The sequence below is a fragment of the Oncorhynchus mykiss genome, chromosome 5 (genome assembly GCF_057628025.1).
Source record: "Oncorhynchus mykiss isolate SJ-2025 chromosome 5, ASM5762802v1, whole genome shotgun sequence".
Taxonomy (NCBI): Eukaryota; Metazoa; Chordata; class Actinopteri; order Salmoniformes; family Salmonidae; genus Oncorhynchus; species Oncorhynchus mykiss.
Genome location: NC_143026.1, coordinates 1689068 through 1833246, shown reverse-complemented (window position 1 = coordinate 1833246; position 144179 = coordinate 1689068). Strand labels below are relative to the sequence as shown.

The 144179-nt window shown below is 44.5% G+C and overlaps 1 protein-coding gene across 2 annotated transcripts; it reads left to right on the top strand.

The window, feature by feature from the left end:
* Positions 1 to 40566: 40566 nt before the first annotated feature.
* On the top strand, positions 40567 to 120217 carry LOC110523108 (lysophosphatidic acid receptor 1). 2 transcript variants are annotated; one of them, XR_016495816.1, is made up of 4 exons: positions 40567 to 40880; positions 82820 to 83579; positions 111800 to 118961; positions 118994 to 120217. XR_016495816.1 is itself a non-coding variant. In XM_021601520.3 (3 exons), the coding sequence occupies exons 2-3, from the start codon at positions 82841 to 82843 to the stop codon at positions 112105 to 112107; spliced, it is 1047 nt and encodes a 348-aa protein (XP_021457195.1). In that variant the 5' UTR covers positions 40567 to 40880; positions 82820 to 82840; the 3' UTR covers positions 112108 to 120217. The 2 variants fall into 2 exon arrangements, 1 of the variants encoding a protein (XP_021457195.1); XM_021601520.3 differs by having other exon boundaries at positions 111800 to 120217.
* The last annotated feature ends 23962 nt before the right edge of the window (positions 120218 to 144179 follow it).

The following is a 144179-nucleotide window of genomic DNA, read 5'->3' as shown; positions in this document are numbered from 1 at the left end:
CTGTTGACAAATGACATGTTTATTCATGATACGTTTAAATACCAAATGGTCACACCCTCCCTTTCTGCCTCCTTCCCTCCATCCATCCTTCCTTCCTTCATCACTCCCCTCCCTCCCTCAGTCCTTCCCTCAGTCCTTCCCTCAGTCCTTCCCTCAGTCCTTCCCTCCCCTAGGATAGAAGGAGAGGAGAGAAAGGAGGAGAAAGTCAACAGCAGCAGTTAACAGCTCTAATGTTCACACCCTGAATCTCTGCCAAATTACAACACAAGCACTTAGACTGGAGCAAGAACCACACAGACAGGCTAGAGAAACTGTTCTATAGGTGAAGAGAACTTTGTGCAGAGACATTTAGTACAGACAACTGTAATTATTACTAAACTTTGTGTGCACCAGCATTGGATACAGGCACAGATGCATTTCTCAACCATTTTCAGTCAAGACTTTGATTTCTGTTCAAACAAACGGAAAGGGGGACTTAGAAAACATCTGCCAGAAAAAGTCTTAAACAGTATTAGAAATACATCAAAACACATTCATGTTGAAGTAAAAACATCTGCCAACTGACATGAACACTTATGTTTAGTTTAGGAGAGGTTGTTCACCTTCTGTATGTTGAAGAAATATTGCCAAGTGCCTTGTAATGCTGTTATTACAAACCCACATATCTGTAAGATATATTCTCCCTCATGATAATTAAAGTTCTCAGAAGTTACACGTAAAGGTGGACCTATAAATGAGTCGTAGTGATTTAACATAGAAACACCAGACTTTCAATGTGTTTATTTGTCATAATATCGATTAACTATGTAATGACGACAGAGTTAGTCAATATGACCGCTCAGTGATAACTATTGTCTCTTGCTTCTTCTGCCAGCAAAGACAGTCAATGAAAACAGCCATTAATGAGGTCATGAGGTAGTCAATGTAACAGCCATTAATGAGGTCATGAGGTAGTCAATGTAACAGCCATTAATGAGGTCATGAGGTAGTCAATGTAACAGACAATAATGAGGTCATGAGGTAGTCAATGTAATAGCCATTAATGAGGTAATGAGGTAGTCAATGTAACAGCCATGTCATGAGGTAATCAATGTAACAGCCATTATTGAGGTCATGAGGTAGTCAATGTAACAGCCATTAATGAGGTCATGAGGTAGTCAATGTAACAGACAATAATGAGGTCATGAGGTAGTCAATGTAACAGCCATGTCATGAGGTAATCAATGTAACAGCCATTATTGAGGTCATGAGGTAGTCAATGTAACAGCCATTAATGAGGTCATGAGGTAGTCAATGTAACAGACAATAATGAGGTCATGAGGTAGTCAATGTAATAGCCATTAATGAGGTAATGAGGTAGTCAATGTAACAGCCATTAATGAGGTCATGTGGTAGTCAACGTAAGAGACATTAATGAGGTCATGTGGTAGTCAATGTAACAGCCATTAATGAGGTCATGTGGTAGTCAAAGTAACAGACATTAATGAGGTCATGTGGTAGTCAATGTAACAGCCATTTATTAGGTCATGTGGTAGTCAATGCAACAGCCATTAACGCGGTCATGTGGTAGTCAATGCAACCGCCATTAATGAGGTCTTGTGGTAGTCAATGCAACAGCCATTAATGAGGTCATGAGGTAGTCAATGCAACAGCCATTAATGAGGTCATGAGGTAGTCAATGTAACAGCCATTAATGAGGTCATGTGGTAGTCAATGCAACAGACATTAATGAGGTCATGAGGTAGTCAATGTAACAGCCATTAATGAGGTCATGTTGTAGTCAACGTAAGAGCCATTATTGAGGTCATGTGGTAGTCAATGTAACAGCCATTAATGAGGTCATGTGGTAGTCAAAGTAACAGACATTAATGAGGTCATATGGTAGTCAATGTAACAGCCATTAATGAGGTCATGTGAATGTCAATGCAACAGCCATTAACGAGGTCATGTGGTAGTCAATGTAACAGACATTAATGAGGTCATGTGGTAGGCAATGTAACAGCCATTAATGAGGTCATGTGGTAGTCAATGCAACAGCCATTAATGAGGTCATGTGGTAGTCAAAGTAACAGACATTAATGAGGTCATGTGGTAGTCAATGCAACAGCCATTAACGAGGTCATGTGGTAGTCAATGCAACAGCCATTAATTAGGTCATGAGGTAGTCAATGTAACAGCCATTAATGAGGTCATGTGGTAGTCAATGTAACAGACATTAATGAGGTACTCAATATAACAGCCATTAACGAGGTCATGTGGTAGTCAATGCAACAGCCATTAATGAGGTCATGAGGTAGTCAATGTAACAGCCATTAATGAGGTCATGTGGTAGTCAATGCAACCGCCATTAATGAGGTCTTGTGGTAGTCAATGCAACAGCCATTAATGAGGTCATGAGGTAGCCTTTTACTTAATTTAGAATTATCATTGTTCTTCTACCTTTGCTGGAAAAGTACAAGGAAGTTGTTGAGAGCAGTTTTGATTCTGAATTTAGAAACTGAATTTGAATATTGAATTAAATAGAAATGACATTTTTATTCAATTTAGTTTCAAATCATGGAATACAAGTTCAATTTAGTAATTATTATAAATGGAATTGTTTTTAGTTTAACCTCTATTTAACTTTAATGATTCAAATTGTGCTTTATGAATTCAAATGCAATATCCTAACATAAATTCCAAATGATAAAATTCAAATACAATTTCTGTTGGTACTGAAATCGCTCCATAGGGAGGACAGTAGGAGGTGACCAAACTGTGGTTTGTGACTATTATGATGTCCCATTGTAGCCAATTCAGCTGCAATACTCCAAGTACTGGTTTTTGGTCATTCTGTAACCAATTTGGTAACAGATTTAAGAATTTAATGATTAAATTTGTGCATTATGAATTCAAATTCAATACCCTAACATAGATTCAAAATTATAAAACTGAAATACAAATTTTGTTGGCACTGAAATCGCTTCATACCTCCCTTCCACTGGCATCCTGTTATGTTCAGCATACAGCTCTTTTCTTTGTCTTGAAGTTGTCTGGTAGTCAAACCAAGAGTGTTATAGCAGTCTGTGTCTGGACAATCCTTCTCTCTCACATGACTGGGAATACCGTTAGTCACATACACCTTCAAAAAAAGGTATGGGTGTGGATCAGAAAACCAGTCAGTATCTGGTGTGACCCCCATTTGCCTCATGCAGCGCGACATCTCCTTCACATAGAGTTGATCAGGCTGTTAATTGTGACCTGTGGAATGTTGTCCCATTCCTCTCCAATGGCTGGGCGAAGTTGCTGGATATTGGCGGGAACTGGAAGAAGCTGTTAGATGGGGTTAGACCCAGAGCATCCCAAACATGCTCAATGGGTGACATGTCTGGTGAGTACGCAGGTCATGGAAGAACTGGGACATTTTCAGCTTCCAGGAATTGAGTACAGATCCTTGTGACATGACGCTATGCATTATCATGTTGAAACATGAAGTGATGGCAGCGGATGAATGGCACGGCAATGGGCCTCAGGATCTCAAATTGCCAGTACAATACAATCCAGTAGTACAGTACACCTCTATGCAGACGACACCATTCTATATACTTCCGGCCCGTCCTTGGACACTGTGCTATCTAACCTCCAAACGAGCTTCAATGCCATACAACACTCCTTCCGTGGCCTCCAACTGCTCTTAAACGCTAGTAAAACCAAATGCATGCTTTTCAACCGTTCGCTGCCTACACCAGCACGCCTGACTAGCATCACCACCCTAGATGGTTCCGACCTTGAATATGTGGACATCTATAAGTACCTAGGTGTCTGGCTAGACTGTAAACTCTCCTTCCAGACTCATATCAAACATCTCCAATCGAAAATCAAATCTAGAGTCGGTTTTCTATTCCGCAACAAAGCCTCCTTCACTCACGCCGCCAAACTTACCCTAGTAAAACTGACTATCCTACCGATCCTCGACTTCGGCGATGTCATCTACAAAATTGCTTCCAACACTCTCCTCAGCAAACTGGATGCAGTTTATCACAGTGCCATCCGTTTTGTCACTAAAGCACCTTATACCACCCACCACTGCGACCTGTATGCTCTAGTCGGCTGGCCCTCACTACATATTCGTCGCCAGACCCACTGGCTCCAGGTCATCTACAAGTCCATGCTAGGTAAAGCTCCGCCTTATCTCAGTTCACTGGTCACGATGGCAATACCCACCCGTAACACGCGCTCCAGCAGGTGTATCTCACTGATCATCCCTAAAGCCAACACCTCATTTGGCCGCCTTTCGTTCCAGTTCTCTGCTGCCTGTGACTGGAACGAATTGCAAAAATCGCTCAAGTTGGAGACTTTTATCTCCCTCACCAACTTCAAACATCTGCTATCTGAGCAGCTAACCGATCGCTGCAGTTGTACATAATCTATAGGTAAATAGCCCACCCATTTTTACCTACCTCATCCCCATACTATTTTTATTTATTTACTTTTCTGCTCTTTTGCACACCAATATCTCTACCTGTACATGACCATCTGATCATTTATCACTAAAGTGTTAATCTGCAAAATTTTAATTATTCGCCTACCTCCTCATGCCTTTTGCACACAATGTATATAGACTCTCCTTTTTTTCTACTGTATTATTGACTTGTTAATTGATTACTCCATGTGTAACTCTGTGTTGTCGTTTCACACTGCTATGCTTTATCTTGGCCATGTCGCAGTTGCAAATTAGAACTTGTTCTCAACTAGCCTACCAGGTTAAATAAAGGTGAAATAAATAAAAAAATAAAAAATAAACAATACAGTAGTACAATACAATACAGTAGTACAGTACAATATAGTAGTACAGTAGAATACAATACAGTAGTACAATACAATACAGTAGTACAGTACAATACAATACAGTAGTACAGTACAATACAATACAGTAGTACAATACAATACAGTAGTACAGTACAATACAATACAGTAGGACAGTACAATACAATAGTACAATATAATACAGCAGTACACTGCAATACAGTAGTACAGTATAATACAGTATTACAATACAATATGGTAGTACAGTACAATGCAGTATGATAGAGTACAATGCAATACAGTGGAACAGTACAATACAGTAGTACAATACAATACAATAGTACAGTACAATGCATTTGTACAGTACAATACAGTAGGACAGTACTACAGTACAATACAGTAGAACAATACAATACAGTAGTACAATACATGTAGTAACATAAAATACAGTAGTACAATACAATACAGTAGTACAGTACAACACAATTCAGTAGTAAAATACAATAGCGTAGTACAGTACAATACTGTTGTACAATGCAATACAATAGTACAGTGCAATACAGTAGTACAATACAATACAGTATTACAACACAATACAGTAGTGCAATACAATAGTACAATACAATACAGTAGTACAGTATAATACCGTAGTACAGTGCAGTACAGTACAATGCAGTATGAGAGTACAAACAGTAATACAAAACAATAAAGTAGTACAATATAGTACAGTAGAACTGTACAATACAGTAGTGCAATACAATACAATACATTAGTACAGTACAATACAGTAGGACAGTACTAAAGTACAATACAGTAGAACAATACAGTAGTACAATACAATACAGTTGTACAATACAATACAGTAGTACAGTACAATACAGTAGTACAATACATGTAGTAACATAAAATACAGTAGTACAATACAATACAGTAGTACAGTACAACACAATTCAGTAGTACAATACAAGACATTAGTACAGCACAATACATTAGTACAGTACAATACAATACAGTAGTACAATACATGTGGTAACATAAAATACAGTAGTACAAGACAATACAGTAGTACAGCACAATACAGTACAGTAAGGAAAAGTAGAATAAAGTACAGTAGAATATAGTACAGTATATTGTACTGAAGTATACTCAGCTTTACTGTATCAATCTCTACTGCACTGTATTAAACTCAACCGTGCTCTGCCTTGATGTGCTGTATTCTATTGTACTGTACTCTACATTTCATTGTTGTGCTGCGCTGTGACGTCCAAACTTGTGAAACGTGAGAAGATTGACATTCATACCCGTAATTATGCATTTGTATATAGTACAGATCAGGGACTGTTACTGTAATTTAATTACCGGGTGCAAATCCACTTCACTTACTGTAGTTCAATAATCAAAATATATTTTTTTCAAACTCAAGGTGTCATATCATAGCTGACACCTCATTCTTTCTGCAGACATCTTTGAATCTTAGTTTAAGAGAAGATATTTTGGCGTTTTTTGGTAAACGTGGTCGCATAAAAACCTGAGGGAGATTTGGCTGTAATTCCCTTACCGAAGTTTGCATCTGCACAGTTCTTACACTAAATTGTTTTTGAAAATGTTTCAGATGAAGTTGTTAAAAGTAGTCATTGTGTATATAGTTTGATAAACTTTGAAAACATTGGTTTTTGTTTGGCATCCATTTTACAGTGAAACAGCTGCTTGAAAGCTCATTTATCGTGGAATTGCCTCTTGTAAGAAGAGTTCAAGCTAATACCCCCAGCAGCACCTGGTTCCCTGCAAATCTATTTCACTTCATATATTTATAACATCTTTGAAATGTTTTATGTGAGTCTACTGTCGAGCTTATATCTTGGGTTTAGTCATGATGTAGAGATTATGTCTTGGGTTTAGTCATGATGTAGAGATGATGTCTTGGGGTTAGTCATGATGTTTAGTTCATTTCTTGGGTTTAGTCATGATGTTTAGTTCATTTCTTGGATTTAGTCATGATGTTTAGTTCATTTATTGGGTTTAGTCATGATGTTTAGTTAATTTCTTGGGTTTAGTCATGATGTCAGCTGCTGTAGTTACATTTACAGCATCTTGGGAAAGATGGGAACAGAGACTGCATTCCAAATAGCACCCTATTCCCTATGTGCCCTGGTCAAAAGTAGCACACTACATAGGGAACAGGGAATAATAGGATGCAATGAAATTCAGCTAGTTCTGTGAATATTATGGCAGTAGGGAGTAGTTGTACGGTCTACATTCACACAGCTAGTTCTGTGAAGAGTGGTTGTACGGTCTACATTCACACAGCTAGTTCTGTGAAGAGTGGTTGTACGGTCTACATTCACACAGCTAGTTCTGTGAAGAGTGGTTGTACGGTCTACATTCACACAGCTAGTTCTGTGAAGAGTGGTTGTACGGTCTACATTCACACAGCTAGTTCAGTGAAGAGTAGTTGTACAGTCTACATTCACACAGCTAGTTCTGTGAAGAGTAGTTGTACGGTCTACATTCACACAGCTAGTTCTGTGAAGAGTGGTTGTACGGTCTACATTCACACAGCTAGTTCTGTGAAGAGTGGTTGTACGGTCTACATTCACACAGCTAGTTCTGTGAAGAGTGGTTGTACGGTCTACATTCACACAGCTAGTTCTGTGAAGAGTGGTTGTACGGTCTACATTCACACAGCTAGTTCTGTGAAGAGTAGTTGTACGGTCTACATTCACACAGCTAGTTCTGTGAAGAGTGGTTGTACGGTCTACATTCACACAGCTAGTTCTGTGAAGAGTAGTTGTACGGTCTACATTCACACAGCTAGTTCTGTGAAGAGTAGTTGTACGGTCTACATTCACACAGCTAGTTCTGTGAAGAGTAGGTGTACGGTCTACATTCACACAGCTAGTTCAGTGAAGAGTAGGTGTACGGTCTACATTCACACAGCTAGTTCTGTGAAGAGTAGGTGTACGGTCTACATTCACACAGCTAGTTCAGTGAAGAGTAGTTGTACGGTCTACATTCACACAGCTAGTTCTGTGAAGAGTAGTTGTACGGTCTACATTCACACAGCTAGTTCAGTGAAGAGTAGTTGTACGGTCTACATTCACACAGCTAGTTCAGTGAAGAGTAGTTGTACGGTCTACATTCACACAGCTAGTTCTGTGAAGAGTAGTTGTACGGTCTACATTCACACAGCTAGTTCTGTGAAGAGTGGTTGTACGGTCTACATTCACACAGCTAGTTCTGTGAAGAGTAGTTGTACGGTCTACATTCACACAGCTAGTTCTGTGAAGAGTAGTTGTATGGTCTACATTCACACAGCTAGTTCTGTGAAGAGTAGGTGTACGGTCTACATTCACACAGCTAGTTCAGTGAAGAGTAGGTGTACGGTCTACATTCACACAGCTAGTTCTGTGAAGAGTAGGTGTACGGTCTACATTCACACAGCTAGTTCAGTGAAGAGTAGTTGTACGGTCTACATTCACACAGCTAGTTCTGTGAAGAGTAGTTGTACGGTCTACATTCACACAGCTAGTTCAGTGAAGAGTAGTTGTACGGTCTACATTCACACAGCTAGTTCAGTGAAGAGTAGTTGTACGGTCTACATTCACACAGCTAGTTCAGTGAAGAGTAGTTGTACGGTCTACATTCACACAGCTAGTTCTGTGAAGAGTGGTTGTACGGTCTACATTCACACAGCTAGTTCTGTGAAGAGTAGGTGTACGGTCTACATTCACACAGCTAGTTCAGTGAAGAGTAGTTGTACGGTCTACATTCACACAGCTAGTTCTGTGAATATTATGGCAGTAGGGAGTAGTTGTACGGTCTACATTCACACAGCTAGTTCTGTGAAGAGTAGGTGTACGGTCTACATTCACACAGCTAGTTCTGTGAAGAGTAGGTGTACGGTCTACATTCACACAGCTAGTTCAGTGAAGAGTAGTTGTACGGTCTACATTCACACAGCTAGTTCAGTGAAGAGTAGTTGTACGGTCTACATTCACACAGCTAGTTCAGTGAAGAGTAGTTGTACGGTCTACATTCACACAGCTAGTTCTGTGAAGAGTAGGTGTACGGTCTACATTCACACAGCTAGTTCTGTGAAGAGTAGTTGTACGGTCTACATTCACACAGCTAGTTCTGTGAAGAGTAGGTGTACGGTCTACATTCACACAGCTAGTTCTGTGAAGAGTAGGTGTACGGTCTACATTCACACAGCTAGTTCTGTGAAGAGTAGGTGTACGGTCTACATTCACACAGCTAGTTCTTTGGAATGACTCCATTCCTCTCTTTATTGTAATGGATGTATTACACATTCAATCCTATCATTTACTTTTTCCCAACCTCCATATTATGATAGTGGAGGGGTGTTCACACAGCTAGTTCTGTGAATAGACTCCATTCCTCTTTATGCTTCCTGTCCAACTCAAAGGTCTCTCTTATTTGAACAGATGTGGCCAGACACAGCGCCCCCCCCCCCTTCCCCCCATCTCCGCTGCACCCCAACGACCCTAACGTGCACTTCCTGTGCAGTAAGCTAACACCCAGCACCAGAACAATCCCACTTTGTACCCAATGCTACGCTAGACGTTCCCCTCTATAGTGCTTCCACTGTGGGCTCTATAAGAGAAGAGCTTCAACTGAAGGTGAAGGTCAGAGGGAGACCACCATTACTCAGTTTCCTCTCTTACATGTATGACTCTGGTAGTAGTGTTAGGGTTAGATATATTTTTAGTCAAGTGTTAGACAAAATAAATGAATGTTTATCTCCTGTGTGGTCCAGGGAGTTGTTAAGGTACACTACCTTCCCGAAAGGGTTCACACCCCTCCACTTCTTCCCCATCGTGTTGTTACAAAGTGGGATTAAAAATGGATTGAATTGCCTTTTTTGTGTGTCAGCGATCTACACAAAATATTCTGTCACAGTGGAAGAAATCTTCTAACCTTTATAAACACATCTTTACAAATAAAAACATTCATATATCTTAATTAGATAAGTACCCCCCCCCTCCCTCAGACAGTACATGTTAGAAACACCTTTAGCAGGGATTAAAGCTGTGAGTCTTTCTGGGTAAATCTGGAAGAGCTTTCCACACCTGGATTGCACAATATTAGCCCATTATTATTGTTACAATTCTTCAAGGTATGTCAAGTTGGTTGTTGATCATTGCTAGAAAGCTATTTTCATGTCTTGCCATAGATTTTCAAGCTGATTTAAGTCCAAAATGTAACTACGCCACTCAGGAACATTCAATGTTGTCTTGGTAATCAACTCCGGTGTAGATTTGGCCTTGCGTTTTAGGTTATTGTCCTGCTGAAAGGTAAATGGGTCTCCCAGTGTCGGGTGGAAAGCAGACTGAACCAGGTTTGGGGCCTGGGCTTAGCTGTATTCCATTTATTTTTTATCCAAAACAACTCCCTGGTCCTTGACGATGGATAAACTTACTCAAATGGAATTCATGGTTTGTTTTTTTATATTTACACATCTACCAATCGGTGCCCTTCTTCACAAAGGCACTGAGGAACCTCCCTGGTCTTTGTGGATGAATCTGTACTTGAAATTCACTACTCGATTGAGGGACTTTACAGACCACTGGAGGCTTCTCAGAGGAGGAAGGGGAGGACATTCCTATTCAGTGAATTTCAAAAAAATAGTGAGACAATTAAAAAGTTATCCTTTTTAGATAAAACTATACTAAATATATTCATGTCACCAAATAATTTATTAAAACACATTGTTTTGCAAGGTCTGCAGTAGCCTCAACAGCACTCTGTGACAAAATGGTGTACATGGTGTATTTACCACAGGTGTTTGTAGCATGCTAGATAGCTAATTACCACAGGTGTTTGTAGCATGCTAGATAGCTAATTACCACAGGTGTTTGTAGCATGCTAGATAGCTAATTACCACAGGTGTTTGTAGCATGCTAGATAGCTAATTACCACAGGTGTTTGTAGCATGCTAGATAGCTAATTACCACAGGTGTTTGTAGCATGCTAGATAGCTAATTACCACAGGTGTTAGGAGCATGCTAGATAGCTAATTACCACAGGTGGTTGTAGCATGTTAGACAGCTAATTTAACAGGTGTTAGGAGCATGTCAGATAGCTAATTACCACAGGTGTTTGTAGCATGCTAGATAGCTAATTACCACAGGTGTTTGTAGCATGCTAGATAGCTAATTACCACAGGTGTTTGTAGCATGTTAGATAGCTAATTAGCACAGGTGGTCCCTCTGTCTTCGGTAAACACTCGCTGTAACATCGAGATATCGGCGTGTGGGAACACTAACCCTAACCCCATACAGGTGTGTGTCAATTAAATTATTTGTTTTCTGGAAATGATTTCTCGCTGATATGAAAGATAAGTTCCTTAATGTTCAGACGGAGCGTTTCTCTGAGCAAAAATCTCCCCTACAGAAGACGCCTTCGGCCAATGACTTTTACGCGTAATGTAAAAGATCAGATGATCATGACTAAGGGCCTACATGAGCGTTTTGTTTTGTCATTGTTTTTACAGTCATGACTGGTTGTGTTTATACCACGTTAAAAGGTGGGCTAATAAATTTTAAAAGTTAAACGACATATCAGGGCTACTAAACCCATAGAGATTATATTGAATGAATAGGGATTCTACATGTAGCCTAATTGTATGATTACAAGGGGGTGGGTGGGGGGGGGGGGGGGGCACTCCAACCCACTAAACCTGGGTAGGCTCCTCTCCTTCCCCCCTCTCCTAGCTGCTGCTGTGTATGACTGCCAGAGATGGATCAGGTCAAGGTTGGCTTGAAACCCGACCACCTGGGTTCAAGAAGTAATTGTTTACTTTCAAATACCTCAATACCTTAGCCACCGCTCTTATCGAGCTTTCCTGTTGAAATAGAATCGATGGAACAGTTCCAAAACCTACCCATCTGACACTCCAGGCAGGCTATCTGAGTATTTTGAAAGAAAACAAACACTACTTGAAAGCAAAGCTGAGGCTGGGTGGAAACATGTCTAACTGTGCTGTAGCAGGGGAACTCCTAGTACCAAGGGAGGATGTAACGGTAGGGCAGATATCTTACTTTTTCCCTCTTTAACTTCCTCCCAACCTTTCTACAGTGCAGCCAGTATGGGGATAGGAGAGGGTGTAACACTGCTCTATTCTGTCCAGGGGTCCGACCTGTTGACTGGGCTTGGCTACAGACAGTAACCACCTTCCTCCCAACCTGGGGAGAGTGATATCCTGCTGATTCCATGGGATAAGTCATTTAGGTGAAATACATTACAATTCAGGGTGTTTTTTTTCCTGTAATGAGCATGGGGCTGACATAATGCTCAACCAAGTACCTCTCCTCATACTATATAGTAGTTGATCTGATTAACAAAACAAGGTATTGATGAAATCATCACCCACATGTTCCTGGTTATCTGACATCATCACCCACATGTTCCTGATTATCTGACATCATCACCCACATGTTCCTGATTATCTGACATCATCACCCACATGTTCCTGATTGTACCATCTGACATCATCACCCACATGTTCCTGATTGTACCATCTGACATCATCACCCACATGTTCCTGATTGTACCATCTGACATCATCACCCTCATGTTCCTGATTATACCATCTGCTTTTTTTTAACCTATAACCGGGATTGGTATTAAAAAATAACATTTTTGGCAAGCAATTATTATTTGTTGGCAAACAACTACTGTGATTCATCCAATACATTCCAGCATTACCCCATAGCAACAGATGTAGGATACATTCTATACTGTCCCTAACATCATTACCCCATAGCAACAGATGTAGAATACATTCTATACTGTCCCTAACATCATTACCTCATAGCAACAGATGTAGGATACATTCTATACTGTCCCTAACATCATTACCTCATAGCAACAGATGTAGGATACATTCTATACTGTCCCTAACATCATTACCCCATAGCAACAGATGTAGGATACATTATATACTGTCCCTAACATCATTACCCCATAGCAACAGATGTAGGATACATCCAATACATCCCATAACATCATTACCCCATAGCAACAGATGTAGGATACATCCAATACATCCCATAACATCATTACCCCATAGCAACAGATGTAGGATACATTCTATACTGTCCCTAACATCATTACCTCATAGCAACAGATGTAGTATACATTCTATACTGTCTCTAACATCATTACCCCATAGCAACAGTTGTAGGACACACACACACTCACCACCCTTCCCCCACAAACAACGACAAGCTCAGATGTTCAACAGTTGCTCCATCCTGAGCCCATCCTGAGCCTCAACAGAAGACTTAATGTCTGAATGCATATACAGTTGTAGCTTTTTGAGAAGGTTTGCAAAATTCAGCAATAATGGGTAGATTTGATTAACCAATGGTAAGTCCTAGCTGATGGAGAACAGATACTACCCCTTCTCCAGAAACAAACATACACTGGTCCCCCATTGTGACCATTTCCCACCAGGGCCACAATAATTTGCCCCCTCTCTGATTGTCAGAGTGTGACCCCCCTCCCCATAGGTTACTGCTGCCAGCACTGCCACCTCTCTGATTGTCAGAGTGTGACCCCCCTCCCCATAGGTTACTGCTGCCAGCACTGCCACTACCTGGAAGGGGGCAACCCACCGGAATTCACATTCCTACTGAAACGAGAGTCTCAAACAACTGCGGAATTTCCAACTCAAAAAAAAAAAAAAAAATGGGGAATGACAACTGCAAGGGTAGGTTTAACCAGCCAATCCAAGCGTTGGAAATATCAGGAGGAATTTACCAGTAGGTGCATCATCCAAATCAAATCAATTTGTATTTGTCACATGTGCCGAAATAACAGGTGTAGGCCTTGAAATGCTTACGTAAAAGCATTTAACCAACAATGATTTAAGAAGTTTTAAGAAATAAAAGTGTTAATAAGTAAAAAATAGAAAAGTAACAAATAATTAAAGAGCAGCAGTAAAATAACAATGTGGAGGCTATATACAGGGTATTACGGTACAGAGTCAATGTGGAGGCTATATACAGGGGGTACTGATACAGAGTCAATGTGGAGGCTATATACAGGGGGTACTGATACAGAGTCAATGTGGAGGCTATATACAGGGGGTACTGATACAGAGTCAATGTGGAGGCTATATACAGGGGGTACCGGTACAGAGTCAATGTGGAGGCTATATACAGGGGGTACTGATACAGAGTCAATGTGGAGGCTATATACAGGGGGAACCGGTACAGAGTCAATGTGGAGGCTATATACAGGGTGTTACGGTACAGAGTCAATGTGGAGGCTATATACAGGGGGTACCGGTACAGAGTCAATGTGGAGGCTATATACAGGGGGTACCGGTACAGAGTCAATGTGGAGGCTATATACAGGGTATTACGGTACAGAGTCAATGTGGAGGCTATATACAGGGGGTACCGGTACAGAGTCAATGTGGAGGCTATATACAGGGTATTACGGTACAGAGTCAATGTGGAGGCTATATACAGGGGGTACCGGTACAGAGTCAATGTGGAGGCTATATACAGGGTATTACGGTACAGAGTCAATGTGGAGGCTATATACAGGGTGTACCGGTACAGAGTCAATGTGGAGGCTATATACAGGGTATTACGGTACAGAGTCAATGTGGAGGCTATATACAGGGGGTACCGGTACAGAGTCAATGTGGAGGCTATATACAGGGGGTACCGGTACAGAGTCAATGTGGAGGCTATATACAGGGTATTACGGTACAGAGTCAATGTGGAGGCTATATACAGGGTATTACGGTACAGAGTCAATGTGGAGGCTATATACAGGGTGTTACGGTACAGAATCAATGTGGAGGCTATATACAGGGTATTACGGTACAGAGTCAATGTGGAGGCTATATACAGGGTGTTACGGTACAGAGTCAATGTGGAGGCTATATACAGGGTATTACGGTACAGAGTCAATGTGGAGGCTATATACAGGGTGTTACGGTACAGAGTCAATGTGGAGGCTATATACAGGGTGTTACGGTACAGAGTCAATGTGGAGGCTATATACAGGGTATTACGGTACAGAGTCAATGTGGAGGCTATATACAGGGTGTTACGGTACAGAGTCAATGTGGAGGCTATATACAGGGTGTTACGGTACAGAGTCAATGTGGAGGCTATATACAGGGTGTTACGGTACAGAGTCAATGTGGAGGCTATATACAGGGTGTTACGGTACAGAGTCAATGTGGAGGCTATATACAGGGTGTTACGGTACAGAGTCAATGTGGAGGCTATATACAGGGTGTTACGGTACAGAGTCAATGTGGAGGCTATATACAGGGTGTTACGGTACAGAGTCAATGTGGAGGCTATATACAGGGTGTTACGGTACAGAGTCAATGTGGAGGCTATATACAGGGTGTTACGGTACAGAGTCAATGTGGAGGCTATATACAGGGTATTATGGTACAGAGTCAATGTGGAGGCTATATACAGGGTGTTACGGTACAGAGTCAATGTGGAGGCTATATACAGGGGGTACCGGTACAGAGTCAATGTGGAGGCTATATACAGGGTGTTACGGTACAGAGTCAATGTGGAGGCTATACACAGGGGGTACCGGTACAGAGTCAATGTGGAGGCTATATACAGGGTATTACGGTACAGAGTCAATGTGGAGGCTATATACAGGGGGTACCGGTACAGAGTCAATGTGGAGGCTATATACAGGCTGTTACGGTACAGAGTCAATGTGGAGGCTATATACAGGGTGTTACGGTACAGAGTCAATGTGGAGGCTATATACAGGGTATTACGGTACAGAGTCAATGTGGAGGCTATATACAAGGTGTTACGGTACAGAGTCAATGTGGAGGCTATATACAGGGTGTTACGGTACAGAGTCAATGTGGAGGCTATATACAAGGTGTTACGGTACAGAGTCAATGTGGAGGCTATATACAGGGTGTTACGGTACAGAGTCAATGTGGAGGCTATATACAGGGGGTACCGGTACAGAGTCAATGTGGAGGCTATATACAAGGTGTTACGGTACAGAGTCAATGTGGAGGCTATATACAGGGTGTTACGGTACAGAGTCAATGTGGAGGCTATATACAAGGTGTTACGGTACAGAGTCAATGTGGAGGCTATATACAGGGTGTTACGGTACAGAGTCAATGTGGAGGCTATATACAGGGGGTACCGGTACAGAGTCAATGTGGAGGCTATATACAGGGGGTACCGGTACAGAGTCAATGTGGAGGCTATATACAGGGGGTACCGGTACAGAGTCAATGTGGAGGCTATATACAGGGGGTACCGGTACAGAGTCAATGTGGAGGCTATATACAGGGGGTACCGGTACAGAGTCAATGTGGAGGCTATATACAGGGGGTACCGGTACAGAGTCAATGTGGAGGCTATATACAGGGGGTATCGGTACAGAATCAAGGTGGAGGTTATATACAGGGTGTTACGGTACAGAATCAATGTGGAGGCTATATACAGGGTGTTACGGTACAGAATCAATGTGAAGGCTATATACAGGGGGTACCGGGACAGAGTCAATGTGGAGGCTATATACAGGGGGAACCGGTACAGAGTCAATGTGGAGGCTATATACAGGGGGAACCGGTACAGAGTCAATGTGGAGGCTATATATAGGGGGTACCGGTACAGAGTCAATGTGGAGGCTATATACAGGGGGAACCGGTACAGAGTCAATGTGGAGGCTATATACAGGGGGAACCGGTACAGAGTCAATGTGGAGGCTATATACAGGGGGAACTGGTACAGAGTCAATGTGGAGGCTATATACAGGGGGAACCGGTACAGAGTCAATGTGGAGGCTATATACAGGGGGAACCGGTACAGAGTCAATGTGGAGGCTATATACAGGGGGAACCGGTACAGAGTCAATGTGGAGGCTATATACAGGGGGTACTGGTACAGAGTCAATGTGGAGGCTATATACAGGGGGAACCGGTACAGAGTCAATGTGGAGGCTATATACAGGGGGAACCGGTACAGAGTCAATGTGGAGGCTATATACAGGGGGTACCAGTACAGAGTCAGTGTGGAGGTTATATACAGGGGGGTACCGGTACAGAGTCAATGTGGAGACTATATACAGGGGGTACTGGTACAGAGGCAATGTGGAGACTATATACAGGGGGTACCGGTACAGAGTCAATGTGGAGACTATATACAGGGGGTACCAGTACAGAGTCAATGTGGAGGCTATATACAGGGGGAACCGGTGCAGAGTCAATGTGGAGGCTATATACAGGGGGAACCGGTACAGAGTCAATGTGGAGGCTATATACAGGGGGTACCAGTACAGAGTCAATGTGGAGACTATATACAGGGGGTACCGGTACAGAGTCAATGTGGAGGCTATATACAGGGGGTACTGGTACAGAGTCAATGTGGAGGCTATATACAGGGGGAACCGGTACAGAGTCAATGTGGAGGCTATATACAGGGGGTACCGGTACAGAGTCAATGTGGAAGCTATATACAGGGGGTACTGGTACAGAGTCAATGTGGAGGCTATATACAGGGTATTACGGTACAGAGTCAATGTGGAGGCTTTAAACAGGGGGTACCGGTACAGAGTCAATGTGGAGGCTATATACTGGGGGTACCGGTACAGAGTCAATGTGGAGGCTATATACAGGGGGTACAGGTACAGAGTCAATGTGGAGGCTATATACAGGGTATTACGGTACAGAGTCAATGTGGAGGCTATATACAGGGGGTACCGGTACAGAGACAATGTGGAGGCTATATACAGGGGGTACCGGTACAGAGTCAATGTGGAGGCTATATACAGGGGGTACCGGTACAGAGACAATGTGGAGGCTATATACAGGGGGTACCGGTACAGAGTCAATGTGGAGGCTATATACAGGGGGTACCGGTACAGAGTCAATGTGGAGGATATATACAGGGGGTACCGGAACAGAGTCTATGTGGAGGCTATATACAGGGGGTACCGGTACAGAGTCAATGTGGAGGCTATATACAGGGTATTACGGTACGGAGTCGATGTGGAGGCTATATACAGGGTATTACGGTACAGAGTCAATGTGTAGGCTATATACATGAGGCACCGGTTAGTCGAGGTAATATGTACATGTAGGTAGAGTTAAAGTGACTATGCATAGATAATAAGTAAGAGAGTAGCAGTAGTGAAACACTGTGAGATGTGGGGCAATGCAAAATGTCTGGGTAGCCCTTTGATTAGCAGTTCAGGAGTCTTATGGCTTGGGGGTAGAAGCTGTTCAGAAGCCTTTTGGACCTAGACTTGGCACTCCGGTACCGCTTGCAGTGAGGTAGCAGAGAGAACAGTCCATGACTAGGGTGGCTGGAGTCTTTGAAAATTCTTAGGGCCTTCCTCTGACTCCGCCTGGTATAGAGGTCCTGGATGGCAGGAAGCTTGGCCCCAGTGAATTACTGGGCCATACGCATTACCCTCTGTAGTGCCTTGCGGTCGGAGGCCGGGCAGTTGCCATACCAGGCAGTGATGCAACTAGTCAGGATGCTCTCGATGGTGCAGTTGTAGAACCTTTTGAGGATCTGAGAAGCCATGCCAAATCTTATCAGTCTCCTGAGGGGGAATAGGCTTTGTCGTGCTCACTTCACTACTGTCTGGACCATAATAGTTTGTTGTTTATGTGGACACCAAGGAACTTGAAGCTCTCAACTTGCTCCACTGCAACCCCATTGATGAGAATGGGGCATGCTCAGTCTTCATGTTCTTGTTGTCCACAATCATCTCCTATGTCTTGATCACGTTGAGGGAGAGGTTGTTATCCTGGCACCACACGGCCAGGTCTCTGACCTCCTCCCTATAGGCTGTCTCATCGTTGTTGGTGCTCAGGCCTACCACTGTTGTGTTGTCGGCAAACTTGATGATGGTGTTGGAGTCGTGCCTGGCCATGCAGTCATGAGTGAACACGGAGTACAGGAGTGGACTGAGCAGAAACTAGGAGCGCTGCCTCTGGATGAGTGTTTTCCTGTTTGCTTATGGCCTTATACAGCTCATTGAGTGCCAGCATTGGTTTGTGGTGGTATAGTGGCAAGCAAAAGTATTCACCCCTCTTGGCATTTTTCCTATTTTGTTGCCTTACAACCTGGAATTAAAATAGATTTTTGGGAGGTTTGTATCATTTGATTTACACAACATGCCTACCACTTTGAAGATGCAAAATATGTTTTATTCGTGAAGTAAACAAGAAATAAGACCCCAAAAAATTACAACTTGAGCGTGCATAACTGTTCACCCCCCCAAAGTCAGTATTCTGTAGAGCCACCTTATATAGTATTGCAGCTGCAAGTCTCTTGGGGAATGTCTCTATAAGCTTGGTACATCTAATCACTGGGATTTTTGCTCATTATTCAAGGCAAAACTGCTCCAGCTCCTTCAAGTTGGATGGGTTCTGCTGGTGTACAGCAATCTTTAAGTCATACCACAGATTCTCAATTGGACTGAGGTCTGGGCTTTGACTAGGTCATTCCAAGACATTTAAATGTTTCCCCTTAAACCACTTGAGTGTTGCTTTAGCAGTATGCTTAGGGTCATTGTCCTGCTGGAAGGTGAACCTCCATCCCAGTCTCCAATCTATGGAAGACTTGTTTCCCTCAAGAATTTCCTTGTATTTAGAGGTATCCATCATTCCTCCAATTCTGACCAGTTTCCCAGTCCCTGCTGATGAAAAACATCCCCATAGCATGATGCTGTCCCCACCAAACTTCACTGTGGGGATGGTTTTCTCGGGGTGATGAGAGGTGTTGGGTTTGCGCCTGATATAGCATATTCCTTCTTTACGAGGTGAGTAATGGCTGTCCTGATATCTAGAAACTCTTTTCGGTCATAAGACACGGTGGCAGAAACATTATGTACAAAATAAGTTACAAATAACGCACAACAACATACACAATAGCACAATATCGTGATTGTAAAATGGCTGCCATCTCCTTTGTCGCCATTCTCATTCAATGTGTTCTGGGCTCTGAAAGCAGAAACACCATGCCGATGAATCAATAGACTTTTACCAGAGGAAGGAAGGAGAGCTGGAAGGCTGTGGGGCCAAAGGATAACTCAGCAAACCACAATCCCCACCAGAGCTGAAAAGGCATCCTATGAAGTTCAAGACCACAGTCCAAAAAGCCACATACAATGGGGAAAACCCTAATCAAGCCCACTGCAGTGGCCATGTATGGTGCTAAAATAGCCTGTGAGCTTAAACAGTCCTGCTGTATAATGACATTGTTGCTCAGTGTATTAATGACATGGCAAATGATTGACAGGGTGAAGGGAGGGAAACAACATGTTTTGCAGCTAGATGAGTCAACTTGTATTCATCAGTTTTGATGGAAAACTTGACGAGGACATGCTTTTCGCACAGATCCACAGATGATGCAATCTCTATTGCACTCCACGTTGCCCTTTCCCTCTTGGACAAAAGGAACATCTACGTTAGAATGCTATTCATTGACTCCATTCAACACCATAGTGCCCTCAAAGCTCATCACTAAGCTAAGGACCCTGGGACTAAACACCTCCCTCTGCAACTGGATCCTGGACTTCCTGACGGGCCGCCCCCAGTTGGTGATGGTAGGTAACAACACATCTTCCACGCAGATCCTCAACACGGGGGGCCCCTCAGGGGTCCTTGCTCAGTCCCCTCCTGTACTCCCTGTTCACCCATGACTGCATGGCCAGAGCCGACTCAAACACCATCAATACGTTTTCTGACGACACAACAGTGGTAGGCCTGATCACCGACAACGATGAGACAGCTCATAGGGAGGAGGTCAGAGACCTTACAGTGTGGTGCCAGGACAACAACCTCTCCCTCAACATGATCAAGACAAAGGAGATGATTGTGGACTACACACACCCCCAGCACACCCCCATTCTCATCAATGGGGCTGTAGTGGAGCAGGATGAGAGCTTCAAGTTCCTTGGTGTCCACATCAACAACAAACTAGAATGGCCCAAACACACCAAGACAGTTGTGAAGAGGGCACAACAAAGCCTATTCCCCCTCAGGAAACTAAAACGATTTGGCATGGGTCCTCTGATACTCAAAAAGTTCAACAGCTGCACCATCAAGTGAGTCCTGACTAGTTGCGTCACCGCCTGTTACGGCAACTGCTCGGCCTCTGACCGCAAGGCACTACAGAGGGTAGTGCATATGGCCCAGTACATCACTGGGGCAAAGCTTCCTGCCATCCAGGACCTCTATACCAGGCGTTGTCAGAGGAAGGCCCAAAAATTTGCCAAAGACTCCAGCCACCCTAGTCATAGACTGTTCTCTCTGCTACCGCACGGCAAGCGGTACCGGAGCGCCAAGTCTAGGTCCAAGAGACTTCTAAACAGCTTCTTCTCACAAGCCATAAGACTCCTGAACCTCTAATCAGATGGCTACCCAGACTATTTGCATTGTCCCCACCCCCTCAAACCCCATTTTTACGCTGCTGTTACTCTCTGTTTATTATCCATGCATAGTCACTTTACCTACATGTACTGTACGCTCTCGTTGGCTGGCCCTCGCTTCATACTCATCGCTAAACCCACTGGCTACAGGTTATCTACAAGCCTCTGCTAGGTAAAGCCCCGCCCTATCTCAGCTCGCTGGTCACCATAGCAGCACCCACTCGTAGCACCCTCTCCAGCAGGTATATCTCACTGGTCACCCCCAAAGCCAATTCCTCCTTTGGTCGCCTTTCCTTCCAGTTCTCTGCTGCCACTGACTGGAACGAACTGCAAAAATCACTGAAGCTGGAGATTCCCATCTCCCTCACTAGCTTTAAGCACCAGCTGTCAGAGCAGCTCACAGATCACTGCACCTGTTCATAGCCCATCTGTATACAGCCCATCTATCTACCTCATTCCCATACTGTATGTATTTATTTTGCTCCTTTTGCACCACAGTATCTCTACTTGCACATCCATCTTTTGCACATCTGCCATTCCAGTGTTTAATTGCCATATTGTAATGACTTCGCCACCATGGCCTATTTATTGCCTTAACTCCCTTATTTGCACTCACTGTATATAGACTTTTTTTTCTTTTTTTTCTACTGTATTATTGACTGTATGTTAGTTTATTCCATGTGTAACTCTGTGTTGTTGTATGTGTCGAACTGCTTTGGCCAGGTCGCAGTTGTAAATGAGAACTTGTTCTCAACTAGCCTACCTGGTTAAATAAAGGTGGAGTAAAAATAGAAATAACACATTGAAAAGTACAGTATTTTAAGTATATGATTTCAATTTGGAGTATCCTTTACAAATACTCGCAATATATAGAAAATATACATTGTTTTCCTCTTGGGCAACTGGCTGCTTTGATGTCACACACATACAACAACTCTGTCTCACACACACACACCACACAGACACACACACCTGGGTGTGTGTTCACATCACCACTTCCCCAGCCATATGGACAAAACACCCTCAAACCAACTTTTCACAACCAACTATATTTCAAACTACCATCAAATGTTGTATGTCGCCTAATATAACTTATCATTCATTATAACCAGCTGAAATCATATCAGGTAGCCTTAGTCGATCTCGAGCAATACATTTGAAAAATGACTATTTATATTTGTTACTGTCAAAGTTAAGTGATTGTTCCCTTTCCTAAAAGTGGTCTGTGTTATCAGCATACATTTTCCACGTTTGACTGACACAAACTTAAGGAAAGCTTTGACTGTGTACTGACTCAGTGAGCATAGCCTTGCTATTGAGAAAGGCCGCCGTAGACAGACCTGGCTCTCAAGAGAAGACAGGCTATGTGCACACTGCCCACAAAATGAGGTGGAAACTGAACTGCACTTCCTATCCTCCTGCCCAATGTATGAACATATTAGAGACACGTATTTCCCTCAGATTATACAGACCCATATAAAATTTGAAAACAAACCCAATTTTGATAAACTCCCATATCTACTGGGTGAAATACCACAGTGTGCCATCACAGTAGCAAGATTTGTGACCTGTTGCCACAAGAAAAGGGCAACCAGTGAAGAACAAACACCATTGTAAATACAACCCATATTGATGTTTATTTATTGTCCCTTTTGTACTTTAACAATTTGCACATCATTACAGTGTAATTTTTACAGTTAATTTTTATTGTTTCTTTCACTTTAGTTATTATCTACTTCACTTGCATTAGCAACGTTAACATATGTTTCCCATGCCCATAAAGATCAATGTTAACATGTTTCTCATACCAATACAGATCAATGTTAACATGTTTCCCATACCAATACAGATCAATGTTAACATATGTTTCCCATACCAATAAAGATCAATGTTAACGTGTTTCCCATACCAATACAGATCAATGTTAACATGTTTCCCATACCAATACAGATCAATGTTAACATGTTTCCCATACCAATAAAGATCAATGTTAACGTGTTTCCCATACCAATACAGATCAATGTTAACATGTTTCCCATACCAATACAGATCAATGTTAACATGTTTCCCATACCAATACAGATCAATGTTAACATGTTTCCCATACCAATACAGATCAATGTTAACATGTTTCCCATACCAATAAAGATCAATGTTAACATATGTTTCCCATACCAATAAAGATCAATGTTAACATATGTCTCCCATGCCCATAAAGATCAATGTTAACATATGTTTCCCATACCAATACAGATCAATGTTAACATGTTTCCCATACCAATAAAGAGCAATGTTAACATGTTTCCCATACCAATAAAGATAAATGTTAACATATGTTTCCCATACCAATACAGATCAATGTTAACATGTTTCCCATACCAATAAAGATCAATGTTAACATGTTTCCCATACCAATAAAGATCAATGTTAACATGTTTCCCATACCAATAAAGATCAATGTTAACATGTTTCCCATACCAATAAAGATCAATGTTAACATGTGTTTCCCATACCAATAAAGATCAATGTTAACATGTTTCCCATACCAATAAAGATCAATGTTAACATGTTTCCCATACCAATAAAGATCAATGTTAACATGTTTCCCATACCAATAAAGATCAATGTTAACATGTTTCCCATACCAATAAAGATCAATGTTAACATGTTTCCCATACCAATAAAGATCAATGTTAACATATGTTTCCCATACCAATAAAGATCAATGTTAACATGTTTCCCATACCAATAAAGATCAATGTTAACATATGTTTCCCATACCAATAAAGATCAATGTTAACATATGTTTCCCATGCCCATAAAGCTCAATGTTAACATATGTTTCCCATGCCCATAAAGATCAATGTTAACATATGTTTCCCATGCCCATAAAGATCAATGTTAACATATGTTTCCCATGCCCATAAAGATCAATGTTAACATATGTTTCCCATGCCCATAAAGATCAATGTTAACATATGTCTCCCATGCCCATAAAATGGAGAGAGAGAGAGCGAGAGAGAGTCTGTCATATCTGAATGAATGGCAGTCTGATCATGACAACACTCCTCCCACAGCTTTACAAGTATTCCCTGAACTAACTATATGTTTCTTTGGAATGCCAATTTCATCATGACCACCTCTCCCATCATCGGCTGATCACCAGGTTTCTTAGCTACAGATTGTTAGCCCAGATAATGTGATTTAACCCCCTAGAGTCTATTAATGCACGGTGCATCAATCTAAATTACATAACAAATATCCCCATCAAAATCCAGAAGTTTAAGAGATATCAGGGTTTTTATCTCCATTATCAATCTACTGCATCTGCCAGTTTCACACTTCCCCATCTATGGTGAAAGGAAACAGAGCTACAGTAGAGTGTTATCTGAACAGACCAGGAGACATCCCATCTGTGGTGAAAGGAGACAGAGCTACAGTAGAGTGGTATCTGAACAGACCAGGAGACATCCCATCTGTGGTGAAAGGAGACAGAGCTACAGTAGAGTGTTATCTGAACAGACCAGGAGACAGAGCTACAGTAGAGTGGTATCTGAACAGACCAGGAGACAGAGCTACAGTAGAGTGGTATCTGAACAGACCAGGAGACATCCCATCTGTGGTGAAAGGAGACAGAGCTACAGTAGAGTGGTATCTAAACAGACCAGGAGACAGAGCTACAGTAGAGTGGTATCTGAACAGACCAGGAGACAGAGCTACAGTAGAGTGGTATCTGAACAGACCAGGAGACAGAGCTACAGTAGAGTGGTATCTGAACACACCAGGAGACATCCCATCTGTGGTGAAAGGAGACAGAGCTACAGTAGAGTGGTATCTGAACAGACCAGGAGACAGAGCTACAGTAGAGTGGTATCGGAACAGACCAGGAGACATCCCATCTGTGGTGAAAGGAGACAGAGCTACAGTAGAGTGGTATCTGAACAGACCAGGAGACAGAGCTACAGTAGAGTGGTATCTGACCAGACCAGGAGACATCCCATCTGTGGTGAAAGGAGACAGAGCTACAGTAGAGTGGTATCTGAACAGACCAGGAGACATCCCATCTGTGGTGAAAGGAGACAGAGCTACAGTAGAGTGGTATCTGAACACACCAGGAGACATCCCATCTGTGGTGAAAGGAGACAGAGCTACAGTAGAGTGGTATCTGAACAGACCAGGAGACATCCCATCTGTGGAATCAGGTGTTGTTGCCAGCCATAGCTTTCCACCAGCACCGTACCATCCTCCAGTCCAACCAGCTGTGGGATGTTGACCCCTGTCACAGTGCTGGTCCTACTTCATCAGGTGTTGTTGCCAGCCATAGCTTTCCACCAGCACCGTACCATCCTCCAGTCCAACCAGCTGTGGGATGTTGACCCCTGTCACAGAGACGTCCTTCACAACACCAGCAATCTCTCCACAGATTCTTGAAGGAAGGCAGCTCGACTACACGTACCTCTTAAAAATGTACAAATGATGTGAGATCCATAAAAGCAGTGCCAATCATATTGGAGGTCAGTTAGATAATTATAACGTGTTGTGTATGTTTTACATACCAAGTGTTGTCATCGATTCCTTGTAGAAACGCCACACTGCTGCTTTTGTCACATGGGACGGCAGCAGCTTTCCTCCAAAGTGTTGGTGTCCTGGGTGGCGTCCTGGTAACACTATGGCATTATCCTCTGTGTAGTTGTTGATGAAGTTCACCACTCGCTGCAAGTCCTCATGCTTCAGGTGTAACCTGTGCTCGGGCCAGCTCTCTTTCTGATGGGAGGCATTAGACCATTCTCCTTGTATGAGGAGAGTCAGGTGTGTTCTACAGGTCTTTCTGATGGGAGACATTAGACCATTCTCCTTGTATGAGGAGAGACGTGTGTTCTACAGGTCTTTCTGATGGGAGGCATTAGACCATTCTCCTTGTTTGACTGCTGAGGAGAGTCAGGTGTGTTCTACAGGTCTTTCTGATGGGAGACATTAGACCATTCTCCTTTTATGACTGGTGAGGAGAGTCAGGTGTGTTCTACAGGTCTTTCTGATGGGAGACATTAGACCATTCTCCTTGTATGAGGAGAGTCAGGTGTGTTCTACAGGTCTTTCTGATGGGAGATATTAGACCATTCTGCTTGTATGACTGGTGAGGAGAGTCAGGTGTGTTCTACAGGTCTTTCTGATGGGAGTCATTAGACCTTTCTCCTTGTATGACTGGTGAGGAGAGTCAGGTGTGTTCTACAGGTCTTTCTGATGGGAGACATTAGACCATTCTCCTTGTATGAGGAGAGTCAGGTGTGTTCTACAGGTCTTTCTGATGGGAGGCATTAGACCATTCTTCTTGTATGAGGAGAGACAGGTGTGTTCTACAGGTCTTTCTGATAGGAGACATTAGACCATTCTCCTTGTATGAGGAGAGGAGAGTCAGATGTGTTCTACAGGTCTTTCTGATGGGAGGCATTAGACCATTCTCCTTGTATGACTGGTGAGGAGAGTCAGGTGTGTTCTACAGGTCTTTCTGATGGGAGGTATTAGACCATTCTCCTTGTATGAGGAGAGTCAGATGTGTTCTACAGGTCTTTCTGATGGGAGGCATTAGACCATTCTCCTTGTATGAGGAGAGTCAGGTGTGTTCTACAGGTCTTTCTGATGGGAGACATTAGACCATTCTCCTTGTATGACTGGTGAGGAGAGTCAGGCGTGTTCTACTGATGCTGAAAGACAAATTCCAGATACAAATATTTTGTCATTATTATACAATAGGTGGCCGTAATCACCGTCAGACACACCTGGTTAACTTGATGAGTCGTGTAATCATCTGGCAAAACGGAGACTTTTGTTTAGACATGTAGCTAGCCAGCTAAACAATGAACCACAATCCCAATCCATAGAGTACTATCAATACAAACCAAATGTCATAACTAGCTAAAGTTAACCAAATAGGTTCAATGTTAGCTAGTTAGCCAGGGAGGGCAGGGCAGGGGCGGAGCCAGGGAGAGGGGGGGCAGGGTGGGAGGGGCCAGGGGTGGGAGAGGCCAGGGAGGATAGAGAGATGGGGTAGAAAGTTGTTGGGTAGAGAGAGGTAGAGTTGGGGGTAGGTAGAGGTAGAGAGGTGGAGTAGAGAGAGGTAGAGCGAGAGGTGGGGTAGAGAGGTAAAGAGGTGGGTTGTGATAGAGCGGTAGAGAGAGAGAGAGGTGGGGCAGAGAGGTTGAGGTAGAGGAGAAGTAGAGGAGAAGTAGAGGTAGAGGTGAAGTAGAGGTAGAGGTGGGATAGAGGTAGAGGTGAAGTAGAGGTAGAAGTGGGGCAGAGAGAGGTAGAGGTGAAGTGGAGGTAGAGGTGAAGTAGAGGTAGAGGTGGGGTGGGATAGAGGTAGAGGTAGAGAGAGAGAGGTGGGGCAGAGAGAGGTAGAGGTGAAGTAGAGGTAGAAGTGGGGTAGAGAGAGGTGGAGGTGAAGTAGAGGTAGAGGTGGGGTAGAGAGAGGTAGAGGTGAAGTAGAGGTAGAAGTGGGGTAGAGAGAGGTAGAGGTGAAGTGGAGGTAGAGGTGAAGTAGAGGTAGAGGTGGGGTGGGATAGAGGTAGAGGTAGAGAGAGGTGGGGCAGAGAGAGGTAGAGGTGAAGTAGAGGTAGGGTAGAGAGAGGTAGAGGTGAAGTAGAGGTAGAAGTGGGGTAGAGAGAGGTAGAGGTGAAGTGGAGGTAGAGGTGAAGTAGAGGTAGAGGTGGGGTGGGATAGAGGTTAGAGGTAGAGAGAGAGAGGTGGGGCAGAGAGAGGTAGAGGTGAAGAAGAGGTAGAGGTGGGGCAGAGAGAGGTAGAGGTGGGGTAGAGAGAGGTAGAGGTGAAGTAGAGGTAGAGGTGGAGTAGAGAGAGGTAGAGGTGAAGTAGAGGTAGAGATGGGGTAGAGAGAGGTAGAGGTGAAGTAGAGGTAGAGGTGGGATAGAGAGAGGTAGAGGTGAAGTAGAGGTAGAGGAGGGGCAGAGAGGTAGAGGTGATGTAGAGGTAGAGGTGGGGCAGAGAGGTAGAGGTGAAGTAGAGGTGGGGTAGAGAGGTAGAGGTGAAGTAGAGGTAGAGGTGGGATAGAGGTAGAGGTGAAGTAGAGGTGGGCAGAGAGAGGTAGAGGTGAAGTAGAGGTAGAGGTGAGACAGAGAGAGGTAGAGGTGATGTAGAGGTAGAGGTGGGGCAGAGAGAGGTAGGGGTGAAGTAGAGGTAGAGGTGTTATAGAGGTAGAGGTAGAGGTGAAGTAGAGGTAGAGGTGGGACAGAGAGAGGTAGAGGTGAAGTAGAGGTGGGGAAGAGAGAGGTAGGGTTGAAGTAGAGGTAGAGGTGGGGTGGGATAGAGGTAGAGAGAGAGAGGTGGGGTAGAGAGAGGTAGAGGTTAAGTAGAGGTAGAGATGGGGCAGAGAGAGGTAGAGGTGAAGTAGAGGTAGAGGTGGGACAGAGAGAGGTAGAGGTAAAGTAGAGGTAGAGGTGGGGTGGGATAGAGGTAGAGAGAGAGAGGTGGGGTAGAGAGAGGTAGTGGTGAAGTAGAGGTAGAGGTGAAGTAGAGGTAGAGGTGGGGTAGAGAGAGGTAGAGGTGAAGTAGAGGTAGACGTGGGGTAGAGAGGTAGAGGTGAAGTAGAGGTAGAGATGGGGCAAAGAGGTAGAGGTGAAGTAGAGGTAGAGGTGGGGTAGAGAGGTAGAGGTGAAGTAGAGTTAGAGGTAGAGGTGAAGTAGAGGTAGAGGTAGAGGTGGGGCAGAGAGAGGTAGAGGTGAAGTAGAGGTAGAGGTGGGGTAGAGAGGTAGAGGTGAAGTAGAGGTAGAGGTAGAGGTGAAGTAGAGGTAGAGGTAGAGGTGGGGCAGAGAGAGGTAGAGGTGAAGTAGAGGTGGGGCAGAGAGAGGTAGAGGTGAAGTAGAGATAGAGGTGGGGTAGAGAGAGATAGAGGTGAAGTAGAGGTAGAGGTGGGGCAGAGAGAGGTATAGGTGAAGTAGAGGTAGAGGTGGGGGAGTGAGGTAGAGGTGAAGTAGAGGTAGAGAGAGAGGTGGGGCAGAGAGAGTTAGAGGTGAAGTAGAGGTAGAGAGGTGGGGTAGAGAGGTGGGTAGTGAGAGGTAGGGAGGGGTATAGAGGTGGGTAGAGAGAGGTAGGGAGGGGTATAGAGGTGGGTATAGAGGTGGAGGTAGAGAAGTGGGGTAGAGAGAAGTGGAGAGGTGGAGTAAAGAGAGGAGGGGGTAGAGGGAGGGAGAGGCAGAGAGGAGGGGGTAGAGGGAGGTAGAGGTAGAGAGAGGTAGAGAGGGGTATAGAGGTAGGGGTAGAGAGAGGTAGAGGTAGAGAGAGGTAGAGTTAGAGAGAGAGAGGTGGGGCAGAGAAAGGTAGAGGTGAAGTAGAGGTAGAGGTGGGGTAGAGAGAGGTAGAGGTGAAGTAGAGGTAGAAGTGGGGTAGAGAGAGGTAGAGGTGGAGGTGAAGTAGAGGTAGAGGAGGGGCAGAGAGGTAGAGGTGAAGTAGAGGTAGGGGTAGAGAGAGGTAGAGGTAGAGAGAGGTAGAGTTAGAGAGAGAGAGGTGGGGCAGAGAGAGGTAGAGGTGAAGTTGAGGTAGAGGTGAAGTAGAGGTAGAGGTGGGGTGGGATAGAGGTAGAGGTAGAGAGAGAGGTGGGGCAGAGAGAGGTAGAGGTGAAGTAGAGATAGAGGTGGGACAGAGAGAGGTAGAGGTGAAGTAGAGGTAGAGGTGGAGGTGAAGTAGAGGTAGAGGAGGGGCAGAGAGGTAGAGGTGAAGTAGAGGTAGAGGTGGGTTGGGATAGAGGTAGAGAGAGAGAGGTGGGGTAGAGAGAGGTAGAGGTGAAGTAGAGGTAGAGGTGGGGCAGAGAGAGATAGAGGTGAAGTAGAAGTAGAGGTGGGATAGAGAGAGGTAGAGGTGAAGTAGAAGTAGAGGTGGGACAGAGAGAGGTAGAGGTGAAGTAGAGGTAGAGGTGGGGCAGAGAGAGGTAGAGGTAGAGGTAGAGGTGGGATAGAGGTAGAGGTAGAGAGAGAGGTGGGGTAGAGAGAGGTAGAGGTGAAGTAGAGGTAGAGGTGGGGTGGGATAGAGGTAGAGAGAGAGAGAGAGGTGGGTAGAGAGAAGTAGTGGTGAAGTAGAGGTAGAGGTGGGGCAGAGAGAGGTAGAGGTGAAGTAGAGGTAGAGGTGGGGCAGAGAGAGGTAGAGGTGAAGTAGAGTTGGGGCAGAGAGAGGTAGAGGTGAAGTAGAGATAGAGGTGGGGTAGAGAGAGGTAGAGGTGAAGTAGAGGTAGAGGTGGTCCAGAGAGAGGTAGAGGTGAAGTAGAGGTAGAGAGGTGGGGTAGAGAGGTAGAGAGGTGGGTAGAGAGAGGTAGGGAGGGGTATAGAGGTGGGTAGAGAGAGATAGAGGTGGGCATAGAGGTGGAGGTAGAGAAGTGGGGTAGAGAGAAGTGGAGAGGTGGAGTAAAGAGAGAAGGGGGTAGAGGGAGGGAGAGGCAGAGAGGAGGGGGTAGAGGAAGGTAGAGGTAGAGAGAGGTAGAGAGGGGTATAGAGGTGGGGTAGAGAGAGGTAGAGGTAGAGAGAGGTAGAGGTAGAGCGAGGTAGAGTTAGAGAGGAGGGGGTAGAGAGAGGTAGAGGCAGAGTAAGGTGTAGAGGCAGAGAGACGTGGGGAGGTAGAGAGAGTTAGAGTGGGCGTTTACAGCCAGTCTGTGTGGAAAGAAGGGTAATTGTTTCCTGGTGTCAAGTTTCTGCTCTTTGCCTGCTTCTCTAAATAATAGGCCCTTTTCCATTCCTCCGATCTGAGGGTGGCTGGAGTTCTTTCTAGAAGTATGTGTGTGTGTGTGTAGCAGTTTAGCGTGGCGCTAAAGATGCTAATCAGATTCATGTTTCAGCTGCTGCTCTACCCCATCTCCACTCAGTCTCCCAGTCAGACAGCCCACTGAATGACTCAACTCTGGGGAATGTAGTTACCGCTAGGTTTCTTCTAACACAAGGCTAGCCTATCACACTACTGCTACGGCTAGGTTACTGCTAACAAGGCTAGCCTATCACACTACTGCTACTGCAAGGTTACTGCTAACAAGGCTAGCCTATCACAGTACCACTACTGCTATGTTACTGCTAACAAGGCTAGCCTATCACACTACTGATACTGCTAGGTTACTGCTAACAAGGATAGCCTATCACACTACTGCTACTGCTAGGTTACTGCTAACAAGGCTAGCCTATCACAGTACCACTACTGCTATGTTACTGCTAACAAGGCTAGCCTATCCCACTACTGCTACTGCTAGGTTACTGCTAACAAGGCTAGCCTATCACACTACTGCTACTGCTAGGTTACTGCTAACAAGGCTAGCCTATCACACTACTGCTACTGCTAAGTTACTTTTATATTTACTTCACCTTTATTTAACCAGGTAGGCTAGTTGAGAACAAGTTCTTATGGCCAAGATAAAGCAAAGCAGTGTGACACAAACAGCGGAGTTACACATGGAATAAACTAACATACAGTCAATAATACAGTAGAAAAAGTTTATATACAGTGTGTGTTAATGAGGTAAGATAAGGGAGTAAGGCAATAAATAGGCCATGGTGGCAATTTAATCACAATATACCAATTAAACACTGGAGTGATAGATGTGCAGAAGATGAATGTGCAAGTAGAGATACTGGGGTGCAAAGGAGCAAGATAAATAAATACAGTATGGGGATGAGGTAGTTGGATGGACTATTTACAGATGGGCTGTGTACAGGTGCAGTGATCTGTGAGCTGCTCTGACAGCTGGTGCTTAAAGCTAGTGAGGGAAATACGAGTCTCCAGCTTCAGTGATTTTTGCAGTTCGTTCCAGTCATTGGCAGCAGAGAACTGTAAGGAAAGGTGGCCGAAGGAGGAATTGGTTTTGGGGGTGACCAGAGAAATATACCTGCTGAAGCGAGTGCTGCAGGTGGGTGCTGCTATGGTGACCAGTAGGCTGAGATAGGGCGGGGCTTTACCTAGCAGGGTCTTGTAGATCACCTGGAGCCAGTGGGTTTGGCGACGAGTATGAAGCGAGGGCCAGCCAACGACAGCATAGAGGTCGCAGTGGTGGGTAATATATGGGGCTTTGGTGACAAAACAGATGGCACTGTGATAGACTGCATCCAATTTGTTGAGTAGAGTGTCTCCTCCTTTGAAGAGGGGGATGATCGCGGCAGCTTTCCAATCTTTAAGAATCTCAGACGATACGAAAGAGAGGATGAACAGGCTAATAATAGGGGTTGCAACAATTTCGGCAGATAATTTTAGAAAGAGAGCGTCCAGATTGTCTAGCCCAGCTGAATTGTAGTTGTCCAGATTTTGCAGCTCTTCAAAACATCAGCTGTCTGGATTTGGGTGAAGGAGAAGCAGGGGGGGGGGGGGGGGGGGGCTTGGGCCAGTTGCTGTGCGGGGTGCAGGGCTGTTGGCCGGAGTAGGGGTTCCCAGGTGGAAAGCATGACTAGCTGTAGAAAAATTTATCAGTGGTGACAATGTTCCCTATCTTCAGTGCAGTGGGCAGCTGGGCGGAGGTGCTCTTATTCTCCATTGACTTTACAATGTCCAATAACTTTTTTGAGTTTGTGTTACAGGATGCAAATTTTGCCTTAACTTTCCTAACTGCCTGTGTATATTGGTTCCTAACTTCCCTGAAAAGTTGCATATCATGGGGGCTATTCGATGCTAATAGGATGTTATTGTGCTGGTCAAGGGCAGGCAGGTCTGGAATGAACCAAGGGCTATATCTGTTCCTGGTTCTTAATTTTTTGGTGAGGAAGGCACTTTTAAAGAATAACCAGGCATCCTCTACTGACAGGATGAGGTCAATATCCTTCCAGGATACCCGGGCCAGGTCGATTAGAAAGGCCTGCTTGCTGAAGTGTTTTAGGGAGCGTTTGACAGTGATGAGGGGTGGTCGTTTGACCGCAGACCCATTACGGATGCAGGCAATGAGGCAGTGATCGCTGAGATCCTGGTTGAAGACAGCAGAGGTGTATTTGGAAGGGCAAGTTAGTTAGGATGATATCTATGAGGGTGCCTTTACTCTGAGATGAGTCATAGTGGCTGTCTAATGGAACAGGGAGGTTGTCAACTCTACTCTGAGATGAGTCATAGTGGCTGTCTAATGGAACAGGGAGGTTGTCAACTCTACTCTGAGTTGAGTCATAGTGGCTGTCTAATGGAACAGGGAGGTTGTCAACTCTACTCTGAGATGAGTCATAGTGGCTGTCTAATGGAACAGGGCGGTTGTAAACTCTACTCTGAGTTGAGTCATAGTGGCTGTCTAATGGAACAGGGAGGTTGTAAACTCATCTCCATTGTGTTGCCATTTCACTATGTCACACTCTGTCCTGACATCACTACGTCTCCTGGCTGGAGAGTGATTAGACCAGACCGGCGGGGAAGAAGTGAAACACATTCAGTCACTGACTTCTCAGCATCTGGGCTGTGCAATTTAGACTGACAGACTGAAAAACAGTAATTACATAAACCTCTCTAAAGCCACAAGCAACTCAGAGCAAACTGAAGGAAACAACAGCGACATTCAACTTGTTGATGATTCCTGACTGACGGCCACAGGGGATAATCTCAGGTAGCAGGAAACGTGGAAAAACCAAAGGAAAAGGAAGAAAAAAAATAGTGGATCCCGAGTTCCCCAGAGAATAGGGTGTCATATGGGACTTACCCTTAGTTCCCCAAGGAAGTGACCCCCCACCCCCTCTACTGACCCCCCACACCCTCTACTGACCCCCCACCCCCTTCACTGACCAACCACCCCCTCTACTGACCAACCACCCCCTCTACTGAACCCCCACCCCCTCTACTGACCCCCCACCCCCTCTACTGACCTACTGACCCTCACCCCCTTCACTGACCCCCCCACTCCCTCTACTGACCCCCCACCCCCTCTACTGACCCCCACCCCCTTCACTGACCACCCACCCCCTCTACCGACCACCCTAGCCCCTACACTGACCACCCTAGCCCCTCCACTGACCACCCTAGCCCCTCCACTGACCACCCTAGCCCCTGTACTGACCCCCCACCCCCTCTACTGACCCCCCCACCCCCTCTACTGACCACCCTAGCCCCTGTACTGACCCCCCACCCCCTCTACTGACCCATACAGTCATGAGTGGAGGTAAACTGACTGTACTAAAGACAGGAGGCTGGTGGTATCTTAATAGGGAAGGATGGACTCGTGGTAATGGAACAGAATAAGTGGAATAAGTGTGTTTATGTAAACACAAACAGAACACAACTAAAGAGATTTAGCTAGGTAATGTGTTTTTGTAAACAGAACACAACTAAAGAGATTTAGCTAGGTAATGTGTTTTTGTAAACAGAACACAACTAAAGAGATTTAGCTAGGTAATGTGTTTTTGTAAACAGAACACAACTAAAGAGATTTAGCTAGGTAATGTGTTTTTGTAAACAGAACACAACTAAAGAGATTTAGCTAGGTAATGTGTTTTTGTAAACAGAACACAACTAAAGAGATTTAGCTAGGTAATGTGTTTTTGTAAACAGAACACAACTAAAGAGATTTAGCTAGGTAATGTGTTTTTGTAAACAGAACACAACTAAAGAGATTTAGCTAGGTAATGTGTTTTTGTAAACAGAACACAACTAAAGAGATTTAGCTAGGTAATGTGTTTTTGTAAACAGAACACAACTAAAGAGATTTAGCTAGGTAATGTGTTTTTGTAAACAGAACACAACTAAAGAGCTTTAGCTAGGTAATGTGTTTTTGTAAACAGAACACAACTAAAGAGATTTGTCACAACTTGCAGACTTGTTTTTGAGTTGCTGTGCGTTTTGTTGCCAACCTGTTTTGCTACCTGACAAATTTACGGTTTTTACTTTTTAATTACTGTTTATATATATATATTTTTTTCCTCAACTTTTTCACTCCGGACGCTTTATCTGGACACGATTCGTCAGGACCTCCAACAGCCGAAGCTAAGTAGTAACAATAACATGATGCCTTCTAATTGCAGTCGCTGTACTCGCCTTACGGCGAGGATAGCTGTGCTGCGAGCCCAGCTTCAGACGCAATCGTTAGGCAAGGGTAATTTCAGTGTAGGAAAGGATGAAACAGCGTCTGTAACCAGTAAGTACAGATAGTAGTATAAATCCCCTGGCACAGTCCCTGCAGCCGAACAACTTTCTCTTACTTACTTTCTCTTACTCGACTTAAAACGAATCATCCAGCGATCATACACTGTTTACCGGGGGGCAGGGCTACCGACGTTAAGGCTAATCTGAAGATGGTGCTGGCTAAAGCTAAAACTGGCGAGTGTAGAGAGTATAGAGATATTGTTATCCACGTAGGCACCAACGATGTTAGGATGAAACAGTCAGAGATCACCAAGCGCAACATAGCTTCTGCGTGTAAATCAGCTAGAAAGATGTGTCGGCATCGAGTAATTGTCTCTGGCCCCCTCCCAGTTAGGGGGAGTGATGAGCTCTACAGCAGTCTCACAACTCAATCGCTGGTTGAAAACTGTTTTCTGCCCCTCCCAAAATATAGAATTTGTAGATAATTGGCCCTCTTTCTGGGACTCACCCACAAACAGGACCAAGCCTGACCTGCTGAGGAGGGACGGACTCCATCCTAGCTGGAGGGGTGCTCTCATTTTATCTACCAACATAGACAGGGCTCTAACTCCTCTAGCTTCACAATTAAATAGGGTGCAGGCCAGGCAGCAGGCTGTTAGCCAGCCTGCCAGCATAGTGGAGTCTGCCACTAGCACAGTCAGTGTAGTCAGCTCAGCTATCCCCATTGAGACCGTGTCTCTGCCTCGACCTAGGTTGGGCAAAACTAAACATGGCGGTGTTCACCTTAGCAATCTCACAAATAAAGACCTCCATTCCTGTCATTATTGAAAGAGATTGTGATATCTCACATCTCAAAATAGGGCTACTTAATGTTAGATCCCTTACTTCAAAGGCAATTATAGTCAATTAACTAATCACTGATCATAATCTTGATGTGATTGGCCTGACTGAAACATGGCTTAAGCCTGATGAATTTACTGTGTTAAATGAGGCCTCACCTCCTGGCTACACTAGTGACCATATCCCCCGTGCATCCCGCAAAGGCGGAGGTGTGGATAACATTTACGATAGCAAATTTCAATTTACACAAAAACAAATTGACGTTTTCGTCTTTTGAGCTTCTAGTCATGAAATCTATGCAGCCTACTCAATCACTTTTTATAGCTACTGTTTACAGGCCTCCTGGGCCATATACAGCGTTCCTCACTGAGTTCCCTGAATTCCTATCGGACCTTGTAGTCATAGCAGATAATATTCTAATCTTTGGTGACTTTAATATTCACATGGAAAAGTCCACAGACCCACTCCAAAAGGCTTTCGGAGCCATCATCGACTCAGTGGGTTTTGTCCAACATGTCTCTGGACCCACTCACTGTCACAGTCATACGCTGGACCTAGTTTTTTCCCATGGAATAAATGTTGTGGATCTTATTGTTTTTCCTCATAATCCTGGACTATCGGACCACCATTTTATTACGTTTGCAATTGCAACAAATAATCTGCTCAGACCCCAACCAAGGAACATCAAAAGTCGTGCTATAAATTCACAGACAACACAAAGATTCCTTGATGTCCTTCCAGATTCCCTCTGTCTACCCAAGGATGCCAGAGGACAAAAATCAGTTAACCACCTAACTGAGGAACTCAATTTAACCTTGCGCAATACCCTAGATGCAGTTGCACCCCTAAAAATTAAAAACATTTCTCATAAGAAACTAGCTCCCTGGTACACAGAAAATACCCGAGCTCTGAAGCAAGCTTCCAGAAAATTGGAACGGAAATGGCGCCACACCAAACTGGAAGTCTTCCGACTAGCTTGGAAAGACAGTACTGTGCAGTACCGAAGAGCCCTTACTGCTGCTCGATCATCCTATTTTTCTAACTTAATTGAGGAAAATAAGAACAATCCGAAATTCCTTTTTGATACTGTTGCAAAGCTAACTAAAAAGCAGCATTCCCCAAGAGAGGATGACTTTCACTTTAGCAGTGATAAATTCATGAACTTCTTTGAGGAAAAGATTATGATTATTAGAAAGCAAATTACGGACTCCTCTTTAAATCTGCGTATTCCTTCAAAGCTCAGTTGTCCTGAGTCTGCACAACTCTGCCAGGACCTAGGATGAAGAGAGACGCTCAAGTGTTTTAGTACTATATCTCTTGACACAATGATGAAAATAATCATGGCCTCTAAACCTTCAAGCTGCATACTGGACCATATTCCAACTAAACTACTGAAAGAGCTGCTTCCTGTGCTTGGCCCTCCTATGTTGAACATAATAAACGGCTCTCTATCCACCGGATGTGTACCAAACTCACTAAAAGTGGCAGTAATAAAACCTCTCTTGAAAAAGCCAAACCTTGACCCAGAAAATATAAAAAACTATCGGCCTATATCGAATCTTCCATTCCTCTCAATTTTTTTTTGAAAAGGCTGTTGCGCAGCAACTCACTGCCTTCCTGAAGACAAACAATGTATACGAAATGCTTCAGTCTGGTTTTAGACCCCATCATAGCACTGAGACGGCACTTGTGAAGGTGGTAAATGACATTTTAATGGCACCGGACCGAGGCTCTGCATCTGTCCTCGTGCTGCTAGACCTTAGTGCTGCTTTTGATACCATCGATCACCACATTCTTTTGGAGAGATTGGAAACCCAAATTGGTCTACACGGACAAGTTCTGGCCTGGTTTAGATCTTATCTGTCGGAAAGATATCAGCTTGTCTCTGTGAATGGTTTGTCCTCTGACAAATCAACTGTAAATGTCGGTGTTCCTCAAGGTTCCGTTTTAGGACCACTATTGTTTTCACTATATATTTACCTCTTGGGGATGTTATTCGAAAACATAATGTTAACTTTCACTGCTATGCGGATGACACACAGCTGTACATTTCAATGAAACATGGTGAAGCCCCAAAATTGCCCTTGCTAGAAGAATGTGTTTCAGACATAAGGAAGTGGATGGCTGCAAACTTTCTACTTTTAAACTCGGACAAAACAGAGATGCTTGTTCTAGGTCGCAAGAAACAAAGAGATCTTCTGTTGAATCTGACAATTAATCTTAATGGTTGTACAGTCGTCTCAAATAAAACTGTGAAGGACCTCGGCGTTACTCTGGACCCTGATCTCTCTTTTGAAGAACATATCAAGACCATTTCAACGACAGCTTTTTTCCATCTACGTAACATTGCAAAAATCAGAAACTTTCTGTCCAAAAATGATGCAGAAAAATGTATCCATGCTTTTGTCACTTCTAGGTTAGACTACTGCAAATGCTCTACTTTCCGGCTACCCGGATAAAGCACTAAATAAACTTCAGTTAGTGCTAAATACGGCTGCTAGAATCCTGACTAGAACCAAAAAATTTGATAATATTACTCCAGTGCTAGCCTCTCTACACTGGCTTCCTGTCAAAGCAAGGGCTGATTTCAAGGTTTTACTGCTAACCTACAAAGCATTACATGGGCTTGCTCCTACCTATCTCTCTGATTTGGTCCTGCCGTACATACCTACACGTATGCTACGGTCACAAGACGCAGGCCTCCTAATTGTCCCTAGAATTTCTAAGCAAACAGCTGGAGGCAGGGCTTTCTCCTATAGAGCTCAATTTTTATGGAACGGTCTGCCTGCCCATGTCAGAGACGCAAACTCGGTCTCAACCTTTAAGTCTTTACTGAAGTTTATCTCTTCAGTGGGTCATATGATTGAGTGTAGTCTGGCCCAGGAGTGGGAAGGTGAACGGAAAGGCTCTGGAGCAACGAACCGCCCTTGCTGTCTCTGCCTGGCCGGTTCCCTTCTTTCCACTGGGATTCTCTGCCTCTAACCCTATTACAGGGGCTGAGTCACTGGCTTACTGGGGCTCCCTCTTGCCGTCCCTGGAGGGGGTGCGTCACCTGAGTGGGTTGATTCACTGATGTGGTCATCCTGTCTGGGTTGGCCCCCCCCCCCTTGGGTTGTGCTGTGGCGGAGGTCTTTGTGGGCTATACTCAGCCTTGTCTCAGGATGGTAAGTTGGTGGTTGAAGATATCCCTCTAGTGGTGTGGGGGCTGTGCTTTGGCAAAGTGGGTGGGGTTATATCCTTCCTGTTTGGCCCTGTCCGGGGGTGTCCTCGGATGGGGCCACAGTGTCTCCTGATCCCTCCTGTCTCAGCCTCCAGTATTTATGCTGCTGTAGTTTATGTGTCGGGGGGCTAGGGTCAGTTTGTTATATCTGGAGTACTTCTCCTGTCCTATTCGGTGTCCTGTGTGAATCTACGTGTGCGTTCTCTAATTCTCTCCTTCTCTCTTTCTTTTTCTCTCTCGGAGGACCTGAGCCCTAGGACCATGCCCCAGGACTACCTGACATGATGACTCCTTGCTGTCCCCAGTCCACCTGGCCGTGCTGCTGCTCCAGTTTCAACTGACCTGAGCCCTAGGACCATGCCCCAGGACTACCTGACATGATGACTCCTTGCTGTCCCCAGTCCACCTGACCGTGCTGCTGCTCCAGTTTCAACTGTTCTGCCTTATTATTATTCGACCATGCTGGTAATTTATGAACATTTGAACATCTTGGCCATGTTCTGTTATAATCTCCACCCGGCACAGCCAGAAGAGGACTGGCCACCCCACATAGCCTGGTTCCTCTCTAGGTTTCTTCCTAGGTTTTGGCCTTTCTAGGGAGTTTATCCTAGCCACCGTGCTTCTACACCTGCATTGCTTGCTGTTTGGGGTTTTAGGCTGGGTTTCTGTACAGCACTTTGAGATATCAGCTGATGTACGAAGGGCTATATAAATACATTTGATTTGATTTGATCTAGGTAATGTGTGTTTATGTAAACACAAACACAACACAACTAAAGAGCTTTATCTAGGAAATGTGCTTATGTAAACATATCTCGTGTTCAAAAATACTTACACGTTTCTGATGCCCCCCTCATCCCTGAAAACATGTCACCTACTGTTGCATAACATAAATCTAGCCATGTTGTTCAAAGCAAACTTTATCAGGAAATCATGCAGATATCTGTTGTCACCTGCTTAATTAAAAATAAAATATGCATTTTAAACTAATTAGGCATGCATGAGCAGCAGTTCTGTCTTAAATTAATTTTCAATTTGACTAGCTATGATGCTGCGTCATGTGATGCTCATTAGCGTCACTGTAGACCTAACGTTTGCGTGCCAATACAACGTTATTAAAAACAATCTTTCTATGTATTTAATCTTAGCCTATAATATCACAAAGAAAAATAAAACGACCTAAATTAGAACATATAGGAAGCTGATTGGTAAATAATACAATCGCGTGTCTCTCCCCCTCGCGCTACAAAAAAGAGTGTTTTCAATTATGCGCTCAAGAAAAAAGTGTGACGTCATACAGCGGTCCAGTCCCGTCGAGTGGCGAACAGGACTCTGAGACGCTGCAGAGGAGGACGCAAGGGAAGTAGAGAGCCACCATAACTATGCAATCACAAAAACACAGTCGTCTCTATGGACTGTAAAATGAAAAGATCACACATCCTCAACTTGGATTGGAAGAAACAACACATGCGACTCTGATGACCAACACAATAACGGAATTCACTTTTTGGAGTTTGGGAGTTCACTCCGAAATAATCTTTTGGCGTTTCAAGCAACAGTTTGTAAATATCACTGAGACAGAACGACTGTAAGTAGGAATTTATTTGTTTATCTCGAATTTAAAACATTTTAATCTCCAACACGTAGCCTATAGATATTTACGAGATGTGTCCATTTTTCCTTCTCCCTCGCGCACCGTCAGCTGCATCTTCAGGTGTCTATGCAAACGTAGGTAGGTTGTTTTCAAAAGTCGAACTAGTATGTTACCGGCCACGTATTATCATTCACAATCAATTGACAACTGTTTAATGGTAGTTACCGCCGATGTCGTGTTCCTGGTCAACGTCTATTTAATATGTCTGGATCTCACGGCAGAAAACCGTACAGCTGAATCATAACTTGTTGCGCCTGTGCAGTGCCAGGTCAAGCTATTTAATTTTTTACATTCGTTCAATATATGAATCTTCGTTTTTGCATCGACAAAAAAACAACAGATGAAATGTGGGTTTTAGAAAATGGGAATAACTGTTACCTGGGTTGATCGATTTGGGCAATTTTTTTCACTTTTTCTTCCATGAATCGTTGGTAGACTAATTATTCAGAATAAAACACCTGGGTCCTGTAATCCCCCAGGCTCTATCCTGTCGTCCTGTAATCCTCCAGGCTCTATCCTGTCGTCCTGTAATCCCCCAGGCTCTATGGTGTCGTCCTGTAATCCCCCAGGCTCTATGGTGTCGTCCTGTAATCCCCCGGGCTCTATGCTGTCGTCCTGTAATCCCCCAGGCTCTATCCTGTCGTCCTGTAATCCTCCAGGCTCTATGCTGTCGTCCTGTAACCCCCTAGGCTCTATCCTGTTGTCCTGTAATCCCCCAGGCTCTATGCTGTCATCCTGTAATCCCCCAGGCTCTATGGTGTCGTCCTGTAATCCCCCAGGCTCTATGCTGTCGTCCTGTAATCCCCCAGGCTCTATGGTGTCGTCCTGTAATCCCCCGGGCTCTATGCTGTCGTCCTGTAATCCCCCAGGCTCTATCCTGTCGTCCTGTAATCCTCCAGGCTCTATGCTGTCGTCCTGTAACCCCCTAGGCTCTATCCTGTCGTCCTGTAATCCCCCAGGCTCTATCCTGTCGTCCTGTAATCCCCCATGCTCTATGCTGTCGTCCTGTAATCCCCCAGGCTCTATCCTGTCGTCCTGTAATCCCCCAGGCTCTATCCTGTCGTCCTGTAATCCCCCAGGCTCTATGCTGTCATCCTGTAATCCCACAGGCTCCATCCTGTCGTCCTGTAATCCCCCAGGCTCTATGCTGTCATCCTGTAATCCCCCAGGCTCTATCCTGTCGTCCTGTAATCCTTCAGGCTCTATGCTGTCCTGTCTTCCTGTATTCCTCCAGGCTCTATGCTGTCGTCCTGTAATCCTCCAGGCTCTATGCTGTTGTCCTGTAATCCTCCAGGCTCTATGCTGTCGTCCTATAATCCTCCAGGCTCCATGCTGTCGTCCTGTAATCCTCTAGGCTCTATGCTGTCGTCCTGTAATCCTCTAGGCTCTATGCTGTCGTCCTGTAATCCTCCAGGCTCTATGCTGTCGTCCTGTAATCCTCCAGGCTCTATGCTGTCGTCCTGTAATCCTCCAGGATCTATGCTGTCGTTCTGTAATCCTCCAGGATCTATCCTGTCCTGTAATCCTCCAGGATCTATGTTGTCGTCCTGTATTCCCCCAGGCTCTATGCTGTCCTGTCGTCCTGTAATCCCCCAGTCTCTATGCTGTCCTGTCGTCCTGTAATCCCCCAGTCTCTATGCTGTCCTGTCGTCCTGTAATCCCCCAGGCTCTATGCTGTCCTGTCGTCCTGTAATCCCCCAGGCTCTATGCTGTCCTGTCGTCCTGTAATCCCCCAGGCTCTATGCTGTCCTGTTGTCCTGTAATCCCCCAGGCTCTATGCTGTCGTCCTGTAATCCCCCAGGCTCTATGGTGTCGTCCTGTAATCCCCCAGGCTCTATGCTGTCGTCCTGTAATCCCCCAGGCTCTATCCTGTCGTCCTGTAATCCTCCAGGCTCTATGCTGTCGTCCTGTAACCCCCTAGGCTCTATCCTGTCGTCCTGTAATCCCCCAGGCTCTATCCTGTCGTCCTGTAATCCCCCAGGTTCTATGCTGTCGTCCTGTAATCCCCCAGGCTCCATCCTGTCGTCCTGTAATCCCCCAGGCTCTATGCTGTCGTCCTGTAATCCCCCAGGCTCTATCCTGTCGTCCTGTAATCCCCCAGTCTCTATGCTGTCCTGTCGTCCTGTAATCCCCCAGTCTCTATGCTGTCCTGTCGTCCTGTAATCCCCCAGGCTCTATGCTGTCCTGTCGTCCTGTAATCCCCCAGGCTCTATGCTGTCCTGTCGTCCTGTAATCCCCCAGGCTCTATGCTGTCCTGTTGTCCTGTAATCCCCCAGGCTCTATGCTGTCATCCTGTAATCCCCCAGGCTCTATGGTGTCGTCCTGTAATCCCCCAGGCTCTATGCTGTCGTCCTGTAATCCCCCAGGCTCTATCCTGTCGTCCTGTAATCCTCCAGGCTCTATGCTGTCGTCCTGTAACCCCCTAGGCTCTATCCTGTCGTCCTGTAATCCCCCAGGCTCTATCCTGTCGTCCTGTAATCCCCCAGGTTCTATGCTGTCGTCCTGTAATCCCCCAGGCTCCATCCTGTCGTCCTGTAATCCCCCAGGCTCTATGCTGTCGTCCTGTAATCCCCCAGGCTCTATCCTGTCGTCCTGTAATCCCCCAGGCTCTATCCTGTCGTCCTGTAATCCCCCAGGCTCTATGCTGTCATCCTGTAATCCCACAGGCTCCATCCTGTCGTCCTGTAATCCCCCAGGCTCTATGCTGTCATCCTGTAATCCCCCAGGCTCTATCCTGTCGTCCTGTAATCCTCCAGGCTCTATGCTGTTGTCCTGTAATCCTCCAGGCTCTATGCTGTCGTCCTGTAATCCTCCAGGCTCTATGCTGTCGTCCTGTAATCCTCCAGGCTCCATGCTGTCGTCCTGTAATCCTCTAGGCTCTATGCTGTCGTCCTGTAATCCTCTAGGCTCTATGCTGTCGTCCTGTAATCCTCCAGGCTCTATGCTGTCGTCCTGTAATCCTCCAGGATCTATGCTGTCGTTCTGTAATCCTCCAGGATCTATCCTGTCCTGTAATCCTCCAGGATCTATGTTGTCGTCCTGTATTCCCCCAGGCTCTATGCTGTCCTGTCGTCCTCTAATCCCCCAGGCTCTATGCTGTCCTGTCGTCCTGTAATCCCCCAGTCTCTATGCTGTCCTGTCGTCCTGTAATCCCCCAGGCTCTATGCTGTCCTGTCGTCCTGTAATCCCCCAGGCTCTATGCTGTCCTGTCGTCCTGTAATCCCCCAGGCTCTATGCTGTCCTGTCGTCCTGTAATCCCCCAGGCTCTATGCTGTCGTCCTGTAATCCCCCAGGATCTTTGCTGTCGTCCTGTAATCCCCCAGGCTCTATGCTGTCTTGTCGTCCTCTAATACCCCAGGCTCTATGCTGTCCTGTCGTCCTCTAATACCCCAGGCTCTATGCTGTCCTGTCGTCCTGTAATCCCCCAGGCTCTATGCTGTCCTGTCGTCCTGTAATCCCCCAGGCTCTATGCTGTCCTGTCGTCCTGTAATCCCCCAGGCTCTATGCTGTCCTGTCATCCTGTAATCCCCCAGGCTCTATGCTGTCCTGTCATCCTGTAATCCCCCAGGCTCTATGTTGTCGTCCTGTAATCCCCCAGGCTCTATGCTGTCGTCCTGTAATCCTCCAGGCTCTATGCTGTCGTCCTGTAATCCTCCAGGCTCTATGCTGTCGTCCTGTAATCCTCCAGGCTCTATGCTGTCGTCCTGTAATCCTCCAGGCTCTATGCTGTATTCCTGTAATCCTCCAGGCTCTATGCTGTCGTCCTGTAATCCTCCAGGCTCTATGCTGTCGTCCTGTAATCCTCCAGGATCTATGCTGTCGTCCTGTAATCCTCCAGGCTCTATCCTGTCCTGTAATCCCCAGGCTCTATGCTGTCGTCCTGTATTCCCCCAGGCTCTATGCTGTCCTGTCGTCCTCTAATCCCCCAGGCTCTATGCTGTCCTGTCGTCCTGTAATCCCCCAGGCTCTATGCTGTCCTGTCGTCCTGTAATCCCCCAGGCTCTATGCTGTCGTCCTGTAATCCCCCAGGATCTTTGCTGTCGTCCTGTAATCCCCCAGGCTCTATGCTGTCCTGTCGTCCTGTAATCCCCCAGGCTCTATGCTGTCCTGTCGTCCTCTAATACCCCAGGCTCTATGCTGTCCTGTCGTCCTGTAATCCCCCAGGCTCTATGCTGTCCTGTCGTCCTGTAATCCCCCAGGCTCTATGCTGTCCTGTCGTCCTGTAATCCCCCAGGCTCTATGCTGTCCTGTCGTCCTGTAATCCCCCAGGCTCTATGCTGTCCTGTCATCCTGTAATCTCCCAGGCTCTATGCTGTCCTGTCATCCTGTAATCCCCCAGGCTCTATGTTGTCGTCCTGTAATCCCCCAGGCTCTATGCTGTCGTCCTGTAATCCCCCAGGCTCTATGCTGTCGTCCTGTAATCCTCCAGGCTCTATGCTGTCGTCCTGTAATCCTCCAGGCTCTATGCTGTCGTCCTGTAATCCTCCAGGCTCTATGCTGTCGTCCTGTAATCCTCCAGGCTCTATGCTGTATTCCTGTAATCCTCCAGGCTCTATGCTGTCGTCCTGTAATCCTCCAGGCTCTATGCTGTCGTCCTGTAATCCTCCAGGATCTATGCTGTCGTCCTGTAATCCTCCAGGCTCTATCCTGTCCTGTAATCCCCAGGCTCTATGCTGTCGTCCTGTATTCCCCCAGGCTCTATGCTGTCCTGTCGTCCTCTAATCCCCCAGGCTCTATGCTGTCCTGTCGTCCTGTAATCCCCCAGGCTCTATGCTGTCCTGTCGTCCTGTAATCCCACAGGCTCTATGCTGTCGTCCTGTAATCCCCCAGGATCTTTGCTGTCGTCCTGTAATCCCCCAGGCTCTATGCTGTCCTGTCGTCCTGTAATCCCCCAGGCTCTATGCTGTCCTGTCGTCCTCTAATACCCCAGGCTCTATGCTGTCCTGTCGTCCTGTAATCCCCCAGGCTCTATGCTGTCCTGTCGTCCTGTAATCCCCCAGGCTCTATGCTGTCCTGTCGTCCTGTAATCCCCCAGGCTCTATGCTGTCCTGTCGTCCTGTAATCCCCCAGGCTCTATGCTGTCCTGTCATCCTGTAATCTCCCAGGCTCTATCCTGTCCTGTAATCCCCAGGCTCTATGCTGTCGTCCTGTATTCCCCCAGGCTCTATGCTGTCCTGTCGTCCTCTAATCCCCCAGGCTCTATGCTGTCCTGTCGTCCTGTAATCCCCCAGGCTCTATGCTGTCCTGTCGTCCTGTAATCCCCCAGGCTCTATGCTGTCGTCCTGTAATCCCCCAGGATCTTTGCTGTCGTCCTGTAATCCCCCAGGCTCTATGCTGTCCTGTCGTCCTGTAATCCCCCAGGCTCTATGCTGTCCTGTCGTCCTGTAATACCCCAGGCTCTATGCTGTCCTGTCGTCCTGTAATACCCCAGGCTCTATGCTGTCCTGTCGTCCTGTAATCCCCCAGGCTCTATGCTGTCCTGTCGTCCTGTAATCCCCCAGGCTCTATGCTGTCCTGTCGTCCTGTAATCCCCCAGGCTCTATGCTGTCCTGTCGTCCTGTAATCCCCCAGGCTCTATGCTGTCCTGTCATCCTGTAATCTCCCAGGCTCTATGCTGTCCTGTCATCCTGTAATCCCCCAGGCTCTATGTTGTCGTCCTGTAATCCCCCAGGCTCTATGCTGTCGTCCTGTAATCCCCCAGGCTCTATGCTGTCGTCCTGTAATCCTCCAGGCTCTATGCTGTCGTCCTGTAATCCTCCAGGCTCTATGCTGTCGTCCTGTAATCCTCCAGGCTCTATGCTGTCGTCCTGTAATCCTCCAGGCTCTATGCTGTCGTCCTGTAATCCTCCAGGCTCTATGCTGTCGTCCTGTAATCCTCCAGGCTCTATGCTGTCGTCCTGTAATCCTCCAGGCTCTATCCTGTCCTGTAATCCCCAGGCTCTATGCTGTCGTCCTGTAATCCTCCAGGCTCTATGCTGTCGTCCTGTAATCCTCCAGGCTCTATGCTGTCGTCCTGTAATCCTCCAGGCTCTATGCTGTCGTCCTGTAATCCTCCAGGCTCTATGCTGTCGTCCTGTAATCCTCCAGGCTCTATCCTGTCGTCCTGTAATCCTCCAGGCTCTATGCTGTCGTCCTGTAATCCTCCAGGCTCTATGCTGTTATCCTGTAATCTCCCAGGCTCTATGCTGTCCCGTAGCTCTTACAGATTATTTCAGTCTTTTGCTTAAACATTGTCTAGGACAGATTGATAGTCATCAAACATTCCTGTTGGTTTTTGGCATGTCCCCAAAGTCTACGCCTTGGTGTAGTCTCTCTCTGGCTCTGAGAGGCCTGTGTTCAATGCTGGGTGCCGATCTGAGGTCTCAATAACAATGGTTTGGACATTTGACAAAAGTAATCCGTTTTTTTTTCTCACTTTGTTTTGCTTTGAATCAGAACTACCTTTATTTGCCAATACATTAAGATGTGCATGGATTTGATATGGTGCTGACAACGCCTTAAAATTAACTGAATATTGAAAATAGAATTTGTCAGATCCTGTCATCTAATACATGGACTACATGACCGAAAGAATGTGGACACCTGCTCGTTGAACATATCATTCTAAAGTCATGGGCATTAATATGGACTTGCCCCCATCCCCGCCCTTTGCTGCTTTAACAGCCTCCACTCTTCTAGGAAGCTTTTCCACTTGATGTTGGGACATTGCTGCTATAACAGCCTCCACTCTTCTGGGAAGCCTTTCCACTTGATGTTGGAACATTGCGGCGGGTCCAACAGCTTTAGTGAGGTCGGGTACTGATGTTGAGTGATTAGGCCTGGCTCGCAGGTGGCATTTCAATTTATCCCAAAGGTGTTAGATGGGGTTAAGGTTAGGGCTCTGTGCAATCCAGTCAAGTTTTTCCTCTTCGATCTCGACAAACAACTTCTGTTTGGACCTCGTTTTTCTGCACGGGGGAATTGTTGCCACAAATTTGGAAGCACAGAATCGTCTAGATTGTCATTGTATGCTGTAGCGTTTAAGATTTCCCTTCACTGGAACTAAGGGGTCAAGCCCGAACCATGAAAAACAGCCCCAGGCCATTATTCCTCCTCCACCAAACTTTACAGTTGGCACTATGCATAGTCTTCTCCTGCCATCCACCAAACCCAGATTTGTCCGTCGGACTGCCAGATGATGAAGCGTGATTCATCACTCCAGAGAACGTGTTTCCACTGCTCCAGATTCCAATGGAGGTGAGCTTTACGCCTCCCCAGCCGTTGCGTGCGTGGAAGAACAGTTTGTAGGACAAACCGTTCCAGATGATTTTGTGAGAAGACCGTTTTTCGTGATGTCTCATGGTCTGTGCAGACACCGCTCTGTCATCTTTCACAGCAGATGCAAAAGTGCGATATAGGCAGATGTGGTAGCTTGAGACATTTGTTTAGTATTATGCTATTTAGATTTCCGCGGGGGCGTAGACATCGACCATAGCAGGTTAAGTGTTAAAATTTGCCTTCTGAAAATGTATCTGTAATCGGCTTTATAGCCGCTAGTCGGAAACACTGCATGGGTTTCACCACGTTAACACAGTGGGCATCATAGTAAGACGACCCTGGTATGGGTTTCACCACGTTAACACAGTGGGCATCATAGTAAGAAGACCCTGGTATGGGTTTCACCACGTTAACACGATGGGCATCATAGTAAGAAGACCCTGGTATGGGTTTCACCACGTTAACACGATGGGCATCAGTATCACAGGGACGTGAGGCAGGAAGTAGATTAAAGGCACCTCGGTGGTTTTCTAAATGGCTTGCCCTTTTATAGGGGTGTGGTCTAAAGTAGTGTACTATATAGGGCTCTGGTCTAAAGTAGTGTACTATATAGGGCTCTGGTCTATAATAGTGCACTATATATGGAATAGGGGCTCTGGTCTAAAGTAGTGCACTATATCGGGAATAGGCCCTGGTCTATAGTAGTGCACTATATAGGGAATACGGTGCAATTTGGGACTGGCCCTGTCTTTTTGTGAATGTGACAAATGATGAGTGGTGATAGTGATTGTTGGTGCTGTCAAACCAACCAGATGGGAAGAGCCTGCACCGGCCGGTAGGTCAGATTGAATGCAGGTCAGTCACAGGAGAGTCCTGCGTCCTGTCCCAGCCTCAGCCCCAGCCCCTTCCTAAGCTCTCCCAGGGATGGCTTCATGTTCATTGGGCAAGTAAACATGTAACACCCCTCACACTGTCTGTCTGGTGTATTATAAACCCACGTCGGTCACACTCCATGCCAAACTTGGAGGGAGAATAACACGTGGTTACTCTGTAGTAGAGGTCAACCGATTAATCGGAATGGCCGATTTCAAGTTTTCATAACAATCGGAAATCGGTGTTTTTGGGCGCCGATTTTTATTTATTTATTTTTACACCTTGGTTATAGTAGTGGTAGTGACTGGTTATAGTAGTGGTAGTAACTGGTTATAGTAGTGGTAGCTACTGGATATAGTAGTGGTAGTAACTGTTTATAGTAGTGGTAGTGACTGGTTATAGTAGTGGTAGTGACTACAGTAGTAATGGTAGTGACTGGTTATAGTAGTGGTAGTGACTGGATATAGTAGTAGTGACTGGTTTTAGTAGTGGTAGTGAGTGGTTATAGTTATAGTAGTGGTAGTGACTGGTTATAGTAGTGGTAGTGACTGGTTATAGTTGTGGTAGTGACTGGATATAGTTGTGGTAGTGACTGGATATAGTTGTGGTAGTGACTGGTTCTAGTAGTTGTAGTGACTGGTTCTAGTAGTGGCAGTGACTGGTTCTAGTAGTGGCAGTGACTGGTTCTAGTAGTGGCAGTGACTGGTTCTAGTAGTGGCAGTGACTGGTTCTAGTAGTGGCAGTGACTGGTTCTAGTAGTGGCAGTGACTGGTTATAGTAGTGGCAGTGACTGGTTATAGTAGTGGCAGTGACTGGATATAGTAGTGGTAGTGACTGGTTATAGTAGTGGTAGTGACTGGTTATAGTAGTGGTAATGGTAGTGACTGGTTATAGTAGTGGTAGTGACTGGTTATAGTAGTGGTAATGGTAGTGACTGGTTATAGTAGTTGTAGTGACTACAATAGTAATGGTAGTGACTGGTTATAGTAGTGGTAGTGACTACAGTAGTAATGGTAGTAACTGGTTATAGTAGTGGTAGTGACTGGTTATAGTAGTGGTAGTGACTGGTTATAGTAGTGGTAGTGACTGGATATAGTAGTGGTAGTGACTGGATATAGTAGTGGTAGTGACTGGTTATAGTAGTGGTAGTGACTGGTTATAGTAGTGGTAGTGACTGGTTATAGTAGTTGTAGTGACTATAGTAGTAATGGTAGTGACTGGTTATAGTAGTGGTAGTGACTGGTTTAGTAGTGGTAGTGACTGGTTTAGTAGTGGTAGTGACTGGTTATAGTAGTGGTAGTGACTGTATATAGTAGTGGTAGTGACTACAGTAGTAATTGTAGTGACTACAGTAGTAATGGTAGTAACTTGTTATAGTAGTGGTAGTGACAGGTTATAGTAGTGGTAGTGACTGGTTATAGTAGTGGTAGTGACTGGTTATAGTAGTGGTAATGGTAGTGACTGGTTATAGTAGTGGTAGTGACTGGTTATAGTAGTGGTAGTGACTACAGTAGTAATGGTAGTGACTGGTTATAGTAGTGGTAGTGACTGGTTATAGTAGTGGTAGTGACTGAATATAGTAGTGGTAGTGACTGGTTATAGTAGTGGTAGTGACTACAGTAGTAATGGTAGTGACTGGTTTAGTAGTGGTAGTGACTGGTTATAGTAGTGGTAGTGACTGGTTATAGTAGTGGTAGTGACTGGTTATAGTAGTGGTAGTAACTGGTTATAGTAGTGGTAGTAACTGGTTATAGTAGTGGTAGTGACTGGATATAGTAGTGGTAGTGACTGGATATAGTAGTGGTAGTGACTGGTTATAGTAGTGGTAGTGACTACAGTAGTAATTGTAGCGACTACAGTAGTAATGGTAGTAACTTGTTATAGTAGTGGTAGTGACTGGTTATAGTAGTGGTAGTGACTGGTTATAGTAGTGGTAGTGACTGGTTATAGTAGTGGTAGTGACTGGTTATAGTAGTGGTAGTGACTGGTTATAGTAGTGGTAGTAACTGGTTATAGTAGTGGTAGTGACTGGATATAGTAGTGGTAGTAACTGGTTATAGTTATAGTAATGGTAGTGATTGGTTATAGTAGTGGTAGTAACTGGTTATAGTAGTGGTAGTAACTGGTTATAGTAGTGGTAGTGACTGGATATAGTAGTGGTAGTAACTGGTTATAGTTATAGTAATGGTAGTGACTGGTTATAGTAGTGGTAGTAACTGGTTATAGTAGTGGTAGTAACTGGTTATAGTAATGGTAGTGACTGGATATAGTAGTGGTAGTGACTGGTTATAGTAGTGGTAGTGACTGGTTATAGTTATAGTAATGGTAGTGACTGGTTATAGTAGTGGTAGTGACTGGTTATAGTAGTGGTAGTGACTGGTTATAGTAGTGGCAGTGACTGGTTATAGTAGTGGCAGTGACTGGTTATAGTAGTGGCAGTGACTGGTTATAGTAGTGGCAGTGACTGGTTATAGTAGTGGCAGTGACTGGTTATAGTAGTGGCAGTGACTGGTTATAGTAGTGGCAGTGACTGGTTATAGTAGTGGCAGTGACTGGTTATAGTAGTGGCAGTGACTGGTTATAGTAGTGGTAGTGACTGTTTATAGTAGTGGTAGTGACTGGTTATAGTTATAGTAATGGTAGTGTCTGGTTATCGTAGTGGTAGTGACTGGTTATAGTAATGGTAGTAACTGGTTATAGTAGTGGTAGTGACTGGTTATAGTAGTGGTAGTGACTGGTTATAGTAGTGGTAGTGACTGGTTATAGTAGTGGTAGTGACTGGTTATAGTAGTGGTAGTGACTGGTTATAGTAGTGGTAGTGACTGGATATAGTATTGGTAGTAACTGGTTATAGTTATAGTAATGGTAGTGACTGGTTATAGTAGTGGTAGTGACTACACTAGTAATGGTAGTGACTGGTTATAGTAGTGGTAGTGACTGGTTATAGTAATGGTAGTAACTGGTTATAGTAGTGGTAGTGACTGGTTATAGTAGTGGTAGTGACTGGTTATAGTAGTGGTAGTGACTGGTTATAGTAGTGGTAGTGACTGGTTATAGTAGTGGTAGTGACTGGTTATAGTAGTGGTAGTGACTGGTTATAGTAGTGGTAGTGACTGGTTATAGTAGTTGTAGTGACTACAATAGTAATGGTAGTGACTGGTTATAGTAGTGGTAGTGACTACAGTAGTAATGGTAGTAACTGGTTATAGTAGTGGTAGTGACTGGTTATAGTAGTGGTAGTGACTGGATATAGTAGTGGTAGTGACTGGTAATAGTAGTGGTAGTGACTGGTTATAGTAGTGGTAGTGACTGGTTATAGTAGTGGTAGTGACTGGTTATAGTAGTTGTAGTGACTATAGTAGTAATGGTAGTGACTGGTTATAGTAGTGGTAGTGACTGGTTTAGTAGTGGTAGTGACTGGTTATAGTAGTGGCAGTGACTGGTTATAGTAGTGGTAGTGACTGTTTATAGTAGTGGTAGTGACTGGTTATAGTTATAGTAATGGTAGTGTCTGGTTATCGTAGTGGTAGTGACTGGTTATAGTAATGGTAGTGACTGGTTATAGTAGTGGTAGTGACTGGTTATAGTAGTGGTAGTGACTGGTTATAGTAGTGGTAGTGACTGGTTATAGTAGTGGTAGTGACTGGTTATAGTAGTGGTAGTGACTGGATATAGTAGTGGTAGTGACTGGATATAGTATTGGTAGTAACTGGTTATAGTTATAGTAATGGTAGTGACTGGTTATAGTAGTGGTAGTGACTACACTAGTAATGGTAGTGACTGGTTATAGTAGTGGTAGTGACTGGTTATAGTAATGGTAGTAACTGGTTATAGTAGTGGTAGTGACTACACTAGTAATGGTAGTAACTGGTTATAGTAGTGGTAGTGACTGGTTATAGTAGTGGTAGTGACTGGTTATAGTAGTGGTAGTGACTGGTTATAGTAGTGGTAGTGACTGGTTATAGTAGTGGTAGTGACTGGTTATAGTAGTGGTAGTGACTGGTTATAGTAGTGGTAGTGACTGGTTATAGTAGTGGTAGTGACTGGTTATAGTAGTGGTAGTGACTGGTTATAGTAGTTGTAGTGACTACAATAGTAATGGTAGTGACTGGTTATAGTAGTGGTAGTGACTACAGTAGTAATGGTAGTAACTGGTTATAGTAGTGGTAGTGACTGGTTATAGTAGTGGTAGTGACTGGATATAGTAGTGGTAGTGACTGGTTATAGTAGTGGTAGTGACTGGTTATAGTAGTGGTAGTGACTGGTTATAGTAGTGGTAGTGACTGGTTATAGTAGTTGTAGTGACTATAGTAGTAATGGTAGTGACTGGTTTAGTAGTGGTAGTGACTGGTTATAGTAGTGGCAGTGACTGGTTATAGTAGTGGTAGTGACTGTTTATAGTAGTGGTAGTGACTGGTTATAGTAATGGTAGTGTCTGGTTATCGTAGTGGTAGTGACTGGTTATAGTAATGGTAGTGACTGGTTATAGTAGTGGTAGTGACTGGTTATAGTAGTGGTAGTGACTGGTTATAGTAGTGGTAGTGACTGGTTATAGTAGTGGTAGTGACTGGTTATAGTAGTGGTAGTGACTGGTTATAGTAGTGGTAGTGACTGGTTATAGTAGTGGTAGTGACTGGTTATAGTAGTGGTAGTGACTGGTTATAGTAGTGGTAGTGACTGGTTATAGTAGTGGTAGTGACTGGATATAGTAGTGGTAGTGACTGGATATAGTATTGGTAGTAACTGGTTATAGTTATAGTAATGGTAGTGACTGGTTATAGTAGTGGTAGTGACTACACTAGTAATGGTAGTGACTGGTTATAGTAGTGGTAGTGACTGGTTATAGTAATGGTAGTAACTGGTTATAGTAGTGGTAGTGACTACACTAGTAATGGTAGTAACTGGTTATAGTAGTGGTAGTGACTGGTTATAGTAGTGGTAGTGACTGGTTATAGTAGTGGTAGTGACTGGTTATAGTAGTGGTAGTGACTGGTTATAGTAGTGGTAGTGACTGGTTATAGTAGTGGTAGTGACTGGTTATAGTAGTGGTAGTGACTGGTTATAGTAGTGGTAGTGACTGGTTATAGTAGTGGTAGTGACTACAGTAGTAATGGTAGTAACTGGTTATAGTAGTGGTAGTGACTGGTTATAGTAGTGGTAGTGACTGGATATAGTAGTGGTAGTGACTGGTTATAGTAGTGGTAGTGACTGGTTATAGTAGTGGTAGTGACTGGTTATAGTAGTGGTAGTGACTGGTTATAGTAGTTGTAGTGACTATAGTAGTAATGGTAGTGACTGGTTATAGTAGTGGTAGTGACTGGTTTAGTAGTGGTAGTGACTGGTTATAGTAGTGGTAGTGACTGTATATAGTAGTGGTAGTGACTACAGTAGTAATTGTAGTGACTACAGTAGTAATGGTAGTAACTTGTTATAGTAGTGGAAGTGACAGGTTATAGTAGTGGTAGTGACTGGTTATAGTAGTGGTAGTGACTGGTTATAGTAGTGGTAGTGACTGGTTATAGTAGTGGTAGTGACTGGTTATAGTAGTGGTAGTAACTGGTTATAGTAGTGGTAGTGACTGGATATAGTAGTGGTAGTAACTGGTTATAGTTATAGTAATGGTAGTGCCTGGTTATAGTAGTGGTAGTAACTGGTTATAGTAGTGGTAGTAACTGGTTATAGTAGTGGTAGTAACTGGTTATAGTAGTGGTAGTGACTGGATATAGTAGTGGTAGTAACTGGTTATAGTTATAGTAATGGTAGTGACTGGTTATAGTAGTGGTAGTAACTGGTTATAGTAGTGGTAGTAACTGGTTATAGTAGTGGTAGTGACTGGATATAGTAGTGGTAGTAACTGGTTATAGTTATAGTAATGGTAGTGACTGGTTATAGTAGTGGTAGTGACTGGTTATAGTAGTGGTAGTGACTGGTTATAGTAGTGGTAGTGACTGGTTATAGTAGTGGCAGTGACTGGTTATAGTAGTGGCAGTGACTGGTTATAGTAGTGGCAGTGACTGGTTATAGTAGTGGCAGTGACTGGTTATAGTAGTGGCAGTGACTGGTTATAGTAGTGGTAGTGACTGGTTATAGTAGTGGTAGTGACTGGTTATAATAGTGGTAGTGACTGGTTATAGTAGTGGTAGTGACTGGTTATAGTAGTGGTAGTGGTAGTGACTGGTTATAGTAGTTGTAGTGACTACAATAGTAATGGTAGTGACTGGTTATAGTAGTGGTAGTGACTACAGTAGTAATGGTAGTAACTGGTTATAGTAGTGGTAGTGACTGGTTATAGTAGTGGTAGTGACTGGATATAGTAGCGGTAGTGACTGGTTATAGTAGTGGTAGTGACTGGTTATAGTAGTGGTAGTGACTGGTTATAGTAGTGGTAGTGACTGGTTATAGTAGTTGTAGTGACTATAGTAGTAATGGTAGTGACTGGTTATAGTAGTGGTAGTGACTGGTTTAGTAGTGGTAGTGACTGGTTATAGTAGTGGTAGTGACTGTATATAGTAGTGGTAGTGACTACAGTAGTAATTGTAGTGACTACAGTAGTAATGGTAGTAACTTGTTATAGTAGTGGTAGTGACAGGTTATAGTAGTGGTAGTGACAGGTTATAGTAGTGGTAGTGACTGGTTATAGTAGTGGTAGTGACTGGTTATAGTAGTGGTAGTGACTGGTTATAGTAGTGGTAGTGACTGGTTATAGTAGTGGTAGTGACTGGTTATAGTAGTGGTAGTGACTGGATATAGTAGTGGTAGTAACTGGTTATAGTTTTAGTAATGGTAGTGCCTGGTTATAGTAGTGGTAGTTACTGGTTATAGTAGTGGTAGTAACTGGTTATAGTAGTGGTAGTGACTGGATATAGTAGTGGTAGTAACTGGTTATAGTTATAGTAATGGTAGTGACTGGTTATAGTAGTGGTAGTGACTGGTTATAGTAGTGGTAGTAACTGGTTATAGTAGTGGTAGTAACTGGTTATAGTAGTGGTAGTAACTGGTTATAGTAGTGGTAGTAACTGGTTATAGTAGTGGTAGTGACTGGTTATAGTAGTGGTAGTAACTGGTTATAGTAGTGGCAGTGACTGGATATAGTATTGGTAGTAACTGGTTATAGTAGTGGTAGTAACTGGTTATAGTAGTGGTAGTAACTGGTTATAGTAGTGGTAGTAACTGGTTGTAGTAGTTGTAGTAACTGGTTATAGTAGTGGTAGTAACTGGTTATAGTAGTGGTAGTAACTGGTTGTGGTAGTGACTGGATATAGTAGTGGTAGTAACTGGTTATAGTTATAGTAATGGTAGTGCCTGGTTATAGTAGTGGTAGTAACTGGTTATAGTAGTGGTAGTAACTGGTTATAGTAGTGGTAGTAACTGGTTATAGTAGTGGTAGTGACTGGATATAGTAGTGGTAGTAACTGGTTATAGTTATAGTAATGGTAGTGACTGGTTATAGTAGTGGTAGTAACTGGTTATAGTAGTGGTAGTAACTGGTTATAGTAGTGGTAGTGACTGGATATAGTAGTGGTAGTAACTGGTTATAGTTATAGTAATGGTAGTGACTGGTTATAGTAGTGGTAGTGACTGGTTATAGTAGTAGTAGTGACTGGTTATAGTAGTGGTAGTGACTGGTTATAGTAGTGGTAGTGACTGGTTATAGTAGTGGCAGTGACTGGTTATAGTAGTGGCAGTGACTGGTTATAGTAGTGGCAGTGACTGGTTATAGTAGTGGCAGTGACTGGTTATAGTAGTGGCAGTGACTGGTTATAGTAGTGGCAGTGACTGGTTATAGTAGTGGCAGTGACTGGTTATAGTAGTGGCAGTGACTGGTTATAGTAGTGGTAGTGACTGGTTATAGTTATAGTAATGGTAGTGACTGGTTATAGTAGTGGTAGTGACTACACTAGTAATGGTAGTGACTGGTTATAGTAGTGGTAGTGACTGGTTATAGTAATGGTAGTAACTGGTTATAGTAGTGGTAGTGACTACACTAGTAATGGTAGTAACTGGTTATAGTAGTGGTAGTGACTGGTTATAGTAGTGGTAGTGACTGGTTATAGTAGTGGTAGTGACTGGTTATAGTAGTGGCAGTGACTGATTATAGTAGTGGCAGTGACTGGTTATAGTAGTGGCAGTGACTGGTTATAGTAGTGGTAGTGACTACACTAGTAATGGTAGTGACTGGTTATAGTAGTGGTAGTGACTGGTTATAGTAATGGTAGTAACTGGTTATAGTAGTGGTAGTGACTACACTAGTAATGGTAGTAACTGGTTATAGTAGTGGTAGTGACTACACTAGTAATGGTAGTGACTGGTTATAGTAGTGGTAGTGACTGGTTATAGTAGTGGTAGTGACTGGTTATAGTAGTGGTAGTGACTGGTTATAGTAGTGGTAGTGACTGGTTATAGTAGTGGCAGTGACTGGTTATAGTAGTGGCAGTGACTGGTTATAGTAGTGGCAGTGACTGGTTATAGTAGTGGCAGTGACTGGTTATAGTAGTGGTAGTGACTGGTTATAGTTATAGTAATGGTAGTGACTGGTTATAGTAGTGGTAGTTACTACACTAGTAATGGTAGTGACTGGTTATAGTAGTGGTAGTGACTGGTTATAGTAATGGTAGTAACTGGTTATAGTAGTGGTAGTGACTACACTAGTAATGGTAGTAACTGGTTATAGTAGTGGTAGTGACTGGTTATAGTAGTGGTAGTGACTGGTTATAGTAGTGGTAGTGACTGGTTATAGTAGTGGTAGTGACTGGTTATAGTAGTGGTAGTGACTGGTTATAGTAGTGGTAGTGACTGGTTATAGTAGTGGTAGTAACTGGTTATAGTTATAGTAATGGTAGTGTCTGGTTATCGTAGTGGTAGTGACTGGTTATAGTAATGGTAGTAACTGGTTATAGTAGTGGTAGTGACTGGTTATAGTATTGGTAGTGACTGGTTATAGTAGTGGTAGTGACTGGTTATAGTAGTGGTAGTGACTGGTTATAGTAGTAATGGCAGTGACTGGTTATAGTAGTAATGGCAGTGACTGGTTATAGTAGTAATGGTAGTGACTGGTTATAGTAGTAATGGTAGTGACTGGTTATGGTAGTAATGGTAGTGACTGGTTATAGTAGTAATGGTAGTGACTGGTTATAGTAGTAATGGTAGTGACTGGTTATAGTAGTAATGGTAGTGACTGGTTATAGTAGTAATGGTAGTGACTGGATATAGTAGTAATGGTAGTGACTGGTCATAGTAGTGGTAGTAACTGTATATAATAGTGGTAGCGACTACAGTAGTAATGGTAGTAACTTGTTATAGTAGTGGTAGTGACTGGTTATAGTAGTGGTAGTGACTGGTTATAGTAGTGGTAGTGACTGGTTATAGTAGTGGTAGTAACTGGTTATAGTAGTGGTAGTGACTGGATATAGTAGTGGTAGTAACTGGTTATAGTTATAGTAATGGTAGTGCCTGGTTATAGTAGTGGTAGTAACTGGTTATAGTAGTGGTAGTAACTGGTTATAGTAGTGGTAGTGACTGGATATAGTAGTGGTAGTAACTGGTTATAGTTATAGTAATGGTAGTGACTGGTTATAGTAGTGGTAGTGACTGGTTATAGTAGTGGTAGTGACTGGTTATGGTAGTGGTAGTGACTGGTTATGGTAGTGGCAGTGACTGGTTATAGTAGTGGCAGTGACTGGTTATAGTAGTGGCAGTGACTGGTTATAGTAGTGGCAGTGACTGGTTATAGTAGTGGCAGTGACTGGTTATAGTAGTGGTAGTGACTGGTTATAGTTATAGTAATGGTAGTGACTGGTTATAGTAGTGGTAGTGACTACACTAGTAATGGTAGTGAATGGTTATAGTAGTGGTAGTGACTGGTTATAGTAATGGTAGTAACTGGTTATAGTAGTGGTAGTGACTGGTTATAGTAGTGGTAGTGACTGGTTATAGTAGTGGTAGTGACTGGTTATAGTAGTGGTAGTGACTGGTTATAGTAGTGGCAGTGACTGATTATAGTAGTGGCAGTGACTGATTATAGTAGTGGCAGTGACTGGTTATAGTAGTGGCAGTGACTGGTTATAGTAGTGGCAGTGACTGGTTATAGTAGTGGTAGTGACTACACTAGTAATGGTAGTGACTGGTTATAGTAGTGGTAGTAACTGGTTATAGTAGTGGTAGTGACTACACTAGTAATGGTAGTAACTGGTTATAGTAGTGGTAGTGACTACACTAGTAATGGTAGTGACTGGTTATAGTAGTGGTAGTGACTGGTTATAGTAGTGGTAGTGACTGGTTATAGTAGTGGTAGTGACTGGTTATAGTAGTGGCAGTGACTGGTTATAGTAGTGGTAGTGACTGGTTATAGTAGTGGCAGTGACTGGTTATAGTAGTGGCAGTGACTGGTTATAGTAGTGGCAGTGACTGGTTATAGTAGTGGCAGTGACTGGTTATAGTAGTGGCAGTGACTGGTTATAGTAGTGGCAGTGACTGGTTATAGTAGTGGCAGTGACTGGTTATAGTAGTGGCAGTGACTGGTTATAGTAGTGGCAGTGACTGGTTATAGTAGTGGTAGTGACTGGTTATAGTAGTGGTAGTGACTGGTTATAGTAGTGGTAGTAACTGGTTATAGTTATAGTAATGGTAGTGTCTGGTTATCGTAGTGGTAGTGACTGGTTATAGTAATGGTAGTAACTGGTTATAGTAGTGGTAGTGACTGGTTATAGTATTGGTAGTGACTGGTTATAGTAGTGGTAGTGACTGGTTATAGTAGTGGTAGTGACTGGTTATAGTAGTAATGGCAGTGACTGGTTATAGTAGTAATGGCAGTGACTGGTTATAGTAGTAATGGCAGTGACTGGTTATAGTAGTAATGGTAGTGACTGGTTATAGTAGTAATGGTAGTGACTGGTTATGGTAGTAATGGTAGTGACTGGTTATAGTAGTAATGGTAGTGACTGGTTATAGTAGTAATGGTAGTGACTGGATATAGTAGTAATGGTAGTGACTGGTTATAGTAGTAATGGTAGTGACTGGTTATAGTAGTAATGGTAGTGACTGGTTATAGTAGTAATGGTAGTGACTGGTTATAGTAGTAATGGTAGTGACTGGTTATAGTAGTAATGGTAGTGACTGGTTATAGTAGTAATGGTAGTGACTGGTTATAGTAGTAATGGTAGTGACTGGTTATAGTAGTAATGGTAGTGACTGGTTATAGTAGTAATGGTAGTGACTGGATATAGTAGTAATGGTAGTGACTGGTCATAGTAGTGGTAGTGACTAGTTACAGTTATGTTAGTGACTGGTTATGGTTATAGTAGTGGTAGTGTCTACAGTAGTAATGGTAGTGACTGGTTCTAGTAGTGGTAGTGACTGGTTCTAGTAGTGGTAGTGACTACAGTAGGTATTAGTCTGAACATGAGAAAGTTGGTTTGGTGTCTCTAGATTTATATGGTTGATAAATGTTTTTTATAATTTGAACTTGTATTGAAATGCTTGTATTTCTAGCTCCAATAGTGCAGTAATATCTAACAATTTCACCACATATTCCCAAACAGATCTAAGTAAAGTAATGTATTTAAGAATATTTAAAATAAATGGACGAGCAATGTCAGAGCGGCAAAGACTAAAATGCAGTATATACATATGAGATGATTTAATACAAAATATGTGAACATTATTAAAGTGAACATTATTACGGTGAAGGATCTGCATTTGTCCATCAGGTATTCCAAGACGGGTGAATACTAGTGACCCACCACGACAACCTGGTGAAATCGCACAGCGCTAAATTCAAAATACAAAAATCATAATATTAAACATTCATGAAAATACAAGTGTCTTACATCGTTTAAAAGCTTAACTTCTTGTTAATCCAGACGCTTTGTCAGATTTCAAAAAGGCTTTACGGCGGAAGCATACCATGCAATTATCTGAGGACAGCATACACCAACATTAAAAACATTTTTCAAAACAGCAGAGGCAGAAACTACAACTACTTGCTCATTTTTCAAAAACAAGCCTGAAACCCTTTCTAAAGACTGTTGACATCTAGTGGAAGCCATAGGAACTGTGATCTGGGAGGAAGTATTTTGAATATCCCATAGACTAGCATTGAAATGGCCTGTGACCTCAACAAATATTTTTTCCCGAATGGATTCTCCTTGCGTTTTCACCTGCCATATCAGTTATGTTACACTCACAGACATTATTTTATCCTCTTGAGACTAGGGGGCAGTATTTTCATTTTTGGAAAAATAACGTTCCCAAAGTAAACAGGCTATTTCTCAGGACAAGATAATAGAATATGTATATAATTGACAGCTTAGGATAGAAAACACTCTAAAGTTTCCAAAACTGTAAAAATATTGTCTGTGAGTATAACAGAACTGATATTGCAGGCGAAAGCCTGTGAAAAATCCAATCAGGAAGTGACTCTTTTTTTTAATTTTTTTATTTTTTTACTTCTGTGTTCCTGTGCCTCCCTATTGAGCATTGAAAGGGATATCAACCAGATTCCTTTTTCTGCTTCCCTAATGTGTCTAGAGTCACAAGACATAGTTTCAGGCTTTTATTTTGAAAAATGAGCGTGAACGACAACATTGCGTCAGTGGTCAGATGGTGGCTCTCCGAGTGATTTGTGCGTAATAGACAAAGGTGGCCATTGTTTCTCGCGCTCCTACTAAGAAGCCAATTGTCCCGGGTTGATATATTATCGAATAGATATTTGAAAAACACCTTGAGGATTGATTATAAAAAAACGTTTGCCATGTTTCTGTCGATATTATGGATCTAATTTGGAATATTTTTCGGGGTTGTTGAGAACAAACGGAGGTATTTCGGCTATAAAAATAATCTTTATGGGACAAAATGAACATTTGCTTTCTAACTGGGAGTCTCGTGAGTGAAAACATCCGAAGCTCATCAAAAGTAAACGATTTAATTTGATTGCTTTTCTGATTTTCATAACCAAGTTACCTGCTGCTCGCTGGACATAATGCTATGCTAGGCTATCGATAAACTTACACAAATGCTTGTCTTGCTTTGGCTGTAAAGCATATGAATATTTTGTAGTAAGATTTGTTGTCTAAGAAGTTAACAGTTTTGTAAACTTCAGAGTGTTTTCTATCCAATGCTACCAATTATATGCATATCCTAGCTTCCGGGCCTGAGGAACAGGCAGTTTACTTTGGGCACGTCAGTCAACCGAACTTCCGAATACTGCCCCCTAGCCCAAAGAGGTTTTAACAAACTATAGTTTTGCAAGTCGGTTAGGACATCTACTTTGTGCATGACACAAGTCATTTTTCCAACAATTGTTTACAGACAGATTACTTCACTTATAATTCACTGTATCACAATTCCAGTTGTTCAGAAGTTTACATGCACGAGTTGACTGTGCCTTTACACAGCTTGGAAAATTCCAGAAAATTATGTCATGGCTTTAGAAGCTTCTGATAGGTGTACATGTTGATGTATTTAAAGGCCTACCTTCAAACTCAGTGCCTCTTTGCTTGACATCATGGGAAAATCAAAAGAAATCAGCCAAGACCTCAAATAATTTGTAGAACTCAAAAAAGTTCCCAATGCCTGAAGGTACCACATTCATCTGTACAAACAATAGTACGCAAGTATAAACACCATGGGACCAAGCAGCCGTCATACTGCTCAGGAAGGAGACACATTCTGTCTCCTAGAGATGAACGTACTTTGTTGCGAAAAGTGAAAATCAATCCCAGAACAACAGTACCTTGTGACGATGCTGGAGGAAACAGGTACAAAAGTATCTATATCCACAGTAAAACGAGACGTATATCGACATAATCTGAAAGGCCGCTCAGCAAGGAAGAAGCCACTGCTCCAAACCCGCCATAAAAAAGCCAGACTACGGTTTGCAACTCCACATGGGGACAAATATTGTACTTTTTGTATAAATGTCCTCTGGTCTGATGAAACAAAAATAGAACTGTTTGGCCATAATAACCATCGTTATGTTTGGAGGAAAAAGGGGGAGGCTTGCAAGCCGAAGAACATCATCCCAACCGTGAAGCACGGGGGTGGCAGCATCATGTTGTGGAAGTGCTTTGCTGCAGGAGGGACTGGTGCACTTCACAAAATAGATGGCATCATGAGGAGGGGAAATTATGTGGATATATTGAAGCAACATCTCAAGACATCAGTCAGGAAGTTAAAGCTTGGTCACAAATGGATCTTCCAAATGGACAATGACCCCAAGCATACTTACAAAGTTGTGGCAAAATGTCTTCAAGACAACAATGTCAAGGTATTGGAGTGACCATCAAAGCTCTGACCACAATCCCATAGAACATTTGTGGGCAGAACTGAAAAGGCGTGTGCGAGCGAGGAGGCCTACAAACCTGACTCAATTACACCAGCTCTGTCAGGAGGAATGGGCCAAAATTCACCCAACATATTGTGGTTAGCTTGTGGAAGGCTACCCAAAACATTTGACCCAAGTTAAACAGTTTAAAGGCAATGCTACCAAATATGAATTGAGTGTATGTAAACTTAAGACCCACTGGGAATGTGATGAAAGAAATAAAATCTGAAATAAATCATTCTCTCTACTATTATTCTGACATGTCACACTCTTAAAATAAAGTGGTGATCCTAACAGACCTAAGGCAGGGAATTTTTACTAGGATTAAATGTCAGGAATTGTGAAACTGTGTTTAAATGTATTTGGCTAAGGTGTATGTAAACTTCCGACAACTGTACTTTCTTTAGGCACTGTAAGTAAGTCAAAAGGAGATTTTTCTCATGAGGTGTTTGTGACAAAACAGACATTGTGACACAGTGTGACTAACAGATATCTCACTAGGTTGTATTACCACCCAGCAGTATTGAAAACGGGTCTTTTCCGTCTGGGCTGTGTTTTTCAGAGTTTTCCTGCTTTAAAACTCAACAGAGGAACTCAGTCAGCAGAGCAATGCACTGGTTGAGTTAAACACAGGCTCTCTCTCTCACACACACACACACACACACATACACATATACACATTCACACACACACACACACACACACACATGGTGCATGTCCAGTGTATTCAGGCCAGAGCTCTAGAGTTGAATTGGCTGATTCTCTTCTCCCCCAACACCCTGGCAGGAAGTAATGGGCCTCTGGGCTGTGCCTTGAGCACGTGCACATGTTTGTGAAAAAGCCTGGAGCCTCAGCGTGGGTCTTGTAATCGAATCCTTATCATTTACGCACAGCAATGTGGATGTGTGTGGTCATCTTATATGTTCACATTCCTTAGTGTCTCTATAGCAGCGTGACACAACAATTCTTGAACTATACTGAAAAAATATATAAACTAACCCTGTTTTGACCCCAGGAAGAGTAGCTACTTTGGCAGCAGCTAATGTGGATCCTAATTGAATACTAAATAAACAAAAATATGAAAGCAACATGTAAAGTGTAGGTCCCATGTTTCATGAGCTGAAATAAAAGATCCCAGAAAGGTTCCATACGCACAAAAAAAACATATTTCTCTCAAATATGATGCATAAAATTTGTTTACATCCTTGTTAGTGAGCATTTCTCCTTTGCCAAGATAATCCATCCACCTGACAGGTGTGGCCTTATCAAGAAGCTGATTGAACAGCATAATCATTACACAGATGCACCTTGTGCTGGGGACAAAAGTCCACTCTAAAATGTGCAGTTTTGTCACACAACACAATGCCACAGATGTCTCAAGTTTTGAGGGAGCGTACAACTGGTATTCTGACTGCAGGAACGTCCACCAGAGCTTTTGCCAGATAATTTTATGTTAAATTATCTACCATAAGCCACCTCCAACATTGTTTTAGAGAATTTGGTAGTATGTCCAACTGGCCACACAACTGCAGACCACAAGTAACCACGGCAGCCCAGGACCTCCACATCTTCCTCCTTCATCTGCGGGCTGAGACCAGGAAACTGTTTTACACAACCTAATAATTTCTACACAAACTGTCAGAAACAGGCTCAGGGAAGCTCATTTTGTTCAGTATAGTCCTAAGCTATGTCAGGGGTTTGGCGGGGGTCTGTGTAAGTTAGGGGTTGGGGGGGGGGGGGTCCTGTCTAAATACTATAAACTGTGGAATTCATGGGCTGTGCCTGAAATGGAGGACTTTGGGGGTTGGGTGTGTTAGCACAACTTAGTGTTATATCTGTCAGTATGTAAAACATTTCCATCTGTTCTGCTTTTATGAGTACGGCCTGACGCTATTTCAGATCCCCCTTAACAGCTGTTTGTAAAATAATGATGTAAAATCTTCCAACCTTCTGCATGGCTCTTGCTCAACACCAAAACAGCTGTGGTGAAAGGTATTAACAATCTGCTGTTGACTGCAGATTCTGGATCTCCCAGCGTCCTCTTTTTGTTTGTTTCTTTCTTGAGCGGATGGTCGGGGGGGCTGGAACATAATTACAAATCATTTGTAGACTGCAAATTGACCGCAAGAAGCCCAAACAGGTGTGTTTAACTAAAACACAATCATTATAAACGTATATCTCTATACGATCACGTGTGTCTCTATTACGCGTTGGAATACTTGGGAAAATATGTCTTCATTAAAATCACTTGGAGCTGATTTACTGGTGTTTTTACAGTCTATTGACCATCAATAACAAATAAAACATTTTGCTCAACTTTGGGGGGATAAATAAAACGGCCACCAGTTGGGGAACCCTGCCGTAGAAAACACCATCCTCCTGCAGTGTCTCAGAGCACACTGCTGTCTAGACCATAGCATCCTCCTGCGGTGTCTCAGAGAGCACACTGCTGTCTAGACCATAGCATCCTCCTGCAGCATCTCAGAGAGCACACTGCTGTCTAGACCATAGCATCCTCCTGCAGCATCTCAGAGAGCACACTGCTGTCTAGACCATAGCATCCTCCTGCAGCATCTCAGAGAGCACACTGCTGTCTAGACCATAGCATCCTCCTGCAGTGTCTCAGAGCACACTGCTGTCTAGACCACACCATCCTCCTGCGGTGTCTCAGAGCACACTGCTGTCTAGACCGTAGCATCCTCCTGCAGTGTCTCAGAGAGCACACTGCTGTCTAGACCATAGCATCCTCCTGCAGCGTCTCAGAGAGCACACTGCTGTCTAGACCATAGCATCCTCCTGCAGCATCTCAGAGAGCACACTGCTGTCTAGACCGTAGCATCCTCCTGCAGTGTCTCAGAGCACACTGCTGTCTAGACCACACCATCCTCCTGCGGTGTCTCAGAGAGCACACTGCTGTCTAGACCGCACCATCCTCCTGCGGTGTCTCAGAGAGCACACTGCTGTCTAGACCGTAGCATCCTCCTGCAGTGTCTCAGAGAGCACACTGCTGTCTAGACCATAGCATCCTCCTGCAGCATCTCAGAGAGCACACTGCTGTCTAGACCATAGCATCCTCCTGCAGCATCTCAGAGAGCACACTGCTGTCTAGACCATAGCATCCTCCTGCAGCATCTCAGAGAGCACACTGCTGTCTAGACCATAGCATCCTCCTGCAGCATCTCAGAACACACTGCTGTCTAGACCACACCATCCTCCTGCGGTGTCTCAGAGCACACTGCTGTCTAGACCGTAGCATCCTCCTGCAGTGTCTCAGAGAGCACACTGCTGTCTAGACCATAGCATCCTCCTGCAGCATCTCAGAGAGCACACTGCTGTCTAGACCGTAGCATCCTCCTGCAGTGTCTCAGAGCACACTGCTGTCTAGACCACACCATCCTCCTGCGGTGTCTCAGAGAGCACACTGCTGTCTAGACCGTAGCATCCTCCTGCAGTGTCTCAGAGAGCACACTGCTGTCTAGACCATAGCATCCTCCTGCAGCATCTCAGTGAGCACACTGCTGTCTAGACCGTAGCATCCTCCTGCAGCATCTCAGAGAGCACACTGCTGTCTAGACCATAGCATCCTCCTGCGGTGTCTCAGAGAGCACACTGCTGTCTAGATCATAGCATCCTCCTGCAGCATCTCAGAGAGCACACTGCTGTCTAGATCATAGCATCCTCCTGCAGCATCTCAGAGAGCACACTGCTGTCTAGACCATAGCATCCTCCTGCGGTGTCTCAGAGAGCACACTGCTGTCTAGATCATAGCATCCTCCTGCAGCATCTCAGAGAGCACACTGCTGTCTAGATCACTCCATCCTCCTGCAGTGTCTCAGAGCACACTGCTGTCTAGATCATAGCATCCTCCTGCAGCATCTCAGAGAGCACACTGCTGTCTAGACCATAGCATCCTCCTGCGGTGTCTCAGAGCACACTGCTGTCCAGATCACTCCATCCTCCTGCAGTGTCTCAGAGCACACTGCTGTCTAGATCACTCCATCCTCCTGCAGCATCTCAGAGAGCACACTGCTGTCTAGACCATAGCATCCTCCTGCGGTGTCTCAGAGCACACTGCTGCTGTCTCTAGATCACTCCATCCTCCTGCAGTGTCTCAGAGAGCACACTGCTGCTTTCTAGATCATAGCATCCTCCTGCAGCATCTCAGAGAGCACACTGCTGTCTAGACCATAGCATCCTCCTGCGGTGTCTCAGAACACACTGCTGCTGTCTCTAGATCACTCCATCATCCTGCAGTGTCTCGGAGCACACTGCTGTCTAGACCACACCATCCTCCTGCGGTGTCTCTGAACACACTGCTGCTGTCTCTAGATCACTCCATCCTCCTGCAGTGTCTCAGAGCACACTGCTGCTGTCTCTAGACCACACCATCCTCCTGCGGTGTCTCAGATAGCACACTGCTGCTGTCTTTAGACCACACCATCCTCCTGCAGTGTCTCGGAGCACACTGCTGTCTAGACCACACCATCCTCCTGCGGTGTCTCAGAGCACACTGCTGCTGTCTCTAGACCACTCCATCCTCCTGCGGTGTCTGAGAGCACACTGCTGTCTAGACCATAGCATCCTCCTGCGGTGTCTCAGAGCACACTGCTGTCTAGACCACACCATCCTCCTGCGGTGTCTCAGAGCACACTGCTGCTGTCTCTAGACCACTCCATCCTCCTGCAGCATCTCAGAGAGCACACTGCTGTCTAGACCATAGCATCCTCCTGCGGTGTCTCAGAACACACTGCTGCTGTCTCTAGACCACACCATCCTCCTGCGGTGTCTCAGATAGCACACTGCTGCTGTCTCTAGACCACACCATCCTCCTGCGGTGTCTCAGATAGCACACTGCTGCTGTCTCTAGACCACACCATCCTCCTGCAGTGTCTCGGAGCACACTGCTGCTCTCTCTAGACCACACCATCCTCCTGCAGTGTCTCGGAGCACACTGCTGCTCTCTCTAGACCACACCATCCTCCTGCAGTGTCTCGGAGCACACTGCTGCTGTCTCTAGACCACACCATCCTCCTGCAGTGTCTCAGAGCACACTGCTGTCTAGACCACACCATCCTCCTGCAGTGTCTCGGAGCACACTGCTGCTCTCTCTAGACCACACCTGCGGTGTCTCAGAGAGCACATCCTCCTGCGGTGTCTCAGAGAGCACATCCTCCTGCGGTGTCTCAGAGCACATCCTCCTGCGGTGTCTCAGAGAGCACATCCTCCTGCGGTGTCTCAGAGAGCACATCCTCCTGCGGTGTCTCAGAGAGCACATCCTCCTGCGGTGTCTCAGAGAGCACATCCTCCTGCGGTGTCTCAGAGAGCACATCCTCCTGCGGTGTCTCAGAGAGCACATCCTCCTGCGGTGTCTCAGAGAGCACATCCTCCTGCGGTGTCTCAGAGAGCACATCCTCCTGCGGTGTCTCAGAGAGCACATCCTCCTGCGGTGTCTCAGAGAGCACATCCTCCTGCGGTGTCTCAGAGAGCACATCCTCCTGCGGTGTCTCAGAGAGCACATCCTCCTGCGGCGTCTCAGAGAGCACATCCTCCTGCGGCGTCTCAGAGAGCACATCCTCCTGCGGCGTCTCAGAGAGCACATCCTCCTGCGGCGTCTCAGAGAGCACATCCTCCTGCGGCGTCTCAGAGAGCACATCCTCCTGCGGCGTCTCAGAGAGCACATCCTCCTGCGGCGTCTCAGAGAGCACATCCTCCTGCGGCGTCTCAGAGAGCACATCCTCCTGCGGCGTCTCAGAGAGCACATCCTCCTGCGGCGTCTCAGAGAGCACATCCTCCTGCGGCGTCTCAGAGAGCACATCCTCCTGCGGCGTCTCAGAGAGCACATCCTCCTGCGGCGTCTCAGAGAGCACATCCTCCTGCGGCGTCTCAGAGAGCACATCCTCCTGCGGTGTCTCAGAGAGCACATCCTCCTGCGGTGTCTGAGAGCATATCCTCCTGCGGTGTCTCAGAGAGCACATCCTCCTGCGGTGTCTCAGAGAGCATATCCTCCTGCGGTGTCTCAGAGAGCACATCCTCCTGCGGTGTCTCAGAGAGCACATCCTCCTGCGGTGTCTCAGAGAGCACATCCTCCTGCGGTGTCTCAGAGAGCACATCCTCCTGCGGCGTCTCAGAGAGCACACGGCTGTCTCTAGGAGAACCAGTTGTTCCAATCTCTCCATTGGGAGAGTCCAGATCGGAGGAGTCTGCAGTCACATGCAATGTCCCACCATGATGTCCCACCGGGCTATGTTTCTGTCCGTCCTTTACAAGCTCCCTCTCGGCCAAATCCTCAGATTCCGTAACATCAACTTCCACGGCTGTGGAACTATGGGATTAACTTTTAAAAGCCTCAAAGTGTTGAAAGCCTTGAATGTATTGAGTCCCACCTCCATTTCTATCAATGAACCACCTCACACTCCACTGCTTGTCTTACTGAATACTCAATAAATTAGCAGGAACACTTAAGAGCAGTCCCCATTTTTTTTTTGTGTGTGTGTGTGGATGAAAGAAACACTTAACACACGTCTGTCATTAATCAGGATACATCCCAAATGGCACCCTATTCCCTACTAGTGCACTACTTTTGACCAGATACTATAGGTTGCAATTTGGGACTCTGTCTTGAGAGAGCTTTGTGTGCGAGCGTTGCAAAATACATTTACGTAAGCATGTTATTCAATCATTTCATCCTAACTGATCACGTGATCCTGCAGGTGAAGAAGCTGGATGTGTTCCCGTGGTTACACGTGGTCTGCGGTTGTGAGGCCGTTTGGACGTACTGACAAATTCTCTAAAATGACATTGGAGGCAGCTTATGGTAGAAAAATACTCTTCCTGGGGTCCACACATGGGACCAACACTTTACATTTCAGAACAACTTCTCATTTACAACTGCGACCTGGCCAAGATAAAGCAAAGCAGTGCGACACAAACAACAGAGTTACACATGGAGTAAACTAACATACAGTCAATAAGAATAGAAAAGTCTATATACAGTGTGTGCAGATGGAGTAAGGCGCTAAGGCAATAAATAGGCCATAGTAGCGAAGTAATTACAATTTAGCTAAATCTTCGCTGGAGTGAGATGTGCAAGTAGAAATACTGGTGAGCAAAAAAAGTCTAACAATATGGGGATAAAGTAGGTGGATTGGGTGGGCTATTTACAGATGGGCTGTGTACAGCTGCAGCGATCGGTAAGCTGCTCAGATAGCTGATGCTTAAACTGAGTGAGGGAGATGGGAGTCTCCAACTTGAGCGATTTTTTTTTTTTTTTTTTTTTTTTTTTTTTTTTTTTTTTTTTTGCAATTAATTCCAGTCATTGGCAGCATAGAACTGGAAGGAAAGGCGGCCAAAGGAAGTGTTGGCTTTGGGGATGACTAGTGAGATATACCTGCTGGAGCGCGTGCTACGGGTGGGTGTTATGGTGACCAGTGAGCTGAGATAAGGCGGAGCTTTACCTAGCAAAGACTTATAGATGACCTGGAGCCAGTGGGTCTGACGACGAATAAGTAGCGAGGGCCAGCCGACAAGAGCATACAGGTCGCAGTGGTGGCACTGTGATGCATCCAATTTGATGAGTAGAGTGTTGGAGGCCATTTTGAAAATGACATCGCCGAGGATCGTTAGGATAGTCAGTTTTTTACAAGGGTGTGTTTGGCGGCATGAGTGAAGGTCGCGTTGCTGTGAAATAGGAAGCTGATTTCTAATTTTGGATTGGAGATGTTTTAATGAGTCTGGAAGGAGAGTTTACAGTCTAACCAGACACCTAGGTATTTGAAGTTGTCCACATATTCTAAGTCAGAACCGTTCAAAGTAGTGATACTAGTTGTGTGTGTGTGTGTGTGGTGAGGGCAGAAAACGGTTGAAAAGCATGCATTTGGTTTTTCTAGCGTTTTTAAGAGCAGTTGGAGGCCACGAAAGGAGTGGTGTATGGCATTGAAGCTTGTTTGGAGGTTAGTTAACACAGTGTCCATAGAAGGGCCAGATGTATACAGAAGTGTGTTGTCTGCGTAGAGGTGGATCAGGGAACCACCAGCAAGCAAGAGCGACATCATTGATATATACATAGAAAAGAGTCAGCCTGAGAATTGAACCCTGTGGTACCCCATAGAGACTGCCAGAGGTCTGGTCAACAGGCCTTTCCGATTTGAAATCTATCTGAGATGTAGTTGGTGAACCAGGCAAGGCAGTCATTTGAGAAACCAAGGCTGTTGAATCTGCCGATAAGATTACGGTGATTGACAGTCAAGCCTTGGCCAGGTCGATGAAGACGGCTGCGCAGTACTGTCTTTTATCAATGGTGGTTATGATATTGTTTAATACCTTGAGCGTGGCCGAGGTGCTCCCATGACCAGCTCGGAAACCGGATTGCACTGCGGAGAAGGTACGGTGGGATTCTAAATGGTCTGGTCGAAATCTGTTTAACTTGGCTTTCGAAGACTTCAGAAAGGAAGGGCAGGATGGATATAGGTCTGTAACAGTTTGGGTCTAGATTGTCACCTCCTTTGAAGAGGGGAATGACCGCGGCAGCTTTCCAATCTTTAGGAATCTCGGATGATACGAAAGAGAGGTTGAACAGACTAGTGATTGGGGGTTGCAACAATGGCGGCGGATAATTTTAGATAGACAGGGTCCAGATTTTCTAGCCCAGCTAATAGGAGGTTTTGTAGCTCTTTCAGAACATCTGCTATCTGGATTTGGGTGAAGGAGAAGCTGGGGAGGCTTGGGCAAGTAGCTGCGTGGGGTGCGGCGCTTGTTGGCCAAGGTTGGGGTGGCCAGGAGGAAAGCATGGCCAGCTGTAGAGATGCTTATTGAAATTCTTGATTATCGTGGATTTATCGGTGGTGGTAGTGTTTCCTAGCCTCAGTGCAGTGTGCAGCCTGGAGGAGGTGCTCTTATTCTCCATGGACTTTAGTGTCCCAGAACTTTTTGGAGTTAGAGATGATGATTTCTGTTAGGAAAGCAAAGGCTCGCTTTTAGAAACTGATTGTGTGTAGTTTTTTTCCTTACTTCCCTGAAAAGTTGCATATCGTGGGGGCTATTCGATGCTAATGCAGTACGCCACAGGATGTTTTTGTGCTGGTCGAGGGCAGTCCGGTCTGGAGTGAACCAAGGCCTATATCTGTTCTTAGTTCTACATTTTTTGAACGGGGCATGCTTATTTAAGATGGTGAGGAAATTACTTTAAAAGAACAACCAGGCATCCTCTACTGACAGGATGAGGTCAATATCCTTCCAGGATACCTGGGCCAGATCGATTAGAAAGGCCTGCTCGCAGAAGCTCACTATAACACGTTTGACAGTGATGAGGGGTGGTCGTTTGACTGCTGACCCATTACGGACGCAGGCAATGAGGCAGTGATTGCTGAGATCCTGATTGAAAACTGCAGAGGTGTATTTAGAGGGCAAGTTGGTCAGGATAATATCTATGAGGGTGCCCATGTTTACAGATTTAGGGTTGTACCTGGTGGGTTCCTTGATAATTTGTGTGAGATTGAGGGCATCCAGCATAGATTTTAGGACGGCCGGGGTGTTAAGCATATCCCAGTTTAGGTCACCTAACAGTACAAATTCTGAAGATAAATGGGGGGCGATCAACTCACATATAATGGTGTCCAGGGCACAACTGGGGCCGAGGGGGTCTATAACAAACGGCAACAGTGACTTATTTCTGGAGAGATTAATTTTTAAAACCAGAAGCTCGAACTGTTTGGGGACAGACCTGGAAAGTATGACAGAACTTTGCAAACTATCTCTGCAGTAGATTGCAACTCCTCCCCCTTTGGCAGTTCAATCTTGATGGAAAATGTTGTAGTTGGGTATGGAAATCTCAGAATTTTTGGTGGCCTTCCTAAACCAGGATTCAGACATGGCTAGGACATCAGGGTTGGTGGAGTGTGCTAAAGCAGTGAGTATAACAGACTTTGGGAGGAGACTTCTGATGTTAACATCGCAAAACCAAGGCTTTTACGGTTACAGAAGTCAGCAAAAAGTAGAGTGCCTGGGTACACACAGGGCCTGGGTTATCCTCTACATCACCCGAGGAACAGAGTAGGATGAGGGTACGGCTAAAGGCTATCAAAACTGGTTGTCTAGGGCGTTAGGGGCAGAGAAATAAAGGAGCAGATTTCTGGGCTTGGTAGGGGCTTGCTTTTTTTTATCTTATGTTATAAAATTGCAAAGTTCTCTCTGCCCTCCGGAATTGCAGAAAACTTCCAGAAAACATTTTCTTTACGGCAAAATGTGTAGATTTGCTGGAAATTATCTTTCCACCGTGAAGAGGGGGGCGACTAAAATGTTTTGTCGAGAGATGTGGGGGGGGGGGCAAAAGGCTAGGGCCGGCCCTGTCTGTGAACCTTTTGATGGGACTGTGTTGAAGTGAAGGGAGGACAAAAGCTTTCTATGCTTAACTGTGTGCAGACAGTCCTCCCTCTCTCTCTCTCCATCAATGGGATAAAAAGACCAGGCGGTGTGCATCCTAAATGGCACTCCATTCCCTATATAATGCACTACTTCTCACCAGATGCACATGGGCCATTTGGGACACGTCCATTCGTCTTCTCTTGTAGACAGGACCACCCTGGAGCACCCTGTGTCTAGTACTGATGAGGTCACAGCCTGCCTATTATCCTGTCGCTCCCAGAAGAGACAGAACAAAGGAACTCTTATCTGGTCGGGGATACAATTAAACACAGCCATTCCATGAGAATCAATGGATGCGTTCCCAAATGGCTCTCTCTTCTGTATTTAGTGCACTACTTTAGACTGTCACAGGGACTAGAGTTCCATTTGGGACACAGTACTTCCATCTGCCCAGCAGAAGGTGATACATGGATAATACATATCACTGGAGAGGCGGTATGGCTGAAATTCATATGACTGGAGGAGGAGAGGAGAGGGTATGGCTGTATTACATATGTCTGGAGAGGAGAGGAGGTATGGCTGAAATTCATATGACTGGAGAGGAGAGGGGAGGGTATGGCTGTATTACATATGACTGTAGAGGAGAGGGGAGGGTATGGCTGTATTACATATGACTGGAGAGGAGAGGGGAGGGTATGGCTGTATTACATATGACTGGAGAGGAGAGAGAGGGGAGGGTATGGCTGTATTACATATGACTGGAGAGGAGAGGGTATGGCTGTATTACATATGACTGGAGAGGGGGGGGTATGGCTGTATTACATATGACTGGATAGGAGAGGGTATGGCTGTATTACATATGACTGGAGAGGAGAGGAGGTATGACTGGAGAGGAGAGGAGCTATGGTTGTATTACATATGACTGGAGAGGAGAGGGGATTGTATGGCATATGACTGGAGGAGAGGAGAGGGTTTGGCTGTATTGCATATGACTGGAGAGGAGAGGGGATTGTATGGCATATGACTGGAGGAGAGGAGAGGGTTTGGCTGTATTGCATATGACTGGAGAGGAGAGGGGAGGGTATGGCTGTATTACATATGACTGGAGAGGAGAGGGGAGGGTATGGCTGTATTACATACGACTGGAGAGGAGAGGGTATGGCTGTATTACATAGGAGAGGAGGGGAGAGGGGAGGGTACGGCTGTATTACATATGACTGGAGAGGAGAGGGGAGGGTATGGCTGTATTACATATGACTGGAGAGGAGAGGGGAGGGTATGGCTGTATTACATATGACTGGAGAGGAGAGGGTATGGCTGTATTACATATGACTGGAGAGGGGGGGGTATGGCTGTATTACATATGACTGGAGAGGAGAGGGGAGGGTATGGCTGTATTACATATGACTGGAGAGGAGGGTATGGCTGTATTACATATGACTGGAGAGGAGAGGGGAGGGTATGGCTGTATTACATATGACTGGAGAGGAGAGGGGAGGGTATGGCTGTATTACATATGACTGGAGAGGAGATGGGAGGGAATGGCTGTATTACATATGACTGGAGAGGAGGGTATGGCTGTATTACATATGACTGGAGAGGAGGTATGGCTGTATTACATATGACTGGAGAGGAGAGGAGAGGAGAGGGTATGGCTGTATTACATATGACTGGAGAGGAGAGGAGAGGGGAGGGTATGGCTGTATTACATATGACTGGAGAGGAGGGTATTGCTGTATTACATATGACTGGAGAGGAGGGTATGGCTGTATTACATATGACTGGAGAGGAGAGGGGAGGAGGTATGGCTGTATTACATATGACTGGAGAGGAGGGTATGGCTGTATTACATATGACTGGAGAGGAGAGGAGGGTATGGCTGTATTACATATGAGAGGAGAGGAGAGGAGGGTATGGCTGTATTACATATGACTGGAGAGGGGAGGGTATGGCTGTATTACATATGACTGGAGAGGAGGTATGGCTGTATTACATATGACTGGAGAGGAGATGGGAGGGTATGGCTGTATTACATATGACTGGAGAGGAGAGGGGAGGGTATGGCTGTATTACATATGACTGGAGAGGAGAGGGGAGGGTATGGCTGTATTACATATGACTGGAGAGGATATGGCTGTATTACATATGACTGGAGAGGAGAGGGTATGGCTGTATTACATATGACTGGAGAGGAGAGGGGAGGGTATGGCTGTATTACATATGACTGGAGAGGGGAGGGTATGGCTGAAATTCATACAGTACCAGTCAAAAGTTTGGACAACTACTCATTCAAGGGTTTTTCTTTTCTTTAATTTGACTATTTCCTACATTGTAGAATAATAGTGAAAACAAACTATTTAGTAACACATAGAATCATGTAGTAACGAAAAAGGGTTAATCAAATCAAAAGTATTTTATATTTGAGATTTTTCAAAGTAGCCCCCCTTTGCTTTGATGACAGCTTTGCTCACTCTTGGTGTTCTCTCAACCAGCTTCACCATTCTCTCAACCAGCGTCACGAGGAATGCTTTTCCAATGTTCTTGAAGGAGTTCCCAGATGTGCTGAGCACTTGTTGGCTGCTTTTCCTTCACTCTGCGGTCCAACTGATCTCAAAACATCTCAATTGGGTTGAGGTCAGGTGATTGTGGAGACCAGGTCATGTGATGTAGCACTCCATCACTCTGCTTCTTGGTCAAATAGCCCTTACACAGCCAGGAGGTGTGTTGGGGCAATGTTCTGTTGAAATACAAATGATAGTCTCACTAAGCACAAACCAGATGGGACGGCGTATCGCTGCAGAATGCTGTGGTAGCCATGTTGGTTAAGTGTGCCTTGAATTCTAAATAAATCACTGACCGTATCGTCAACAAAGCACCCCCACACAACATCACAACACCTCCTCCTCTTTGCTTCATGGTGGGAACCACACATGCGGAGATCATCTGTTCACCTACTTCACCTCTGCATCTCAAAGACTAGGCAGTTGGAACCAAAAATCTCACATTTGGACTCATCAGACTAAAGGACAGATTTCCACCTTTCTAATGTGCATTGCACCTGTTTCTTGGCCCAAGCAAGTCTCTTCTTGTTATTGGTGTCCTTTTTAAAGGGGTTTCTTTACAGCAATTCAACCATGAAGGCCTGATTCACGCAATCTCTGAACAGTTGATGTTGAGATGTCTGTTACTTTAACTCTGTGACCCATTTAATTGGGCTGCAATTTCTGAGGCTGGTAACTCTAATGAACTTATCCTCAACAGCAGAGGTAACTCTGGGTCTTCCTTTCCTGTGGCGGTCCTCATATGAAAGCCAGTTTCATCATAGCGCTTGATGGTTTTTGTGACTGGACTTGAAGAAACGTTAAGTTGTTGAACATTTTCATTATTGACTGACCTTCATGTCTTAAAGTAATAATTTACTTTTGTTGCTCTTTGCATATTTGAGCTGTTTTTGCCATAAAATTGACTTTTACCAAATAGGGATATATTCTGTATACCATCCCTACCATCCCTACTTTGTCCCAACACAACTGATTGGCTCAAACACATTACAAAGGAAAGAAATTCCACAAATTAACTTTTGACAAGGCACACCTGTTAATTGAAATGCATTCCAGGTGACTACCTCATGAAGCTGGTTGAGAGAATGCCAAGAGTGTGCAAAGCTGTCATCAAGGCACAGAGTGGCTATTTGAAAAATCTCAAATAAAACATTTTGATTTGTTTAACACTTTTGGTCACTATGTGTTATTTCAGAGTTTTGATGTCTTCACTATTTTTCCACAATGTAGAAAGTAGTGAAAATAAAGAAAAACCCCTTGAAGGAGTAGGTTTGTCCAAACTTTTGACTGGTACTATATCAAACAAACAGTGCATTCGGAAATTATTCAGACCCCTTGACTTTTTCAGCATTTTGTTCATTTACAGCTTTTCTAAAATGGATTAAATAAATAAAAATCCTCATCAATTTACACAATATCCCATAATGACAAAGTGAAAACAGGTTTTAGAAATTTTTGCAAATGTATTGAAAATTACAAACAAATACCTTTATTTACAAAAGTATTCAGACCCTTTGCTACGAGACTCAAAATTGAGCTCCGGTGCATCTTGTGTCCATTGATCGTCCTTGATGTTTCTACAACTTGATTGGAGTCCACCTGTGGTAAATTCAATTAGTTGGAAATGATTTGGGAAGACACACACCTGTCTAAATAAAGTTCCGAAGTTGACAATGCAGGAAAAAACAAGTAATGAGGTCGAATGAATTGTCCGTAGAGCTCCAAGACCGTATTGTGACGAGGTACACATCTGGGTAAGGGTACCAAAATATTTCTGCAGCATTGAAGTTCCCCAAGAACACAGTGGTCTCCGTCATTCTTAAAAGGAAGATGTTCAGAACCATCAAGTCTCTTCCTAGAGCTGACCGCCCAGACAAAATGAGCAATTAGGGGAGAAGGTCCTTGGTCAGGGAGTTGACTACATAATTCCATATGTGTTATTTCATAGTTTTGATGTCTTAACTATTATTCTGCAATGTAGTAAATGATCGAAATAAAGAAAAGCCCTTGAATGAGTAGGTGTCCAAACTTTTGACTGGTACTGTACATTTTAAATATACATTTTGACATACATTGTACTTCTCTATACAGCGATCACATAACAAAAATATGTTACTGAACATAAGCTCTTTATCCCAACCCTCAGCCACTCAGACCACCTGTTTGGTTTCCATGTGCCATATATATTTTTCAATTATGCTGTGATGCTTTACGTTTTTGTCAAAGATTTATATACACTGCTCAAAAAAATAAAGGGAACACTTAAACAACACAATGTCACTCTCAAGTCAATCACACTTCTGTGAAATCAAACTGTCCACTTAGGAAGCAACACTGATTGACAATACATTTCACATGCTGTTGTGCAAATGGAATAGACAGCAGGTGGAAATTATAGGCAATTAGCAAGACACCCCCAATAAAGGAGTGATTCTGCAGGTGGTGACCACAGACCACTTCTCAGTTCCTATGCTTCCTGGCTGATGTTTTGGTCACTTTTGAATGCTGGCGGTGCTTTCACTCTAGTGGTAGCATGAGACGGAGTCTACAACCCACACAAGTGGCTCAGGTAGTGCAGCTCATCCAGGATGGCACATCAATGTGAGCTGTGGCAAGAAGGTTTGCTGTGTCTGTCAGCATACTGTCCAGAGCATGTAGGCGCTACCAGGAGATAGGCCAGTACATCAGGAGACGTGGAGGAGGCCCTAGGAGGGCAACAACCCAGCAGCAGGACCGCTACCTCCACCTTTGTGCAAGGAAGAGCAGGAGGAGCACTGCCAGAGCCCTGCAAAATGACCTCCAGCAGGCCACAAATGTGCATGTGTCTGCTCAAACGGTCAGAAACAGACTCCATGAGGGTGGTATGAGGGCCCGACGTCCACAGGTTGGGGTTGTGCTTACAGCCCAACACCGTGCAGGACGTTTGGCATTTGCCAGAGAACACCAAGATTGGCAAATTCGCCACTGGCGCCCTGTGCTCTTCACAGATGAAAGCAGGTTCACACTGAGCACATGTGACAGAGTCTGGAGATGCCGTGGAGAACGTTCTGCTGCCTGCAACATCCTCCAGCATGACCGGTTTGGCGGTGGGTCAGTCATGGTGTGGGGTGGCATTTCTTTGGGGGGCCGCACAGCCCTACATGTGCTCGCCAGAGGTAGCCTGACTGCCATTAGGTACCGAGATGAGATCCTCAGACCCCTTGTGAGACCATATGCTGGTGCAGTTGGCCCTGGGTTCCTCCTAATGCAAGACAATGCTAGACCTCATGTGGCTGGAGTGTGTCAGCAGTTCCTGCAAGAGGAAGGCATTGATGCTATGGACTGGCCCGCCCGTTCCCCAGACCTGAATCCAATTGAGCACATCTGGGACATCATGTCTCGCTCCATCCACAAACGCCACGTTGCACCACAGACTGTCCAGGAGTTGGCGGATGCTTTAGTCCATGTCTGGGAGGAGATCCCTCAGGAGACCATCCGCCACCTCATCAGGAGCATGCCCAGGCGTTGTAGGGAGGTCATACAGGCACGTGGAGGCCACACACACTACTGAGCCTTATTTTGACTTGTTTTAAGGACATTACATCAAAGTTGGATCAGCCTGTAGTGTGGTTTTCCATTTTAATTTTGAGTGTGACTCCAAATCCAGACCTCCATGGGTTGATAAATTTGATTTCCATTGATTTATTTTTGTGTGATTTTGTTGTCAGCACATTCAACTATGTAAAGAAAAAAGTATTTAATAAGAATATTTCATTCATTCAGATCTAGGATGTTATTTTAGTGTTCCCTTTATTTTTTGAGCATTGTGTATTTACTATCAGTTTCTTTCAGCCAATCCTCAGTCATTTCTGTGCTGAGCATGATGAGTGCCCTGTCCTATAAGCATTTTATTTTGTAAATTAACTTTGTATTTGATCAAATACATTTTTTCCCAAAAGTTTACTAAGCACTGGTTGATCAGCTGTTTGAACTATGAAAGGGTGATCTGCTCTTCTTGGGTAGCTGAATGACCGTTGACCCCCTCCAGGTCTGAGGGCACACACAGTTTTCTAGGCTTAAATTGAAGATGTGGAAAACAAGTCACAATGTATTTACCAATCTCAGTAATTTACCATCCAAAAAGCCTTCTGACCATCTTGCCTTTTCTATTAAGAACTTTGGAAGCGTTCAACTTTACATCCTAAATAATAAATGTAATAAAAATATTTATAAAAATGTCCTGAAGCAAAAATATACACAAATAGTAGATTATCTGATGAAATTGCTTTAGAAAGGGGCATAAGACCGGAATGAACCGCTTGCAGAAATAATTTGACAGGACCCAAACGTTAACAGGTGTTGGTAAACAATCAAATAAAATGATTTACAGATCTCCTGATATACCTGACCAATACTGAAAACTCTATGTCCCCCTTGCTATGAATATTTTCAGAATATTCCAAAATCTCTCAATTAAAAAATGCATGTGGCAAAAACAGAAATAATGGCAATAGGAAAAATGTAAAAGAATAACTCACCATCTCCTTTAAGTGGACCACAAAAATACTGCATGCTTAAGGATCAAACCCTTTTTTTAAATTTTTATTCCTAAATTGACACCCAAATCTAACTGCCTGTAGCTAAGGACCTAAATGATATGCATAGTCCTGATACCATTTAAAATGAAACACTTTACAAGAATTACATCACTACACAATATTTTGCATCAATTTTGCACAAATGTGCTGAATTGGTCAATTTATACATTCTCAACTACATAGAGACTAACTATAGAAAACATAGCATGTTTGTATGGTAATACATTTTTGTTTAGTTTACACATTCCCAGGAATGTCATACACGATGGATCATTAGCTTCCCTACAGAAAAGACACTAACCTTCACACATCTAGATGGCCGGGTGGGGTGGGTGTGGAGACAGCAGGTGTTCAAGCTGTAGAACCCAGTTCCTACATTTGAGTGTAAAAATAGATTTTTATCAAACAAAACTATGCTGTATTTTATCTCTGGGACCCTCAGGATGACAAATCAGAGCAAAATTACTGAATGTATCAAACCAGTTGCTGTGATTTTGATATTTTTGCACTATCCTCAAACAATAGCATGTTTATTTTTTTTTTGCTGTGAAATCTACTGTAAGGTGGACACTGCAGTTAGATTAACAAGAATTTAAGCTTTCTACCCATATAATATATGTCTATGTCCCGGAAAGATGGCTGTTGTTTACAATGTCATTCTAGTCTCATTATCTCATATTAAGCAACAACTGTCCTGGTTGAGGGACACCGATCCCGTAGAGGATAATTATTAATAAGTGACAAATATATAAAGATAACTTTATTCCATTTACTCAATAATATGAAAGCAGATCTAATTAAATGGAACATTCTTCCCATAAATTTTAAAGGTAGAATAAACCTCTTGAACGGCATGGCAAGTTTTTAGATTTAATCTTGATAAAACCGAAGACGTTCTTTAAAAAAAGACGACGATAGATAAATGTCTGGTTCTTTATTGACACCGTAGGTTCCTTTACTTTGACGTGAAGCAGAAAAATTATTGCTCTATTTTCATTTTGGACCTTTTTTCCCAGAAAAATAGCCATAACTCAAAAACCGTTGAGGCCTAGACACCATCTTGTTCGGGGCCAACTGCCCATTATGCCAAACCTATGCTCACCAAGTTTCGGCTTCAAAATATTTTCTGTTTAGGAGATAAGGCCACGTCGTGATTCGTGATGTTTTGTACATTTGCAATATGATTCCATTCGCCCTCTTGTGGGATTTATCGGGACAGCCGAAAAATGACCAAAATGTAATTACTTTATAAAACGGAAACCAAATGTCCGAGAGAGTTCGTTTGATGACTTCCCGGTAGATCCGGCCCTGCCTCATGGCCCGACGCCGTCCGCAAATTTTACAAACGTTTTCGGGCGTCTAGTAAGGGACCGTACATTTGCAATATGGACTATCTCACTAAATATATGGCGAATGTCAAAATGTTCCCTTAAGGTATGCTAATATGATATCTGAGTGACAGGTCAGGGCCCCTCCAGTTTTTGCTTGTCCTAGATTACTACTAGCACCTGTCTCCCTAACAACCTACTGTGTCTCCCTAACAACCTACTGTGTCTCTCCAACCCCTGTCTCCTCTCCTCCAGACCCCTAACAACCTACTGTGACTCCCTCTGACCCACTGTGACTCCCTCTGACCCACTGTGACTCCCTCAGACCCACTGTGACTCCCTCTGACCCACTGTGACTCCCTCTGACCCACTGTGACTCCCTCTGACCCACTGTGACTCCCTCTGACCCACTGTGACTCCCTCTGACCCACTGTGACTCCCTCTGACCCACTGTGACTCCCTCTGACCCACTGTGACTCCCTCTGACCCACTGTGACTCCCTCTGACCCACTGTGACTCCCTCTGACCCACCTCTGACCCACTGTGACTCCCTCGCACCCACTGTGACTCCTTCTAACCCCTGTCTCCTCTCCTCCAGATCCCCTAGCCAGTCTTCAAGATGGAGGAGGAACAGTGCTTCTACAATGAGTCCATTGCCTTCTTCTACAACCACAGTGGAAAGTACCTGGCTACAGAGTGGAATACTGTCAGTAAGCTGGTGATGGGGCTGGGTATCACAGTATGTATCTTCATCATGCTGGCTAACTTGCTGGTCATGGTGGCTATATACGTCAACCGCCGCTTCCACTTCCCTATTTACTACCTGATGGCCAACCTGGCGGCCGCGGACTTCTTTGCCGGTCTGGCGTACTTCTACCTGATGTTCAACACGGGCCCGAACACGCGGCGCCTCACGGTCTCCACGTGGCTGCTCCGACAGGGTCTCATCGACACGTCCCTCACGGCGTCCGTGTGTAACCTCCTCGCCATCGCCATCGAGCGCCACATCACCGTTTTCCGCATGCAGCTACACACGCGCATGTCCAACCGGCGTGTGGTGGTGGTGATTGTAGTCATCTGGACCTTGTCTATCGTCATGGGAGCCATCCCGTCGGTAGGGTGGAACTGTATCTGTGACATCGGCACGTGTTCTAGCATGGCTCCGCTGTACTGTAACTCCTACCTGGTGTTCTGGGCCGTATTCAACCTGGTCACCTTCCTGGTCATGGTGGTGCTGTACGCTCACATCTTTATGTACGTGAGACAGAGGACCATGAGGATGAGCAGACACAGCTCTGGGCCACGCAGGAACAGAGACACCATGATGAGTCTGCTGAAGACTGTCGTCATCGTATTGGGTAAGAACCTCCACTACCTTCACAACAGATATGTTAGATACTAGTACTGCGTAGGACCACGTAGGAACAGAGACATCATGATGAGCCTGCTGAAGACTGTCAGGATTGTACTGGGTAAGACCTTACCCTTGACATCCCATAATAACTTAACACAGTATCCCTGTAACACAGTATCCCTGTAAAACTGAGGTCAAGAACCTGGAGTAAGGATTAGGGATGTTGTCATGACCGCCACACTGGACGTCGTCAGTCACGACCGCAGTAAAATTCCACGTGACTGTTGAGCCCAGGTAATCCCCTCTATTGTCCCTCCATCAGGTCCTAATGGCCTGGTACTCAGGGCTCTATGGCCTGGTACTCAGGGCTCTATTGTCCCTCCATCAGGTCCTAATGGCCTGGTACTCAGGGCTCTATTGTCCCTCCATCAGGTCCTAATGGCCTGGTACTCAGGGCTCTATTGTCCCTCCATCAGGTCCTAATGGCCTGGTACTCAGGGCTATATTGTCCCTCCATCAGGTCCTAATGGCCTAGTACTCAGGGCTCTATTGTCCCTCCATCAGGTCCTAATGGCCTGGTACTCAGGGCTCTATTGCCTGGTACTCAGGGCTCTATTGTCCCTCCATCAGGTCCTAATGGCCTGGTACTCAGGGCTCTATTGTCCCTCTTTCAGGTCCTAATGGCCTAGTACTCAGGGCTCTATGGCCAGGTACTCAGGGCTCTATTGTCCCTCATTCAGGTCCTAATGGCCTGGTACTCAGGGCTCTATTGTCCCTCCATCAGGTCCTAATGGCCTGGTACTCAGGGCTCTATTGTCCCTCCTTTCAGGTCCTAATGGCCTAGTACTCAGGGCTCTATTTTCCCTCCATCAGGTCCTAATGGTCTGGTACTCAGGGCTCTATTGTTTCTCCATCAGGTCCTAATGGCCTGGTACTCAGGGCTCTATTGTCCCTCCATCAGGTCCTAATGGCCTGGTACTCAGGGCTCTATTGTCCCTCCTTTCAGGTCCTAATGGCCTAGTACTCAGGGCTCTATTGTCCCTCCATCAGGTCCTAATGGCCTAGTACTCAGGGCTCTATTGTCCCTCCATCAGGTCCTAATGGCCTGGTACTCAGGGCTCTATTGTCCCTCCATCAGGTCCTAATGGCCTGGTACTCAGGGCTCTATTGTCCCTCTAACCTAATCTGGAAAGCAATGAAATCGAAAATCGCAAACACTTATTATCAAAACAGTATTGTGCTTTTAAAACTCACCTCACTGTGATTGATCAATTTGAAGGAAGAACGGCAACCGCGGGTTGATTTGTAAAACATGGTCGTTGTGGATGTTGTTTAAAAGCACAAAGAAATGGACAGCGCTTTCTAAGGTGATGATTCATTCAAAACACCCATATTAGGGCTATAAATGAGCCCAAACCCACCCCCCCACCCCTTTCAAAAATGAATTAAAATAATGATTGTGCCTTTATACAATACATAGCCTACTGCGTATCACACGTGGCAGATAAGCATTAACAACAACAAAAATACTGATTTAAAATATCTTTATTACCTACTTGGTCTATCCTAAATTAAACAAATACAGATTTAGCTTACAATTTATAGCGCATTTGTATTTAATTTTGTATAACCTAGTGAGAGGGCGTTGTTTTATATTTTCATAATTAATTGGGTGACACATTTACCTCTAGCTCCAGAATCTCTCCACCATGCGTTTCCATCTCCTCCTCTCCTCTCCTTCATTCTTTCCTCCAGAACATCTCTCCACCATGTGTTTCCATCTCCTCCTCTTCTTCATTCCTTTCTCCAGAATCTCTCCACCATGTGTTTCCATCTCCTCCTCCCCTCTTCTTCATCCCTTTCTCCAGAACATCTCTCCACCATGCGTTTCCATCTCCTCTTCTTCATTCCTTTCTCCAGAACATCTCTCCACCATGCGTTTACATCTCCTCTAGAGGTCGGCCGATTAATCAGAATGGCCGATTTCAAGTTTTCATAACAATCGGTAATCAGCATTTTTGGACACCGATCATGGCCGATTACATTGCACTCCACGAGGAGACTGCGTGGCAGGCTGACTACCTGTTATGCGAGTGCAGCAAGGAGCCAAGGTAAGGTGCTAGCTAGCATTAAACGTATCTTATAAAAAACAATCAATCTTAACATAATCACTAGTTAACTACACATGGTTGATGATATTACTAGTTTATCTAGCTTGTCCTGCGTTGCATATAATCAATGCGGTGCCTGTTAATTTATCAATGATTCACAGCCTACTTCGCCAAATTGGTGATTTAGCAATCACACTGTCATTGCACCAATATGTACCTAACCATAAACATCAATGCCTTTCTTATATTAAATACACAAGTATATATTTTTAAACCTGCATATTTAGTTAATATTCAAATGTATTTATGTAGCCCTTCTTACATCAGCTGATATATCAAAGTGCTGTACAGAAACCCAGCCTAAAACCCCAAACAGCAAGCAATGCAGGTGTAGAAGCACATGTAATATTGCCTGCTAACATGAATTTCTTTTAGCTAGGGAAATTGTCACTTATCTTGCGTTCTGTGTAACAGGGTCAGGGTATATGCAGCAGTTTGGGCCGCTTAACTCTTTGCGAACTGTGTGAAGACTTTCTTCCTAACAAAGACAGCCAACGTCGCCAAACGGGGGATGATTTAACAAAAGCGCATTTGCGAAAAAAGCACAATCGTTGCACGAATGTACCTAACAATAAACATTAATGCCTTTCTTAAAATCAATACACAGAAGTATATGTTTTTAAACCTGCATATTTAGCTAAAAGAAATCCAGGTTAGCAGGCAATATTAACCAGGGGAAATTGTGTCACTTCTCTTGCGTTCATTGCACGCAGAGTCACGGTATATGCAACAATTTGGGCCGCCTGGCTCATTGCGAACTAATTTGCCAGAATTTTACGTAATTATGACATAACATTGAAGGTTGTGCAATGTAACAGGAATATTTAGACTGATGGATGCCACCCGTTAGATAAAATACGGAACAGTTCCGTATTTCACTGAAAGAATAAACGTCTTGTTTTCGAGATGATAGTTTCCGGATTCGACCATATTAATGACCTAAGGCAAGTATTTCTGTGTGTTATGTTATAATTAAGTCTATGAATTGATAGAGCAGTCTGACTGAGCGGTGGTAGGCACCAGCAGGCTCGTAAGCATTCATTCAAACAGCACTTTACTGCGTTTGCCAGCAGCTCTTTGCAATGCTTCAAGCATTGCGCTGTTTATGATTTCAAGCCTATCAACTCCTGAGATGAGGATGGCAATACTAAAGTACCTAATAGAACATCCAATAGTCAAAGGTCTATGAAATACAAATGGTATAGAGAGCAACGTCCTATAATAATAACTACAACCTAAAACTTCTTACCTGGGAATATTGAAGACTGATGTTAAAAGGAACCACCAGCTTTCATATGTTCTCATGTTCTGAGCAAGGAACTGAAACGTTAGCTTTCTTACATGGCACATATTGCACTTTTACTTTCTTCTCCAACACTTTGTTTTTGCATTATTTAAACCAAATTGAACATGTTTCATTATTTATGAGGCTAAATTGATTTTATTGATGTATTATATTAAGTTAAAATAAAAGAGTTCATTGTTCATTCAATATTGTTTTAATTGTCATCATTACAAATATATATTTATGAAAATCGGCCGATTAATCGGTATCAGCTTTTTTTGGTCCTCCAATAATTGGTTACGGTATCAGCGTTGAAAAATCATATTCGGTCGACCTCTAATTTCCTCCCCTCTTCTTCATTCCTTTCTCCAGAACACAGAGAAGGGCTGTCAACAGTTTAATGAAATATGTGTCCTTGTGAAAACATGTTACTATTGATGTTCCCGAACATATTTCACTTGGTTTCCCACATTAATCACTGGGTAGCTGCATGAACAGGGTTGGTGAGCCCATGACATCCAGAGTACTGGGTAGCTGCAGGAACAGGGTAGGAGAGTCCATGGTATACAGAGTACTGGGTAGCTGCAGGAACAGGGTTGGAGAGCCCATGGTATACAGAGTACTGGGTAGCTGCAGGAACAGGGTTGGAGAGCCCATGGTATACAGAGTACTGGGTAGCTGCATGAACAGGGTTGGAGAGCCCATGGTATACAGAGTACTGGGTAGCTGCATGAACAGGGTTGGAGAGCCCATGGCATCCAGAGTACTGGGTAGCTGCATGAACAGGGTAGGAAAGCCCATGGCATCCAGAGTTTAGGTGGAATATCACCTGTTGCACAACAAAATAACCAGAGTGGCCTACCCAGCATGAGGGAAACAAGGGGTTCTCCATTCCACTATACATACAGACAACATGCATTTCCCCCTGCCCCTGTTCCTGCCAATTTTGATAATGGGCCATTCTAAATTTAAACTATGTTATGGTATGGGCAGGCATAATAATTTGTTCTTAACGGACTTCCCTAGTTAAATAAAGGTAAAAAATGTTTCAGCATGATAATGTCGCAAGGATCTGTACGCAATTCCTGGAAGCTGAAAATGTCCCAGTTCTTCCATGGCCTGCATACTCACCAGATATGTCACCCATTGAGCATGTTTGGGATGCTCTGGATCAACGTGAATGACAGCTTTTTCAAGTTCCCACCAATATCCAGTAATTTCACACTGTGGCCATAATCTGATCAACTCTATGTGAAGGAGATGTGTCACACTGCATGAGGCAAATGGGAGCCACGCCACCTACCTTTTCTTTAAGGTAACTGTGACCAACCGATGCATATCTGTATTCCCAGTCATGTGAAATCCATAGATTAGGGCCTAATTTATTTATTTAAATTGACTGATTTCCTTATATGAATTGTAACTCAGTAAAACCGTTGAAGTTGTTGCATGTTGCGTTTACATAGCGTTTTAGTTAGGTCCTAGCAAAGAGAGATGGACTCTTAAGCTTCCTGCTCAGTGGTTAATGTGTCAGGGTTGTGGAGTTGAACAATACAACTGATTGTCCGGGACAACTGCAGTGCCTGACACCATAGCAGCCCTGCTGCCAGACATGTCCCAGTGTCTGCAAAGCACGGCATAACGTCACATTGTTGAAGCACCAGAACCAGTCTTTACAGTAGTACAGGTCATAGGTCATAGCAAAAGCCAAGCCATGAACCCCAGTACGGTGGAGGAGGCCAGTGGTTTGTCAGACTTACCATTCCAGTTTCAGCATTATCTCAGTCCCTTTCTCACCGGACTGAGGAGAATTTACAGTCAAGCACATCCAATTATTTATGTTTTTGTTCTGTCAGATTTGTCGCAATCAAGCAACACTACAATTTTTTTTCTAAAATGACAGAGCTCTAAGTTAGATAAATTGACCACCAGGTACAATAGTGATATCTATTGTATTTTGTAGAATGAGTTGTGAGGTTCTCAGTATCACAATATATCACTTCTCAAAGCTATTGTTTGCTTCAGCTGCCTACTATTTACTAATGATGTGTATATTTCTGAGGAAGCACGGTGGGTGGATTTTGAAGTTTTCTCTCTCTTCAGCTGAAGTGAGTTTAGTTTAATAGTTTGTAGGGAAACTTAACATATTTCCAAGTAACACATCTGGAAAGCAGATGAGGGCAGATTACAGCTTTCTGCTTAAAATATGTCCTGATTTCTCCTGGGAACATCTATCAGAGAAAAGAGCAGGATCCCCAACTAGCACCAACCCATCTGCCCATAAACACACCCCACATGATAACCTGTTCTGGGAATAGTGCACTACGTTTGACCAGGGCTCTGAAGTATAATATAAAGGTGACGAAGATACCCAGGAACATCCACATTCACCTGTCACTTTTTATTGGCTAAGGAAGACCAGTGTCACTGTGATGAAGAGCCACTCAGGTGTGAAACAAACAAGAGTTTTATTAGTACCAGGTGTGTTTCCCAGCAGCTCCTAAAGATGACAGAGATGGAGCTATGGGACCTGGGCTGGCTGACACGGACACTCACACTAACACTAACACTCACTCACTCACTCACTCACACACTAACACTCACTCACTCACTCACTCACTCACTCACACACTAACACTCACTCACTCACTCACTCACTCACTCACTCACAACCCAGGACTGTAACCTGAATCTGATTGATTGTCCTTATTAACGAATCTCTGTAATGACACCAAATGTAAAGTTTCAGATTACTGAATAACCCTGTCTAATTCACTGTTATATCACTCTTTCACACGCGCACACAGAGGGAGAGAAAGAGAGAGAAAGACAATAATACTGTTCTAGATTCAGACACACTGCCTTTGAAACAATGAGTTGTGTGTTTCTGCCCTGTGAATTCAGAACAAACAACTGGCTGCATCACAAGTGGCACCAGGGCCCATAGGGGCTCCCTACATAATGGTCGTAGGGCTCTGGTCAAGGGTAGTGCTCTATGTAGGAATAGGGTGCCATTTGGGGCACAGACACTAGCCAAGCCCTCCCATCTCTGGCCTGCCTGCCTTAAACCATGGGCCAAGCCCTCCCATCTCTGGCCTGCCTGCCTTAAACCATGGGCCAAGCCCTCCCATCTCTGGCCTGCCTGCCTTAAACCATGGGCCAAGCCTTCCCATCTCTGGCCTGCCTGCCTTAAACCATGGGCCAAGCCTTCCTATCTCTGGCCTGCCTGCCTTAAACCATGGGCCAAGCCCTCCCATCTCTGGCCTGCCTGCCTTAAACCATGGGCCAAGCCCTCCCATCTCTGGCCTGCCTGCCTTAAACCATGGGCCAAGCCCTCCCGTCTCTGGCCTGCCTGCCTTAAACCATGGGCCAAGCCTTCCCATCTCTGGCCTGCCTGCCTTAAACCATGGGCCAAGCCCTCCCATCTCTGGCCTGCCTGCCTTGGACCATGTCCTCCCATCTTGAACCATGGACCATGTCCTCCCATCTTGAACCATGGACCATGTCCTCCCATCTTGAACCATGGACCATGTCCTCCCATCGTGAACCATGGACCATGTCCTCCCATCTTGAACCATGGACCATGTCCTCCCATCGTGAACCATGGACCATGTCCTCCCATCGTGAACCATGGACCATGTCCTCCCATCGTGAACCATGGACCATGTCCTCCCATCGTGAACCATGGACCATGTCCTCCCATCGTGAACCATGGACCATGTCCTCCCATCGTGAACCATGGACCATGTCCTCCCATCTTGAACCATGGACCATGTCCTCCCATCTTGAACCATGGACTCCCATGGTCGGTTTGACAGCTGTATGCATTCTCCTGAGCACAACTCATCCGCTTCATTCTGTCTTTCCATGTCTACACTTCTGCAGTCTGCCTAATTCTGCAAAGCTGTGGATCCAACAACGTTGGTCAGTTATTTTTTTATCCCAATAGCTGATCCCAATAGCTGTTTCCATAACGTCAGCTATTCTTCCTGGGGTCCAACATAGAACAAAATATACATTACAAACATTGAACAAGTAGATGTTAGAGAAAATACCTTGCATGCACTTAACATTTTATGTGATTTAGTATCTGTCCAGACATCGATAGCGTTAGATGTTATTTTGATGTTTTCTTGAAGTTGGATTTACTTTTTACCTGATTTTGTAAAGCATTCAATTTAGTGATGGCTCTGTATATTATTGGAGATTTGTCCTTGGTCTGAGGGGTGTCAGATTACCAGAATTTGCCTGTCTGGTTTGGTGGTTATGTTTATTGCTAGTAGACATTAATTGGTCTGAAATAAATATATATTTTTTTACATTCTTTAGAAAAAAATCAAGACTGGACACTAATTTGCTTTCATCAGGAAACCATGAGCAGTTCAGATGCATTGAGTTGAAGTTCTAGGGGAAGCCGTGAGAGATTAAGATTCATTGGGTTGATGTTTATTCATATAGAGCGAGGAAGAGCTAGTCTGGCAGCCATGTTTTGAGAGTTGGAGCTTTTTTAGGTATTTGTTTTGCTACAGATGATCATATGACTGGACACTACTCTAGGTGTGACAGAACCAGAGTTTGAATCACCTGATGCAGAGTGCTGGATGTTCGATAGTCAGAACATTGTCTTGTTATGGCAATGTCCTTAGCAATTTGAATTACAACGTTATCTATATGTTCAGACCAGAATAGAGCTGCATTGGATGTGACGTGACGTTCAGTAGTCTGGTCTTTTTAACTTGTTTTACAGCCAACCCTTCCTTCAAAAAGTTTAATTGATGGTCACCAGTAAGCATATATCTTGGACCAAATACAATACATTTTGTTTTAGAAAAATATTCCAACACCAATGTGTTCAAATTAACCCACTCCTCTACTCCATCTTTACTAATGGTTTACCCTCAGTAATGAACGAAGCAAGACAGACACTGTTCTTAGTTCTCTGCTCAGTACTACATATGTTAGTTTATTAAATGTTGATGCAGCACTATACATTGTATAGTCATCAGCATACGTAACCACTCTTGCTTCGTTCATTACTGAGGGTAAACCATTAGTAAAGATGGAGTAGAGGAGTGGTCCTAGGCAACTGCCTTGAGGAACACCATAAGATAAAGAGAATAGAGGATTGGTCCTAGGCAAGCTGCCTTGAGGAACACAACACGCTAAAGATAGAGTTGTTGTATTTATTATGGATCCCCGTTAGTTCCTGCCAAGGCAGCAGCTACTCTTCCTGGGGTTTATTATGGATCCCCATTTAGTTCCTGCCAAGGCAGCAGCTACTCTTCCTGGGGTTCCAAACAATTAAGGCACTTACATCACACACACAACAAAAAGTAAAACAGTACAGTATATAGCATTATTACACCACTACATATCTACAATACAACATGTATAATACCACCAATAATACAATGCATGTCTGTTCCTGTCTCTCTTCACAGTCCCCGATGTTCCATAAGGTGTATTTTTAAGTTTTTAAAAAATCTGATTCTACTGCTTGCATCAGTTACCTGATGTGGAATAGTTCTATGTAGGCATGATTGTGAAGAGACCTTTGGTGGCATGTCTTGTGGGGTAGGGATACACCGATATTACATTTTTGGCCAATACCGATATCCCATATTTTCCATGCCCCCAAAAAAACGATACTGATAACCGATATTTATCATTTTTGCGGCCTTTTAAGCATTCTAGTAGAGCTAAATAGTTAACACACACACGTGGACGCAGCGCTCTAAGGCACTGCATCTCAGTGCAAGAGGCATCACTACAGTCCCTGGTTTGAATCCAGGCTGTATCACATCTGGCTGTATTTGGGAGTCCCATAGGGCGGAGCACAATTGGCCCAGCATCGTCCGGGTTTGGCCGGGCTAAGCCGTCATTGTAAATAGGAATTTGTTCTTAACTGACTTGCCTAGTTAAATTAAGGTTACACACACACACCACACTGACCAAAAAATTTATTTTGTTGGCATTTACGTATGTCCCCATTACCAGTAAAACATAATCAATACCTATTTCTTTCACTTACTTGCTGTTTTGTTGTTCATTTGGTCAGGATTTCCTCATACATGTCAAGCAGTGAAGTTTCAGCTCTGTCTGTCCGTGTCCTCTTCCTCGGCGTGCACTGTAACTGTGTTCGTTTCCATCTTGTCCAGCCATGTCTGTCCGTGGCCTCTCTTCCTCGGTGCTCACTGTCACTGTGTCCAATTCCATCTTGTCCAGCCATGTCTGTCCGTGGCCTCTCTTCCTCGGTGCTCACTGTCACTGTGTCCGTTTCCATCTTGTCCGGCCATGTCTGTCCGTGGCCTCTCTTCCTCGGTGCTCACTGTCACTGTGTCCGTTTCCATCTTGTCCAGCCATGTCTGTCCGTGGCCTCTCTTCCTCGGTGCTCACTGTCACTGTGTCCGTTTCCATCTTGTCCAGCTCTGTCTGTAACATTTCACGTAAACCCTGTTTCTTGTCTGCATCGAGGTACCGGTCCTTGTACCTAGCATCGAGCATGGTGGTGACTCAGTAAAGAGGCTCAGAGAGAATGCCTGTTAAAGAAGTAGCGGTCCTTGTACCTAGCATCGAGCATGGTGGTGACTCAGTAAAGAGGCTCAGAGAGAATGCCTGTTAAAGAAGTACCGGTCCTTGTACCTAGCATCGAGCATGGTGGCGACACAGTAAAGAGGCTCAGAGAGAATGCCACCTTTGTAAGTTTTAACCCCATGGTCTGTGTTTGGCAGTTTTGTTGACCAGGCGTTTCAATGCCATGACAGAGGGCATCACGTCTGCTGCTGGCGCAGTTGATTAACTTATTTCTCAGTTGGTCGAATGGCGCTAGGAATGGGTTCATGTTTCCAAATTTCAAACATGTTCTCAAATGCCCTTGAAACGCCAGCAGCGGTATGAGAACCAGCACATTCTTGAGCAATACGGCTTTCCGTATTTCCGTATTTTTCATGGCGTCATTACGTCATCTATTTACGTTATATAGGTATGTAGGTCATCTACCTACGTTATGTAGGTCATCTGCCTACGTTATACAGGTATGTAGGTCATCTACCTACGTTATACAGGTATGTGGGTCATCTACCTACGTTGAACAGGTATGTAGGTCATCTACCTACGTTATATAGGTATGTAGGTCATCTACCTACGTTATATAGGTATGTAGGTCATCTACCTACGTTATATAGGTATGTAGGTCATCTACCTACGTTATATAGGTATGTAGGTCATCTACCTACGTTATATAGGTATGTAGGTCATCTACCTACGTTATATAGGTATGTAGGTCATCTACCTACGTTGAACAGGTATGTAGGTCATCTACCTACGTTATATAGGTATGTAGGTCATCTACCTACGTTATATAGGTATGTAGGTCATCTACCTACGTTATACAGGTATGTAGGTCATCTACCTACGTTATACAGGTATGTAGGTCATCTACCTACGTTATACAGGTATGTAGGTCATCTACCTACGTTATACAGGTATGTAGGTCATCTACCTACATTATACAGGTATGTAGGTCATCTACCTACGTTATACAGGTATGTAGGTCATCTACCTACGTTATACAGGTATGTAGGTCATCTACCTACGTTGTACAGGTATGTAGGTCATCTACCTACGTTATACAGGTATGTAGGTCATCTACCTACGTTGTACAGGTATGTAGGTCATCTACCTACGTTATACAGGTATGTAGGTCATCTACCTACGTTGAACAGGTATGTAGGTCATCTACCTACGTTATACAGGTATGTGGGTCATCTACCTACGTTATACAGGTATGTAGGTCATCTACCTACGTTATACAGGTATGTAGGTCATCTACCTACGTTATACAGGTATGTAGGTCATCTACCTACGTTATACAGGTATGTAGGTCATCTACCTACGTTATACAGGTATGTAGGTCATCTACCTACGTTATACAGGTATGTAGGTCATCTACCTACGTTATACAGGTATGTAGGTCATCTACCTACGTTGTACAGGTATGTAGGTCATCTACCTACGTTGTACAGGTATGTAGGTCATCTACCTACGTTATTTAGGTATGTAGGTCATCTACCTACGTTATTTAGGTATGTAGGTCATCTACCTACGTTATACAGGTATGTAGGTCATCTACCTACGTCGTACAGGTATGTAGGTCATCTACCTACGTTATACAGGTATGTAGGTCATCTACCTACGTTATACAGGTATGTAGGTCATCTACCTACGTTATACAGGTATGTAGGTCATCTACCTACGTTATACAGGTATGTAGGTCATCTACCTACGTTGTACAGGTATGTAGGTCATCTACCTACGTTATACAGGTATGTAGGGCATCTACCTACGTTGAACAGGTATGTAGGTCATCTACCTACGTTGAACAGGTATGTGGGTCATCTACCTACGTTATACAGGTATGTGGGTAATCTACCTACGTTATACAGGTATGTGGGTCATCTACCTACGTTATACAGGTATGTGGGTCATCTACCTACGTTATATAGGTATGTAGGTCATCTACCTACGTTGAACAGGTATGTAGGTCATCTACCTACGTTATACAGGTATGTACCTCATCTACCTACGTTATACAGGTATGTAGGTCATTTACCTACGTTATACAGGTATGTAGGTCATCTACCTACGTTATACAGGTATGTAGGTCATCTACCTACGTTATACAGGTATGTAGGTCATCTACCTACGTTGTACAGGTATGTAGGTCATCTACCTACGTTGAACAGGTATGTAGGTCATCTACCTACGTTGTACAGGTATGTAGGTCATCTACCTACATTATACAGGTATGTACCTCATCTACCTACGTTATACAGGTATGTAGGTCATCTACCTACGTTATACAGGTATGTGGGTCATCTACCTACGTTGAACAGGTATGTAGGTCATCTACCTACGTTGTACAGGTATGTAGGTCATCTACCTACATTATACAGGTATGTACCTCATCTACCTACATTATACAGGTATGTACCTCATCTACCTACGTTATACAGGTATGTAGGTCATCTACCTACGTTATACAGGTATGTAGGTCATCTACCTACGTTGAACAGGTATGTAGGTCATCTACCTACGTTATATAGGTATGTAGGTCATCTACCTACGTTATATAGGTATGTAGGTCATCTACCTACGTTATATAGGTATGTAGGTCATCTACCTACGTTATATAGGTATGTAGGTCATCTACCTACGTTATATAGGTATGTAGGTCATCTACCTACGTTATATAGGTATGTAGGTCATCTACCTACGTTGAACAGGTATGTAGGTCATCTACCTACGTTATACAGGTATGTAGGTCATCTACCTACGTTATACAGGTATGTAGGTCATCTACCTACGTTATACAGGTATGTAGGTCATCTACCTACGTTATACAGGTATGTAGGTCATCTACCTACGTTATACAGGTATGTAGGTCATCTACCTACGTTATACAGGTATGTAGGTCATCTACCTACGTTATACAGGTATGTAGGTCATCTACCTACGTTGTACAGGTATGTAGGTCATCTACCTACGTTATACAGGTATGTGGGTCATCTACCTATGTTATACAGGTATGTAGGTCATCTACCTACGTTATACAGGTATGTGGGTCATCTACCTACGTTATACAGGTATGTGGGTCATCTACCTACGTTATACAGGTATGTAGGTCATCTACCTACGTTATACAGGTATGTAGGTCATCTACCTACGTTGTACAGGTATGTAGGTCATCTACCTACGTTATACAGGTATGTGGGTCATCTACCTACGTTATACAGGTATGTGGGTCATCTACCTACGTTGAACAGGTATGTAGGTCATCTACCTACGTTGTACAGGTATGTAGGTCATCTACCTACGTTATACAGGTATGTAGGTCATCTACCTACGTTATATAGGTATGTAGGTCATCTACCTACGTTATACAGGTATGTAGGTCATCTACCTACGTTATACAGGTATGTAGGTCATCTACCTACGTTATACAGGTATGTAGGTCATCTACCTACGTTATACAGGTATGTAGGTCATCTACCTACGTTGTACAGGTATGTAGGTCATCTACCTACGTTATACAGGTATGTAGGTCATCTACCTACGTTGTACAGGTATGTAGGGCATCTACCTACGTTGTACAGGTATGTAGGTCATCTACCTACGTTATACAGGTATGTAGGGCATCTACCTACGTTGTACAGGTATGTGGGTCATCTACCTACGTTATACAGGTATGTAGGGCATCTACCTACGTTGTACAGGTATGTAGGTCATCTACCTACGTTATACAGGTATGTGGGTCATCTACCTACGTTGTACAGGTATGTAGGTCATCTACCTACGTTATATAGGTATGTAGGTCATCTACCTACGTTATACAGGTATGTAGGTCATCTACCTACGTTATACAGGTATGTAGGTCATCTACCTACGTTATACAGGTATGTAGGTCATCTACCTACGTTGTACAGGTATGTAGGTCATCTACCTACGTTGTACAGGTATGTAGGTCATCTACCTTCGTTATACAGGTATGTAGGTCATCTACCTACGTTGTACAGGTATGTAGGTCATCTACCTACGTTATATAGGTATGTAGGTCATCTACCTACGTCGTACAGGTATGTAGGTCATCTACCTATGTTATACAGGTATGTAGGTCATCTACCTACGTTATACAGGTATGTGGGTCATCTACCTACGTTATACAGGTATGTAGGTCATCTACCTACGTTGAACAGGTATGTAGGTCATCTACCTACGTTATACAGGTATGTGGGTCATCTACCTACGTTATACAGGTATGTAGGTCATCTACCTACGTTGAACAGGTATGTAGGTCATCTACCTACGTTGAACAGGTATGTAGGTCATCTACCTACGTTATACAGGTATGTGGGTCATCTACCTACGTTATACAGGTATGTAGGTCATCTACCTACGTTATACAGGTATGTAGGTCATCTACCTACGTTGTACAGGTATGTAGGTCATCTACCTACGTTATACAGGTATGTAGGTCATCTACCTACGTTATATAGGTATGTAGGTCATCTACCTACGTTATACAGGTATGTAGGTCATCTACCTACGTTATATAGGTATGTAGGTCATCTACCTACGTTATACAGGTATGTAGGTCATCTACCTACGTTATATAGGTATGTAGGTCATCTACCTACGTTATACAGGTATGTAGGTCATCTACCTACGTTATATAGGTATGTAGGTCATCTACCTACGTTATACAGGTATGTAGGTCATCTACCTACGTTATATAGGTATGTAGGTCATCTACCTACGTTATACAGGTATGTAGGTCATCTACCTACGTTATATAGGTATGTAGGTCATCTACCTACGTTATATAGGTATGTAGGTCATCTACCTACGTTGTACAGGTATGTAGGTCATCTACCTATGTTATACAGGTATGTAGGTCATCTACCTACGTTGTACAGGTATGTAGGTCATCTACCTACGTTATACAGGTATGTAGGTCATCTACCTACGTTATACAGGTATGTGGGTCATCTACCTACGTTATACAGGTATGTAGGTCATCTACCTACGTTATACAGGTACAGTGCCTTGCGAAAGTATTCGGCCCCCTTGAACTTTGCAACCTTTTGCCACATTTCAGGCTTCAAACATAAAGACATAAAACTGTATTTTTTTGTGAAGAATCAACAACAAGTGGGACACAATCATGAAGTGGAACGACATTTATTGGATATTTCAAGCTTTTTTAACAAATCAAAAACTGAAAAATTGGGCGTGCAAAATTATTCAGCCCCCTTAAGGGGTCACTTACTCTGCATCTTACAATGACACGGCAGTAGGAACAAAACATGAAACATTTGGACTCTTCAGAACAAAGGACATGATGTCCATCGCTCGTGTTTCTTGGCCCAAGCAAATGTCTACTTATTGGACACTTAGTAGTGGTTTCTTTGCAACAATTTGACCATGAAGGTCTGATTCACGCAGTCTCCTCTGAACAGTTGATGTGTCTGTTACTTGAACTCTGTGAGGAATTTATTTTACCTACAATCTGAGGCTGGTAACTCTAATGAACTTATCCTCAACAGCAGAGGTAACTCTGGGTCTTCCTTTCCTGTGATGGACCTCATGAGAGCCAGTTTCATCATAGCACTTGATGGTTTTTGTGAATGCCCTTTAAGAAACTTTCAACGTTTTTGACATTTTCTGTATTGACTGACCTTAATGTCTTAAAGTAATGATGGAATGTAATTTCTCTTTGGCAAAAACAGCTTAAATAAGCATACTATGGACTTGGTCTTTTACCAAATAGGGCTATCTTCTGTATACCACCCCTACCTTGTCACAACACAACTGATTGGCTCAAACGCATTAAGAAGGAAAGATATTTCACAGCTTTTAACAAGGCACACCTGTTAATTGAAATGCATTCCAGGTGACTCCCTCGTGAAGCTGGTTGAGAGAATGCCAAGAGTGTGCAAAGCTGTCAAGGCAAAGGGTGGCTACTTTGAAGAATCTCAAATATAAAATATATTTTCATTTCTTTAACACTTTTTTGGTTACTACATGATACCATATGTGTTATTTCATAGTGTCTTAACTATTATTCTACCATATAGAAAATAGTACAAATAAAGAAAAACCCTTGAATGAGTAGGTGTGTCCAAATGTTGGCTTCTATGGTGGCTTCTAACTCTAGCACGGCCTACTGTACTGTAGCACGGCCTACTGTAGCACGGCCTTCTGTAACACGGCCTACTCTACTGTAGCACTGCCTACTCTACTGTAGCACGGCCTACTGTACTGTAGCACGGCCTTCTGTAACACGGCCTACTGTACTGTAGCACGGCCTTCTGTAACACGGCCTACTGTACTGTAGCACGGCCTTCTGTAACACGGCCTACTGTACTTTAGCACGGCCTTCTGTAACACAGCCTACTGTAGCACAGCATGCTGTAACACAGCCTGCTGTACTGTAGCACGGCCTTCTGTAGCAAGGTCTTCTGTAGCACGGTCTTCTGTAGCACGGTCTTCTGTAGCACGGTCTTCTGTAGCACGGTCTTCTGTAGCACTGTCTTCTGTAGCACGGCCTTCTGTACTGTAGCACAGCCTACTGTACTGTAACATGGCCTCTTGTACTGTAGCACGGCCTGCTGTAGCACAGCCTACTGTAACACAGCCTACTGTACTGTAGCATGGCCTCCTGTACTGTTGCACGGCCTACTGTAGCACGGCCTACTGTAACACAGCCTACTGTACTGTAGCACGGCCTCCTGTACTGTAGCACGGCTCAGCTCAGTCTTGGGTGAAAATTAGGTGAAAAATTGTGTTGACGCTATAGCTTTTTATCTCAGCGAGACTACTCCATGACTGAAACCAAAACCTCCTCAGAGACGTTGCATTTGTCCCAAATGGCACCCTATTCCCTACATAGTGCACTAAAAGTAGTGCAATATGTAGGGAATAGGGTGCACTATGTAGAGAATAGGGTGCCATTTGGGACGACGACATAAATATTAGAAATGATATTAAAAACAACATCATAATGGCTTCCTGTAATAGAGAAATAGGACACCAATTCCTGCATTTACCCCCAGTGCCATTTTCAAACATAATTATTGAAAGTGCCTTTTAGACCAAATTAGTTCAGGAATAGTTTCCATTTCTGCAGAAGAGGGTGACAATTTAGTCATTCAGAACCATTTCTATAAGAGATCTATGAGGAAGTGATGCTGTTGATGAGAATGATGATGAGGCAGAGATGGTTCCTTTCAGCACATTGTGTCGTCTGTTTGTTATATGGGGCCTTTGTGATATACCCTAGTAGGACACCAGACCACAGAGTAGTGACTGGCCTATAGCGAGAGTACTATAGCAGAATACTAGAACAGCTTTCAGAGGACATGAGAGGAACAGATGTGTTATTTTAACTCTCCCAGTCTGACATCTGAAGAGAGTTAGACTGTTTCAAACATATCATATCTCAATGTGAATGTTCCTAACTGAATAGACAGACAATGTGAATGTTCCTAACTGAATAGACAGACAATGTGAATGTTCCTAACTGAATAGACAGACAATGTGAATGTTCCTAACTGAATAGACAGACAATGTGAATGTTCCTAACTGAATAGACAGACAATGTGAATGTTCCTAACTGAATAGACAGACAATGTGAATGTTCCTAACTGAATAGACAGACAATGTGAATGTTCCTAACTGAATAGACAGACAATGTGAATGTTCCTAACTGAATAGACAGACAATGTGAATGTTCCTAACTGAATAGACAGACAATGTGAATGTTCCTAACTGAATAGACAGACAATGTGAATGTTTCTAACTGAATAGACAGACAATGTGAATGTTCCTAACTGAATAGACAGACAATGTGAATGTTCCTAACTGAATAGACAGACAATGTGAATGTTCCTAACTGAATAGACAGACAATGTGAATGTTCCTAACTGAATAGACAGACAATGTGAATGTTCCTAACTGAATAGACAGACAATGTGAATGTTCCTAACTGAATAGACAGACAATGTGAATGTTCCTAACTGAATAGACAGACAATGTGAATGTTCCTAACTGAATAGACAGACAATGTGAATGTTCCTAACTGAATAGACAGACAATGTGAATGTTCCTAACTGAATAGACAGACAATGTGAATGTTCCTAACTGAATAGACAGACAATGTGAATGTTCCTAACTGAATAGACAGACAATGTGAATGTTCCTAACTGAATAGACAGACAATGTGAATGTTCCTAACTGAATAGACAGACAATGTGAATGTTCCTAACTGAATAGACAGACAATGTGAATGTTTATAACTGAATAGACAATCAATGTGAATGTTCCTAACTGAATAGACAGACAATGTGAATGTTCCTAACTGAATAGACAGACAATGTGAATGTTCCTAACTGAATAGACAGACAATGTGAATGTTCCTAACTGAATAGACAGACAATGTGAATGTTCCTAACTGAATAGACAGACAATGTGAATGTTCCTAACTGAATAGACAGACAATGTGAATGTTCCTAACTGAATAGACAGACAATGTGAATGTTCCTAACTGAATAGACAGACAATGTGAATGTTTCTAACTGAATAGACAGACAATGTGAATGTTTCTAACTGAATAGACAGACAATGTGAATGTTTCTAACTGAATAGGCAGACAATGTGAATGTTCATTTGCTGTTTTTCTCTGGTGTGTGTGTTCTTTTCTCAGGGGTGTGTTAGGGTTGGGCTGTGTTGTGTTTTAGTCTCTGTTCATCCCTGCCATCTGGTATAAATTTGTCCTCATCATGTTCCCACAACTTCCCAGGTCTCAGTAACTAGGAGGGAGAAGTGTTCTCACACAGCCTCTCTCCCCTTTCATACAAGGTAACCTGCTTAAATGACCAACGTCCCGTCGCACTCATGTCAGTAGACATGAAGTGCTTTGATAGGCTGCTCATGGCTCACATCAACACCATTATCCCAGAAACCCTAGACCCACCCCAATTCGCATACTGCCCCAACAGATCCACAGATAACACAATCTCAATCGTACTCCACTGCCCTTTCCCACTTGGACAAAAGGAACACCGATGTGAGAATACTTGTCATTGACTACAGCTCAGCGTTCAACACCATAGTGCCCTCAAAGCTGATCACTAAGCTAAGGACCCTGTGCCTAAACACCTTCTGCAACTAGATCCTGGACTTCCTGACGGGCTGCCCCCCAGGTGGTGAGGGTAGGCAACAACACGTCTGCCACACTGATCCTCAACACAGGTGCCCCTCAGGGGTACGTGCTCAGTCCCCTCCTGTACTCCCTGTTCACCCACGACTGCATGGCCAAACACAACTCCAACACCATCATTAAGTTTGGTGACGACACAACGGTGGTAGGCCTGATCACCGACAACAATGAGACAGCCTTTAGGGAGGAGGTCAGAGACCTAGCAGTTTGGTGCCAGAGATCTCCAGTTTGGTCTCCCTCAACGTGAGCAACACAAATAAGCTGATCGTGGACTACAGGAACAGGCAGGCCGACGGGGCTGTAGTGGAGTGGGTCGAGAGTTTCAAGTTCCTTGGTGTCCACATCATCAACTATCTATCATGGTCCAAACACACCAAGACAGTTGTGAAGAGGGCACATCAATGCCTTTTCCCCCTCAGGAGACAAAATATTTGGCGTGGGTCCCCAGATCCTCAAAAAGTTATACGCTGCACCATCGAGACAATACTGGTTGCATTACAACCTGGTACGGCAACTGCTCATCATCCTACTGTAAGGCGATTCGAAGGGTAGTGCGTACGGCCCAGTACATCACTGGGGGCAAGCTTCCTGCCATCCAAGCTTCCTGCCATCCAAGCTTCCTGCCATCCAAGGCAGTCACCCCAGTCATAGACTGTTCTCTCTGCTATCGCACGACAAGCGGTACCGGATCGACAAGTCTAGGACCAAAAGGCTCCTTAACAGCTTCGACCCCCAAACCATAAGACTGATGAACAATTAGGAAAATGGCCACCTGGACTATTTACATTGACACCCCTCCCCCCCTTTGTTTTTACACTGCTGCTACTCGCTGCTTATTATCTATACATTGTCACTTGACACACCCCTACCTATATGTACAAATTAACTACCCTACCTACATGTACAAATTAACTAATATTTTCTCAACTCTAATTCCTGAACTGCATTGTTGGTTAAGGGCTTGTAATTACGCATTTCATGGTATTTACCTGTTGTATTCAGCGCATGTGACACATAACATTAAATTTGACAGATGTCTGTCTCTCTCATTCACAATTCACAGCTGTCAATTCAATTTGTTTTATTGGCATGGGCAAAATACTGTATGTTTACATTGCCAAAGCAAGTGAAATAGATAATAAACAATATAAAATGAACAGTAAACATTACACTCAAAGTTCCCCCCCCAAAAATAGATATTTCAGATGTCATTGTTTCTCTCTCTTTCCATTCACAACCCACAGCTGTCTTCTCTCTCTCTCTCTATCTCTCTCTCTGTCTCTCTGTCTCTCTCTCTGTCCTGTCGGTTGGGAGAACCTAAATGTTATTTTGGGTTCCAGGTAGAACATGTGAGTCGACTGCTCTTCTCTTACAACTTGTTTAACTCCTGAGAGCCTCTCTCGGAATATCTGAGACATGAGGCGTACAGCCAGACCCGCTGAGCAGAACATAAAGCTTCTCTCTCTGCTTTAACAAAACATCTGCTCTCTTACAAAGTCTGAATATTGTTATATTTTTAACACAGAGATTTTCAGCTGAATGTCATCGTAGAGCGTAAATCTTCATGCATCTTCGTCTTTGGATATAATCAGAATGTTATGTTGATAAAAGCAAAATTGTAGCTATATGTGTAAATGATGTTGCTGTGATGGTCAAGAACGTGTTGTCTTTAGTTGGAGATAAGAGGAGGATCATTTTGTGTCAGAGGAATCAAGGAGAGGCCTTGTCCTTAACAGAGAACTACTCAGAGGAACCAAGGAGAGGCCTTGACCTTAACAGAGAACTACTAACTATATATGTGTCCTATTTGGGACACACGTGCTCATCCCAGGGTTTTTCTTTATTTTTACTATTTTATATATTGTAGAATAATAGTGACGACATCAAAACTATGAAATAACACATGGAATTATGGAGTAACCAAAAAAGAGTTAAACGAATCATAATATATTTTAAATTTGACATTCTACAAAGTAGCCACCCTTTGCCTTGATGACAGCTTTGCATTCTCTCAACCAGCTTCATGAGGTAGTCAACTAGAATGCATTTTAATTAACAGGTGTGCCTTGTTAAAAGTTCATTTTTTGGAATTTATTTCCTCCTTTAAAACTTCTTAAGGCTAGGGGGCAGTATTCAGAAGTTTGGATGACTGAGGTGCCCAAAGTAAACCGCCTGCTACTCAGGCACAGAAGCTAGGATATGTATATAATTGGTTGTAGTTTCTAAAACTGTTAAAATAATGCCTGTGAGTATAACAGAACTGATATGGCAGGTGAAAACCCAAGTTTCTTTTGTTGTTGAGGTTTCTGCCTATTCAAATGCTTGTTTATGGAAAAATCAAAGGAATATCTCCCAGATTGCAGTTCCTAGGGCTTCCACTAGATGTCAACAGTCTTTAGAAAGAGTTTCAGGCTTGTGTTTTGAAAAATGAACCAGAATTTGTAGTTTTTCAAGGTGGCTCTCGTTTTGGCTGTAGTCTTGTGGCGCGCGTGGAAAAGGGCGGCCACTTCGTTATTTATCTTCGGTAATAAACATACTATTCTCCGTCTTAAATTTGATCATTTATTTACATATTAGGGTACCTGAGGATTGATTAGAAACGTTATTTGACTTGTTTGGATGAAGTTTATTGGTAACTTTTGGGATTCCAGGGGAACAGGTGGATTACTGAATCAAGCGCGCCAACTAAACTGACTTTTTTGGGACATAAAGAAGGACTTTATCGAACAAAATGACCATTTATGTAGCTGGGACCCTTTCCCAGCACCCCACCTTTCCCAAAAAGAGTTTAATGCGTCTGAGCCAGTCGGTTGTGTTGTGACAAAGTAGGGGTGGTATAACAGGACTCTACGCTAACTTTCTCCCCAAGGAGTACATGTGCTCCTAAATGAAAAAATGTAGGAGCACAGTGAAAAATGTAACAGAGTTTATTAACAATTTATTACATACATATTTATACTGTGTGTGTGTGTGAGAGTACTAAGGGACACACATCTGTGGAACAGCACATACCACCAAAATCACACATTGACCCATGACCCATGCAAAGGATATCAGTTGTCCAGCTGGTTTTGTATGTTGGCCGTCTGGCACGCTTAGAGGTCAGCCAGCGGTCCACGGCAGGAGTGGGATCCAACTCCTCGACAGAAGGCCCCTCCAGGCTGATCCTCATCAGGTCTTTGTTGATGGAGATCACAAGGCAGCTTCTTGTCGAATTCTTAATCCGGTTCTGCGCAGAGAAGCCTCGCTCTCACTTGGCAGCTGAAATGGGCAGAACCTGCATAAGCTGCACCAACTCCAGTATGTTCTAGGGAAAAGATATCTTTCAATTTCATTTAAACTCTTACCATCAACTTATCAAACCAACCATAGGATAGCACTCAGGACTGTTAGTCGACCTTGTAATCGTGCCTGTAGGGATCCTTTGTCAACATGGTCCCCCACAGGCCACTGTAGGACTTGTCCTTGACATTGTGGCTGACCAGGATTTTCAGCCCCTGCCACTCATCCTGGATTGCAGCCATGTTGCACCCTGATCTGCAGGATTGAACAGAGCAAGTGAGTTTGCATATTTTCCAAACATAACATTGTCTCATATGGCAATGCAGTGTCAAATAAATTCTTACCTCTCTAGAGGCTCCTTGAAATGCCTCATCAGTTCTGCCACACCATCATCGCCGAAGGTGAGGAGGCTTGGCCTGGTCATGTGTCAGAGTTTAGCACTCTGAAAGACTCCACTGGGGTCTGGACACCCTCATCCTTTAGCAAACCACCAAACATGGCTTTGAGATCATCCACGCCACCTTCTGAATGGTCAGTAGTGCCAGGTCTAGTCTGTGAAAGTCAGAACAGAATCTTCCAAAAAAATTCACCATCTCCCCCCTGTCTCTTGTGCCAACAGAAAATAATAATTCTGTGGTATTTACCATTCCAGCACTTAGCGCATGCACACACTAAATCATAGGTTTGTAACTAATAAATTCTCTATGTGGCATACAGTGGATCGGGATTATATGCCCCCCTGCCTCTCTCTGCAGGTGGGCAATCACTCCCCCACGGTGGCCCATGTTCACGGAGACACGATCTGCCCCGAAGGAGATGCACCTCTTCATCCATGACCCTCCATCCTCCTCTGGGCAAACAGCACAAAATGTGGCCTTTGTGGCATCCAAAACGCCTCAAATGACGACACACAAAAAAAAAAATAATACAAAAGTATTTCTGACAAACTAAATTAAATGATCCCAAATATGAATAACGGTTAAACTTTACACAAGACTAAAGCCTATAAAGAGGAACAATTTACCAATGGCATGAGAGTGCTCAAGGGTCTGTTTTCCGACCATGTGATTGACTGGCTTCCCATCCTCCAACAAGCGCAGGTAGACTATCTTTCGTTCGGTGTTGGATATATCAGCGCATGTAGAAAATGTCTCATTCGGTGTTGTATATACAGTGGGGCAAAAAAGTATTTAGTCAGCCGCCAACTGTGCAAGTTCTCCCACTTAAAAAGATGAGAGAGGCCTGTAATTTTCATCATAGGTACACTTCAACTATGACAGACAAAATGAGGAAAAAAAATCCAGAAAATCACATTGTAGGAATTTTTATGAATTTATTTGCAAATTATGGTGGAAAATAAGTATGCATGTAAAAACAGATGCAATTCTGTTGTAGCTTAGACCCTAATTTACATCCAGGTTTTTGTGTCGTGCCGCCATCGGTTGAGACACAGCATGCTCTTGACTACAGGGTGGGTGTCATTTCAATCATAGAAACACAATTCATAGAATGGACCTATGCCTTCAGAACACTGTAATTTACCTGGTCCACCATTGAAATTAAATAGAATTTAAACTTTGTAATTACTACCACGAAGATGGCTTCCTGTCCACCCACCATCAAATGCCAACTTTAAATGGTCATGTCCAATGTTCCCTCCAACGTTTTGGGGCACTGAGCAAATTGTAGGTTTTGTGAGAGGAAACTTGAACGTTGTGAGAATTGTGTGCAACTTCTGGTGAGCGTTTTACAGTGAACACTGAGGCTGTACCCTTAGTTTCATTAGCCAATAGGTTGTACCCTTAGTTTCATTAGCCAATAGGTTGTACCCTTAGTTTCAGTAGCCAATAGGTTGTACCCTTAGTTTCAGTAGCCAATAGGTTGTACCCTTAGTTTCATTAGCCAATAGGTTGTACTCTTAGTTTCAGTAACCAATAGGTTGTACCCTTAGTTTCAGTAACCAATAGGTTGTACCCTTAGTTTCAGTAGCCAATAGGTTGTACCCTTAGTTTCATTAGCCAATAGGTTGTACCCTTAGTTTCAGTAGCCAATAGGTTGTACTCTTAGTTTCAGTAACCAATAGGTTGTACCCTTAGTTTCATTAGCCAATAGGTTGTACCCTTAGTTTTAGTAGCCAATAGGCTGTACCCTTAGTTTCAGTAACCAATAGGTTGTACTCTTAGTTTCAGTAACCAATAGGTTGTACCCTTAGTTTCAGTAACCAATAGGTTGTACCCTTAGTTTCATTAGCCAATAGGTTGTACCCTTAGTTTCAGTAACCAATAGGTTGTACCCTTAGTTTCAGTAGCCAATAGGTTGTACCCTTAGTTTCAGTAGCCAATAGGTTGTACCCTTAGTTTCAGTAACCAATAGGTTGTACCCTTAGTTTCAGTAGCCAATAGGTTGTACCCTTAGTTTCATTAGCCAATAGGTTGTACCCTTAGTTTCATTAGCCAATAGGTTGTACCCTTAGTTTCATTAGCCAATAGGTTGTACCCTTAGTTTCAGTAGCCAATAGGTTGTACTCTTAGTTTCAGTAACCAATAGGTTGTACCCTTAGTTTCAGTAACCAATAGGTTGTACTCTTAGTTTCAGTAGCCAATAGGTTGTACCCTTAGTTTCATTAGCCAATAGGTTGTACTCTTAGTTTCATTAGCCAATAGGTTGTACCCTTAGTTTCAGTAACCAATAGGTTGTACTCTTAGTTTCATTAGCCAATAGGTTGTACCCTTAGTTTCAGTAGCCAATAGGTTGTACCCTTAGTTTCAGTAACCAATAGGTTGTACCCTTAGTTTCATTAGCCAATAGGTTGTACCCTTAGTTTCAGTAGCCAATAGGTTGTACTCTTAGTTTCAGTAACCAATAGGTTGTACCCTTAGTTTCAGTAACCAATAGGTTGTACTCTTAGTTTCAGTAGCCAATAGGTTGTACCCTTAGTTTCATTAGCCAATAGGTTGTACTCTTAGTTTCATTAGCCAATAGGTTGTACCCTTAGTTTCAGTAACCAATAGGTTGTACTCTTAGTTTCATTAGCCAATAGGTTGTACCCTTAGTTTCAGTAGCCAATAGGTTGTACCCTTAGTTTCAGTAACCAATAGGTTGTACCCTTAGTTTCAGTAACCAATAGGTTGTACCCTTAGTTTCAGTAGCCAATAGGCTGTACCCTTAGTTTCAGTAGCCAATAGGCTGTACCCTTACAGTTTCAGTAGCCAATATATTGTATGTACCCTTACAGTCTTAGACAGTAGCCAATAGGCTGCACCCTGACAGTTTTAGACATGAGCCAATAGGCTGTGCCCTGACAGTTTTAGACAGTAGCCAATAGGTTATTGTGGATATTGGAGCATAATGTAGGCCTACCAACAAAACCAATGGAGTAAAGCACATAACATTTTCACATGGAAACAGCTTTTGATTTCTATGATAGACTATATGAGGTCTTAAATACAGGCCTACAGTAGTCTGAGGTGTTCAGTGAAGGCCTACAGTAGTCTGAGGTGTTCAGTGAAGGCCTACAGTAGTCTATATGAGGTGTTAAATACAGGCCTACAGTAGTCTATAAGAGGTGTTAAATACAGGCCTACAGTAGTCTGTCTATAAGAGGTGTTCAGTGAAGGCCTACAGTAGTCTGTATGAGGTGTTCAGGCCTACAGTAGTCTGTATGAGGTGTTCAGGCCTACGGTAGTCTGTATGAGGTGTTCAGGCCTACGATAGTCTGTATGAGGTGTTCAGGCCTACAGTAGTATGAATGAGGTGTTCAGGCCTACGGTAGTCTGTATGAGGTGTTCAGGCCTACAGTAGTCTGTATGAGGTGTTCAGGCCTACAGTAGTCTGTATGAGGTGTTCAGGCCTACAGTAGTCTGTATGAGGTGTTCAGGCCTACAGTAGTCTGTGTGAGGTGTTCAGGCCTACGGTAGTCTGTATGAGGTGTTCAGGCCTACAGTAGTCTGTGTGAGGTGTTCAGGCCTACGGTAGTCTGTATGAGGTGTTCAGGCCTACGGTAGTCTGTATGAGGTGTTCAGGCCTACGGTAGTCTGTATGAGGTGTTCAGGCCTACGGTAGTCTGTATGAGGTGTTCAGGTCTACAGTAGTCTGTATGAGGTGTTCAGGCCTACAGTAGTCTGTGTGAGGTGTTCAGTGAAGGCCTACAGTAGTCTATATAGGTGTTAAATACAGGCCTACAGTAGTCGGTATGAGGTGTTCAGGCCTACAGTAGTCTGTATGAGGTGTTCAGTGAAGGCCTACAGTAGTCTATATAGGTGTTAAATACAGGCCTACAGTAGTCTGTATGAGGTGTTCAGGCCTACAGTAGTCTGTATGAGGTGTTCAGGCCTACGGTAGTCTGTATGAGGTGTTCAGGCCTACGGTAGTTTGTATGAGGTGTTCAGGCCTACAGTAGTCTGTATGAGGTGTTCAGGCCTACAGTAGTCTGTATGAGGTGTTCAGGCCTACAGTAGTCTGTGTGAGGTGTTCAGTGAAGGCCTACAGTAGTCTGTATGAGGTGTTCAGGCCTACAGTAGTCTGTGTGAGGTGTTCAGTGAAGGCCTACAGTAGTCTATATAGGTGTTAAATACAGGCCTACAGTATTCTATATGAGGTGTTGAATACAGGCCTGGTTTAGTGGTTTTTGTGCTCTTGTAGGAAACAGTAACTCCCCATATTTAATTGGGCTATTAACTTGCTAACTAGCAAAGAATATCAACAAATGTGCATGTGCGGCTCTGCGCTCTGAATCTTAACTGATCTGAAAAGCGTTTTCACTTTGCGGATGATTGAAAGACCGTTGCGCTCTGGCTCTGCCTGCAACAAAATCATACTCAATCTAGCAAAGTTACATTTGTTTTGGTTTGTTGCATTCAAATGGGGCTGATAGAATCAACAACATTATATCATAGAAACAACGTGGATCTAATACACCACAAACTAATGGGGCGGATCGCATGCGTCTCCAAGCGCCCCGTTTAGAGGGCACATTGTTAGAATAAACATGATCTATGTTTCAATAGGTTTCCTATGGAGTATTGACAGTATAATTTAAAACATAATGTATTGCATTCCCATTCAACATTCTCTGTGTTGACCTTCAACAATTTTTTTTGTGGTACCGTTTGTAAGTTAATTTTTGTAACTGTCAGCCAAAATATATTCAAGTGCACGTTGTGTCTCAACTGATGGCACAACACAAACACCTCTGATGTAAAATAAGGTCCAAGCTACAACATATATGCAACACAACATTTAGATAGTTTTAACTTTTAAGGTTAAGAAATTATAAAACAGTTTGACAATCCCTGCTTGTAAACTTTTAAAAAGATATATCCATTTCAGTCGTTGATATTTTCCAGTGACGAAGACGAATGTTTCATGGTAAGGTATGTAGACGGGGTCAACTTTGACCCCATCTCCTGAATGTTTTGCCATTCAGGTCCAAAAATCACTTCCTGACCACTTCTACAATGGAAAAACTTGTATGGTTTCATTCAAATCAAAAAGGGCTGCTGTCAAAATATACAATACCAGAATATATGGCTGCGTTTCAAATGTCTTTTCTATATAGAAATCAACAATTGTAGGTTGAGACTAACTTCTGGCCACACTGAGCAGTCCCATTCTCTAACCAGTCATCTCCTTCTGGTGGTCAGATTAACTGAACAGTCTCATTCTCTAACTGAATAGTCTTACTTTCTCACTTTTCTCTTCTCCTCCAGGTGCGTTCATCGTGTGCTGGACGCCAGGGCTGGTTCTCATCCTCCTCGATGTGTTCTGTGCCAACTGTAACGTCCTGGACTTTGAGAAGTTCTTCCTGCTTCTGGCTGAGTTTAACTCTGCTATGAACCCCATCATCTACAGCTACCGGGACAAGGAGATGAGCGCCACCTTCAAGCAGATCTTGTGCTGTCAGCGCCAGGAGAACGTTAACGGGACGGCAGCCGAGGGCTCCGACCGCTCAGCCTCCTCTATCAATCACACCGTGCTGAGTGGAGGGAAACAAAACAATGATCACTCAGTGGTGTGAGGAGAGGGGCTGGAGACAGGAGGAGAGGGGCTGGAGACAGGAGGAGAGGGGCTGGAGACAGGAGGAGAGGGGCTGGAGACAGGAGGAGAGGGGCTGGGGTTGGAGCTAGAAGGAGAGGACTCGCTGGAGGAGAGGAGAGGGACTGGGGCTGCAGAGAGGAGAGGGACTGGGGCTGCAGAGAGGAGGAGAGGAGAAGGACTGGGGCAGGAGAGGAGAGGGACTGGGGCTGGAGCTAGGAGGAGAGGAGAAGGACTGGGGCTGGAGACAGGAGGAGAGGAGAAGGGCCGGAGCTAGCAGAAGAGGAGCTGGAGACAGGAGGAGAGGACTGGGGCTAGAGAACAGAGGAGAGGGGGCTGCAGTGTGAAGCCCAGCCCAGGGGTGGCCAGAAGATGGGTGAGGGGACGAGGGCAGGCTGGGGCCAGGGAGGTGGGTGGCCAGGAGATGGACAATTGGACCTACTATAATTGACCAGGGTGTTGCCATGGAGACGGGTCGGAACAGAGGGCAGATTCATTGCAAGACTCTTATTGGTTGTTAGTTATTTGTTTTCTATTTTGTTAAAGTGTTGACACCACATTAACTATTTAAAGACTTTAATGTATGATGATGTGAAGGACTTGCAGAAGCTCTCTGTATCCCCCCTCTCTCTGACTAAACTTCTTAACTATCATTATATCCATATTACCATCACAATAGGAAGAAGGGTCTGACTAAACGGCTGAACAGCTTTTACCCAGGTCTTTTGGGCCTTCATTGTGACCACACGACTTAGATACTTGTTACTGTCTGTATTCTGTTGTTGAGCCAGACCAAAGGGGGCCAACCAAGTCGTTAGTCTGCCAAGACCTGGCCTGTGTCCCAAATTGGTCCTGGTCTAAAGTAGTGCACTACAAAGGGAATAGGGTTCCATTGGGGACATAGACCTGTTCATAATTTTAACTTTCTGTTGCCAAGTATGTTGGATCCATTAACTGAAAGCTTGGTGACCTGTTTTACCCAACTCTCGCTTTGGCCAGATTCCACCCCAAAGTCTGTCGTTGTCAAACACGACTGATCATAAAGCGTGTACATTCCTGATGTTTTAATGTCAGACATTCAGGTTAACACACTCTGTCCTGGACAATGACCATCGGCAAGGGAGTGTCTCTCGATCTATCTACAGTTATGGTCTATAGATGGCCTGAATTGCTTACAGGAGGTGTATTGATGGCATTAATGCAATTGATGGGCACCTCTAATACAGCTAACCTGAGTGATATCACCTCTAATACAGCTGACCTGAGTGATATCACCTCTAATACAGCTGACCTGAGTGATATCAACTCTAATACAGCTGACCTGAGTGATATCACCTCTAATACAGCTGACCTGAGTGATATCACCTCTAATACAGCTGACCTGAGTGATATCACCTCTAATACAGCTGACCTGAGTGATATCACCTCTAATACAGCTGACCTGAGTGATATCACCTCTAATACAGCTAACCTGAGTGATATCACCTCTAATACAGCTGACCTGAGTATCACCTCTAATAAAGCTGACCTGAGTGATATCACCTCTAATACAGCTGACCTGAGTGATATCACCTCTAATACAGCTGACCAGAGGTCCAGTTTGTTGGTGCTGTCATGCAACTACCTTTCACTCATTGTCATGCCAAATACAGGGATCTGCCTAAATCTAGGAAAACCTAATATACAGGGTAGGTTGCACCAACATGGAGGAACTCTTAAGCCTTAATTTAACCCAGTTTCATCTTCATCTTGTTGCACCAAACTTTAAATCTATTTTTAAATTAATCCTAGTTAAAATGAATCCTTCCTCTAATCATAAGTTTTAGTTTTCACTTTAAACCTAGAGTCATTTTAAGCTTGAATATAAACTTAGATTGGAGATGAATTCTGAAATGCCACTTGATGTGGTTGAACTGATAAAATGACAGGATATCGACTGTGGAGAGACCAGAACGACAGAGTTCCTCAGAGAACATTACGAGACAGGTTGTATCCTGTTGAGTTTTTTTATGATAATGATGAGTTTTCAAGGAGATGCCGCTTCTCCAAGGAATCTGTAATGCAACTGGAAAGAAAGGTTGGACCAAGCGTGGGAACGACTGTAACGAGGATGTACCCCTACTACTTCAGCTCCTGATGACTCTACGGTTCTATGTAACTGGATGTTTCCAGATGGTGGATGAATGTGGACCTTTCTGGACTCCACAAGTCTACCGTCTACAGGATTGTAGCCAGAGTGTCCAGTGCTTTTGCCGGCCTGAAGAATGAGTACATCAGGTTCAGTCCGACAGAGGAAACAGCAGCTGGATTTTTACAGGAAAGCTAGATTCCCATGTGTACTATGGGCAATAGACTGGACACACATTCCTATTCCGAACCCTGGTGGTGGGAATGGAGAACTATTCTGTAATCAGAAAGATTACTGCTCCATCAACGTGCAGGCTGTCTGTGATGTCAAAGGTCAGCTCACCAACATCCTACTGCTCCGTCAACGTGCAGGCTGTCTGTGATGTCAAAGGTCAGCTCACCAACATCCTACTGCTCCGTCAACCTGCAGGCTGTCTGTGATGTCAAAGGTCAGCTCACCAACATCCTACTGCTCCGTCAACGTGCAGGCTGTCTGTGATGTCAAAGGTCAGCTCACCAACATCCTACTGCTCCGTCAACGTGCAGGCTGTCTGTGATGTCAAAGGTCAGCTCACCAACATCCTACTGCTCCGTCAACCTGCAGGCTGTCTGTGATGTCAAAGGTCAGCTCACCCACATCCTACTGCTCCGTCAACGTGCAGGCTGTCTGTGATGTCAAAGGTCAGCTCACCAACATCCTAGCTAGATGGCCAGGATCCACCCATGACAGCAGATACTTTGACAATAGTCGTCTGTGTGCAATGCTGGAAAGGGGAGCATATGAAGGCCCCCTACTACGTAACAATGGATATTATTGTCATGGGAACCTTATGACTCCCCTTTTAAACCCCCAGACACCTGAAGAGAGACAATCCACCACCTCATATCCTGACAAGAGATCTCATAGAGAGAGAACACACCACCGCTCATATCCTGACAAGAGATCTCATAGAGAGAGAACACACCACCTCTCATATCCTGACAAGAGATCTCATAGAGAGAGAACACACCACCGCTCATATCCTGACAAGAGATCTCATAGAGAGAGAACACACCACCTCTCATATCCTGACAAGAGATCTCATAGAGAGAGAACACACCACCTCTCATATCCTGACAAGAGATCTCATAGAGAGAGAACACACCACCTCTCATAACCTGACAAGAGATCTCATAGAGAGAGAACACACCACCGCTCATATCCTGACAAGAGATCTCATAGAGAGAGAACACACCACCGCTCATATCCTGACAAGAGATCTCATAGAGAGAGAACACACCACCGCTCATATCCTGACAAGAGATCTCATAGAGAGAGAACACACCACCTCTCATATCCTGACAAGAGATCTCATAGAGAGAGAACACACCACCTCTCATATCCTGACAAGAGATCTCATAGAGAGAGAACACACCACCTCTCATATCCTGACAAGAGATCTCATAGAGAGAGAACACACCACCTCTCATATCCTGACAAGAGATCTCATAGAGAGAGAACACACCACCTCTCATATCCTGACAAGAGATCTCATAGAGAGAGTTTTTGTAGTATGGAAGAAAAGATTCCCTCCCCTACAGGTGGTGCTCTGCATGAAGATGGACACTACACTGACAATCACAATTGCAGTGGAAGTTCTGTATAACTTTAGCAAGAGACAAGGAGACAAGCTACCTGAGGAGGATGAGGAGAATGGAGAAGATGGCCAGGTGCAACATGCTGTTGATGTGAATGCGGTGAGGAGAACCTTGATTGAGAACAATTTTTGCAGCCTAACGTGTGTGTAGTGTAACATGTAAAAAGCAATATTATATTTTGACTGACGTGCAATTTTTAATAAGACTATCTGTATTAAAATGTATTATTAAGTCATTGTTATTCTCTATCATAAAGGGGGGAACTGGAAGCACCAGAACATGAGCGGGGGAACCACATTGCTTGGGAAAGCATTGTTTTAATAAATAACAAGATTAGCATTCTTTCCACATTTGTTTCCCTGAAGGCGTTTCTGTTTCTGAATTCGCAGTAGCTCTTTTTTTGTAAACTCAGAATCTCAGTCTGAGGAATATTTTTCTCTCCCTCCAGCGCCAAAACATCAATATGAGCTGTTTTCGTCTCGGGTTCTGGGGGGCTAGTTCAAGATCCAGGCATTGCTGTTTCTCCACGACAACAGGGTGTCAGCTCAACTAAAGAGAATCAACTCATTATTAGAACTTATCTTCCCATTTTGTAATTGAATTAGAGCTTATGATACACCTTGGTAGAATGATGACGTTATGCAACATGCTGTAACGGGACTGAGAACAGTAAATTACTAGTAGCGTTAGTTTCAGTGGTGGAAAAAGTAATTTCATACTGTTGTAAAAGTAATGATATCTTAATAGAAAATAACTTGAGTAAAAGTCAGCCAGTAAAAAGTAAAGTAAAAAGTCAAAGTATTTGGGTTTAAATGTTCTTAAGTATCAAAAGTAAAAGTATGAATTATTTAATATTCCTTACATTAAGAAATCCAGATGGCACGGTTTTATTACATTGACAGTTTGCCAGTGTCACACTCCAACACTCAGACATAATTTACAAATGAAACATTTGTGTTTAGTGAGTCTGCCAGATCAGAGCCAGTAGGGATGACCAGGGATGTTCTCTGTTTAGTGAGTCCTCCAGATCAGAGCCAGTAGGGATGACCAGGGATGTTCTCTGTTTAGTGAGTCCTCCAGATCAGAGGCAGTAGGGCTGACCAGGGATGTTCTCTGTTTAGTGAGTCCTCCAGATCAGATGCAGTAGGGATGACCAGGGATGTTCTCTGTTTAGTGAGTCCTCCAGATCAGAGCCAGTAGGGATGACCAGGGATGTTCTCTGTTTAGTGAGTCTTCCAGATCAGAGGCAGTAGGGCTGACCAGGGATGTTCTCTGTTTAGTGAGTCCTCCAGATCAGAGGCAGTAGGGATGACCAGGGATGTTCTCTGTTTAGTGAGTCCTCCAGATCAGAGGCAGTAGAGAGGACCAGGGATGTTCTCTGTTTAGTGAGTCCTCCAGATCAGAGGCAGTAGGGCTGACCAGGGATGTTCTCTGTTTAGTGAGTCCACCAGATCAGAGGCAGTAGGGATGACCAGGGATGTTCTCTGTTTAGTGAGTCCTCCAGATCAGAGGCAGTAGGGCTGACCAGGGATGTTCTCTGTTTAGTGAGTCCTCCAGATCAGAGGCAGTAGGGATGACCAGGGATGTTCTCTGTTTAGTGAGTCCTCCAGATCAGAGGCAGTAGGGATGACCAGGGATGTTCTCTGTTTAGTGAGTCTATCAGATCAGAGGCAGTAGGGACGACCAGGGATGTTCTCTGTTTAGTGAGTCCTCCAGATCAGATGCAGTAGGGATGACCAGGGATGTTCTCTGTTTAGTGAGTCCTCCAGATCAGAGGCAGTAGGGATGACCAGGGATGTTCTCTGTTTAGTGAGTCCTCCAGATCAGAGGCAGTAGGGATGACCAGGGGATGTTCTCTGTTTAGTGAGTCCTCCAGATCAGAGGCAGTAGGGATGACCAGGGATGTTCTCTGTTTAGTGAGTCCTCCAGATCAGAGGCAGTAGGGATGACCAGGGATGTTCTCTGTTTAGTGAGTCTGCCAGATCAGAGGCAGTGGGGATGACCAGGGATGTTCTCTGTTTAGTGAGTCCTCCAGATCAGAGGCAGTAGGGATGACCAGGGATGTTCTCTGTTTATTGAGTCCTCCAGATCAGATGCAGTGGGGATGACCAGGGGATGTTCTCTCGATAAGTGCCCGAATTGGACCAGGTTCCTGCTAAGTACTCAAGAACATTATATGGAGTAAAACCTTGTTTAAGTCTTTTCTTTAGGAATGTAGTGAAGTAAAAATAAAAGTTGTCCAATATATAAAGAGTAAAGTACAGATACCCAAAAAACTGACTAAAGTAGTGCTTTAATGTATTTTAACTTAAGTACTTTACACCACTGGGTAGTTTTGACATGCATTGTAGTCATTGATGTTAACCAGTTGTTTATGCTTACTAAGTATTGGTGGGACTAGTTGTCTGTTGTCGTCATAGGGTTAACTGTTCGGTATCATCACATATGTCCCGAGAGAGAGACTCTGGTCTGAAATATCTTCCGCCTCTCATCTGCTGCATTATTTTTGGCTTTGAAGTTTTTCCCAGCAGCCTTCATCTGATTTGTGTCCCTCTCCTCTTTCATGTCAATCATTTAAATCTGTCGCGTAAAACAGCCCAGGTGTCGTCTTTCATCCTCCAGTACGTTACTAAATTCCTCCATCAGCTCAGTACGTTACTGAAACTAAGTTTACATACACCTTAGCCAAATACATCTAAACTTAGTTTTTCACAATTCCTGACATTTAATCCTAGTAAAAATCACTTTATTTTAAGAACATGAAATGTCAGAATAATAGTAGAGAGAATGTGGGTCAGAAGTTTACATACACTCAATTAGTATTTGGTAGCATTGCCTTTAAATTGTTTAACTTGGGTCAAACGTTTTGGGTAGCCTTCCACAAGCTTCCCACAATAAATTGGGTGAATTCCTCCTGACAGAGCTGGTATAACCGAGTCAGGTTTGCAAGGCCTCCTTGCTTGTACACACTTTTTCAGCTCTGCCCACAAATGTTCTATAGGATTGAGGTCAGGGCTTTGTGATGGACACTCCACTCCAGGTCAGGGCTTTGTGATGGACACTCCACTCCAGGTCAGGGCTTTGTGATGGACACTCCACTCCAGATCAGGGCTTTGTGGTGGACACTCCACACTCTGATGCCTATCAGAAGCTTTTAAAGCCATGACATCATTTTCTGGAATTTTCCAAGCTGTTTAAAGGCACAGTCAACTTAGTGTATGTAAACTTCTGATCCACTGGAATTGTGATACAGTGAATTATAAGTGAAATAATCTGTTTGGAAACAATAGGACAAATTACGTGTCATGCACAAAGTAGATGTCCTAACCGACTTACCAAAACTATAGTTTGTTAAGAAGAAATTTGTGGCGTGGTTGAAAAAAATGTTTTATTGACTCCAACCTGAGTGTATGTAAACTTATGATTCAACTGTATATGCTGTGTATAGAGCCCCACATTGGAGGTGTGATAATACCCATACAACCTAGCGGTGAAACAGGGAAATGGTTCCAGTCTATTTTCCACCATTCATTCTTCCCATTGGGGATTGTTAGAAACACTTAAAATAAGGTTTGTGTTTCATGTAGGCTTACCCTGGCGTGACATTTTATTAACCCCTAAATCTCTCTTGGACAAGATGACTTTTATCGATTATATTTGGCTCTATTTACTCTCAGATTTGAAAACACTAATTAGCATCAAAGTAGAGATCGTGAAAAACTACAAATCCCTGCATGTTCCTGCACGTCATCTCTAGCTGACACCTTTACTAACAGGTATTATGGAAATGTAAAACTTGCACAAGACAGTTCACAGAATTGCAGGAAATAAACTTTAAAGCAGATGTTTTTTTTCTCTCCAACGTCAAGGGGGGGGGGGTCACTAAAATATTTTGCAGTGAGGTAGTGGGGCCCCCAAAAGGCTACTGCCGGCCCTGGAGATCTGGATACAGCTAGATAATAAACAAACAAAGCAGCTGGAAGAAATACTGGCGGCTATGACAGAAGCCAAACGTGAGTTGGCTTGGGGGTGTGGTTTGACGTCCTTGCCACCACCAAGACACACCCATCTGTCAGAACCTTGCCTGCAGCTGTTTCCTCCCCACTCATTCACAACGAACAAACCTCCTGTAGATTCAGTTCAATAACTACAGGCAGATGTATGGTGAGATGCCAGAGGAAGCTTTGACTAGGTCAGTAGTCTACAGAGTAATATGAGAAGAATGCAATTGTTGAATTTATGTACATATTCTAAACTAAGTGTTTTGATAACTTTCAATTGTAGTAACAGCTCCATGTAGAATAAACAATCCTTTATATAAAACCATAGAAGTGTTCTGGTTATATAACAATGTGCACCTTTCATTGTCATTCCCAGCCGATACGGATACTGCTTCCTGTCTGCTGGTAATGGGGTTACCATAGTAACATGTTTCTCCCTCCTCATATACTGACACCTGATTCTGGTTCAGAATACACAGGGTTTCTCCCTCATATTGACCGTGGTTCAGAATACACGGGGGTTCTCCCTCATATTGATTCATTGTCATTCCCAGCCGATACGGATACTGCTTCCGGTCTGCTGGTAATGGGGTTACCATAGTAACATGTTTCTCCCTCCTCATATACTGACACCTGATTCTGGTTCAGAATACACAGGGTTTCTCCCTCATATTGACTGATCCTGGTCCAGAATACACAGGGTTTCTCCCTCACATTGACTGATCCTGGTTCAGAATACACAGGGTTTCTCCCCCATATTGACTGATACCTGATCCTTGTCCAGAATACACAGGGTTTCTCCCTCCCCATATTGACTGATGCTGGTCCAGAATACACAGGATTTCTCCTTCCTCATATTGACTGATCCTGGTCCAGAATACACAGGGTTTCTCCCTCCCCATATTGACTGATCCTGGTCCAGAATACACAGGGTTTCTCCCTCCCCATATTGACTGATCCTGGTTCAGAAAACACAGGGTTTCTCCCTCCCCATATTGACTGATCCTCGTCCAGAATACACAGGGTTTCTCCCTCCTCATATTGACTGATCCTGGTCCAGAATACACAGGGTTTCTCACTCTCCATATTGACTGATACCTGATCCTGGTTCAGAATACACAGGGTTTCTCCCTCCCCATATTGACTGATCCTGGTTCAGAATACACAGGGTTTCTCCCTCCACATATTGACTGATCCTGGTTCAGAATACACAGGGTTTCTCCCTCCCCATATTGACTGATCCTGGTCCAGAATACACAGGGTTTCTCCCTCATATTGACTGATCTTGGTCCAGAATACACAGGGTTTCTCCCTCCCCATATTGACTGATCCTGGTCCAGAATACACAGGGTTTCTCACTCTCCATATTGACTGATACCTGATCCTGGTTCAGAATACACAGGGTTTCTCCCTCCCCATATTGACTGATCCTGGTTCAGAATACACAGGGTTTCTCCCTCCACATATTGACTGATCCTGGTTCAGAATACACAGGGTTTCTCCCTCCCCATATTGACTGATCCTGGTCCAGAATACACAGGGTTTCTCCCTCATATTGACTGATCTTGGTCCAGAATACACAGGGTTTCTCCCTCCCCATATTGACTGATCCTGGTCCAGAATACACAGGGTTTCTCCCTCATATTGACTGATCTTGGTCCAAAATACACAGGGTTTCTCCCTCCCATATTGACTGATCCTGGTTCAGAATACACAGGGTTTCTCCGTTCCCATATTGACTGATCCTGGTCCAGAGTACACAGGGTTTCTCCCTCATATTGACTGATCCTGGTTCAGAATACACAGGGTTTCTCCCTCATATTGACTGATCCTGGTCCAGAATACACAGGGTTTCTCACTCTCCATATTGACTGATACCTGATCCTGGTTCAGAATACACAGGGTTCTCCCTCCACATATTGACTGATCCTGGTCCAGAATACACAGGGTTTCTCCCTCCCCATATTGACTGATCCTAGTCCAGAATACACAGGGTTTCTCCCTCCTCATATTGACTGATCCTAGTCCAGAATACACAGGGTTTCTCCCTCCTCATATTGACTGATCCTGGTCCAGAATACACAGGGTTTCTCCCTCCCCATATTGACTGATCCTGGTCCAGAATACACAGGGTTTCTCCCTCCCCATATTGACTGATCCTAGTCCAGAATACACAGGGTTTCTCCCTCCTCATATTGACTGATCCTGGTCCAGAATACACAGGGTTTCTCACTCTCCATATTGACTGATACCTGATCCTGGTTCAGAATACACAGGGTTCTCCCTCCAAATATTGACTGATCCTGGTTCAGAATACACGGGGGTTCTCACTCTCCATATTGACTGATCCTGGTCCAGAATACACAGGGTTTCTCCCTCATATTGACTGATCTTGGTCCAGAATACACAGGGTTTCTCCCTCCCCATATTGACTGATCCTGGTCCAGAATACACAGGGTTTCTCCCTCCTCATATTGACTGATCCTGGTCCAGAATACACAGGGTTTCTCACTCTCCATATTGACTGATACCTGATCCTGGTCCAGAATACACAGGGCTTCTCCCCCATATTGACTGATACCTGATCCTGGTCCAGAATACACAGGGTTTCTCCCTCCCCATATTGACTGATAACGGATACTGGTCCAGAATACACAGGGTTTCTCCCTCCCCATATTGACTGATCCTGGTCCAGAATACACAGGGTTTCTCCTTCCTCATATTGACTGATCCTGGTCCAGAATACACAGGGTTTCTCACTCTCCATATTGACTGATCCTGGTCCAGAATACACAGGGTTTCTCCCTCATATTGACTGATCCTGGTTCAGAATACACAGGGTTTCTCCCTCATATTGGCTGACCCTGATCCAGAATACACAGGGTTTCTCCCTCATATTGACCGTGGTTCAGAATACACGGGGGTTCTCCCTCATATTGATTGATCCTGGTCCAGAATACACAGGGTTTCTCCCTCCTCATATTGACTGATCCTGGTCCAGAATACACAGGGTTTCTCCCTCCCCATATTGACTGATCCTAGACCAGAATACACAGGGTTTCTCCCTCCTCATATTGACTGATCCTGGTCCAGAATACACAGGGTTTCTCACTCTCCATATTGACTGATACCTGATCCTGGTCCGGAATACACAGGGTTTCTCCCTCATATTGACTGATCCTGGTCCAGAATACACAGGGCTTCTCCCCCATATTGACTGATTCCTGGTACAGAATACACAGGGTTTCTCCCTCCCCATATTGACTGATTCCTGGTACAGAATACACAGGGTTTCTCCCTCCCCATATTGACTGATCCTAGTTCAGAATACACGGGGTTTCTCCCTCATATTGACTGATCCTGGTCCAGAATACACAGGGTTTCTCCGTTCCCATATTGACTGATCCTGGTCCAGAGTACACAGGGTTTCTCCCTCATATTGACTGATCCTGGTTCAGAATACACAGGGTTTCTCCCTCATATTGACTGATCCTGGTCCAGAATACACAGGGTTTCTCACTCTCCATATTGACTGATACCTGATCCTGGTTCAGAATACACAGGGTTCTCCCTCCACATATTGACTGATCCTGGTCCAGAATACACAGGGTTTCTCCCTCCCCATATTGACTGATCCTAGTCCAGAATACACAGGGTTTCTCCCTCCTCATATTGACTGATCCTAGTCCAGAATACACAGGGTTTCTCCTTCCTCATATTGACTGATCCTGGTCCAGAATACACAGGGTTTCTCCCTCCCCATATTGACTGATCCTGGTTCAGAATACACGGGGGTTCTCACTCTCCATATTGACTGATCCTGGTCCAGAATACACAGGGTTTCTCCCTCATATTGACTGATCTTGGTCCAGAATACACAGGGTTTCTCCCTCCCCATATTGACTGATCCTGGTCCAGAATACACAGGGTTTCTCACTCTCCATATTGACTGATACCTGATCCTGGTCCAGAATACACAGGGCTTCTCCCCCATATTGACTGATACCTGATCCTGGTCCAGAATACACAGGGTTTCTCCCTCCCCATATTGACTGATAACGGATACTGGTCCAGAATACACAGGGTTTCTCCCTCCCCATATTGACTGATCCTGGTCCAGAATACACAGGGTTTCTCCCTCCTCATATTGACTGATCCTGGTCAAGAATACACAGGGTTTCTCACTCTCCATATTGACTGATCCTGGTCCAGAATACACAGGGTTTCTCCCTCATATTGACTGATCCTGGTTCAGAATACACAGGGTTTCTCCCTCATATTGGCTGACCCTGATCCAGAATACACAGGGTTTCTCCCTCATATTGACCGTGGTTCAGAATACACGGGGGTTCTCCCTCATATTGATTGATCCTGGTCCAGAATACACAGGGTTTCTCCCTCCTCATATTGACTGATCCTGGTCCAGAATACACAGGGTTTCTCCCTCCCCATATTGACTGATCCTAGACCAGAATACACAGGGTTTCTCCCTCCTCATATTGACTGATCCTGGTCCAGAATACACAGGGTTTCTCACTCTCCATATTGACTGATACCTGATCCTGGTCCGGAATACACAGGGTTTCTCCCTCATATTGACTGATCCTGGTCCAGAATACACAGGGCTTCTCCCCCATATTGACTGATTCCTGGTACAGAATACACAGGGTTTCTCCCTCCCCATATTGACTGATCCTGGTCCAGAATACACAGGGTTTCTCCCTCCTCATATTGACTGATCCTGGTCCAGAATACACAGGGTTTCTCACTCTCCATATTGACTGATCCTGGTCCAGAATACACAGGGTTTCTCCCTCATATTGACTGATCCTGGTTCAGAATACACGGGGTTTCTCCCTCATATTGACTGATCCTGGTCCAGAATACACAGGGTTTCTCCCTCATATTGACCGTGGTTCAGAATACACGGGGCTTCTCCCTCATGTTGATTGATCCTGGTCCAGAATATACAGGGTTTCTCCCTCCTCATATTGACTGATCCTGGTCCAGAATACACAGGGTTTCTCCCTCCCCATATTGACTGATCCTAGTCCAGAATACACAGGGTTTCTCCCTCCTCATATTGACTGATTCTGGTCCAGAATACACAGGATTTCTCACTCTCCATATTGACTGATACCTGATCCTGGTCCAGAATACACAGGGTTTCTCCCTCCCCATATTGACTGATCCTGGTCCAGAATACACAGGGTTTCTCCCTCCTCATATTGACTGATCCTGGTCCAGAATACACAGGGTTTCTCACTCTCCATATTGACTGATACCTGATCCTGGTCCAGAATACACAGGGTTTCTCCCTCATATTGACTGATCCTGGTCCAGAATACACAGGGCTTCTCCCCCATATTGACTGATACCTGATCCTGGTCCAGAATACACAGGGTTTCTCCCTCCCCATATTGACTGATACCGGATCCTGGTCCAGAATACACAGGGTTTCTCCCTCCCCATATTGACTGATGCTGGTCCAGAACACACAGGGTTTCTCCTTCCTCATGTTGACTGATCCTGGTCCAGAATACACAGGGTTTCTCCCTCCCCATATTGACTGATCCTGGTCCAGAATACACAGGGTTTCTCCCTCCTCATATTGACTGATCCTGGTCCAGAATACACAGGGTTTCTCACTCTCCATATTGACTGATCCTGGTCCAGAATACACAGGGTTTCTCCCTCATATTGACTGATCCTGGTTCAGAATACACAGGGTTTCTCCCTCATATTGACTGATCCTGGTCCAGAATACACAGGGTTTCTCCCTCATATTGACCGTGGTTCAGAATTCACGGGGGTTCTCCCTCATATTGATTCATTGTCATTCCCAGCCGAAACGGATACTGCTTCCTGTCTGCTGGTAATGGGGTTACCATAGTAACATGTTTCTCCCTCCTCATATGGTAACACCTTATTCTGGTTCAGAATACACAGGGTTTCTCCCTCATATTGACTGATCCTGGTCCAGAATACACAGGGTTTCTCCCTCACATTGACTGATCCTGGTTCAGAATACACAGGGTTTCTCCCCCATATTGACTGATACCTGATCCTTGTCCAGAATACACAGGGTTTCTCCCTCCCCATATTGACTGATGCTGGTCCAGAATACACAGGATTTCTCCTTCCTCATATTGACTGATCCTGGTCCAGAATACACAGGGTTTCTCCCTCCCCATATTGACTGATCCTGGTCCAGAATACACAGGGTTTCTCCCTCCCCATATTGACTGATCCTCGTCGAGAATACACAGGGTTTCTCCCTCCCCATATTGACTGATCCTGGTCCAGAATACACAGGGTTTCTCCCTCATATTGACTGATCCTGGTTCAGAATACACAGGGTTTCTCCCTCATATTGACTGATCCTGGTCCAGAATACACAGGGTTTCTCCCTCATATTGACCGTGGTTCAGAATACACGGGGGTTCTCCCTCATATTGATTGATCCTGGTCCAGAATACACAGGGTTTCTCCCTCCTCATATTGACTGATCCTGGTCCAGAATACACAGGGTTTTCCCTCCCCATATTGACTGATCCTAGTCCAGAATACACAGGGTTTCTCCCTCCTCATATTGACTGATCCTGGTCCAGAATACACAGGGTTTCTCACTCTCCATATTGACTGATACCTGATCCTGGTTCAGAATACACAGGGTTTCTCCCTCCCCATATTGACTGATCCTGGTTCAGAATACACAGGGTTTCTCCCTCCACATATTGACTGATCCTGGTTCAGAATACACAGGGGTTCTCCCTCATATTGATTGATTCTGGTCCAGAATACACAGGGTTTCTCCCTCCTCATATTGACTGATCCTGGTCCAGAATACACAGGGTTTCTCCCTCCCCATATTGACTGATCCTAGTCCAGAATACACAGGGTTTCTCCCTCCTCATATTGACTGATCCTGGTCCAGAATACACAGGGTTTCTCACTCTCCATATTGACTGATACCTGATCCTGGTTCAGAATACACAGGGTTTCTCCCTCCCCATATTGACTGATCCTGGTTCAGAATACACAGGGTTTCTCCCTCCCCATATTGACTGATCCTGGTCCAGAATACACAGGGTTTCTCCCTCATATTGACTGATCTTGGTCCAGAATACACAGGGTTTCTCCCTCCCCATATTGACTGATCCTGGTCCAGAATACACAGGGTTTCTCCCTCATATTGACTGATATTGGTCCAAAATAAACAGGGTTTCTCCCTCCCATATTGACTGATCCTGGTTCAGAATACACAGGGTTTCTCCCTCCCCATATTGACTGATCCTGGTCCAGAGTACACAGGGTTTCTCCCTCATATTGACTGATCCTGGTTCAGAATACAAAGGGTTTCTCCCTCCTCATATTGACTGATCCTAGTCCAGAATACACAGGGTTTTTCCCTCCTCATATTGACTGATCCTGGTCCAGAATACACAGGGTTTCTCCCTCCCCATATTGACTGATCCTGGTCCAGAATACACAGGGTTTCTCACTCTCCATATTGACGGATACCTGATCCTGGTTCAGAATACACAGGGTTCTCCCTCCACATATTGACTGATCCTGGTCCAGAATACACAGGGTTTTCCCTCCCCATATTGACTGATCCTAGTCCAGAATACACAGGGTTTCTCCCTCCTCATATTGACTGATCCTAGTCCAGAATACACAGGGTTTTTCCCTCCTCATATTGACTGATCCTGGTCCAGAATACACAGGGTTTCTCCCTCCCCATATTGACTGATCCTGGTCCAGAATACACAGGGTTTCTCCCTCCCCATATTGACTGATCCTAGTCCAGAATAGAGTACACAGGGTTTCTCCCTCATATTGACTGATCCTGGTTCAGAATACACAGGGTTTCTCCCTCATATTGACTGATCCTGGTCCAGAATACACAGGGTTTCTCACTCTCCATATTGACTGATACCTGATCCTGGTTCAGAATACACAGGGTTCTCCCTCCACATATTGACTGATCCTGGTCCAGAATACACAGGGTTTCTCCCTCCCCATATTGACTGATCCTAGTCCAGAATACACAGGGTTTCTCCCTCCTCATATTGACTGATCCTAGTCCAGAATACACAGGGTTTCTCCCTACCCATATTGACTGATCCTGGTCCAGAATACACAGGGTTTCTCCCTCCCCATATTGACTGATCCTAGTCCAGAATGCACAGGGTTTCTCCCTCCTCATATTGACTGATCCTGGTCCAGAATACACAGGGTTTCTCACTCTCCATATTGACGGATACCTGATCCTGGTTCAGAATACACAGGGTTCTCCCTCCACATATTGACTGATCCTGGTCCAGAATACACAGGGTTTCTCCCTCCCCATATTGACTGATCCTAGTCCAGAATAGAGTACACAGGGTTTCTCCCTCATATTGACTGATCCTGGTTCAGAATACACAGGGTTTCTCCCTCATATTGACTGATCCTGGTCCAGAATACACAGGGTTTCTCACTCTCCATATTGACTGATACCTGATCCTGGTTCAGAATACACAGGGTTCTCCCTCCACATATTGACTGATCCTGGTCCAGAATACACAGGGTTTCTCCCTCCCCATATTGACTGATCCTAGTCCAGAATACACAGGGTTTCTCCCTCCTCATATTGACTGATCCTAGTCCAGAATACACAGGGTTTCTCCCTCCCCATATTGACTGATCCTGGTCCAGAATACACAGGGTTTCTCCCTCCCCATATTGACTGATCCTAGTCCAGAATGCACAGGGTTTCTCCCTCCTCATATTGACTGATCCTGGTCCAGAATACACAGGGTTTCTCACTCTCCATATTGACGGATACCTGATCCTGGTTCAGAATACACAGGGTTCTCCCTCCACATATTGACTGATCCTGGTCCAGAATACACAGGGTTTCTCCCTCCCCATATTGACTGATCCTAGTCCAGAATACACAGGGTTTCTCCCTCGTCATATTGACTGATCCTAGTCCAGAATACACAGGGTTTCTCCCTCCTCATATTGACTGATCCTGGTCCAGAATACACAGGGTTTCTCCCTCCCCATATTGACTGATCCTGGTCCAGAATACACAGGGTTTCTCCCTCCCCATATTGACTGATCCTAGTCCAGAATAGAGTACACAGGGTTTCTCCCTCATATTGACTGATCCTGGTTCAGAATACACAGTGTTTCTCCCTCATATTGACTGATCCTGGTCCAGAATACACAGGGTTTCTCACTCTCCATATTGACTGATACCTGATCCTGGTTCAGAATACACAGGGTTCTCCCTCCACATATTGACTGATCCTGGTCCAGAATACACAGGGTTTCTCCCTCCCCATATTGACTGATCCTAGTCCAGAATACACAGGGTTTCTCCCTCCTCATATTGACTGATCCTAGTCCAGAATACACAGGGTTTCTCCCTCCTCATATTGACTGATCCTGGTCCAGAATACACAGGGTTTCTCCCTCCCCATATTGACTGATCCTAGTCCAGAATGCACAGGGTTTCTCCCTCCTCATATTGACTGATCCTGGTCCAGAATACACAGGGTTTCTCACTCTCCATATTGACTGATCCTGGTCCAGAATACACAGGGTTTCTCCCTCATATTGACTGATCTTGGTCCAGAATACACAAGGTTTCTCCCTCCCCATATTGACTGATCCTGGTCCAGAATACACAGGGTTTCTCCCTCCTCATATTGACTGATCCTGGTCCAGAATACACAGGGTTTCTCACTCTCCTAATTGACTGATACCTGATCCTGGTCCAGAATACACAGGGCTTCTCCCCCATATTGACTGATACCTGATCCTGGTCCAGAATACACAGGGTTTCTCCCTCCCCATATTGACTGATAACGGATACTGGTCCAGAATACACAGGGTTTCTCCCTCCCCATATTGACTGATCCTGGTCCAGAATACACAGGGTTTCTCCCTCCTCATATTGACTGATCCTGGTCCAGAATACACAGGGTTTCTCACTCTCCATATTGACTGATCCTGGTCCAGAATACACAGGGTTTCTCCCTCATATTGACTGATCCTGGTTCAGAATACACAGGGTTTCTCCCTCATATTGACTGACCCTGATCCAGAATACACAGGGTTTCTCCCTCATATTGACCGTGATTCAGAATACACGGGGGTTCTCCCTCATATTGATTGATCCTGGTCCAGAATACACAGGGTTTCTCCCTCTTCATATTGACTGATCCTGGTCCAGAATACACAGGGTTTCTCCCTCCCCATATTGACTGATCCTAGTCCAGAATACACAGGGTTTCTCCCTCCTCATATTGACTGATCCTGGTCCAGAATACACAGGGTTTCTCACTCTCCATATTGACTGATACCTGATCCTGGTCCAGATTACACAGGGTTTCTCCCTCATATTGACTGATCCTGGTCCAGAATACACAGGGCTTCTCCCCCATATTGACTGATTCCTGGTCCAGAATACACAGGGTTTCTCCCTCCCCATATTGACTGATCCTGGTCCAGAATACACAGGGTTTCTCACTCTCCATATTGACTGATCCTGGTCCAGAATACACAGGGTTTCTCCCTCATATTGACTGATCCTGGTTCAGAATACACAGGGTTTCTCCCTCATATTGACTGATCCTGGTCCAGAATACACACTGTTTCTCCCTCATATTGACCGTGGTTCAGAATACACGGGGCTTCTCCCTCATGTTGATTGATCCTGGTCCAGAATATACAGGGTTTCTCCCTCCTCATATTGACTGATCCTGGTCCAGAATACACAGGGTTTCTCCCTCCCCATATTGACTGATCCTGGTCCAGAATACACAGGGTTTCTCCCTCATATTGACTGATCTTGGTCCAAAATACACAGGGTTTCTCCCTCCCATATTGACTGATCCTGGTTCAGAATACACAGGGTTTCTCCCTCCCCATATTGACTGATCCTGGTCCAGAGTACACAGGGTTTCTCCCTCATATTGACTGATCCTGGTTCAGAATACAAAGGGTTTCTCCCTCATATTGACTGATCCTGGTCCAGAATACACAGGGTTTCTCACTCTCCATATTGACTGATACCTGATCCTGGTTCAGAATACACAGGGTTCTCCCTCCACATATTGACTGATCCTGGTCCAGAATACACAGGGTTTCTCCCTCCCCATATTGACTGATCCTAGTCCAGAATACACAGGGTTTCTCCCTCCTCATATTGACTGATCCTAGTCCTGAATACACAGGGTTTCTCCCTCCTCATATTGACTGATCCTGGTCCAGAATACACAGGGTTTCTCCCTCCCCATATTGACTGATCCTGGTCCAGAATACACAGGGTTTCTCCCTCCCCATATTGACTGATCCTAGTCCAGAATAGAGTACACAGGGTTTCTCCCTCATATTGACTGATCCTGGTTCAGAATACACAGGGTTTCTCCCTCATATTGACTGATCCTGGTCCAGAATACACAGGGTTTCTCACTCTCCATATTGACTGATACCTGATCCTGGTTCAGAATACACAGGGTTCTCCCTCCACATATTGACTGATCCTGGTCCAGAATACACAGGGTTTCTCCCTCCCCATATTGACTGATCCTAGTCCAGAATACACAGGGTTTCTCCCTATTCATATTGACTGATCCTAGTCCAGAATACACAGGGTTTCTCCCTCCTCATATTGACTGATCCTGGTCCAGAATACACAGGGTTTCTCCCTCCCCATATTGACTGATCCTGGTCCAGAAAGCACAGGGTTTCTCCCTCCCCATATTGACTGATCCTAGTCCAGAATGCACAGGGTTTCTCCCTCCTCATATTGACTGATCCTGGTCCAGAATACACAGGGTTTCTCACTCTCCATATTGACTGATCCTGGTCCAGAATACACAGGGTTTCTCCCTCATATTGACTGATCTTGGTCCAGAATACACAGGGTTTCTCCCTCCCCATATTGACTGATCCTGGTCCAGAATACACAGGGTTTCTCCCTCCTCATATTGACTGATCCTGGTCCAGAATACACAGGGTTTCTCACTCTCCATATTGACTGATACCTGATCCTGGTCCAGAATACACAGGGCTTCTCCCCCATATTGACTGATACCTGATCCTGGTCCAGAATACACAGGGTTTCTCCCTCCCCATATTGACTGATAACGGATGCTGGTCCAGAATACACAGGGTTTCTCCCTCCCCATATTGACTGATCCTGGTCCAGAATACACAGGGTTTCTCCCTCCTCATATTGACTGATCCTGGTCCAGAATACACAGGGTTTCTCACTCTCCATATTGACTGATCCTGGTCCAGAATACACAGGGTTTCTCCCTCATATTGACTGACCCTGATCCAGAATACACAGGGTTTCTCCCTCATATTGACCGTGGTTCAGAATACACGGGGGTTCTCCCTCATATTGATTGATCCTGGTCCAGAATACACAGGGTTTCTCCCTCTTCATATTGACTGATCCTGGTCCAGAATACACAGGGTTTCTCCCTCCCCATATTGACTGATCCTAGTCCAGAATACACAGGGTTTCTCCCTCCTCATATTGACTGATCCTGGTCCAGAATACACAGGGTTTCTCACTCTCCATATTGACTGATACCTGATCCAGGTCCAGAATACACAGGGTTTCTCCCTCAAATTGACTGATCCTGGTCCAGAATACACAGGGTTTCTCCCTCCTCATATTGACTGATCCTGGTCCAGAATACACAGGGTTTCTCCCTCCTCATATTGACTGATCCTGGTCCAGAATACACAGGGTTTCTCACTCTCCATATTGACTGATCCTGGTCCAGAATGCACAGGGTTTCTCCCTCATATTGACTGATCCTGGTTCAGAATACACGGGGTTTCTCCCTCATATTGACTGATCCTGGTCCAGAATACACAGGGTTTCTCCCTCATATTGACCGTGGTTCAGAATACACGGGGCTTCTCCCTCATGTTGATTGATCCTGGTCCAGAATATACAGGGTTTCTCCCTCCTCATATTGACTGATCCTGGTCCAGAATACACAGGGTTTCTCCCTCCCCATATTGACTGATCCTAGTCCAGAATACACAAGGTTTCTCCCTCCTCATATTGACTGATCCTGGTCCAGAATACACAGGATTTCTCACTCTCCATATTGACTGATACCTGATCCTGGTCCAGAATACACAGGGTTTCTCCCTCCCCATATTGACTGATCCTGGTCCAGAATACACAGGGTTTCTCCCTCCTCATATTGACTGATCCTGGTCCAGAATACACAGGGTTTCTCACTCTCCATATTGACTGATACCTGATCCTGGTCCAGAATACACAGGGTTTCTCCCTCATATTGACTGATCCTGGTCCAGAATACACAGGGCTTCTCCCCCATATTGACTGATACCTGATCCTGGTCCAGAATACACAGGGTTTCTCCCTCCCCATATTGACTGATACCGGATCCTGGTCCAGAATACACAGGGTTTCTCCCTCCACATATTGACTGATGCTGGTCCAGAACACACAGGGCTTCTCCTTCCTCATGTTGACTGATCCTGGTCCAGAATACACAGGGTTTCTCCCTCCCCATATTGACTGATCCTGGTCCAGAATACACAGGTTTTCTCCCTCCTCATATTGACTGATCCTGGTCCAGAATACACAGGGTTTCTCACTCTCCATATTGACTGATCCTGGTCCAGAATACACAGGGTTTCTCCCTCATATTGACTGATCCTGGTTCAGAATACACAGGGTTTCTCCCTCATATTGACTGATCCTGGTCCAGAATACACAGGGTTTCTCCCTCATATTGACCGTGGTTCAGAATACACGGGGGTTCTCCCTCATATTGATTCATTGTCATTCCCAGCCGAAACAGATACTGCTTCCTGTCTGCTGGTAATGGGGTTACCATAGTAACATGTTTCTCCCTCCTCATATACTGACACCTGATTCTGGTTCAGAATACACAGGGTTTCTCCCTCATATTGACTGATCCTGGTCCAGAATACACAGGGTTTCTCCCTCACATTGACTGATCCTGGTTCAGAATACACAGGGTTTCTCCCCCATATTGACTGATACCTGATCCTTGTCCAGAATACACAGGGTTTCTCCCTCCCCATATTGACTGATGCTGGTCCAGAATACACAGGATTTCTCCCTCCCCATATTGACTGATCCTGGTCCAGAATAAACAGGGTTTCTCCCTCCCCATATTGACTGATCCTGGTTCAGAAAACACAGGGTTTCTCCCTCCCCATATTGACTGATCCTCGTCCAGAATACACAGGGTTTCTCCCTCCCCATATTGACTGATCCTGGTCCAGAATACACAGGGTTTCTCCCTCATATTGACTGATCCTGGTTCAGAATACACAGGGTTTATCCCTCATATTGACTGATCCTGGTCCAGAATACACAGGGTTTCTCCCTCAGATTGACCGTGGTTCAGAATACACGGGGGTTCTCCCTCATATTGATTGATCCTGGTCCAGAATACACAGGGTTTCTCCCTCCTCATATTGACTGATCATGGTCCAGAATACACAGGGTTTTCCCTCCCCATATTGACTGATCCTAGTCCAGAATACACAGGGTTTCTCAATCCTCATATTGACTGATCCTGATCCAGAATACACAGGGTTTCTCACTTTCCATATTGACTGATACCTGATCCTGGTTCAGAATACACAGGGATTCTCCCTCCTAATATTGACTGATCCTGGTTCAGAATACACAGGGGTTCTCCCTCATATTGATTGATCCTGGTCCAGAATACACAGGGTTTCTCCCTCCTCATATTGACTGACCCTGGTCCAGAATACACAGGGTTTCTCCCTCCCCATATTGACTGATCCTAGTCCAGAATACACAGGGATCTCCCTCCTCATATTGACTGATCCTGGTCCAGAATACACAGGGTGTCTCACTCTCCATATTGACTGATACCTGATCCTGGTTCAGAATACACAGGGTTTCTCCCTCCCCATATTGACTGATCCTGGTTCAGAATACACAGGGTTTCTCCCTCCACATATTGACTGATCCTGGTTCAGAATACACAGGGTTTCTCCCTCCCCATATTGACTGATCCTGGTCCAGAATACACAGGGTTTCTCCCTCATATTGACTGATCTTGGTCCAGAATACACAGGGTTTCTCCCTCCCCATATTGACTGATCCTGGTCCAGAATACACAGGGTTTCTCCCTCATATTGACTGATCTTGGTCCAAAATACATAGGGTTTCTCCCTCCCATATTGACTGATCCTGGTTCAGAATACACAGGGTTTCTCCCTCCCCATATTGACTGATCCTGGTCCAGAGTACACAGGGTTTCTCCCTCACATTGACTGATCCTGGTTCAGAATACACAGGGTTTCTCCCTCATATTGACTGATCCTGGTCCAGAATACACAGGGTTTCTCACTCTCCATATTGACTGATACCTGATCCTGGTCCAGAATACACAGGGTTTCTCCCTCCCCATATTGACTGATCCTGGTCCAGAATACACAGGGTTTCTCCCTCCCCATATTGACTGATCCTAGTCCAGAATAGAGTACACAGGGTTTCTCCCTCATATTGACTGATCCAGAATACACAGGGTTTCTCACTCTCCATATTGACTGATACCTGATCCTGGTCCAGAATACACAGGGCTTCTCCCCCATATTGACTGATTCCTGGTCCAGAATACACAGGGTTTCTCCCTCCCCATATTGACTGATCCTGGTCCAGAATACACAGGGTTTCTCCCTCCTCATATTGACTGATCCTGGTCCAGAATACACAGGGTTTCTCACTCTCCATATTGACTGATCCTGGTCCAGAATACACAGGGTTTCTCCCTCATATTGACTGATCCTGGTTCAGAATACACGGGGTTTCTCCCTCATATTGACTGATCCTGGTCCAGAATACACGGGGCTTCTCCCTCATGTTGATTGATCCTGGTCCAGAATATACAGGGTTTCTCCCTCCTCATATTGACTGATCCTGGTCCAGAATACACATGGTTTCTCCCTCCCCATATTTTTTTATTTATTTTTTTTTATTTTTATTTTACCTTTATTTAACCAGGCAAGTCAGTTAAGAACAAATTCTTATTTTCAATGACGGCCTGGGAACAGTGGGTTAACTGCCTGTTCAGGGGCAGAACGACAGATTTGTACCTTGTCAGCTCAGGGGTTTGAACTTGCAACCTTCCGGTTACTAGTCCAACGCTCTAACCACTAGGCTACCCTGCCGCCCCAGTCAATATGAATACACAGGGTTTCTCCCTCCTCATATTGACTGATCCTGGTCCAGAATACACAGGATTTCTCACTCTCCATATTGACTGATACCTGATCCTGGTCCAGAATACACAGGGTTTCTCCCTCCCCATATTGACTGATCCTGGTCCAGAATACACAGGGTTTCTCCCTCCTCATATTGACTGATCCTGGTCCAGAATACACAGGGTTTCCCACTCTCCATATTGACTGATACCTGATCCTGGTCCAGAATACACAGGGTTTCTCCCTCATATTGACTGATCCTGGTCCAGAATACACAGGGCTTCTCCCCCATATTGACTGATACCTGATCCTGGTCCAGAATACACAGGGTTTCTCCCTCCCCATATTGACTGATACCGGATCCTGGTCCAGAATACACAGGGGTTCTCCCTCATATTGACTGATCCTGGTCCAGAATACACAGGGTTTCTCACTCTCCATATTGACTGATACCTGATCCTGGTTCAGAATACACAGGGGTTCTCCCTCATATTGACTGATCCTGGTCCAGAATACACAGGGTTTCTCCCTCCCCATATTGACTGATCCTGGTCCAGAATACACAGGGTTTCTCCCTCCCCATATTGACTGATCCTAGTCCAGAATAGAGTACACAGGGTTTCTCCCTCATATTGACTGATCCTGGTTCAGAATACACAGGGTTTCTCCCTCATATTGACTGATCCTGGTCCAGAATACACAGGGTTTCTCACTCTCCATATTGACTGATACCTGATCCTGGTTCAGAATACACAGGGTTCTCCCTCCACATATTGACTGATCCTGGTCCAGAATACACAGGGTTTCTCGCTCCCCATATTGACTGATCCTAGTCCAGAATACACAGGGTTTCTCCCTCCTCATATTGACTGATCCTAGTCCAGAATACACAGGGTTTCTCCCTCCTCATATTGACTGATCCTGGTCCAGAATACACAGGGTTTCTCCCTCCCCATATTGACTGATCCTGGTCCAGAATACACAGGGTTTCTCCCTCCACATATTGACTGATCCTAGTCCAGAATACACAGGGTTTCTCCCTCCCCATATTGACTGATAACGGATACTGGTCCAGAATACACAGGGTTTCTCCGTCCCCATGTTGACTGATCCTGGTCCAGAATACACAGGGTTTCTCCCTCCTCATATTGACTGATCCTGGTCCAGAATACACAGGGTTTCTCACTCTCCATATTGACTGATCCTGGTCCAGAATACACAGGGTTTCTCCCTCATATTGACTGATCCTGGTTCAGAATACACAGGGTTTCTCCCTCATATTGACTGACCCTGATCCAGAATACACAGGGTTTCTCCCTCATATTGACCGTGGTTCAGAATACACGGGGGTTCTCCCTCATATTGATTGATCCTGGTCCAGAATACACAGGGTTTCTCCCTCTTCATATTGACTGATCCTGGTCCAGAATACACAGGGTTTCTCCCTCCCCATATTGACTGATCCTAGTCCAGAATACACAGGGTTTCTCCCTCCTCATATTGACTGATCCTGGTCCAGAATACACAGGGTTTCTCACTCTCCATATTGACTGATACCTGATCCTGGTCCAGAATACACAGGGTTTCTCCCTCATATTGACTGATCCTGGTCCAGAATACACAGGGCTTCTCCCCCATATTGACTGATTCCTGGTCCAGAATACACAGGGTTTCTCCCTCCCCATATTGACTGATCCTGGTCCAGAATACACAGGGTTTCTCCCTCCTCATATTGACTGATCCTGGTCCAGAATACACAGGGTTTCTCACTCTCCATATTGACTGATCCTGGTCCAGAATACACAGGGTTTCTCCCTCATATTGACTGATCCTTTTTCAGAATACACAGGGTTTCTCCCTCATATTGACTGATCCTGGTCCAGAATACACAGGGTTTCTCACTCTCCATATTGACTGATACCTGATCCTGGTCCAGAATACACAGGGTTTCTCCCTCATATTGACTGATCCTGGTCCAGAATACACAGGGCTTCTCCCCCATATTGACTGATACCTGATCCTGGTCCAGAATACACAGGGTTTCTCCCTCCCCATATTGACTGATACCGGATCCTGGTCCAGAATACACAGGGTTTCTCCCTCGTATTGACTGATCCGGGTCCAGAATACACAGGGTTTCTCACTCTCCATATTGACTGATACCTGATCCTGGTTCAGAATACACAGGGTTCTCCCTCCACATATTGACTGATCCTGGTCCAGAATACACAGGGTTTCTCCCTCCCCATATTGACTGATCCTAGTCCAGAATACACAGGGTTTCTCCCTCCTCATATTGACTGATCCTAGTCCAGAATACACAGGGTTTCTCCCTCCTCATATTGACTGATCCTGGTCCAGAATACACAGGGTTTCTCCCTCCCCATATTGACTGATCCTGGTCCAGAATACACAGGGTTTCTCCCTCCCCATATTGACTGATCCTAGTCCAGAATAGAGTACACAGGGTTTCTCCCTCATATTGACTGATCCTGGTTCAGAATACACAGGGTTTCTCCCTCATATTGACTGATCCTGGTCCAGAATACACAGGGTTTCTCACTCTCCATATTGACTGATACCTGATCCTGGTTCAGAATACACAGGGTTCTCCCTCCACATATTGACTGATCCTGGTCCAGAATACACAGGGTTTCTCCCTCCCCATATTGACTGATCCTAGTCCAGAATACACAGGGTTTCTCCCTCCTCATATTGACTGATCCTAGTCCAGAATACACAGGGTTTCTCCCTCCTCATATTGACTGATCCTGGTCCAGAATACACAGGGTTTCTCCCTCCCCATATTGACTGATCCTGGTCCAGAATACACAGGGTTTCTCCCTCCACATATTGACTGATCCTGGTCCAGAATACACAGGGTTTCTCACTCTCCATATTGACTGATACCTGATCCTGGTCCAGAATACACAGGGTTTCTCCCTCCCCATATTGACTGATCCTAGTCCAGAATACACAGGGTTTCTCCCTCCTCATATTGACTGATCCTGGTCCAGAATACACAGGGTTTCTCACTCTCCATATTGACTGATACCTGATCCTGGTCCAGAATACACAGGGTTTCTCCCTCATATTGACTGATCCTGGTCCAGAATACACAGGGTTTCTCACTCTCCATATTGACTGATACCTGATCCTGGTCCAGAATACACAGGGCTTCTCCCCGATATTGACTGATACCTGATCCTGGTCCAGAATACACAGGGTTTCTCCCTCCCCATATTGACTGATACCTGATCCTGGTTCAGAATACACAGGGTTCTCCCTCCACATATTGACTGATCCTGGTCCAGAATACACAGGGTTTCTCCCTCCCCATATTGACTGATCCTAGTCCAGAATACACAGGGTTTCTCCCTCCTCATATTGACTGATCCTAGTCCAGAATACACAGGGTTTCTCCCTCCTCATATTGACTGATCCTGGTCCAGAATACACAGGGTTTCTCCCTCCCCATATTGACTGATCCTGGTCCAGAATACACAGGGTTTCTCCCTCCACATATTGACTGATCCTGGTCCAGAATACACAGGGTTTCTCACTCTCCATATTGACTGATACCTGATCCTGGTCCAGAATACACAGGGTTTCTCCCTCCCCATATTGACTGATCCTAGTCCAGAATACACAGGGTTTCTCCCTCCTCATATTGACTGATCCTGGTCCAGAATACACAGGGTTTCTCACTCTCCATATTGACTGATACCTGATCCTGGTCCAGAATACACAGGGTTTCTCCCTCATATTGACTGATCCTGGTCCAGAATACACAGGGTTTCTCACTCTCCATATTGACTGATACCTGATCCTGGTCCAGAATACACAGGGCTTCTCCCCGATATTGACTGATACCTGATCCTGGTCCAGAATACACAGGGTTTCTCCCTCCCCATATTGACTGATAACGGATACTGGTCCAGAATACACAGGGTTTCTCCGTCCCCATGTTGACTGATCCTGGTCCAGAATACACAGGGTTTCTCCCTCCTCATATTGACTGATCCTGGTCCAGAATACACAGGGTTTCTCACTCTCCATATTGACTGATCCTGGTCCAGAATACACAGGGTTTCTCCCTCATATTGACTGATCCTGGTTCAGAATACACAGGGTTTCTCCCTCATATTGACTGACCCTGATCCAGAATACACAGGGTTTCTCCCTCATATTGACCGTGGTTCAGAATACACGGGGGTTCTCCCTCATATTGATTGATCCTGGTCCAGAATACACAGGGTTTCTCCCTCATATTGAATGATCCTGGTCCAGAATACACAGGGTTTCTCCCTCCCCATATTGACTGATCCTAGTCCAGAATACACAGGGTTTCTCCCTCCTCATATTGACTGATCCTGGTCCAGAATACACAGGGTTTCTCACTCTCCATATTGACTGATACCTGATCCTGGTCCAGAATACACGGGGTTTCTCCCTCATATTGACTGATCCTGGTCCAGAATACACAGGGCTTCTCCCCCATATTGACTGATTCCTGGTCCAGAATACACAGGGTTTCTCCCTCCCCATATTGACTGATCCTGGTCCAGAATACACAGGGTTTCTCCCTCCTCATATTGACTGATCCTGGTCCAGAATACACAGGGTTTCTCCCTCATATTGACTGATCCTGGTTCAGAATACACAGGGTTTCTCCCTCATATTGACTGATCCTGGTCCAGAATACACAGGGTTTCTCACTCTCCATATTGACTGATACCTGATCCTGGTTCAGAATACACAGGGTTCTCCCTCCACATATTGACTGATCCTGGTCCAGAATACACAGGGTTTCTCCCTCCCCATATTGACTGATCCTAGTCCAGAATACACAGGGTTTCTCCCTCCTCATATTGACTGATCCTAGTCCAGAATACACAGGGTTTCTCCCTCCTCATATTGACTGATCCTGGTCCAGAATACACAGGGTTTCTCCCTCCCCATATTGACTGATCCTGGTCCAGAATACACAGGGTTTCTCCCTCCACATATTGACTGATCCTGGTCCAGAATACACAGGGTTTCTCACTCTCCATATTGACTGATACCTGATCCTGGTCCAGAATACACAGGGTTTCTCCCTCCCCATATTGACTGATCCTAGTCCAGAATACACAGGGTTTCTCCCTCCTCATATTGACTGATCCTGGTCCAGAATACACAGGGTTTCTCACTCTCCATATTGACTGATACCTGATCCTGGTCCAGAATACACAGGGTTTCTCCCTCATATTGACTGATCCTGGTCCAGAATACACAGGGTTTCTCACTCTCCATATTGACTGATACCTGATCCTGGTCCAGAATACACAGGGCTTCTCCCCGATATTGACTGATACCTGATCCTGTTCCAGAATACACAGGGTTTCTCCCTCCCCATATTGACTGATAACGGATACTGGTCCAGAATACACAGGGTTTCTCCGTCCCCATGTTGACTGATCCTGGTCCAGAATACACAGGGTTTCTCCCTCCTCATATTGACTGATCCTGGTCCAGAATACACAGGGTTTCTCACTCTCCATATTGACTGATCCTGGTCCAGAATACACAGGGTTTCTCCCTCATATTGACTGATCCTGGTTCAGAATACACAGGGTTTCTCCCTCATATTGACCGTGGTTCAGAATACACGGGGGTTCTCCCTCATATTGATTGATCCTGGTCCAGAATACACAGGGTTTCTCCCTCATATTGACTGATCCTGGTCCAGAATACACAGGGTTTCTCCCTCCCCATATTGACTGATCCTAGTCCAGAATACACAGGGTTTCTCCCTCCTCATATTGACTGATCCTGGTCCAGAATACACAGGGTTTCTCACTCTCCATATTGACTGATACCTGATCCTGGTCCAGAATACACGGGGTTTCTCCCTCATATTGACTGATCCTGGTCCAGAATACACAGGGCTTCTCCCCCATATTGACTGATTCCTGGTACAGAATACACAGGGTTTCTCCCTCCCCATATTGACTGATCCTGGTCCAGAATACACAGGGTTTCTCCCTCCTCATATTGACTGATCCTGGTCCAGAATACACAGGGTTTCTCACTCTCCATATTGACTGATACTGGTCCAGAATACACAGGGTTTCTCCCTCATATTGACTGATCCTGGTTCAGAATACACAGGGTTTCTCCCTCATATTGACTGATCCTGGTCCAGAATACACAGGGTTTCTCCCTCATATTGACCGTGGTTCAGAATACACAGGGCTTCTCCCTCATGTTGATTGATCCTGGTCCAGAATATACAGGGTTTCTCCCTCCTCATATTGACTGATCCTGGTCCAGAATACACAGGGTTTCTCCCTCCCCATATTGACTGATCCTAGTCCAGAATACACAGGGTTTCTCCCTCCTCATATTGACTGATCCTGGTCCAGAATACACAGGATTTCTCACTCTCCATATTGACTGATACCTGATCCTGGTCCAGAATACACAGGGTTTCTCCCTCCCCATATTGACTGATCCTGGTCCAGAATACACAGGGTTTCTCCCTCCTCATATTGACTGATCCTGGTCCAGAATACACAGGGCTTCTCCCTCATATTGACTGATACCTGATCCTGGTCCAGAATACACAGGGTTTCTCCCTCCCCATATTGACTGATACCGGATCCTGGTCCAGAATACACAGGGTTTCTCCCTCCCCATATTGACTGATGCTGGTCCAGAACACACAGGGTTTCTCCTTCCTCATGTTGACTGATCCTGGTCCAGAATACACAGGGTTTCTCCCTCCCCATATTGACTGATCCTGGTCCAGAATACACAGGGTTTCTCCCTCCTCATATTGACTGATCCTGGTCCAGAATACACAGGGTTTCTCACTCTCCATATTGACTGATCCTGGTCCAGAATACACAGTGTTTCTCCTTCATATTGACTGATCCTGGTTCAGAATACACATGGGTTCTCCCTCATATTGACTGATCCTGGTCCAGAATACACAGGGTTTCTCCCTCATATTGACAATGGTTCAGAATACACGGGGGTTCTCCCTCACATTGATTGATCCTGGTCCAGAATACACAGGGTTTCTCCCTCCTCATATTGACTGATCCTGGTCCAGAATACACAGGGTTTCTCACTCTCCATATTGACTGATACCTGATCCTGGTCCAGAATACACAGGGTTTCTCCCTCCCCATATTGACTGATCCTGGTCCAGAATACACAGGGTTTCTCCCTCCTCATATTGACTGATCCTGGTCCAGAATACACAGGGTTTCTCACTCTCCATATTGACTGATACCTGATCCTGGTCCAGAATACACAGGGTTTCTCCCTCATATTGACTGATCCTGGTCCAGAATACACAGGGCTTCTCCCCCATATTGACTGATACCTGATCCTGGTCCAGAATACACAGGGTTTCTCCCTCCCCATATTGACTAATACCAGATCCTGGTCCAGAATACACAGGGTTTCTCCCTACCCATATTGACTGATGCTGGTCCAGAACACACAGGGTTTCTCCTTCCTCATATTGACTGATCCTGGTTCAGAATACACAGGGTTTCTCCCTCCCCATATTGACTGATCCTGGTCCAGAATACACAGGGTTTCTCCCTCCTCATATTGACTGATCCTGGTCCAGAATACACAGGGTTTCTCCCTCATATTGACTGATCCTGGTTCAGAATACACAGGGTTTCTCCCTCATATTGACTGATCCTGGTCCAGAATACACAGGGTTTCTCCCTCATATTGACCATGGTTCAGAATACACGGGGGTTCTCCCTCATATTGATTGATCCTGGTCCAGAATACACAGGGTTTCTCCCTCCTCATATTGACTGATGCTGGTTAGGAATACACAGGGTTTCTCCCTCCCCATATTGACTGATCCTAGTCCAGAATACACAGGGTTTCTCCCTTCTCATATTGACTGATCCTGGTCCAGAATACACAGGGTTTCTCACTCTCCATATTGACTGATACCTGATCCTGATTCAGAATACACAGGGATTCTCCCTCCACATATTGACTGATC

What these genes read in the sequence shown, in the direction of transcription:
- LOC110523108 (XM_021601520.3), top strand. Translation starts at nt 82,841, where the DNA reads ATGGAGGAGGAACAGTGCTTCTACAATGAGTCCATTGCCTTCTTCTAC. An exon ending in GACTGTCGTCATCGTATTGG is followed by an intron (nt 83,580 to 111,799) that starts GTAAGAACCTCC and finishes CTTCTCCTCCAG; the next exon opens with GTGCGTTCATCGTGTGCTGG.